The following is a 109,111-nucleotide window of genomic DNA, read 5'->3' on the forward strand; positions in this document are numbered from 1 at the left end:
AAATATAAACAAAAGCATGGAGACAGATATTACATGGAATGAATGTGTTTCACCTGTTCAGACAGCTGCCAGGAGATTCTTACAACTAGAACGTAGGGGGAAGTTATCTGTACCCACATCTGGGACTCTAGAGGTACGACAAGGTGGGAGGGAGGGGGGCCTTATGTGACTTGCTAAAGAGTTTGGACTTGATCTTGAGGTCAGTAGGGAGTTACTAAAAATTTAAATTGGGTAAATACATAACATGATCAGAATAGATACTTTTTTTAAAATATATTTTTATTGATTTTAGAGAGAGAAACATCCATGTTAGAGAGAAAGTGATCCGTTTCCTCCAGTACTCAACCCATCAGGGATGGAATCCGCAACCTGGGCATGTGCCCTGACTGTAATCCAACCAGTGACCTTTCGGTTCATGGGACGATGCTCAACCAACTGAGCCACAACGGCCAGGGCAGAATAGATATTTTAAATGATCACAAGGTAGTATAGGAACAGACAAATAGATCACTGATACAATAAAAAGTCCATAAACCCCTATATATTTATAACAATTTGGTATATTGTAAAGTTTTACTTCAAGTCTAGAAAAAAGAAATTGTATTAGAAAGCCAAATAGTGTGGAGTCATTCTACTAGGGTTAGAATCCTGATTTTTACCAGTTAATATCTATATTAGTTGGGCAATCTACATAAACATTTGGTGCCTTTCTTGCAACCTCTTAAAATGTTTTGAGTCCTGGCCAGTGTGGCTCGTTGGTAGAGTGTCGTCTCATACATTAAGAGATCGGAGGGTCAATTCCGGGTCACGGCACCTGCCCAGGTTGCCAGCTCAATCCCCAATAGGGACATGCGGGAGGCAACTGATCGACGTTTCTCATCCATGTTTTCCTCTAATTTCCTAATTAAATATTTTGTTTAATCCACAAAACAACCCAAATAAGATGGGATTAGATTGAACAGTACCTGGCACAAGTAAGAATTATTCAATAAATGTTAGTAATTATTATTACAATGGCAAGTTGGCTATCCATTTGAAAAACACTTTAGATTCCTACTTTACATTCTTCATGAGAATACATTTCAAGTGGATCAAAGATCTGAACTTTATAAGTGTGAATATATTAAAATTATAGATTTCTATGCAAAGCAATTCCCCCAAATATTAAGACAAGTGACTGGCCAGAAGATTTTCATATATATAACAAGTGAAGAAATGGGTAGTCATGAAGTGCTTACAAGAGTACAAATAGGTATAATCATTTTATTTTATTTTTTATTTATTTATTTTTTATATATATTTTATTGATTTTTTACAGAGAGGAAGGGAGAGGGATAGAGAGTTAGAAACATTGATCAGCTGCCTCCCGCACACCCCCCACTGTGGATGTGCCCGCAACCAAGGTATATGCCCTTGACCGGAATCGAACCCAGGACCTTTCAGTCCGCAGGCTGACGCTCTATCCACTGAGCCAAACCGGTTTCGGCAAGGTATAATCATTTTAGACAGCAGTTTGGCAGGATTGATTAAAATAAAAATTGCAGATATCCTGTGAGCCTAATTCTATTTTTTTTTTGTTATTTAAGTATCACACAGGTGATTTCCCATAAAATACATGATCAGTGTGTTATAAATGTGTAGAGAAATATCCACAAATGTACAAGGAATTATATAGAAGGATGTTTAGTGTACCACTTTATATCAGAGAAAAGCTGAAAAGAATATAAATGTTCATAAAAGGGTCCTAACTATATTATGTCTATACTATGGAATGTCATGAGCATTTAAAAGAATGGGGTAGGTTTAAAAATGGGCGAAGGACTTAAGTAGATAGTTCTCCGAAGAAAATATGCAAATGGCCAACAAGCACATAAAAAGATGCTCAACATCACTAGTCATTAGGGAAATGCAAATCAAAACCACAATGAAATGCCACCTCACACCTATTTAGGATGGTTACTATTAAGAACAAATATGCCCTGGCTGGTTTGGCTCAGTGGATAGAACATCAGCCTGTGGACTGAAGGGTCCCAGGTTCGAGTCCAGTCAAGGGCACATGCCTGGGGTTGTGGGCTTGATCCCCAGTAGGAGGTGTGCAGGAGGCAGCCAATCAATGATTCTCATTATTGGTGTTTCTATCTCTCTTTCCCTCTCCCTTTCTCTCTGAAACCAAAATATATATCACAATACCAGATATCAAGCTATATTACAAAGCCACGGTTCTCAAAACTGCCTGGTACTGGCACAAGAACAGACATATAGACCAATGGAACAGAACAGAGAACCCAGAAATAGACCCAAGCCATTATGTTCAATTAATATTTGACAAAGGAGGCAAGAGCACACAATGGAGTCAAGTATCTCTTCAATAAATGGTGCTGGGAAATTTGGTCAGATACATGCAAAAAAATGAAACTAGATCACCAACTTACACCATACACAAAAACAAACTCAAAATGGTTAAAGGACTTAAATGTAAGACAGGAAACCATAAAAATCTTAGAAGACTCCATGGGCAGCACAATATCAGACATATGTCATAGCAATATCTACTGATACAGCTCCTAGAGCAATGGAAACTAAAGAGAAAATAAATGGGACTACATCAAAATGAAAAGCTGCACAGCAAAAGAAACCAACAAAACAACAAGAAAGCCCACTGAATGGGAGAACATATTTGCCAATGCTATCCTATATAACAAAAGGCTAATATGCAAATTGAGCGACCAGTGGAACAATAAGTTGCTATAACACGCACTGACCACCAGGGGGCAGAAGCTCAACGCAGGAGCTGCCCCTGGTGGTCAGTGCTCTCCCAGGGGGAGCGCTGCTCAGCCAGAAGCTGGGCTCCCAGCTGGCAAGCACAGCAGCAGTGGCGGGAGCCTCTCCCGCCTCTGGGGTAGTGCTAAGGACCCCACGGTGGTCCCGGACTGCAAGAGGCCGCAGGCTGGGCTGAGGGACCCCACCTCCAGTGCACGAATGTCGTGCACTGGGCCTCTAGTTTCAGATAAGGGTTTAATCTGCAAAATTTACAGGGAACTCATACAACTTAACAAAAGGAAGATAAACAATCTAATCAAATGATGGGCAAAGGACCTAAGTAGACACTTTTCGAAAGAGGACATACAGGAGGCCTAGAGACATATGAAAACATTCTCAAAGTCACTAATCATCCGAGAGAAGCAAATCAAAACAACAATGAGGTACCATCTCACACTTGTCAGAATGGCTATCATCAACAAATCAACAAACAACTGGTATGCATGCATATTAGCATGACCAATGGACACACACTAGGGTGGTGGGGACTTGCCCTCGGGGGTGGAGGTGGCAGTGGGGGCGTTAATCAGGGGAAAAAGGAGACATGTAATACTTTAAACAAACAAACAAATAAATGAATGAATAAATAAATAATGTGTTGACAAGGATGTAGAAGAATTGGAACTGTTTTTTTTTTTAAGGCAAGTTACTTTATTTAAAATGTGAATTTTGCCTTACTAAATAATTTAGAACATTTTTATGACTTCAGTTGAGAATGATTCTTTTCTTTTTTAGATTTTTTTAACTAAAATAAATTTTTAAATTATTTTTTATTTTCAGTTATATAACTTAATAAGTCAACACCCCAATAAATCTCGCACCCATCCAGCACCATGCCTAGTTATTAGAATATGTGAAGAATTCTTGACAGAGTGCACAATGGCATTATTTCCAAGGCCATTTATGGACTGTTGTTCTATATGTTGATTGTTGTGATGGTTACTCAAATATATTGATTTGTCCAAATACATTGAAATGTACACAAAATGGGTGCATTTAAAAAAATAAGTTTTTATTGATTTTAGAGAGAGGAAGAGAAACATTGATGTGAGAGAGAAACATCAATCAGTTTCTTCCCATATGCACCCCAACCTGGGATGGAATCCACAACCTGGGTATGTGCCCTGACCTGGAATAGAACCAGCAACCTTCCATGCACAGGACAATGCTCAACAAACTGTGCTACAATGGCCAAGGCAAAATGGGTGCATTTTGTTGTATGTAAATTATACCTCAGTAAATTAAAAGATAGAAAAGGCATGCAAGAGCCCTGACCTATGTGGCTCGGTTGGTTGAGCATTTCCCATGCACCAAGAGGTTGCCGGTTCAATCCCCAGTGGTCAGGGCACATGCACGGTTGCACACTCAATCCCCAGTCAGGGTACATGCAGGAAGCAACCGATTGATGTTTCTCTTCCTCTCTAATAGCAATAAAGACATCCTCAGGTGAGGATTAAAGGGGGGTGGGGTAAAACACTTAGGAGTTGTACATTGAAAATTGCTAAAAGACAATACAAAGAAATGAAAGGATATCCTATAGAACAATAAATGTTGCAGAGATTTAAAAAGAAAAGACATCCTGTGTTTGTAGATTGAAAAATTCAATATTGTTAAAATGTCCATGCTACCCAAAACTATCTACAGATTCTTTGTAATTTCTATCAAAATCGCAATGACATTTGTTAGAAGAAATAGAAAAAATATGCTAGAATGTATGTGGAATCTCGAGATACCAAATAGCCAAAACAATCTTGAAAAAGAACAAAGTTGAAGGCCTCACACATCCTGATTTCCAGACACTACTATAAAGCAATAGTAATCGAGACAGAGATATAAACCAATAGATCAGAATAGAGAGCCCAGAAATAAACTCTTGCGTATATTGTCAAGTGATTGTCAACAAGGGTGCCAAGACTACACAATAGCCGAAGCCGGTTTGGCTCAGTGGTTAGAGCGTCGGCCTGCGGACTCAAGGGTCCCAGGTTCGATTTCGGTCAAGGGCATGTACCTTGGTTGCGGGCACATACCCAGTAGGGGGTGTGCAAGAGGCAGCTGATCGATGTTTCTCTCTCATCGAAGTTTCTAACTCTCTATCCCTCTCTCTTCCTCTCTGTAAAAAATCAATAAAATATATTTTTTTTAAAAAAGACTACACAATAGGCTAAGGACAGTCTCTTCAGCAAATGGTATTGGGAAAATTGGATGTCCACATTAAAAGAATGAAGTTTGAGCCACCTTATACCATACACAAAAATTAACTCAAAATAGATTTAAGACCTAAAACCATAAAACTAGAAGAAAACATAGGAGGGAATCTTCAGGACATTGGGTTTGACAATGATTTCTTGACTATGACACCAAAAACACAGTCAACAAACGCAAAAATAGTCAAATGTGACTGCATCAAATTTAAAAGCTGTGCGCCAAAAGGAAACAACAGCAACCAATGGAATGGGAGAAAATATTTGAAAGTCATGTGTCTGATAAACTCAGGAACTCCACTGCCCACTGGGTACTACGGGAAGGGCTGTCTGTGAAGGCCTCACAGGGACTGGAATGTAGTTCAGAAACTGGATGGGTAATATTCTTTTTCATCTGGGTGCTGGTTACACAGTTGTGAATATTAACTAAGCTGTATGCTTACGATGTGTGATTTTTTAATTTTTTAAAATATATTTTATTGATTTTTTTACAGAGAGGAAGGGAGAGGGAGAGTTAGAAACATCAATGAGAGAGAAATATTGATCAGCTGCCTCATGCACACCCCCTACTGGGGATGTGCGCACGACCAAGGTACATGCCCTTGACCGGAATCGAACCTTCAGTCCGCAGGCCAACGCTCTATCCACTGAGCAAAATTGGTTAGGGCTAATTTTTTTTGTTGTTGTTAATCCTCACCTGAGGATATTTTTCCATTGATTTTTCACAGAGAGTGGAAGGGAGGGGGAGAGACAGAGAGAGTGAAATATCGATGTGAGAGAGACACCCTGACAGGAATCCAATCTGCCACCCCTCAGTAGAGGGTTCACACTCTATCCACTGAACCAAACCAGCCAGGACACGGTGTGTAATTTATATATATATATATATATATATATATATATATATATATATATATATATATATATTACACTTCAGCAAAAAGTTAAAAGAAACAAATTCCATACTGAGAATGAGCAGCTCTTTCTTCTTTTTTTTTAATATATATTTTATTGATTTTTTACAGAGAGGAAGAGAGAGTTAGAAACATCAATGAGAGAGGAACATCGATCAGCTGCTTCTTGCACACCCCCTACTGGGGATGTGCCCGCAACCAAGGTACATGCCCTTGACCAGAATCGAACCTGGGACCCTTAAGTCCGCAGGCCGACGCTCTATCCATTGAGCCAAACCAGTTCCGGCGAGCTCTTTCTTCTGAGGAATATTTAGATTTCCCACTTTGCACTCACATCCACCTCTGAAGACAGATGAAGATCTGGGTTGCTCATTAGGAAGCAAGGTCAAATCTTTAAATGGCGCACAACTGATACACTGACATATTTAATATTCTCAGAGTTAGGTAGTATTTTCAGGATTCAGTGTGTATCAGCTTTGTTGTTCAGTGATTTATTCAAGCTACAGGAGTTCACCTTTAGTATTATGCGGAGAGATTTGGTTATATTGTAGGTCGGCCTCTCTAGAGACAATCTTTGTATCTGTTCTTCACTATCTTTGCTTTTAACTGAGATTCTCTAATATGAGTTCTTATGTTGAATTATTGTAGAGAATTTAATTTCTCCCCTTTTACAACTGCTGATGTTATCTTTCAGATGCCCGCAGGAATTGGTGTAGTCTTATAGTCTGTCTTCAAAATACGTTTCCACTCTTCACAGATTTGTTCCCAGTTGGGTTCTTTGTTATAATGGAATTAAGTCTATTCATTTAATTTGAGACGAATTTAACATCTTTACAATTTTTCCTCTTTTTATTCAGATCACGGTAAGCCTCTTCATTATTTCTAGTCTAATTTTATCCCACTCCGATACGATTTTGTATGGCTCTGTAGTTTTCCTCGTATAAATTCTACATATTTCTTATCGGAGTTATTTCTATGTGTCTCATGTTTTTTTGTTGTTGTTGCGATTGTCGATGGAACCTTTTTAATTTTTAATTTTTTTTCCCCCCCATTCAAAAATGAACTCCGTGGAGCAATAGGATCTCTACCACCCCTTTCCGGGGGGAGACTCTATGGTTCCTCGGTGCTATGACCGCATTCTACTCGCACCTACAGTATCCGAACCTGAAGGAAGGTGGCAACCGAGAGTTGCCAAGCAAAGGGCCGCTCTATCTCGCCTTTGTTCTCCTCTCTGTGGCTACTGCGCAGGCGTAGTCGCCCCAGGGCCGACCCCGCCTTCCCGGTCGTGGGCCCAGCTCGGGAGCGCCGGCGCACTGGCGCGCTCCGCTTACACGCTCCGGGGCCTGTAGGCGCCGCGAGTTCCGGCTGTCGCCGTCGCCGCCGCAGCTCCTGGAGGTCGGTTGCGACGAGTAACGGTGCTGGGACGAGCCCTGCGCCTTCTTAGATATGTACCCGAGCTGGGGCCGATATGGCGGGAGCAGCCACTATCCGCCGCCGCCGGTCCCGCCGCCGCCGCCGGTGGCGCTTCCTGAGGCCTCGCCCGGGCCTGGGTACTCGAGCTCGACGACTCCCGCGGCCCCCTCGTCCTCAGGCTTCATGAGCTTCCGCGAACAGCACTTGGCTCAGCTCCAGCAGCTGCAGCAGATGCACCAGAAGCAAATGCAGTGCGTGCTCCAACCCCATCACCTTCCTCCGCCCCCCATGCCGCCCCCGCCGGTGATGCCCGGGAGCGGCTACGGAGACTGGCAGCCGCCGCCGCCACCGATGCCCCCGCCACCGGGGCCGGCCCTCAGCTATCAGAAACCGCAGCAGTACAAACACCAGATGCTGCACCACCAACGAGACGGGCCTCCTGGTTTGGTTCCCATGGAGCTGGAATCCCCCCCTGCATCTCCCCCTGTGCCGCCAGGGTCCTATATGCCCCCATCTCAGTCTTACATGCCCCCACCTCAGCCGCCGCCCTCGTACTACCCCCCGGCCTCGTCTCAGCCCTACTTACCGCCCGCCCAGCCGTCCCCTTCTCAGTCTCCACCTTCCCAGTCCTACCTGGCGCCCACTCCTTATCCTCCCTCTTCCTCCTCGCAATCCTATGGGAGCCATTCCCAGTCCTACTTGCCCTCTTCTCAGGCATCTCCTTCCCGCCCTTCCCAGAGCCACTCTAAATCCCCGCTACTAGCTCCTCCACCACCGTCCACCGCTTCTGGGAATAAGACAACTGTCCAGCAAGAGCCTGTGAAGAGTGGTGCCAAGAACAAGAATGCTGAACAGCATCAAGCTGCCCCTGAGCCAGATCCTTCTAAGATGACTCCACAGGTAAGAAAGCATGTGCCGGAGCCTCATCTTTTCACCTCGAGGGCCCTAAGTGAGCAGGCCTCCGGGCTTTAACCGGTGCTTAGCCTAATTATAACACTGTGACTAGCTAATGCACACTCCAAAGGATTCCATAAGAGTCCGGGGTCTGACTGCACCGCTTTTTAATGACCTAAATGTGGATTTTTAAAACTGAAAATGTTTCTAGACACCACAGAGCAGTGAGGTGGCTCAAAAGTTACTTCTTAGATGTATTCCTTGATTTCCTTTGACCACCTTCTTAGATTTTCTTGCTTTTGCAAAGGACTTTGCTTTAAAGTTGTATTTTAAAATGCTTTAAACTTGTATTTTAAACTAAAATTTCCATTTGAGAGGCAGCATAAAAAAGAAGCTTCTGAAAGAACTGACACTTGAAATGCATATAAACTTTATGACCAGTTAGCTTCTTTAAAAGAATTTTTTAGGGGCCACAGACAGCTGTCAGCTTCCTGAATTAAAAGGTCTCACCAATTGAAGGATTGAAATCTTGTGCTTATCAGGAGCCTCCTAATTATGCTCACAGATATATATGCAATACATAGGGGAGTCTACACATTGGACTCTTTGGGGAGTCGATTGGTCATGTAAGGAATTGACCCATACATGCTTTTCTCACATCACTTGAAGATTTAAGACATGACCAATTTGCTGTATTGCATTGGTGTTATCGTTCACTCCAGAGTAACAGCCTTGGGATTTGGCCAAGGTAAAAAAAAAAAAAAAAAAAAGTAAAAGTGTGATGCCTCTTCATTCATGAGAGAGCCATTCCTCTAAACTTCTATTTGAAGTGATGGTTCCCAGAGAGCGGTCAAAGACAGATAGGATAGCAGTAATAAATTCTATCCTTTAGAAAGAAGATAGAACTGAAGTGGATAAATTATTTCTGATGATTTCCTAAAATAGACCTTTAGCACTTACTAATCTACCTTAGATTTCCTAATGAATCAAAAGATCCTTTTAATTTACAAACTCAGATTTACATATAAAAGATTTCCAAAAGATAGGGATGAGGTATTTGAATATTACAGTGTTTTGGCATTAGAAATTAAGAACAGAAACAAGTTGTTTTAAGTAAGCAAGATGTTGTGGTTGGCACATCATCAGGAGAAAACACTTGAGGTGCTGGGGTGAAATAGTAGAGTAAGGGATTCTGTTGGCTTACGCTAGAGTACCATCCCACCAGGTTAGTTCCCCCAGATTCCTCTGTTATAGAGACAGAATTTGTCTCCTTCCCCACCCCACTCTGAAATTTCCAGTGCTTTTGTTGTCAAACACTGCGTTAATTCAAAATATGACATTTATATCTTCATCTCTACTGGACTGTTTTTTTCTGGCCTTTTAGAGAGATAAACATTGTTTTATGGGATGGCGGGAGGGGGATCAAACCTGTCCTTAATATAATACCATGAGCACTGCTTTTGCTTTTCTGCCTTTGTACCCTTGTATATAGTGAACTTCTTTTAGTGCTTTGAATATTCAGTGCCACCAATTCTTTGGTGAGAGCCATAAAGAAAGCAGTCGGAAAGAAAGCTATTCAAGATGCGAAGTGTGAATGGGCTAATTATCAAAAACAGGCATTATAAGCCTGTTTAGGCTTTCCTGCCTCTACCTAGAATTCATCCCAACTTCCTCGATCCTCTTTCCCCCCTGTAGTTGTATTGCTTTCAAGGCACATCTCACATATCAGGGTCTCTGTGAAGCCATGCCTCAGCTCAGCCATTTGATTGGTTCTGTTCTTCAGATTGTAAGTCCCTTGCAGACAGGGACTATCTCACTCATCTTTTTATCTCCTGTAGCACCTAGGACAGTGCCTTGCAAATTGTAGGCTCTCCACAAAGGTTTGTTGAGTAAGATACAAGAGTTGCATGTTCTAGACTTAGGATGCTTTGGTTTATTAGATGATAAATATTTTCTTCATGCCAGTGCCAATCTCAGATAACTAATCCTTTGGCATATTTTTCTTTGATTTATATTCTATTTTTGGAAAATGTCATTTAAAATGTGAAAGATTTTAAACATACAGAAGTTCCCTTCCCCCCACCCCCCAATCCACAGTTTTGCTTCACTCCGAACATATTAAATGGAAATTTCCAGAAATGCTCAATTTACTGTGCTGTGCTGAGTAGCGTTATGAAATCTTGCTCCATTCTGTCCGTCCCTCCTGGAAATGAACTATCCCTTTGTCCAGCATATCCACCCTGTATCAACTACTTGTCTATTTGTCCATTAGTAGCCCTCTTGGTTAATAGATTAACTGTTGCAGTATTGCCATACTTGTGTTCAAGTAATCCTATTTTACTTAATGGATGCAAACACAGGAATAATATATTAGCAATTTGGAAATGCCAAAGAGAAGCTGTCAAGTGCTTCTTTCAAGTGGAAAGGTGAAAGTTCTCGACTTAATAAGAAAAGGAAAATAATGACATGGTCAGGTTGCTAAGATCTATGGCAAGAACAAATCTTTTATTCGTGAAATTGTTAAGAAGGAAAAAAATTTGTGGTAGTTTGCTGAGAGAGACCACATTTATTATAACAGTGTTGTTATAATTGTTCTATTTTATTGTTGTCAGTCTCTTAGTGTGCCTAATTTATAAATTAAACTTTGTCATAGATATGTATGTATAGGGGAAAAACAGTACGTATATAGTTCAGTACTGCCTGCAGTTTAGGCATCCACTGGGGGTCTTGGAGCGTATCTCCTGCACATAAAAGGGACTACTATACACAAAAGTGAAAATGGTATGATGCCTCCCCCCCATATACCCAACATTCAGATCCAACAACTCAAGAGTTTGCCATGTTTACTTCACCTAGGCCTTTTTTTATTGTTCCTGCTAAAATATTTTAAATCAAATCTTAAATCTCATGTCATTTCATCCTTATATTCTTAGACATCTTTCCAAAAAACAGAGCCTTTTCTTAGATTAACACATTATAACACCTAGCAAAATTAACAACTGTATACCTGATCCATTCAGATTTCCCTTACTGTCTCGCCATACTAATGGAATTAAAAATAAATCCTTGATATCATCCATGCTAAAATTCCCCAATAGATTCAATTATGTTTGGTTGGTTTGTTCAAATCAGGATCCAATATAGATGTTTTGGATAATTCTTTGTTGTGGGGGACTGTCCTGTGCATTGTATTATGTTTAGCAGCATCTCTGTCTCTACCTACTAGATGCTATTAGCAGCCCCTAGTTGTGATAACCAGAAATGTTTCCAGACATTGCCAAATATTCCCTGGGGGGGAAGGGGGGGGGCAAAATCACCCTCAGTTGAGAACACCCGATTTAACTCAGTTTCTTCTATTCTCTTTTTCTATCCCATGCTATTGAACTTGATGAAAAATCTGTTGGTTGTCCCGTAGAATGTCCTTCATTCTGGATTTGTCTGCTGTCTCATGGTGTCATTTGACTTGTTCTTCTCTTTTCCATGTTTTTTGTAATGTAGAAGTTAACTCTGAAGTTCAACTTTAGATTTAAGCTCAACTTTCTTTTGGCAAGTGTACTTTGTAACCTAGGTAATGCTGTGTACTTCATTTACATCCCATTAGGAGACACTCAGTGCCTGGTTGTCCCACTGTTGGTGGTGCCAAGATTGATCAGGGGGCGGCAGTCTGGTCCCTCCACTGTAAAGCTTCCCATCAATTTTGCATGTTCCTTCCATCTAGTGGTTCATCCATTGATGTTCTTTGCCTGAATAAGTTATTTCTTCATTAGAGGCTACAATGTGGTGATTTTTTTTCGTGCCATTTCTTCTACATTTATTAAATAGAATTCTGTAAAGAAATACTTGCACTCATGAACCATAATTGTTTGATTGGAAATACAGTTAGTATAGGAAAGACAGGATAAATGCTTGATATCCTTCCATTTAGTTTCTGGTTTTCAGAGTAAAGCATTGGTGATTTAATGGAATGCATATTTTTTCAATAATTAAATTTTCTGTTTGTTTAATGGACTAACTAGATAAAGTGCATATTAGCCTTTTTTCATGAGTTGTGATTTTTATCTTTTTAGTCTCAAAACTTATTTGTGAAAAGCTGTTGAATTTTTTTTTTAGTTTTTAGTCCTTTATTTAATGTTCAAGTACTTATTGAGTAGCAACTCTGTGCCAGGTACTATGCTTAGTATTGAAGATGAAGTGGTAAACACCAGGCCTCATTGACTTGTTCTGATAGGGGTGGGGGAAAGACATTTAAGTAACTAAGAGAAGAACAGGGTGTTATCACATTATAAAATACAAAATATAGGATTATAAAATATAAAATATCACTCAATTGTTCCATAAAGAATGGGGAAAGGTGAGGTGTGTGTGTTTTTTTAAGCTCAGAATCCAGCACATAGTAAGTGAAAAACAAATATTTTTTTTAAATGATTGGATATAGGAGGGACTTCTAACCTAGTTGAAGAGGCCTCCCTTTGTAAGTGATATTTAAGTGAAACCCAAAGAATGGGTAGGAATTAACCAGACAGAGCTCAAGGAATTAAGTTCAGTAAGGCATACTAAAATCTGAGGGTGATGGTTGTAGACACAAACCAGATTAGGAAGGGCCTATCAGGACTATCCTAAGGGCAGTAGGAAGGAGGTGAGAGATTTTATATAGTCAAATGTGGCAGATTGGCATTTGAAAAAACTCACTGTTTGCAATATAGAGAGTAGACTCAAAAGGAACAGGAGTGATTTATAGAGAATATTTAATAAATAATTCAGGCAAGAGATATTAATGGCTGCCATGGCCGGTTTTGCTCAGTGATTAGAGCGTGGACCCTCAGACCTAAGGGTTGTGGGTTCAATTCTCAGTCAAGGGCACGTACCAGCTTCAATCCCCTCCCCAGAGCGGGAGGCAACCAATCGATGTGTCTCTCTCATGTTGATACTTTCTCTCTCTCTCTCTCTCTCTCTCTCTCTCTCTCTCTCTCTCCCCTCCCTCTCTCTCCCTCTCTCCCTCTCTCTCTCTCTCTCTCTCTCTCCCTCCCTCTCTCTCCCTCTCTCCCTCTCTCTCTCCCTCTTTCCCTCTCTCCCTCTCTCCCTCTCTCTCTCCCTCTCTCCCTCTCTCCCCTCCCTGTCTCGCTCTCCCTTTCCCCTTCCTTTCACTCTCTCTAAAAATCAATGAAAAAATATCCTCATTCTTCGGATGAGGATTAAAAAAGAGAGAGAGATAATAGTGGCTTAGACTTGGATGGTGATCCTGGAGATGGAGAGAAGTGGAAGACTGGAGAAATGTTTAGGTGCTAGACTCCAATAGATTGAGTGGTATTGGAGAGGAAGGCATCAATGATGATGTCTGGCTTTCTAGAATAGGCTGCTGGGTGGATGGTGATCCCATTTATTAATAAAATAGGAGAACCTGGAGAAGGAGGAAGAACGGGTCTGGGAATGAGGGGGAAATGATGAGTTAAGTTTTAGATCTACTGAGTTTCAAGTTCTTGAGATGTAAGAGTCCAAAGGGAGATGTCCAATTGGAAGTTAGATATAGGTGTGGAATCTGGAAGGGAGATCTGGGAAACATGATAGACTTGTGAGTCATCAGCATAAAAATGGTATTTAAAGTGTGTAGAGTAAGAATAGAGGTTAATGGACATTGAGCCTAGCCTCACAGAATCTCGGTATCTCAGGGAACCAGCAGGAAAAAAAAGTCACATAGATAGATGGAAAATCAGGACAGTGTAGTGCCACAGAGGTGAAGGGAAGACTTTCTAGGAGGAGGGAGTGGCCAGCTGTGTCATGTACTGCTGAGAGGTTGAGCAAGATAAAGACTTTGAGTTATATTTTGCATTTACTGACATGTAGATTATTGTTGACCTTGGCAGGAGCAGTTTCATAGTGACTGAAGCCATATTGCATTGATTTGAGGAGTGATGGAAGGTGAGGAAATGGGGATGGTGAGTATAGACCACTCTTTCAAGAAGTTTGACTGAAGGAGAGAGAATGAGGGCAGGGCTGGAGGAAGAAGTGAAGTAAAGGAGCTATTTTTTTTTTTTTTTAAGATGGAACTAAGATTATCTGGTGACCTTAATTTCTTGGAGTAGAATGTAAACCTCAAAAATACAGAAAATAAATATATTTTAAATAAATTTTTAAAATGGAAATCTAATATTATACCAGATTCTCCCTCCTCCCCTTCACTTTAGGATATAAAAGACATAATACATTTAGTTTTATAGGCATTTATAATAATCAACCTGGATAGGCAAGGCCTCAAATTAATTTTTAAAAGCTCTCTCACTCTCACTTTCTCATTCTCTTACTCTCCTTCATATTTTCCTACTTGAAAAATTATTTAGTGCCTAGTTCATAACTGTACTGGTAGCCAACAGTCAGTATGTGCTTGATGAATAAATTAGCACCTTTTCTGGGTGCTAATATAAATATATTTGTGAAAAATAATTCTTTTTTTTAAAAAATATATTTTATTGATATTTTACAGAGAGGAAGGGAGAGGGGTAGAGAGTTAGAAACATCGATGAGAGAGAAACATTGATCAGCTGCCTTCTGCACACTCCCATCTGGGGATGTGCCCGGAACCAAGGTACATGCCCTTGACCGGAATCGAACCTGGGAAGCTTGAGCCCGCAGGCCAACGCTCTATCCACTGAGCCAAACCGGTTAGAGCTGAAAAATAATTCTTGCATCCTAACTTTTTAACTCCAATCTCTTTCTTTTCTTCCTTTTTTTTAAAAAAATATATTTTATTGATTTTTTACAGAGAGGAAGGGAGAGGGATAGAGAGTTAGAAACATTGATGAGAGAGAAACATCGACCAGCTGCCTCCTGCACACCCCCCACGGGGATGTGCTCGCAACCAAGGTACATGCCCTTGACTGGAATCGAACCCGGGACCCTTCAGTCCACAGGCTGACGCTCTATCCACTGAGCCAAACCGGTTTCAGCTCCAATCTCTTTCTTTAAAAAAAAATATTTTTATTAATTTCAGAGAGGAAGGAAGAGGGAGAGAGAGAAACATCAATGATGAGAGAGAATCATTGATCGGCTGCCTCCTGCATGCCCCACACTGAGGATCAAGCCCAAAACCCAGGCATGTGCCCTCACCAGAAATTGCACTGTGACCTGGTTTATAGATGGATGCTCAACCACTTAGCCACACTGGCCGAGGCAAAATTTTTTTTAATGTGACATATGCTGTGATTTGATCTGATTTGTGAGCTAACATTCCATATGAGATGGAGTTGTGTGATATGATGGGACATTTAGAAGAACCAGGTACTAGTTCAGCTTCATTAGCAAGTGTAGGCAGATTTTATTCCTTTCTAAAATAAAAGTAAATCATCCTTCTTGTCACTGAGGGCATTTTTTTAATGATGTCATCATTATTCATTTGGAGAGCTTTAAGAATGTGTCCAAACTTAGTCCTAGGATTGAATTAAACATGCTTCCTGCTTATTGGGTTCATATTAAGTAAAAATTGACCTGCAGTGCCTTCTGTCAGTAAACTGGCAATTACTTGAGCTCCTAATAAGGTCCTTAACCCTAGACTAAGTCTAAGACAAAGATAGGAAGCATGAAAATAAGGAAGGTGCAAATTCATAAAGAATCTTCATCTCTGTAACTATTAGTTTCTAGTTTGTGACAGATAGTTTGCCTCTTTGTATCTTTTGGTGATGTTTTCAAAGCAACTGAAAAAAGAGAAACTTTTAACTTTTACTAGAAACAGACTTATTTGCTTTTCTTAAACTGAAAGGTAAACCTATTGCTATTTTTATAAAATAATAAAAGAAGGTTGAAAATGTTTTAATACTGTATTATTGTTGACTATTATGATCACTGTACTATTTTGTTTGTTTGCTTATTTTTACAATTGAATGGTAAAAGCAATTATATCCTGGAAGCTGATGATTATGTGTATGATAATTAAAAACAAAAAACGCCAATCATAACCTAAACTTTAAAATGGAGTTAGATGAAATGTATTCTTCCCAGTGGATTGGAGCATAGAAATGAGTGGCCTAGAGCAGTGGTCGGCAAACTCATTAGTCAACAGAGCCAAATATCAACAGTACAATGATTGAAATTTCTTTTGAGAGCCAAATTTTTTAAACTTAAACTTCTTCTAACGCTACTTCTTCAAAATAGACTCGCCCAGGCCATGGTATTTTGTGGAAGAGCCACACTCAAGGGGCCAAAGAGCCGCATGTGGCTCGCAAGCCGCAGTTTGCCGACTATGGGCCTAGAGAGATGTCTTCAGTTGATTAACAGTAATTTATTTATATCCTACAGTATGGTCCAACACTGTATGTTTAAGCACCAGATATAAGAAAAGAGTGAAACATTAATCTTCTAAGAAAATTATCCTGTGAGTGGAAAAAAGATAACAAAACAGTATGTTAAATGAGAAAGAGTTTGTATATATTATGTATATTTTATGCATCTGCTTTCATATAGAAAATTGGGGAAGTATACAATAAAATATTAGCAATATAGAAAATCCTGGTTATCCAACGATAATGAATCACAGTGAATGCCAATAAAATGAATCCATTTAACATAGAGACCAAAAGTTTATTGTAAAATATTTATTTGGGACATAATCTTGAAAAAACAGAGCTCAAAAATCATAAAGAATGGCTGAGTCTTAGAATGAACAAAAAATAAATATAGATTATGTTTCCATACTATAATTTTTCTAACAAAATTATATGGCAACATTACATATCATCTTTTATTTAGTTTTTGGATATACTGAAAAACTATTTTAGGGATTTATCAGTTTTACCAGGCCATTTTTCAACCTTTGATAGTTAAACATTCTCTTTTGTAGTTCCTATTATAAAAGTTACTAGTGGCTCGGTGCGTGAAATTCGTGCACATTAAAAGGGAATTGATTAGAGGAAATATTTTAATATCACTATTATATCCTGTCAGAGTCTGGGCTGGCGCCCATGGGGACACAGCGTCAAGTCCAGCTGGCGCTGCGAGACCCAGAGTCAAGTCCTGGGTGCGGGTATCTGGCTCCCTCTTCCCTCTTGTCAGAGTCTGGGCCGGCACCCGCGGGGACACAGCATCAAGTCCAGCCAGCACCGCGAAACCCAGAGTCAAGTCCCCGCCCACCCACGTGCACCTCGCTGCGCACGCAGCCCCGCCCACTCACTCGGCGCCTGCCGCGCACGTTGCCTCCTGGTGATGGGTCTTTACGGTGTGAGGGTGTCACAACCACAGGCTTTTTATATATAGGACTAGAGGCCTGGTGCATGAAAATTCATGCAATGGAGGGGGGGTCCCTCAGCCTGGCCTGCCCCCTCTCACAGTCCAGGAGCCCTCAGGGGAGGGAGGTGACCTGGCAATCAGGGGAAGGCGATGCCCCCATCACACCTCTGCTGCTGCCACTGCTGGCAGTGCAAGCCTTGGCCAGCCCTGGTTACCTGACCCCCCAGCTGCCATCCGAGGCTTGCCTGCATCTTGGGCCGGCCCTTGGTGTCTGTGCAGCTGCCATCCGAGGCTTGCCTGCGCCTCGGGTTTCAGCTGTGCAGCCGCCATCCAAGGCTTGCTTGCGCCTTGGGCATCGGCTGGGCAGCCGCCATCTGAGGCTTGCCTGCGCCTCGGGCGTAGGCTGGGCAGCCAATATCCGAGGCTTGCCTGTGACTCGGGCTGGCCCTGGGTGTCTGGGGAGGCTGAGAGGACTGGGGGACTCCAGAGGAAGGCACACAGAGCTAGACTGGACCTACCTGGGGGCGGGCCCAGCCATGCTTCACGCCTGCTGCCCCGGCGGGGCTGAGGGGACTAGGCATCACCATCTTGTGGCTATGGGTGCCACCATCTTTGAGGGTGTGACAGTCAGTTAGCATATTCCCTCCTTATTGGCTGTGGGCACTGCCATCTTTGTGAGGGTGTGATGGTCAATTAGCATGTTCCCTCTTTATTAGATAGGATTTTTGCTTGCTAACCAGTAGGACTTTTGTTAGATCCTCAGCTCTCAGTAATGAGTTTCAAAGTTTTCCAACATCACATTTTATCAAATCCTGCATCCTAAAAAAACACTCCAAACACACAAATCCTGAATCCTTATAATTATAGTAGAAATATATGCTGTTGCCGAAACCGGTTTGGCTCAGTGGATAGAGCGTCGGTCTGCGGACTGGAAGGTCCCAGGTTCGATTCCGGTCAAGGGCATGTACAATGGTTGCGGGCACATCCCCCAGTGGGGGGGTGTGCAGGAGGCAGCTGGTCGATGTGTCTCTCTCATCGATGTTTCTAGCTCTCTATCCCTTTCCCTTCCTCTCTGTGAAATATCAATAAAATATATTAAAAAAAAGAAAGAAAGAAATATATGCTGTTGTTAATTATAGACATATACAGGGCAGTATATTAGTGAATATTTGAGTGTTATGACAACTTTTTTTCCTTATGCAACTTTATAACTATGGAGATTATATAGTGACTCCTGGGATAATGAAGATCCTGTAGTTATTTCTGAGTGGTAAGATTTTTTTTTGCTGATTTAAACAATTAGTTATTGCTTTTTTATGCAGTCATTTCTCTTTATTTGAAGTATTTTGTTCTATACAGTCACCGGGAACTATAAAATAATCAGGAACACTGAATTAGTAACTACTGAACCATTGCTCCTAAGGGAAATACAGGGTTATGTTCCTGTGAGCCTTTGGTCACATTTTCATCAGCTAATCAAGGCATAATCTTGATTTATGTGTGTTTCTGTTTAAAGACCCTTATTTAATATATATTATTGATTCATTAAAATTGACTTCACAGCCAGCAACACTGTAACATATGCATGAATGAAGCTTTATATAACATATTTTCTCTATAATGCACGTCATCGCCTTCTGGCACTTAGGAACACTAGTCAGCACTTCAGCACTATGCTTGGTGGCCACTTTAAACAACAAAATCACTAATAAAAAAAGCACAGAGACCAGCCCTTGTGGTTGAGTTGTTAAGCATTGACCTATGAACCAGGAGGTCACAGTTCGATTCCTGGTCAGGGCACATGCCTGTGTTGTGGGCTCGATCCCTAGTTTGGGGCGTGCAGAAGACAGCCAATCAATGATTCTCTGCCGTCATTGATGTTTCTATTTCTTCCTCTCCCTTCCTCTCTGAAATCAATCAATATATATATATATGTATATATATGTATATATATATGTGTGTGTGTGTATATATATATATATATATATATATATATATATATATATATATATTTTAAAAAGCACAGAAATGCAAAAAAAAAAAAGTGACCCTAATTAGACCATTGAAAAGGCCACTTATTTACAGTAGGAGAACCACAGAAAAAGGTGGGCATGGCCATGTTGTGCCTGAGCTGGGTCGTGCAAGTCAAGTGACTCAAATTTTTCACCATTGTTCATACATATAGGCAAATTCACAAATACAGAATCCATGAATAATGAGGATCAGCTGTATTTTCTTAATTTTTTTCCACATTAAACTTGTGATCTTTTAAAGTGAAAGCACAAAACAGGCTTCCAGAAAATGAAATTACATTATAATTTGGAAGGCAGAGTGAGACTTTTAAAATCAATAGAAAGCATTTAAAAAACACATTCTATTCTAATTTATGCATACAGTAGTTCCCCTTTTCTATGGTTTCCCTTTCTGCAGTTTCAGTTACCTGTGATCAACCACTGTCAAAAAATATTAAATGGAAAATCTCAGAAATATACAATTTGTAAGTTTTAAATCGTGCGCCGTTCTGCTTTGCTTATGAAATATCACACTGCCCCACACTGTCCTGATCCATCCCATTCGGGATGTGACTCATCCCTTTGTCTGGCACATCCATGAAGTATACGCTATCCATGCCATTAGTCACTCACCTGTCTCGGTTATCAGATACCCAATATTACAGTGCTTGTGTTCAACCCTTATTTTACTTAATAATGTCTCATTCACCTCACTTCATCTCATCACGTAGGCATTGTATCATCATCACAAGAAGTGTGAGTACAGTACCATAAGATATTTTAGGGGAGAGAGAGAACCACATTCATGTAACTTTTGTTACATTACATTATTATAATTGTTCTGTTGTATTGTTATTGTTGTTAATCTCTTATTGTGCCTAATTTATAAACTAAACTATCATAGGTATGTATGTATAGGAAAAAAAAAGGTAGGATATATAGAGTTCAGTACTATCCACTGTTTAGGCCGCCACTGGAGGTCTTGGAATGTATCTCCCTTGGATAAGGGAGGACTTCTGTATAGACCTAGGAATATACTACAAATATTTAAAAGAATATACAACAGATGTTTAAAAGGGAGAAGGCAGTGAGAAGAGGTAGGATTATTTGATTGTGTTCATTAATTATAAAATCCCCCTGGATAAGTCTGAATCAACTAAAGACAGGTTAAAAGCAGATAGCTGTGAATACTGACAGGTTTTACTTGATCATTTATCAAAAAGACTGCTCTCACTTCCAAAAGTATGTATTTTAAGAGTAGAGAAGTATGTTCAATTGATATGTATGGCATGGTTTAACTTAAATGTATAAATTTGGGGAAGGGATTGAAAATCTTACTTATTTGTCTTTCTCAGTCTAGCTTTGCCTTTTCTTGCATATAGACACATGAATGCAGACACAAATGTGGCTCTCTCTAAACACCAAGTTGCAGCTATACAGGATTGTCAAGTAAAATTCTTAAAAATGGTTTCTGTTGTAGGAACAGCAGCAGTATTGGTATCGACAGCACTTGCTTAGTTTGCAGCAGAGGACAAAAGTGCATTTGCCAGGACACAAAAAGGGTCCTGTCATAGCAAAGGATCCACCCAAGCCAGTAAAAGAAGTTACAGTACCTGCCACCAGTCAAGTACCAGAACCCCCTCCATCTGAGGAGCCCCCATTACCACCTCCTAATGAGGAGGTACCACCCCCTCTCCCACCTGAGGAATCCCAGGTAACCATAAAGTTAATTATTTGGTTTTTATTAAATTGTTCAACTTTTTTCTGATTCATTTATATATATTTTTATCGTGAATAGATATATATTTTTATGTGTTTTTTTTAAGTACATGTAAAATTCCATTTATGGAATATTAGATTATGCCTTATCGGGTTTAGAAAAGGCATTTTTTTGGCATCCCCTCTCTGGAGCATGCCAACACCTTTCTCATCTCTCTCTTTCTCCCAGGTACATTACCTTTGCCTTTCCCTCTCCTAAGTTCCAATGGCTCTTTTGCTTCTGTAACTTGTTTCCAAAGCCATTGCAGCCCAGCTGGCTCACTTCCACTACCTCAGTAACTTTCTAAATAAACTTTCTCTTATAATTTGGGGGGGGGGGGGGGGGAAGAGAGAGAAAAGGCTTTTTTTTTTTTTTTCATGGTTTAAATGAGAGTGAAGAGTTAGACACTCTTGTAAATTGTGTCTCTAAGCACTAAAGGACTGCCAGTTATTTTCAGATTGGCAGCACACAGCAATATTTAAGAGCTTCAACTTTTTGCCCTAGCCGGTTTGGCTCAGTGGATAGAGCGTTGGCCTGTGGACTGACGAGTCTCAGGTTCGATTCTGGTCAAGGGCACATGCCTGGATTGCAGGCTCAATCCCCCGTGGTGTATGTGTGTGTGCGTGCGCAAGAGGCAGCCGATCCATAATTCTCTCTCATCATTGATGTTTTTCTCTCTCTCCCTCTCCCTTCCTCTCTGAAATCAATAAAAATATGTGTTTTTTTTTAAAAAAGGACTTTTATTGTCAAATGACCTAGGCTGCTGTCCAGGCACTGCCACTTGCTGGTACTGACTCTGAGCAAGTTAGTTAACCATTCTGTACTTCAGTATCCTCATCTGCAAAATAGATTGTAGCATTAAATGTAATTTAGGATACTTACTGGCACATGGAAAGTTCTCACATTGGTCCAAAGGTCATTGTTCTAATAGTCATATGTGGAAATTTTATTGAATCATAATAATTACACTGTAGTCCATTGATGAAAAGTAACTAAGGTGCAAGAGAAAGATTTCTCATAGAGTGAAAATGACATTAAATGTAGATTGACTTTGTTGGGTAATGATTGTCCTATTTAAGAACAGTGAAATGATTATTCTAGTGAAGACTGGAATTTATAAACTCCTAGGTATTGGTATCCATTATCACAGTACAGATAGAGCTAGGTATTTATCTAAAGATAGAATAGCTTTTATCAATCAGGCAGAGTTGTAGGGATTCTGGACTTGTATTATAATACAATACTTTATAAAATAGGTTTTCTTAATAATTTCATTGCTGTTTTATGATTTAAATAAAAATGTATCTTCTTTTATATTTAGTCTGAGGACCCGGAAGAAGATGCCAGGTTAAAACAGTTGCAGGCTGCAGCAGCACACTGGCAGCAGCACCAGCAGCATCGAGTTGGCTTCCAGTACCAGGGAATAATGCAGAAGCACACTCAGCTACAACAGATCCTACAACAGTACCAGCAGATCATCCAGCAGCCACCACATATGCAGGCAAGTGCTTCTTCAGTTCACACATGGCAAATTGACCCAAGAAATTTAAAATATTTGTTATTCCTGAAGGAGATTGAAGTGTGAAGAAGGAAAGATATTTCCCAAGACGTGCCCAAGTAGTTATCTGTCGCATTAACTTGGGGGCTTGGGAAATGTGGTATTATGCAAATACTCTCATATCAACCCAGACAGATGTTAGAGTACTCTTACTAAGTTATTAAGTACTGACTATTACTGAGAGATTTAAGAACCAGGGTTCTTATCATATAATTATAAGTTTACTTGTGTTTTGCCTACAAACCACTACAGTAACAGACAAGCAAAAATCCACCAAAAAAGGTCAAAACAACCACCACAAAAAACCTAACAAATACACCATAAAAGATGAAATGACTTAGATACTTGCTTGTCTTTTATCTTTGAGGTATAAACTTATGTCTGTATGTCTATAATAATAGATCATTTTTTAAGTTCTTATAAAAGCCTAATATGCTAATTGACTGAATGGCAGAATGACAGGTCACTATGACACACACTGATCATCAGGGGGCAGATGCTCAACATAGGAGCTTCCCCCTGGTAGTCAGTGCACTCCCACAGGGAGAGCATCGCTCCGCCAGAAGCCAGGCTCACGGCTGGCGAGCACAGCGGCGGTGGCAGGAGCCTCTCCCACCTCCGCGGCAGCACTAAGGAGCAGAGAGCCAAGCGGTAAGGAGCAGTGAGCAGGCAGGCGGTAGGTCCTGGACTGCAAGAAGGATGTCTGACTGCTGGCTTAAGCCCGCTCCCTGAGGGGTTCTGGACTGCGAGAGGGCACAGGCCGGGCTGAGGGACACACACCCCCACCCCCTGTGCACAAATTTCGTGCACTGGGCCTCCAGTCCATAATAATATTAAAAACCTGAAAAATACTTATTGCTGAGGTAGGTATTTTGCTTTAGTGTTTGGTTGATTTTTTCAACTCAGTGGTAACTTATTCAGGATGAGGCAAAAGTAGGTTTATAGTTGAGAGTACACAAAACAGTTTATTCTTGTATTATTATTCAACTAGAGGCCTGATGCACGAAATTCGTGCATGGGGCGGGGGTTGTATGTGGGGGTCTTCTCAGCTCAGCCTGCACCCTCTCCAATCCGGGACCCCTCAGGCATCCCTCTCATAATCCTGAACTGCTGGCTCCTAATCGCTCACCTGCCTGCCTGCCTGGTTGCCCTAACTGCCTCCCCGCCTGCCGGCCTGATCGCCCCTCACTGCCTCTGTGTGCCGGCCTGATCGCCTCTAACTGCCCCCCCTGCCAGTCTGGTTGCCCCTAACTGCCCCCACTGCCGGCCAGGTTGCCCCCAAATGCCCCCTCCCGGCTGGCCTGGTCGCTCCTAACTGCCCCCCTACCCCCTCGGCAACCTGGTCACCCCTTACTGCCCCTTCTGCCAGCCTGGTTGCCCCCAACTGCCTCTCCTGCTCCCCCTGTCTCCCCTCACGGCCCCCCCGCCAGCCTGGTTTCCCCATGCAGTTTGCTGTTCAGTCGTTTGGTCGTCCCTCACTAACCCCCCTGCCGGCCTGGTCGTAGGCGGCCATCTTGTGAGGGTGTGAGGGTTAATTTGCATATTACCTATTTATTATATAGGATTATTGTATTATTTTCCATACGAACAACTGTAAGCCTCCTTTTCCTCCACCCTATATAATTAAATCAAAGGAAGAAAGAAGAATGATCATCACCAAATGGATTTAACAAGCTTATCCTTATCCTCCCAAAATCTTTAGTGTTTTAATGTCCTAAGACTTTATATGCCCTTGATTCATTAATATTTATCTTGTTATTAATTCTCTGATATGAATGACTTGAAATAATTTTTATCCCTTTATTTGTAGACCATGTCTGTAGATATGCAACTGCGACATTATGAGATGCAGCAGCAACAGTTTCAACATCTCTACCAAGAATGGGAGCGAGAGTTTCAGCTGTGGGAGGAACAGCTTCATTCCTATCCGCATAAAGATCAACTTCAGGAGTATGAGAAGCAGTGGAAAACATGGCAGGGACATATGAAAGCTACTCAGACCTATCTCCAGGAGAAAGTCAATTCATTTCAGAATATGAAGAACCAGTATATGGGAAACATGTCAATGCCACCTCCTTATGTTCCATATTCTCAGATGCCTCCACCTCTACCAACAATGCCTCCTCCTGTATTGCCTCCATCATTGCCACCACCAGTGATGCCCCCTGCCCTACCTACTTCAGTGCCACCACCTGGCATGCCCCCACCTGTGATGCCACCTTCTCTACCAACCTCTCTGCCCCCACCTGTGATGCCTCCATCTCTGTCTTCAACAGGGCCACCACCAGTTCTTCCCCCACCTCCCCTCTCTTCTGTGGGGCCACCACCAGTTCTTCCCCCACCATCTCTCTCTTCAACAGCACCTCCACCTGTAATGCCCCTTCCACCATTATCTTCAGCCACACCTCCTCCAGGAATACCTGCCCCTGGGGTTCCACAAGGGATACCTCCTCAATTAACAACAGCCCCAGTTCCATCAGTCTCTAGTTCTCAGAGTTCACAACTTCCAGAGAAACCTAGACCAGCATTACTTCCCACTCCTGTGTCTTTTGGTTCAGCCCCACCCTCAACTTACCATCCTCCATTGCAATCAGCTGTTGGCCCTTCAGAACAAGGGAATTCTAAAGCTCCTCTGAGCAAGTCTACTCTGCCATACAGTTCGTTCTCGTCTGAGCCAGGACTTGGGGAGTCTTCAATTGCTCCATCTCAGCAAATCACTGCAGTCAAGGACATGCCAGTGAGGTCAGGTGGACTGCTTCCAGATCCTCCTAGAAGCAGTTACATGGAAGGTCCAAAAGGGCCAAGGTAGGTCTGACTTGTTTGGTTGGTTGGTTGGTTTGGCTGATTTGTTGATTTAGGCTGAGTAGGTCTTGATGGTATAAAACACTTCATTTATAAAATTTTGGTACTCTATATCATTTTAATCTATACACAGTCCTGGTTTACAATTAATTATGCTAGTGTTCACTTATTAAACATAATGAAATCTAGAAATGGTAACCATTTCTTGTGATGTCACTACCTTATCCTATATGTAGAGATTATGGTGTAGGACAGTGGTCGGCAAACTGCGGCTCTTTGGCCCCTTGAGTATTCCACAAAATACCACGTGCGGGCGTGCACATACAGTGCGATTGAAACTTCGTGGCCCATGTGCAGAAGTCGGTTTTTGGCTCTCAAAAGAAATTTCAATCGTCGTACTGTTGATATTTGGCTCTGTTGACTAATGAGTTTGCCGACCACTGGTGTAGGATGAATGTGATGTTTCAGAGTGATGCTTATCAATTTCTTACTGATGTTTCAGCTTCAGAAGTAATATTGATTAGACTTATTTATCTTTTTTGTTTATTTGATAAATAATATAATTGATAACTTCTCTTTGTTAGCTTATAAGCTAACTGTTGGAGATAAAGATGAATACGCCAATATTGTAGTGAAATAAGGCAATGAAATTTAGTGTAAAGGTATATAAAACTTTTGTTTTGCCTATTTGTTCAACAAATATTTATTAAGTTCCTATTCTGTGTTTATAGCAGTGAGTATAACAGAACAGACAAATGTTCCTCAGTTTGGGAGGTGTTTTTCTTTTGTCTAAACCACTTTTTTAAGAAAAAAATACTTTTATTGATTTCAGAGAAGAAAGGAGAAAGGGAGAGATAGAAACATCAATGATGAGAGAGAATCATTGATCAGCTGCCTCCTGCATGCCCCCTACTGTGCCTTGACTGGGAATCAAACCGAGACCTCCTGGTTCATAGGTCGACGCTCGATCACTGAGCCACTCCAGCTGGGCTGAACCACATTTTTTTTTATAGAAAAGTACACACAAAAATTTACTTGTGGTTCCTGAGTTTTTTTTCTTTACCTTTTAAAAGGTGTTAAATTTATTTTTCTAAGTTTGTAAAAGTATGTTTTTCTCACCAAGTTGACCTAAATGATAATTTTCCTACAGAAAAAAATTCAGTAAGATTTTTTTCCAATTGGAAATTGTAATAGACATACATCCTCCTTATACAAAATTTAGACAGGACAGAAGAGGACTGAAAAAAGTAAAAGTCACCTAATTCTACTGTCAATTATTATTTGGGGATAATAGTTTTTAAAATACATGTTTTTAAAATGGCATCATACTACGTATATTGTCATAACTTGCTTTTTCCACTATCAGTACATTGGTTAATTTTCCATCTTAGTGTCAATGGATCTACATCATCATTTTTAATTTATACCTGATTTCAACAATTGACAACAAAATATATCTTGTATTTGTTCCCCAAGTTTCCAATTCTGAAAACAGTACAGCACAAACTTAATCCAAAATCAAAGCTAATTAGAGGCTATTAACATGAGTTTCTCTGGGTACTAGAAGCCTTGCCAGAGACTTTATATACATTGTCATATGGAGTCTTCTCAACAACTTGTGAATTTGTATACCCTACTTTTACCCTTTACAAATGGGCTGAGAGGATTGGGTAACTTGCTCAGGATCGAATCACTGGGACAGTGGAGCCTGAGTTTATACCCAGAGAATCAGAGCAAAAGCACTAGTTAAGTACTGTATGTAACGCCAGGTTTCAATGATATTCATGCTTTCAGTGACGTGCATACTTACAAGTACATTTGTAGCCTTTATTTGGTATGTGTATCTTCTTGATTTGAATTCCTACTTATCTACTGGATTGAGTATTCCTTTTAGATCTGGTGACTGTTTTGCTATCAGAGAAACACATTTATAACACTTCATAAAACAAAGATTTCTTGCTCCCTTCTTTTCCTGTCATATTAACATTTCTCTCTTTTGCCTACCAAATCTTAAGTTTGTAAATTTAGGACCTATTTTAAGTTTTTTTCATGTCTCACGGTACAATTAATAACTACGGTGCTAGCCCTAACCGGTTTGGCTCAGTGGATAGAGCGTCGGCCTGTGGACTGAAAGGTCCCAGGTTCGATTCCGGTCAAGGGCATGTACCTTGGTTGCGGGCACATTCCCAGTAGAGGGTGTGCAGGAGGCAGCTGATCGATGTTTCTGACTCTCTGTCTCTCTCCCTTCCTCTCTGTAAAGAAATCAATAAAGTATTTAAAAAAAAAAAAAAACTACGGTGCTAGGAGTAGTTATATATTAGCAATGATATAATGCAGTATCCCCTCTATAGCAACTCACGGTTGTGTTGTATTTTAGTTTGTCATCTTGTGCATATTACCTTATTCCTCTCATTGATCTCTTGAGGTAAGTAGATAAGGAAGCTGAGCTTTGGAGATGTTATAAATAAATTGCCCCAGATGACATAGCTAGCAAATAGTTGAGATGGGATTAGAATCCAAGGCTTCTGATGCACTTACAGGTTCAGTGTACTTCTGTGACAAGCAATTGATGGACTCTGCTTGAACACTGACAGTTTTCTAGAAAGTTTATTTCTTACACTGACCCTAAATATATTACTGTAACTTCTACCTGTTGACTCTAGATCTACTTTCATGATACAACACATCATAAATTATCCTCTCTCTCTTTTACATTGTGTTCCTACACTTATTTAAAGATGATCCTCTTGTCTTCTTTCCCAGCCTTCTTTACCCACTCTGCTCTGCCATCACATAAACTCAGATTCTTTTCTTTTCACACTAACATTGATTCCAGCCTACTCCTACTTTATTGCTCACTGTCTTTTGAAGGGCTTTTGGTTCATCAAGTCTCCTTCAGAGGTAGAGGACCATAGACCTAGTTCCCACTTCATTATAAATAATATTCTAAATTACCATTTTTTGGTCAGCACTCACGGGTATGATTGTAAGTATAGCTTAGTGAATTTGTTCAAAGTAGATGCACCCATGTTATTACTACTCAGATCAAGAAATGGAAATTCTAGTGTATGAGATGTCCCCCTCATGTCCCTTCCCATTTTCTCTTTTTACACCACAGATTAGCTTTGTCTGGTTTTGAATTTTATATAAATGGAATCATACTGTATGTACTCTTTTGAGTGGCATCTTTCACATGACATTATATTATTGTGAGATTCATCCATGTTGTGTGTAGCTGTAGTTTGTTCATTCTCATTCCTGTACAATATTTTATTGTATGAATATACCACAGTCTATTTATCCATTCTGATATTGATGGTCATTTAAGTTTTTTTATTATTATGAAAATACTGCTATGTGTCTTTTGGTGCTATATGTCTCACCTTAGATGCATACACATATGTGTGTGGGTGTTTTAATTTTGTTTAGATATATACCAAGGATTGGAATTGCTTGATCATGGGTGGGTATATGTTCTGCTTTGATAGATCTTGTCAAACAGTTTTCCAAAGTGGTTGTTTTAATTTATATTCTCACCAGCAGTGATTCTGTGTTCCAGTTTTTTTGCATCCTCATCAATATTTAGTATTGTTAAACTTTTAAATTTTAGCCATCTTGATGGATGTTTAATGGTATTGTAATATGGCTGGAGATTTTACTTATGATAAATTTCACATCTTTATTAGAGCCTAGAGTGCAGCTGTAGAGACATTTATCTTTTGATTCATCTAATAGTTTTGGTACAACTTCGTCACTTTGCTTTTCTTTGTCCTTATGGTCAGGAGATGAAATTTTCTGAATTCTCAGTTGTGCTGAATGAAGCCTAAAAGCAAGCAGGTGTGACAGTTCATTTCACTGTTGCCTCATCCTTCTAGCAATTCTATCATTCTTTTGTTGTCTTTGCATTTCAATCTTCTTTGGCATAGTTGGGGATAATTAATAAGTAATGATGAGTATTAATGAATTCTAAGATAAGGAAATCACAAAATGTTTCAAGATCTAGAAAAAAATAAAAATCACTTAAGATCTAACATCTTAGATTTGTGAAAGGATCCAATGGACCCATATGGTAATTGCAAGATAATTTAAATTTTGTTCTTTTTTTAAAAAAATATATTTGTTATTGATTTTTTTAAGAGAGGAAGGGAGAGGGATAGAGAGTTAGAAACATCGATGAGAGAGAAACATCGATCAGCTGCCTCCTGCACACCTCCCACTGGGGATGTGCCCGCAACCAAGGTACATGCCCTTGACCGGAATCGAACCTGGGACCTTTCAGTCCACAGGCCGACACTCTATCCACTGAGCCAAACCGGTTAGGGCTTGTTCTGTTTTTTAAAAAGTTAATTTTCTCTTTGATCCCTGGAAGGCTGGTAAGAAAAAAGTCACAAAAACCCTGGCTGGCATGGCTCACTGGTTAGAGCATTGGCCTGCACACCAGAGAGTCTTGGGTTTGATTCCCATCGAAGGACACGTACCTGGGTTGTAGGTTCAATTCCCGCCCCCAGTCTGGGCATGTGTGGGAGGCAACCAATCGATGTGTCTCTCTCACATCAATGTTTCTCTTCCCCTCCCCCGTTCCCCCCCACTTCCCCTCTTCTACTCCTCTCCCTTTCACTCCCCTCCCTTCCACTCTCTAAAAATCAGTGGAAAAAATATCCTCACTCCTTAGGTGAGTATTGAAAAGAAAAGAAAAGAAATCACGAAATATTAATCTCTGCAAATAGAACTGTTAAAAAAACAACCCTCAAAAACTACAATTGGATCCAGTGAACTCCAGGTGTCTTTTGATAAATAGAAATTCTTGATTTTAATTTAGTTGTAATGTATTTAGTTGTAATTTTAATGTATTGATCTTTGCTTCCTTTATGTTTAGTGCTTTTTTGTGTCCTGTTTAAGAAATCTTTGTTCAGTCCAAAGCCGTAAATACATTATCCTACTTTATCTTCTTTCTTTTATTGTTTTACCTTTTATTTTAAAATTAATCTGTATAGAATTGGCTTTTTTGTTAATATATGGTATGAGGTAGGGGTCAAAATTCTCATAAGTAATGATATGTGTAGATTTGTTTCTGGACTCTACCTTTGGTTTATTTTTATGTCCTTGCACCAAGTGTCACATGGTTTTAATTACTGTAGCTTTATAATAAACCTTAATATCTTTTAGTTACTTCCTCCGATTCTATTTCTAGACCAGAGGTTGGCAGACTTTTTCTGTGAAGGACCACATGGTAAATATTTTTATGCTTTGCAGACCACGTTTGGTCTCTCACAAATATTTTTCTAGCCCACCTGGCTAGTGTTGCCTAGTGGTTGAGATTCAGCCCATGAACCAAGAAGTTACTGGTTTGATTCCTGGTCAGGGCACATGCCCAGGTTACAGGCTCCATCCCCAGTAAGGGGGGTGCAGGAGGCAGCCAATTAATGATGTTTCTCTCTCATTCATGTTTCTATCTCTCTATCCCTCTCCATTCCCCTCCCTCTAAAATCAATACAAATATATTTTTAAAAAATTTTTTCTAACCCTGGCTGGTGTGATTCAGTTGATTGGGGCGTCATCCCTTGCACCAAAGGTTGCTGGTTCGATTCCTAGTCAGGGCACATGCCCAGGTTTCAGGCTCGGTCCCAGTTCCCGGTAGGGAGAATGTAGGAGGCAGCTGATTGATGTTTCTTTCTGTCTCTCACCCTCTCCCTTTTTCTCTCTCTAAAAAATCAATTTAAAAATTTAAGTATGTTTTTCTTTCTTTTCTATTTCTTTTTAACCTTTAAAAATCTAAAAAGGTAATTATTAATTGGATTTGACCCATGGGACATAGTTGGCTGACCCTTGATTTAGATTGTCTTGACTATTCTTGGTCCTTTCTGTTTCCCATATAATGCTTAGAATCAGCTTATCAGTTTTTAAAAACCTGCTGGAATTTTATGGGCATTGTACAGAATCTATTGACCATTTTGAGGAAGAACTGATATCTTTATAATATCAAGACTTCTGATTAGTCCCATCCACTTTTTGATTGGCTTTAATACTGGAATTGCGAACCTCTTCCATTCTGTAGCTGTCACACTAAGATGAGCAAGGGACTACTAAAGAAGCTTTTCTTTATGCTTCCATTTGTCATGGTTGTTCCTCTTTATAGTGTTTACTTCTTTTCTGGGTATTTTGATTTTAGGGTCTTGGATATACCTATTAGAAAATAGGCATTATTTTATATGAAAACTAAAAGGGAATTTGATTTGAGAATTTAATATGTTGTAATTCCCGTGGTCTGCTGATTTGAGTATGTTTATGTAAACATGGTGATAATCAGATAATAACTTGTTTAATGGTATTTGTAATTTTACATACTTTGTAAGTTTTCATACCCAATTTGGAGTATTTTTAATATCAAATTTTGAAGTCTTTATACCTAGTTCTAATGGTTTCATACCTAGTTTTAGGGTTTTTATTTTTTTAAAGGTTTCTGAAATACTTAACTGCACAAACAAAAATTTTCTGAATATTTAAACCTCAAATATTTGTTTATTTTTTTCATCTAACCAATGTGCAATGCATGTGTTTTGTGTGATTGTATTTAGTGAATAGATACTATGTTTGTTCTTTATTTCAAATACATGCTTTTGTATGTTAAAAAGTCATAGTATTTAATTGTATTGGTGTAAAATTTGCTTTATTTTGTACATATTTTTAACATGAGTATCTCTTAATATATTTATTTCAAAAGCCTAAAAATTCTTTACTTTTATAAATCTAAAAGGTTTTGATAGTTTTATGATTTCATAACATCCTTGAACTTTGAAAATATGAAAGTGCACTATTGATAAATAATTGCCGTTTCTATGTAGTGTTGAAGATATATTTCAATTTGTTTAACATTTTCTGATTCCCAAAATAAAAATAAAATGATGACCCTTGGCTGTTGATCAGCAATTTAATCTGAAAGCAAAGCATGCTACTTTTTCATGGCATCTGCATATTATATGTGTAGGCATGAAGCTTGCAGAACTTTTCTGCCATGTTCTCTTCCTTCTTAGCTACACACATTTAGTGCTTCCGCTTCCTTTATCCTTTCCTTTATTCTTTATATATGCTCTTCTCTTTGTCTGGAATCCCTTTCCTGTCACTTTTGCTTTACTAATTCCTGTTTTTCCTGCCCCCAGGGTTGCACTTCAATAATTGAGTGCACTTCAGTAATATGTTGAGATCCTTCAATGAGTCATACAATGGGGATACACCTCAGTGAGCAAGACCAAAATGTCCCAGATTTATTAAATTTTGTTCTAATTGTTGATTTACTTGTCGTACTCTTCCTATGGACTCTGAACTCTCTGAGCTTTATTTCAGCACTAACACAATACCTGACAATAAGTGTTCCTTATCCCAATATGTCTCAGTTATGGATAAAATTCTCAAGGCATTCATAATTTAGTTAGGAAGGCAGTTTATTCATATTCAGAAATTGATTTTAATATAAGATAATGTGTTGACAGGCTCTTTAATGACTCTTGTACATTGTAGAGGATAGTCTTGTCACTTATATGAACTAATAATTACTGAATTGAATACAAAGCAGGGGATTTTATACAATTTTAATGATTTAAGATGTCATTCCAGGTACTTTGAATTAACAAATACAACTTAAAGAAAAGGAACCAAACCATCATAAGCTCTGAAACCGTATTCTTTTTGCTCTTTGTAAATGTGTGGTCTTCATTCTTAGCATTTGGATGCATCTTTTGACAAGTCTCCTTTTCCCTTTGCCCAACAATAGCTGTGCCAAGCCTTCACTTGGATAGACCCCTAGTGCTGCTTTCTCTATCTTAGCAAACATTTTATTTTCTTTATAGCTTTAATTTAGATTCCTTTCAGGCCAAGTAAAACTCAGCTTCCTACCTTTATCTTTCCTTCACCTTACTATCCTCATCTTCTTTCTTACAACTCACAAGAAGACTTTCTCCTGGTTAGGGCTAATCATGTCTCTGTGCTCTCAAAAGAATTACATTTTACATTTTATCAAAGTGATGCATACACATAGTCTGAAAGAAAATTAACCATCCACTATTTAAAGCCACCTAGATGTGTTTCCTAATATCATCTTTCATTCTTTAGCTGTTTCTTTTGGTAGTTATTTTTATATCATTGACGAATATGCTGCTACTTTCTTGACTTACACTTTTTAGGTATTATATATTTACTTCCTGTTCTGATAAAGGTTTATTAGTTCTTATACTACTCTCTAACCCCATCTGCTCAATATGTTTATATCACTATTTTGATACATCAGTAAACAATGTTTTTTTGTTGTAGAGGTAAGCAGTGTGCTGTGATTACATTTTCTTTAATGTAATAACTTTTTTTAGAATTTCCAGTTATCTTTCTTCTTGCAAAATCTTTAAAATAATCCTTCAACCCCAGTCCCCAAAACACCTATTACTCTTGAGGAGATCTCTCTCCCAAATTCATGCATTCTCTTGCTTTTGCCTAGGCTGGTTGGCTGGTTGGTTGCTCTCAAGATCTGCCATATAGCTGTTGCTCTCATATTTCCCTTGACTATCCTCCTGGATTTGGATACACTGTTTATTGAATCTCATGGCTTCCTGTTTGTGGGTTAGTGCTTCCTTTTCCTTGAGTGCATGCTCAAATAATTTACTAAGAAACTGTATATTGAGGGTAAATTTTCTGAGTCCTTGCATGTCTGCAAATGTCTTTATTTTAACCTCACATGTGATAATGCTTTGGATATGGAATTTGAAGTTGAACATAATTATTCCTCAAGGTTTTTAGGTCATTGTTCTTTTTCCTTCTGCCACCTAGTACAGCTGTTGTGCTGCTGCTCCAATTCTTTTCCTTTTTAGATGACTTTTCCCTACTGCCAGAAACTTTATTTTATTTCTGGTACTCTAATTTTTTTAAACTCTCACCCGAGGATATATTTTTATTGACTTTAGAGAGAGGGCAACGGAAAGGGAGAAAGAGAAACATCAATGTGAGAAACATCAATTGGTTGCCTCCCTCATGCACCCTGACTGGTGATCAAACCCACAACCTGGATATGCGCCCTGACCAGGAATCAAACCCACGACCTTTCAATGTATGGGACAGTGCTCCAACCAACTGAGCCACACCGGCCAGGATTTATTCCTGGTATTCTAAAATTTTAGTGGTTTTGTTGTTGTTGTTGCTTTGTTTTGTTAATTATACTGGATACTGAGTGAACTGGGCCCTTACGGTGTGGAGATTAGAATCTCCTTAACTCTGGGAAATTTCTTTGTGCTATTTCTTCTTTAATTTTTTTTTTCTTGTTTTCTGTTTTTGGAACTCGTTAGTAGGATTTTGGATCCTGCTGGATTGATAATATTTGTCTCTTTTTTTCTCTCATTTTGTTGCATTTTCTGAGGTACTTTTAATCATTTTATTGCACTTTTTTATTTTGAGAATTAAAACATTTTCTGCAGTTCTTCTGGTTCTGATCCCTTTTACATATAGCTATTTTTTCTTGATTTGTAGATACTCTCTGAAGATACCAATTTAGGAGTGGGTTTTTTTTTGTTTGTTTTTTCTGTTCTGTTTTGTGTGTGTTTGTTTTGTTTTGTTTTGTTTTTTGCATTATCTCTGTTTTCTCCAGATTTGTGTACTGTTTATCTTTGGTCTCTTTCATTTTGGAGACATTCCTCAAATATCTAGTGATCTTTGGTTGTCCATTTCTCTTTGAGAGTGGGAGACACTAATAAGCTGATTGGGAGCTCTAGGGCAGGGGAGCTTACCAACTGTTAGGCTTTGCTTTAGGTGATAGGACAAAAAACTGCTAATGCTAGCGGACCCTCCAATTCAAGAATTTACAGATATTCAGCCTAGGAAAAGGCTGGTTGGTGGATCTGAATGTAGATTTTAATTTATATGTTTTTAGGGTTGGTCAAGCAAGAAGTCTTATTTTTGTCCTCCTCAGCATCTCTGGTAACTGAGAATCCTGACCCTCTCTGGGGTTTTATAGGCAAGCCAGCCCCACCTTCTGTTACCAGCACTCTAAACTGTAGCTTTTTCCTGCTCCATATGCTACCACTCATGTGTGTGCTTTCTTTCAGAATTTTAAAACAAAATTCTCATCTGCTGGTGGCCCCTTTTCTGTTTTTAGTGGGTTTATATACTTTTAAATTGTTATGTCTATAAAGTGTCAACTTGGCTAGGCTGAAGTATGTTTCCCGGAGTTCCTTTTTTTTATATATTTCTGATTAGGAGATTTTTGCACCTAACATGAAATATTCCCGGAAAACCAAAAACATTCTAACGGTTTTCCCAGAAAAGGATATAAAGTCCCCCACCCCCTTTTTTTGTTTGTTTTGGGGATATCTTCATTCTTCTAACTGATTCATACTCCCTCTTTGATATTCTGTAACAAATAGAAAAGTAACTATTATTACTGTATCTTATTTTTGATGATAAAGAAGAAAAATTAACCAAACATATTTGACTAATATATATGTATATATTTAAGCATATAATATCAAATTAAGAAAGAAATACTCATATCTATCATAGTCCTTATTTCTGCAATTGGTCATGTGATCATAGTTGGTTTTTATAACTACCCTTTTCATATTCCCTTTGCTCTCAGCAAGTACCTCAGCTGGTCCTGGTTTCTTGCCTAGTGGGTGACCCAAATATTCATTCTTTGAAGGTCTGGGCTATTTGCAGTCTGCCTAACTTGTGTTACTGTAGTTTTCCACTGACTTTAATCACAGGACATGGAAGTACTACAGTGTCCTAGAGGATCTGTATTCCAGACACATTCCTCCTTACCCTCATTGTATAATAGTAACCCAATTTTGCCTTGAAAGTCAGGATCAAAATCCCCCTCTACCCACCCCCCACCCCCGCCCCCAGCCAGTTTAGTAACTCTTTTCTTTGCCTATTGACTCAGAACCCAAAGTGGCCAGGTGGCAGTCTCAACTTGAGTTTAGTAGAGTCATTGTTGTGTCATTGTGTTGATGGAAGCATTCCTCCCTTTGAAACTAAGGCTTCTAGACCAGCAAAACCAATGTCACAGGGATAGGAAGTAAATATTTTGCTGAAACTGAATTTATTACTCTTCATTGATTTCCCAAATAAATGAAAAACAAAAACCTATTTCTCATAAAAGGCATCACTATCCACTCAGTCACCTAAGCCAGAAACTTTGGAATCATTCTAAATTCTTCCCTTTCCGTTATCATTTAAATCCCACCTATTAGAAAGTTCTGTCTGTTTTAGGGAGCATTTGAGATCTTGCTTCCTGACAATTGTCATCAATTTGGCTCAAATCTTATAGAAAAATATTTTTTTCAATCTTATATGTTGTAGCTTCCTTCACATCTCTCACTTGTATCTCCTCCTCTTCGTCCTCATATCAGTCATCGCCTTAGAACAGGAGACTTCACCTTCACTTTCCCAAATTGTAGAAACAATCTACAATAGGCTTTTCCCACCTATTCATCTGCAACTTTTCTACTAGAGCAATCTTTTTTTAAAAAAATCAGACCACATTTAGTGGCTCTAAGTGCTTATTAGGCAATTCCCAATTCTTACCCAGCCAAATTAATTCATCTGTTGTAACAGAAATCCAAAGTCACATGGCTTTAACAAGTGAGAAGTTTTTTTCCCCTCTCTGGACTTATGTGATGGCTCTACAGTATCAGGAATCCAGGTTCCTTCTGGTTTGTTATTTCAACATTCCTTACTATGTTGTCCTCAGCTACATGGGCCAAGATAATTTCACTACCGTGTCAGAGCTAGCATGAAAAGGGAAATGGTGAAGGAGGAAAATGTGCCCTTTAAGGATACAACCCAGAAGGATGTGTAAATCATTTTCATTCTCAGCCCATTGCCCAGAACATGACTAGAAGTTCTAGCTGCAAGAGAGTTTGGAAAAGTGACTCTTTAGTTTGGCTGGCCTTGTGTCCAGCTACAAGTGAAGAAGCTCAATTATTGTAGAAAAGGGGGGGGGGGGGGGATGGATATTGGAGGAGCACCAGGAGTGTCTGCCATAAAAGGTAGTCAAAGTCTTCTGGACATTGACTCTTGCCTGCCTTTTTACCTTATCTCTTAATACACTGCTTTCCTCCTCCTTCCCCCGCACTCCCTGACTCTGGCTCCTCTTTGCTTCAGCCATGCTGCACTGTTTGCATTTCCATACATGCTATGCTGGTATGTGTTTCTCTGCCTTTCCTCAGAATACTTCCTTAGCCTGAGATGCCCTTGCCTCTCACTCCTCTCATCTCCAACCTACTCTGTTAGCCTGATCTGAGAGAATTTGTCTTTCAAGACTTAATTTAAGCATTTATTGAATAGTACCCCACCACTACCCTGGTAGAATTGACAATTCTTCCCTCTGCCGCCGTTATTATATTCAGGCAGACTTTAGTTATTGCACTTTTAAGCACTTATTTACATTTATATTCTGTTTCTCCTTGATTGCAAACCCTTTGGGGACACAGATGACATCTTACTCATATAGCCCTTGAATGTAGTGTAGTACCTGATAGGGGATGTGCATTAAAAATGTGCACTAAATATTTATTGAATCCATGAGTGGGTCCATAGCAAAAACGTCTCTGTCCAGACTTTAAAATGTCAGGACACACTCTGAAAATATGGTTGGCTGCTGTTTTTTTAAAACTTTTGTCAATCAGTTAAAATCATAATGCTAGCTCCAACACTATTTATCAACATCCTCTATTATCTTGTTGATTGTTTCATAGTGTTTAGTGATATTTTAATTCTAAAAGTACTCTTGAAGATAGCTTGGGAATTTTTTTTTTTTTCGTTAAAATTAGTGGGCTTTTCTGTCTACTAAGGCACAGCGTTTATAATTGTGGTTTTTTTTTTCTTGTTTTTTTTTAACGGTTCAGTACATCAGTGACTTGCTGCAGGAGATGTGTCGAAGTGAATTAGATAAAATGACATGATTTCCAAAGCCTGTCCTAAGGCCTTCAGAGTACTGCCACTTTAGCATGCTGGTTCTAAGATATAGATATCTCAGGATTTGTTTAATGACTGAAAGAGTCATTGTTGTAAACAAATTCTAAGGCAAGATTGCCTTAAATATTCTTACATGGAGAATTTTTTTCTGCTTTACTGTCTTGAGTAATATCTTTTGTTTTACTTGTAGATTTGATGGTCCTCGAAGATTTGAGGATTTAGGGTCAAGGTGTGAAGGACCGAGACCCAAAGGGCCTCGTTTTGAAGGAAATCGCCCCGATGGGCCAAGACCCAGATATGAAGGTCACCCAGCAGAGGGCACTAAAAGCAAATGGGGGATGATTCCCCGGGGGCCAGCATCTCAGTTTTATATTACCCCCAATACATCCCTAAGTCCTCGACAAAGTGGACCACAATGGAAAGGCCCCAAACCAGCTTTGGGACAGCAACATCAGCAGCAACCTAAGTCACAAGCAGAACCTCTTTCAGGAAACAAAGAACCGTTAGCAGACACCAATAGTAACCAGCAGAAGAATTTAAACATGCAATCAGCTGCATTATCCATTGGTGCAGATGTAAAGGATGCCAAGGCGGCTCAGGCAAATGAGAATCTAAGCGACTCTCAACAAGAGCCACCTAAAAGCGAAGTCTCGGAAGTGCCCATAGAGCCTTCTAAGTGGGACCAGAATTCTCAGAGTATGGAGACTCAAATGGACAAAACCCAAGCTGTTACTCAGCCTGTATCCCTTGCAAATAAACCTGTACCTACTCAATCTACTTTTCCCTCAGAAACAGGGGGGATGGAGGGAGGAGCAATATTAGCAACATCATCATCATTAAACGCAGATAATGATTTTAAACCTTTAGGTATTGGTCTGCCCCATTCAGAAAATAACCAAGATAAAGGGCTGCCTGGGCCAGATAACAGAGATAATAGGTTAGAAAGTAATCAAGGCAGCAGCTCATCTTACAGAGGTCCTGGGCAAAGCAGAATAGAAGACACACAGGATAAAGAACTAGTAAATAGAGGTCGAGGCCAGGTAATCAGCTGTGACCCAGGGTTGGTCAAGCAAGAAGACTTTCATGATAAGGTGATGGGTAGAAGAGAAGACAGTCGAGAGAAGATGAACAGAGGAGAAGGCAGTCGGGACAGAGGGTTGGTGAGACCAGGAAGCAGTCGGGAGAAAGTGCCAGGTGGTCTGCAAGGTAGCCAAGACAAGGGTAGAGCTGGCAGCCGAGAAAGGGGACCACCTCGGAGGGCTGGAAGTCAGGAGAGAGGACCCCCTCGAAGGGCTGGGAGTAGGGAGAGAGTACCACCTCGAAGAGCTGGGAGCAGGGAGAGGGGGCCACCACCTCGAGGGCCTGGCAGTCGGGAAAGGGGACTGGGAAGACCAGATTTTGGTCGTGACAGAGGTCCATTTAGACCAGAACCAGGAGATGGTGGGGAAAAAATGTATCCATATCACCGAGATGAGCCTCCTAGGGCTCCATGGAACCATGGAGAAGAGAGAGGGCATGAAGAGTTCCCACTAGATGGTAGAAATGCTCCAATGGAACGAGAAAGACTTGATGATTGGGATAGAGAGAGATACTGGAGAGAAAGTGAACGTGACTATCGAGATGATACATTAGATCCATATAACCGAGAGGACAGGTTCTCAGCACCACCATCTCGATCACATGATGGAGATAGACGAGGCCCTTGGTGGGATGATTGGGAGAGAGATCAGGATATGGATGAGGACTACAACAGGGAAATGGACAGGGACTTGGACAGGGATGTGGATCGGATTGGAAGACCCATGGATATGTATGATAGAAATTTGGATAATGAGTGGGACAGAGATTATGGGAGACCACTGGATGAACAAGAATCACAGTTCCGTGAACGGGATATTCCATCTCTTCCACCTTTACCACCCCTCCCACCTCTTCCACCTTTGGATAGATATCGGGATGATAGATGGAGAGAAGAAAGAAATCGAGACCATGGGTATGATCGAGATTTCCGTGATAGGGGTGAGTTGAGGATCCGAGAGTATCCAGAAAGAGGAGATACGTGGCGGGAAAAGCGAGATTATATTCCTGACAGAATGGACTGGGAAAGAGAACGGTTGTCAGACAGATGGTACCCATCTGATGTGGATAGACATTCCCCCATTGCGGAACACATGCCCTCCTCACATCATTCTTCTGAAATGATGGGGTCGGATGCAAATTTAGACTCTGACCAAGGCCTTGGAGGGGTAATGGTTCTCAGTCAGAGGCAGCACGAAATCATTTTGAAAGCTGCACAAGAACTGAAAATGCTTCGGTAAGTTGACTACTTAAGATCATTTCTTTTAGTCAAAGCCACATTCAGACTGCTTTTTAAAAATGTGATATATTTGAATGGAATTAATTTTACTTCAAGTTCTTATCACATAATTTTAATTACATCTCTGGTCATTCCGTGCTGTTTTAGGGTTAGGATAGGTCTTTAGGAACTGTGTTAATTATAAACTTGTGTTCTGAAATGTGAAAATTTGATGGCCATTCTTGGCTTTTATAGATGTGTTGCTGACATGCCATGCCTGTGCATGTTTCAAGTGTCAAACTTCAACTTTCTAGTGCTCTGGATTTCAGAGCTCATATGTAACATCCTGTTTTTCCCCAGGAGGCAGTTTGTTCTTCTGTATTAGATCTGATAGACATCATATTCATTAATCTTTGATATAACTTTGGAAAATGCTGTAAGGACTCATATTTTTCTCTGTTGAAGCTAAGAATGGTTTACCTGCAAGCATCCTCAGATTTGTCTAACCATTGATACTTTTGGGGATGTTTTATCTTTCATTATAATTAGAAGCTGATATCTCTACTTCAGGATGTTACTTATTTATACATATTCAAGTATTTTCTTTGTGAGGTGGAGAATAGAATTTGGATTTCTTAACTTACAGTCAACTTACTATGTATGTATAGGTATCTACATAATGCTTTCCATGTAGTAGCAAAAGCTAACATTTATTGTATGCTTATGATGTGCCAGGAACTGTACTAAGTGCTTTGTAGCTTTGTATAAATTGTTTCATCCTTAAACCAACTATATGCTAAGATAAGAATTTAGGCGTCATTGTCAGATTGTAAGTTTTTTTAGTAGTTTTGTAGGAATTAGCTGTGTTTTGAGAAAATAAATTAATGGTTAGTTTTTGATATATTACAATGTATTATGTTTCCTTCATTATTCAATTCTGGTCTATATTTGTGGTTTATACCAATTGAAATGATAACAAAAGCTTTCTATGAGGTTTAACTTTTCCAGATTATTAATGGTGTGGAAAGCATACCCTAGAATATTTAGCTACTATACAACTCACTTTTAAATTATAGATACCTTTAATTTAACAATCTGTGTGCTAGTTACTGTGCTAGTAATTTAGCATATATTATCTCAATCCTCCTATCTCAAATCCTCATATCTCAATGGCCTGTAAAGAATAAGTAGTATTATTCCCACTTCATAAATGACACTGAGGCTCAGAGAGTTTAAGTCCACTTGGCTAAAAAGTGGCAGATCCAGAATTCGAACATAGTCTGTCCAACTCTAAAATCTATTTTGTTTTTTGAGAACACCAAGCTGATTGGTGTTGCTAATCTGCCAAAGTTTCTTTCCTTTTCTTTTAAAAGTTTCCTTTTCCTTCCATTATCGCTTTGCAAAGAAATGCTGAATAAAAAGTGCTTCTTCATCATTCTTTTTTAAAAGCTCTTTCTAGGCAACAAAAACATAATTAAACAAAACATATGAAATGATGGATAAAAGTGGTCACAGTTGAATACAAGTAAGCTATGTTGTGTTGGTATAAAGTCATGATTTACACAAGGCATAAAATAATATTTTTATATACTTGACCCTTATTTTGTATCCATTTGGATCACTACATTTTACAAATGCAGGGAGAATATTGTAAAAGGTGGGGAGAGGTTACATGTGTTTAAGGTGGTCATTGTAAGGAAAAGGAAAAGGAATTTGACCAGACATTTAAAGAAAAACTTGAAGAGTTACATAATTACTCTTTAGGAATATAAAGTGTTGTTTTCAAAGGTGTAGACTGACCATTGTTATCACCATATACAGCAGAGGCCATTAACTAAAATACCCACAAGAAACTGACAGGTAACAAAAGTGAGTGAAAGTGGCAAAAGGTCTTTGTCTAAAGTGGACAGCCACTACTCCACTCAGCTAATTGTTGGCATGTGGGGAATGTAGGCCCATTGTTACCAAATCACTTTAACATTTGAATTTCTATATGAAATATTTTGCTTTGTAAATAAGGGCAACTAATTCAGATTTTGAAAACGGATGTGAACACCAAATTCAAAAAAACCTTTCCAGGCCATATTTGGTCCATTGGCCACCGTTTTGCAAGCTCTGCTCTAAATAAAGAATATTGAACAAAATAAGTGGCAAGAGAGCTTTTGATTGGATGAAAGAAAAACATGACAAGTAAATGAAATATTAGAATAGACTAATGAGGTGCAGGTTGTAGCATCTGTCCTTGAAGATCTTCAATAATTTATAATTATTTATAGGTCGTAGATGTCTGATCAGTTAGCTACATCAAGGCAAGAGAGTGGTGTTACCTGGAGGTGCTCTGTGAGCACTGTAGAGGGTTTTAGAACAAGATTTTTAGGTCTCTTTGTTCTTCTCTATTAATTGTAGTCATTTAGTAATGGAGTAGACATGCCTTATGTACAATGGCAATTTTATTTGTTTACAGGGAACAGAAAGAACAGCTTCAAAAGATGAAAGACTTTGGGTCTGAGCCACAGATGCCTGACCACCTACCACCCCAGGATTCAAGATTGCAGAATACACCTTCAAGACCTGGAATGTATCTGGTATGGGAAAATATGTGCTCAGAAAATGCAGTGGTTCCTACTTTGTATGTTTGTCCTTTAATCTTTTGATATATGAAGCAAGTATAAATTTTCTCTATAAAAAGTATAAATTTTGTTCAGCCTGTGTGGCTCAATGGTTGAGCATCGACCTGTGAATTAGGAGGTCATGGTTCGATTCCCTGTCAGGGCTTATGCCTGGTTTGCAGGCTCCATCCTCAATAGAGGGCATGCAGGAGGCAGCCAATCAATTATTCTCTCTCATCATTGATGTTTCTCTCTCTCTCTCTCTCTCTCTCTCTCTCTCTCTCTCTCTCTCTCTCTCTCTCTCTCTCTTTCTCTTTCCCTCTTTCTCTCCCTTCCTCTCTGAAATAAATAAAAATAATATATTTTTTTAATGTAAATTTTTGGAAAGGTAAAAAGCTAATAGTAATTGACTTTTGAAAATCTTAAAAGTATGGTCTTTTTCCCCAGGTTTTGATAAGTACGCCAAGCACACATGAACTTTATGGCTTATGTTCACAAATTGTCGAATTTTTCTAATAGTTGTTTTTGTTCAAATAGTCCTGTTTTTCATCTGGGCAGTGCAAGGGCTCCCCTTGAGCCCTGCTCATGTGAGCCTTATAGTCTCCCCATCTCTTCAAGCTACTTGTCCTTCAGCTAGGGAAAGGACCAAACATCATGCTCCAGTTCGTGTGGTAAAGAGGTGATTTAAGTTCAAGACTTGTGTAAGTTGTTTTACCTTTTAACAACACAATAAGAGAGAGAAAAACACGAATCATTTCACCAAATTAACTCTTTTCGTTTCTCAATGCTCCTTTTTATCCTCGTCTAACACATAGCACTCATACATAGTTGTTGGCATAAACCACCATCATGATGTTGACTCCTCAAATTGTATCTCATGACCTATGTATGCATCCATCTGCCTATAGAGTTTCTCTCTGTGGACATGTCTCCTGTCAAATTCAGCATATTCAAAATGGGGCTCATTATCATCCTCATCAAACTTGTGTTTTCTCCTCACCATCACCTAGTCAGCCTATATCCTACCTTTCCATATTCAGTCATGCTATTGATTGATTTTACCTTTTTAATATTGCTCAAATATTCCAGCCTTCACTCCCTACAACCTTATTCTAGCCTTCATCAGTTTTTGCCTAGATTATTGCAGAAACATCGTAATTCATCTGTCTCCATCTTACTATCCTCTGGTCCATTCTCCATTTTGCTGTCAGAGAGATTATTTTATTTTTTGAATCAAAGTTTGAGGTATAATTTACATATAATAACATACTCATTTTAAGCCTACAGTTTAAGTTTTAACAAATATATACCAAAAGATAAAAAAAAAAATTTCCACACCCTAAAAAGTTCTCTCATGCCCCTTTTTAGTCAGGACTACCCCTACACTCCACTTTAGGCAGCACTACACCACTGATGTGACCTCTGGCCAAAATGCACATTTTAAAACAAATCTCATCGTGTCGCACTCTGACTTTAAAACTCTTCAGTATTCCCCATTTCTTTCAGAATAAAATCTAAATTCGTTTGCATGACTTTTTTTTTCTCTTTCAATTTTTATTATGTATCAACAGTTTCTAAGATATAAATAGTCATTAGGTTATTTGTACCTAATTGATGGGTGTTTCTTTTGGTCATGAAAAATATTCTGGGACAGTAAAAAATCAGCATATAGTAAGAAAATTTAGAAGCTTCTGTCCTACAGTCTTTTACCCCTTGTTTCATTTTCTTAAGTCAAAGGTATTCTATATCAGTGATTGCTTAATTTTAGAGTACAAAATAATCCCCTGAGGACATTGTTAGAATATAGATTCCCAGGTGCAACCCTAGTAGATACAAACACAGTATTGCTGGGATGAGACCCAGGAATATACAATTGAACAAACAAGTAGTTCTAACGTTTGAATGATTTTTTATGTTCTTCCTGAGTTGGCCAGATCTCTGCTTACCATTTTATAATTCTTTGAAAATGCCAGGCTCTTCTCCATGTCTTTTTACATGGATGTGGTTCTATAAACCTAGAGTTTATTTTCTTTCCTACTTCCCTTCCACCTAGTTAATTCTTGTTCATCTTTTAGAACTCAGCTCTATATCTTCTCTTCCACTTGTGTACGACAATTGTCCTCATATGCACCCCTGTAACATCTTGTATGGGCCTCTGTCATAGTCATTATATTGTATTTTGATAGTTTTCTTGTCCATTTTTCCTCCTAAACTGAGCTCATAAGGATAGGGACTATGTCTTTTATCTTTGTATCTCTTAGCAAATAGTAAAAACTCTCTAGATTATAGATCTACTAGATTATAGATCCACATTTTTGTTCTGTTCACTGAAGTCATTAAACATTTTTATATTGCTACATGCTTTATTATTTTTGATGCATAATTTATTAAAAATTCCATTTCTATTGGACAGTTGTTTCTAAGCTTTCACTTTTACTAATAAAACTATAATGAGCCCTGACCGGTTTGGCTCAGTGGATAGAGCGTCGGCCTGCGGACTGAAGGGTCCCAGGTTCGATTTCGGTCAAGGGCATGTACCTTGGTTGCAGGCACATCCCCGGTACGGGGTGTGCAGGAGGCAGCTGATCGATGTTTCTCTCTCATCGATGTTTCTAACTCTCTCTCCCTCTCCCTTCCTCTCTGTAAAAAATCAATAAAATATATTTTTTTAAAAAACAAAACAAACAAAAAAAACTATAATGAATGTCTTTGTATCAAGTTCTTATTTTAGATAACTTCTTAAAAGTATTTTAAACTCCCAAAGTGGAATACTTCAGTTAAAGAATAAGGACATTTAAAAATATATATTTTTTAGATTTTAGAGAGAGGGGTAGGGAGAGGGATAGAGAGATAGAAACATTGATGAATGAGAGAGACATTGATCGGCTGCCTCCTGCACACCCCCTACTGGGGTTTGAGCCCGTAATCCTGGTATGTGACCTTATCAGGATTCAAACCGGGGACCTCTTGATTCATGGGTTGATGCTCAACCACTGAACCACACTGACCAGGCTGGAAGAAGGACATTTTTATTGTATTTTGTTGTTGTTGTTAATCTTCACCTGAGGATATTTTCCCGTTGATTTTTAGAGAGAGTAGAAGGGAGGGGGAGAGAGAAACATCGATACGAGAGAGACACATCTATTGGTTGCTTCCCATGCACCCTGACCAAGGCCAGGGATTGAGACTGCAACTGAGGTACATGGCCCTTGATCTGAATCGAACGCAGGACCCTCAGTCCGTGGGCTGCCGCTCTGTCCACTGAGCTAAACTGGGTAGGGCAAGGACATTTTTAATGATTCTTGTAATATAGACAGTGGCTCTCTGAAACAGTTGTATAACATCTGTGCTGTAGCCTTGCAAGCATCACTTACTTAATGTATTTGGTAGATATAATAGTTTTAATAAAATATTTTAATATGCATTTTGATAATTAGTGAACATTAATATTTTTCCATATTTGTTCATTTTATTTCTTCTTGTAAAAGTTCTATTTTTGCTCTTTACCAATTTACCTGTTTGATTCTTAAGGCTTTCTTACCAATTTATATCATCCTTAATATAATATAGATATTAATCCTTTCTCATATAAATACTATAGGGTGTTTTGTTTTCTACAAATATATGTAGTGCTTTCACTATATAGTATGAAAAAAAACACACTTTTTGTTTTATTTGTAGACATGGTCCCAGGAATTCTTAACATATTTAAAACATATCTGGATAGCTGTACTACAGACATAATAGCTTTGTCCTACATAGGCATTTTCTTTTTCTTCTTTTTTTTTTGTTTTGTTTTGTTGTTAAACCTCACCCGAATATGTTTTTCCATTGATTTTTAGAGAGTGGAAGGGAGAGGGAGAGACACAGAGAAACAGCAATTTGAGAGAGAGAAATCAATCAGTTGCCTCCCACATTGGGGATTGAGCCTGCAACTAGGTACGTGCCCTTGACCAGACTCGAACCTGAGACCCTTCATTCCACAGGCCAACACTCTATCCACTGAGCCAAACCAGCTAGGGCTACATAGGCATTTTCTTAACAGTTTCAAGGGTCACGACCTAAAGTTACCTTTAGGTAATCATCATTTGTCTTTAATTCTAGCCTATAGTGGCCTCTCGTTAAATAATATTTTTTACATATTAGCCAAATCCATTTTGTTACCCAGAAAGTTTGTTTTTAAAGCATAACCTACATATGAGTAAATACATAAGTTGTGTATTGTTGGCTTTTCCAGGTCTAACATAGTTTGCAAAAATGAAAATTTGACCATTGGGTTTCGGTACTGAGTAAATAGGACCTATTTGCCAAGAGGTTCTACTATCTCCTTAATATACATTTCTATTGGCATTTGGTGATTACTTTGGGAAAATGCATGTAAACATTACACACACACAACAGTAGCCCTCTTTCTTGGACCGCTTACTAAATTTTCGTTTGGTTTCTTTGTTTTATTGTTTTCTAGTGCTCATGTTGTGTATTGGTACCAGCCTTACACAAACTGCTGCTGTCAATCAGATAACTGAATAGAAGTGAGGAGGCTAGCTAGAGTTTGTTTCTTTCACTGGAAATTCACTATTTTTTGGAGGAGATAGGTCACCAGAGTGGGAAGATAGATTATAGCGGAAGTTCTTAACTAGGTGGTGAACATCAGAATTACTCATGGAGGTTTGGTTAGTTTGTTTTTTAAACTAATGCCACGACCTCACCCACAGAACTTCAGTAGGTTTTGGGTGTGCCTGGGATATTTGTATCTAAGTACCTAGCACGCTGATTTTTCTGGAAGTAGAAGAAAGAGAAGGTGGTACATTAGGGAGGGGTAATAGTGTTGAGGGCAATATTTTTCTTCATTTTTTTAACCACTAATTGAGGTTTTGTTTACATAACCATATAATTTGCCCATTTTAAGTATGTAATTTACTGATTTTTAGTACATTTACTGAGTTGTGCAACCATCACTATGATCCCGTTTTAGAACATTTTCAACACCCTAGTAAGATCCTTTGTGCCAATTTGAAATTCTAATTCCCATTCCTACCCTAAGTCTTAGGCAGCAATTAATTCACTTTCTGTCTCTATAGATTTGCCTTTCTAGGTATGTCATTTAAATGGAATTATACAATATGTGATCTTTTGTAACTGGCTTGTTAGCTAATGTTTTTAAAATTCATCCATGTTGTAGCATCAATCAGTACTTCTTTTTATTACCAAGTAATACTATATAGTATGGATATACCATGTTGTGTTGATCCAGTCACCAGTTGACCAGTTGATGGACATTTGGGTTATTGAATAATCCTGTAAATATTTGTGTGCAAGTCTTTGGGTGACATGTTTTTCTTGGATAGATACCTAGGAATGAAATTGCTGAGTTTATGGTATATTTATGTTTAACTTTTTGAGAAGCTGTTAAACCATTTCCCAAAGTGGCCGCACCATATTACATTCCCACTAGCAATCTAAGAGGGTTCTTATTTTCTACATCCTTGCCATCGTTTGTTATTATTATCTGTGTTATCAACTATAGCCATTCTACTGGGTATGAAATAGTATCTCATTATGATTTAAATTTGCATTTCCCTAATGAATAATAATGTTGAGTATCTTTTTATGTGTTTATAGGCCATTCATATATTTTCTTTGGGGAAATATCTATTTAAATCTTTTCCCATTTTGAAAATTATTTTTCTTATTAAGTTATGAGTTTTTATATTCTGAATACAAGTCCTTTATCAGAGATGTGATTTGCATATGAAGTTGACCATTGAACTGCATGGAGGTTAGGGACACCACACACACACCCCTCCCCTCTTGCAATTGAAAATTTGAATATACTTTTAAATCCCCAAAAACTTAAGTTGTCTTTTGGTATCTTCGAGGGTTTGGGAGGATTGGTTCCAAGACCCTCCTCCCCTCCCCCCCGTTGATACTAAAATCTGCAGATACTCAAGTCCCCTATATAAAATGGCATGGATTAATGCGCGTGCAGGCGCACGCGCGCGCACACACACACACACACACACACACACACAACCTGTGGACTCCCAGCCACGCAAATCAAAAACAGTGTAGAGGAAAACTGGACAGATACTTGCAAAAAAAAATGAAACTAGACCACCAACTTACACCATACACAAAAACAAACTCAAAATGGATAAAGGACTTAAACATAAGATGGGAAACCATAAAAATCTTACAAGAAGCCATAGGCAGCAAAATAGCAGACATTTGTTGTAGCAATATCTTTACCAATACAGCTCCTAGGGAAATGGAAACTAAAGAGAAAATAAACAAATGGGACTACATCTAAATAAAAAGCTTCTGAACAACAAAAGAAACCACCAACAAAACAACAAGAAAATCGCCCTAACTGGTTTAGCTCAGTGGATAGAGCGTCAGCCTGAGGACTGAAGGGTCCCGGGTTCGATTCTGGTCAAGGGCATGTACCTTGGTTGCAGGCACATCCCCAGTAGGGAGTGTGCAGGAGGCAGCTGATTGATGTTACTCTCTCATCGATGTTTCTAACTCTATCCCTCTCCCTTCCTCTCTGTAAAAAAATCAATAAAATAAAAAAATACAAAACACACAACAAGAAAGCCCACTGCATGGGAGAACATATTTGCCAATGTTATCTCTGATAAGGGTTTAATCTCCAACATTTACAGGGAACTCATACAACTTAACAAAAGGAAGATAAACAATCCAATCAAAAGAGGGGCAAAGGACCTAAATAGACACTTTTCGAAAGAGGACATTCAGAAAGCCAAAAAACGTATGAAAACATGCTCAAATTCACTAATTATCCGAGAGATGCAAATCAAAACAACAATGAGGTACCATCTCACACCTGTCAGAATGGCTGTCATCAACAAATCAACAAATGACAAGTGCTGGAGAGGATGCAGAGAAAAGGGAACCCTCCTTCACTGCTGTTGGGAATGCAGACTAGTGCAACCACTATGGAAAACATTATGGCGTTTCCTCAGAAAATTAAAAATGGAACTCCCATTTGACCCAGTCAGCAATACCACTTCTAGGAATATATCCCAAGAAAACAGAAACCCCAATCAGAAAGGATATATGCACCCCTATGTTCATAGTAACACAATTTACAATAGCTAAGATTTGGAAACAGCCTAAATGTCCATCAGCAGATGAATGGATTAGAAAACTGTGGTACATCTACACAATGCTTTAAAAAAAAAGGAATTCTTACCATTTGCACTCCCTCTCTCTCCCTCTCCCTTCCTCCCTCTTTCTAAAACATATCCTTGGGTGAGGATTAAAAAACTATACACAAGGATAGTTTTCCATTATGCTAAGTGAAATAAGCCAGTCAGTGAAAGATAAATACCACATGATCTCACTCATTTATGGAATATAAAGAACATTATAAACTGTTGAACAAAAATAGATAGTGGCAAAGAAGCATCGAACAGACTGTCAAACTACAGGGGGAAGGTAGGGGAGGGGTTGGGGGTAAGAGATCAACCAAAGGACTTGTATGCATGCATATAAGCACAACCAATAGACGCAAGACTCTGGCGGGGGGGGGGGGGGGGCGTGTGAGGGCAAATGCCGGGGGTAGGGGAGGCTGGAGGGAGGTCAGTGGGGGGAAAAAAGGAAAACATATATGTACTACTATTTATAATACCTTAAAAAGGAAAGAAGGGAGAGAGGGAGGGAGGGAGGGAGGGAGGGAGGGAGGAGGGGGAAAAACAAACAAAAAAAACAGTGTAGATATTTATTGGGGGAAAAATTTGTGCATAAGTGGATCCACACAGTTCACATCTGTATTCCTCAAGGGCCAATTGTATTTTCTCCCTAATGGTGTATTTTAAAGCACAAAAGTTTGGAATTTTGAATGAGTGCAGTTTATTAAATTTTTCTTTTATGGATTGAAAACCAGATTTGATGTGCAAAAACATGGTAGTATTCTCATCCACTAAAGCTATTTACTCTGTTTTCCAGCCTCCAGGATCCTATAGACCACCCCCTCCTATGGGTAAACCACCAGGTTCAATTATAAGACCCTCTGCTCCACCAGTAAGATCATCTGTTCCTTTGACCAGGCCACCTATTCCAATACCACCACCACTACCACCTCCTCCTCCTCCACCACCGCCTCCTCCAGTGATAAAGCCACACACTTCAGCGGTGGAACAGGAACGCTGGGATGAAGATTCTTTCTATGGCCTCTGGGATACAAATGAGGAACAAGGACTGAATTCAGAATTTAAACCAGAAACTGTAACTATTCCATCTGCTCCATTGTTACCACCCCCACCTGTTCACCCTTCCATTCCCCCTCCTGGCCCAATGCCTATGGGTATGCCACCAATGTCCAAACCACCACCAGTACAACAGACTGTTGACTATGGCCATGGCCGAGGTGAGTGATAGTGGTTAAGTTTGTATTTGGGATTCTAAAGGAATTATTAGCTTCAGCTTTGCCTTTCATAAGCTTCACTCATATTGTGTTTTATCCCTGATTTTGTTTACCAGATATGTCCACTAACAAAGTTGAACAGATACCCTATGGAGAAAGAATAACTCTGCGCCCAGATCCATTACCTGAAAGATCAACTTTTGAGACAGGTAGGAGTCCTAGAGAGAGCAGTATTTTTAAAAAACTTTTAGGACCTAATTATCACATGTTTTTTCCCTTTGGTAAGATTATTTGGGCCTCTTTTTAATATAGCTAAAAGATTTATAAGTTGAAATTAGGGCAACAATTTATACGAGTTCTAAAGTTAGATTTGTACTTTTTTGCCTTTATTTAAGAAAAAAGGGTATTGTTCTTATTTTGTACTAATTGTTTTTGTAGAGCATGCAGGCCAACGTGATCGTTATGATAGAGACAGAGACCGTGAGCCTTATTTTGATCGTCAAAGCAATGTCATGGCAGATCATCGAGATTTCAAAAGGGATCGAGAGACACACAGAGACAGAGACCGGGATCGTGGTGTTATTGACTATGACCGGGATAGATTTGACAGAGAACGCCGACCTCGAGATGATAGGTATGCTATGAAAAATAACTTTGCCAGGTAATTAACCATATACTTGAGTTCAACAAAAGTCAGTGTGTCTAAAGGAAATTTAGTAAGTGACATATTCTTTCTTTTGTATAATTTGGAGAGGAAAGAGTAGTTCTAGACCAATTTTCAGGAAACTAGATGCTTGTGTTTTGCTAGCTTAAATTCCAGAAAATGAAATGGGTGGAGAAAACCAGAAAAGGAAGGAAATAGTATTGTCAATAAAGGTGTAGCCATTATTTAATTAGTAGGCAAACAATTTATTTTTGCAATTTGTGAGCTCTTTAGATGTGTCTATGCAAGGGAGATCTAAATGGAAAAGCAGAATAAAAATATAAATATTGACTATGTGTAGTAACTACTTTTAGAGAAAATTGGGCAGGTAATGGTGTTGCATTATAAGACAGAGATCTCCAATTATTTTTTACTTACCTCCGCCCCCCAACTTTACTTCCTGTTACACCTTCTAGGACTCAGTCATATCGAGACAAAAAAGACCATTCTTCATCCAGAAGAGGGGGATTTGATAGACCATCCTATGACCGAAAGTCTGACCGACCAGCCTATGAGGGACCATCCATGTTTGGAGGTAGAGCAGTGCCTTATTAACTATAAAGATGTTGAGAATGCCAACAACCGATGCTTCCCATTGAAGCTATGGATTTAAATTTACAGAGTAAAATGCACTCAGGTTTCTAAGGCATGGCAGCATTATCATAAAAATAGCAATGTAATTAATAAAATAAAACAAATTGCTTTTTTATATTATTAAAAGTTTAGAAAATAGAAACAAAATCACTTATAATCCCACCATCCACCAAATCACAGCTATTATAATTTTGTATGTTTTCCTCTCATTCTGTCTTCACATACATATTAATGAAGTTATAATCAAAATATAAATACAATTTCTTTATTGTGCTTATTCCTGTTGATCATTTTTATATATTTTTTCCACATATAAATCTATTATATAATGGCTCTATGACATTCTACTGAGTGGATAAAATAGAAGACTTATTGTTAGACATTTAGGTTGCTTTTAATTTTTCACTGCTATAAATTCCACTTAAACTAGAAACGTATACCTTTTTTTTTTTTCTTTATTGATTTCAGAGAGGAACGGAGAGGAGAGAGAGATAGAAACATCAATGATGAGAGAGAATCATTGATCGGCTGCCTCCTGCACGCCCCCTACTGGGGATCGAGCCCGCAACCCAGGCATGTGCCCTTAGCCGGAATTGAACCTGGGACCCTTTGGCCTGCAGGCTGATGCTCTATCCACTGAGCCAAACTGGCTAGGGCGAAACGTATACCTATTTATAAGAACAAACTTTTCTAAGCTGGTGACTCTTGTTCTTAAAACTGTAAAGCAGAAGTTACAGACAAACTCTAAGTCATACTTGGGACCATCCAGTAAGTATATATTATTCTTCTATGTCCTGTTGCTTAACTTTTTCCCTAAATTTAGTACAAATAAGGATGAAATGAGAATTTCTCAAAACATTCTGTTTGCCTGAAATAATATCTAAATCTTTTCATTTTCTTGGTTTTCATTACTTAAAAATTTTCTAATTAAGGTTAAAGGTGGCTCCCAGATCATTATGAATTATATTACCTTAGGATGAGTGGAAAGAGTTAAAATTTTAAATAATTACTACACAAGTAGTAATTTCGTTCAACTGCTGAAATTCTAGGAGAACGAAGAACTTACCCAGAGGAGCGAATGCCCCTGCCAGCTCCTTCACTAAGCCACCAGCCACCTCCAGCTCCACGGGTAGAGAAGAAACCTGAATCTAAGAATGTGGATGATATTTTGAAACCCCCTGGCCGAGAGAGCAGACCTGAGAGAGTGAGTCCTATGTAGTTGATTAGTTTTCTTGCAAATCAAAAGTTGACAAGAGATCTTTTAAATTTAATATCCTGAATAGAATTTCTCTACTTTTCTGTGACATACTAATAATATGAGATTCAAGGCATCTTACCATCTCCATTGTATCATATAATCTAAAAAATTACCTACCCTATAGAATCTCAGAAGTTAGAGCTTAATTGCTTGGCAAATTTTCCTAGTGACCTCCAAATGTATACATTTTAATTTTATCTTATATTACATAATAATTACATTCCATTTTAATAAACTGGCAGTGGACATTTTCATCAGATATTTTGATGTATATGTATATAAGTCATTTAAAATTTATTTCATCTATTATTAGTATATTTGCATCTATATTTTCTGTGGTTGCTGTTTGCATGATATATCTATTTCCATCCTTTTATTTTCTATCTATCTGTGTCTTTGAATCTAGAGTATGTCTTCTATAGACAACATATAGTTGGGTTGATCATGTTTATTTATGCAGTCTGACAATTTCTGCCTTTTAATTGGATTGTTTAATTTATTCACATTTAATGTTATGATATAGTAGGCTTAATTCCATTTTTGGATTGTTCAGTTGTATAGAAATTCAGTTAATTTTTGCATATTGATCCTATATCCTGAAACATTGCTAAATTCATTTATTAGCTCTAATAGATTTTTAGTGGATTTGTTAGAATATTGTATACACAAGATCATGGCATCTGCAGATAGAAGTGGTTTTACTTCTTTCCTTCTAATCTGGCTACCTTTTATTTCTTTTCCTTGCCTAGTTGCTTGGGGTAGTAGATGTGTGAGTGGATATCCTTATTTTATTCCTGACCTTAGCAAACTTTCAGTCTTTCACCATTAAGTATGATATTAGCTATGGGTTTTCAGTAGGTGCTCTTTATCAGGTTGAGGAGGTTCCCTTCCATTTATATTAGTTGAATGTTTTTTATCTTGAAAGGATGTTGGATTTTGTTGAATGCTTTTTCTGTGTCAGTTAAGGCTTTTGTTTTTATTATATTACTAGAGGCCCGGTGCACGAAATTCGTGCACGGGGGTGTGTGTCCCTCAGCCCAGCCTGCACCTTCTCCTATCTGGGACCCCTCGAGGGATGTCCGACTGCCCATTTAGGCCCGATCCTACTGGGCAGTCAGACATCCCTCTCACAATCCAAGACTGCTGGCTCCCAACTGCTCACCTGCCTGCCTTCCTGATTGCCCCTAACCGCTTCTGCCTGCCAGCCTGATCACCCCCTAACCATTCCCCTGCCAGCCTGATTGATGCCTAACTGCTCCCCTGCCAGCCTGTTTGCCCCGAACTGCCCTCCCCTGCAGGCCTGGTCACCCCTAACTGCCACCCCCTGCAGGCCTGGTCACCCCCAACTGCCCTCCCCTGCAGGCCTGGTCACCCCCAAATGCCCTCCCCTGCAGGCCTGGGTCTCCGCCCCCCAACTGCCCTTCCCTGCAGGCCCGGTCGCCCCCAACTTCCCTCCTCTGCCGGCCTGGTCACCCCTAACTGCCCTCCCCTGCAGGTTTGATCGCCCCCAACTGCCCTCCCTTGCAGGCCTGGTCCCTCCCAACTGCCCTCCCCTGTGGCCTGATCGCCCCCAACTGCCCTCCCTTGCAGGCCTGGTCCCTCCCAACTGCCCTCCCTTGCTGGCCATCTTGTGGCAGCCATCTTGTGTACACATGGGGGCAGCCATCTTTGACCACATGGGGGCAGCCTTCTTGTGTGTTGGAGTGACAGTCAATTTGCATATTGCTCTTTTATTAGATATGATTTTTTATTTTACTCTATTGTGTGTATTTTTGTTTTTTATTATATTGATATATATTACATTAATTGCTTTTCAGATATTAATTTATATCCCTGAGATAAATTCACTTGGTGTACAATGCTTTTTATATGTTTCTGGATTAAGTTTGCTAGTATTATGTTGAGGATTTTTGCATCTATATTCATAAGAGATATCTGTGATTTTCTTGTGATGTATTTGGTTTTGGTATCCAGGTTATCTGCTTGATTTGAAATGCTGGCCTCATAAAATGAGTTGAGAATTGTTCCTTCCTCTTCTATTTTTGGGAAGAGTTTGTGAAGAGTTGGTATTAATTCTTCTTTAAATGTTAGAATTCAATAATGTACTGTAGTCATCTGGGCCTGAGCTTTTCTTTGTGGATAGTTTTTTAATCCTCACCCGAGGATATGTTTTAGAGAGAGGAAGGGAGAGGGAGAGAGAGACAAACATCACTGTGAAAGAAACATCTATCAGTTGCCTCTGTACGCACCCAATCAGTGGTTGAACCCGCAACCTAGGTATGTGCCCTGATCAGGAATCAAACCCCCAACCATTTGTTGTACAGGATGACACTGCAATCAACTTAGCCACTCTACCAGTGCTCTTTGTGGCTAGTTTTTGATATCAAATTCAATCTCTTACTTATCCTAGTTCTATTCTAATTATCTGTTTCTTGAATCGGTTTCAGTAGTCTGTGTCTTTCCAGAGATTTGTCCATTTCATGATCTAATTTGAATTTGTTGGCCTATAATTGTTCATAGTATTCCTTTATAATCCTTTTTTTATTTCTGTAAGGTTGTCAGTCATGTCTCCTCTTTCATTTTTTATTCTAATAATTCGAGTCTTCTCTCTTTTTTTCTGTCACTCTAGCTAAAAGTGTGTCAATTTTTTTCATCTTTTCAAAGAACCAGCTTTTACTGTTTTTCTGTTCTCCGTTTTATTAACTTCTGCCCTAATGTTTATTATTTCATTCCATCTGGTTGCTTTAGGTTTAGTTTGTTCTTCTTTTTACAGTGTCTTAATGTAAAAGGTTAGGTTATGATTTGAGATTTTTCTTCTTAATAAATTTCCTTATGAGCACAGCTTGAGGTACATCTCATAAGTTTTGGTATGCTGTCTTCATTTTTATTTATCTCAAAGTATTTTTTTATTTTTCTTCTTGTTCTTTGTTATTCCATTGTAGTCATAGTACTTTATATTATTTCTATTCTTTCAAATTTATTAAGGTTTGTTTCATGGCATATCATGTGGTCTGTCATGGAGAATGATACAGATCGTTGTTAACTATAAGATTTTATTGTAAAAAAATCTTCTCTGAGTGATTCTTTTTTTTTTTTTTTATCGTGTTTCAGATTGTTGTTATAATGAGAGGATTGCCAGGCAGTGGAAAGACACATGTTGCAAAACTTATTCGAGTGAGTATGGAAAAGCCAAAGAGTCAGTTGCTTTTATTAGCTGCTTGTCTTTTTACCAGGCAGCATTTATCAATACAGAATTTCCCATTTGATCCATTCTTATTGGCTCATAGGTAGAGGCTGCCCCATATAAATTTTGGTTTGCTTAGACAAATATTTTTGCTTCTGTTTGATTTGAAACCACCAGAAGATTGCATATTATTTAGCCACAAGAAGGAACTTTAGTGTAAACATTCATTAATTTATTTAATAAGTTCTCTAACTTTATTGACTATCTGATTCTTAGGATAAGGAGGTAGAATTTGGAGGACCTGCACCCAGAGTTCTAAGCCTGGATGATTACTTCATCACTGAAGTGGAAAAAGAAGAAAAAGATCCAGATTCTGGAAAGAAAGTGAAAAAGAAGGTATGGTTACATCCTAATTCATTAACAGTGAAAGGAGAAGTATGGTTTTTTTGGAGAAAAGAAAGAGTTTTCTGTTTTTTTAACACAAACTTTAGTACTCAGCATCTCTATCCAGATGCCGACCAAGGAAGAGGTGTAGGATGATTCTTTGCTTTTGCTAACTCCATATCTCTTTTGGTGGATCTTAGGTAATGGAATATGAATATGAAGCTGAGATGGAGGAGACCTATCGCACCAGCATGTTCAAAACTTTCAAAAAGACTCTGGATGATGGCTTTTTCCCTTTCATCATTCTGGATGCCATCAATGACAGAGTTAGACATTTTGACCAGTTTTGGAGTGCAGCAAAAACCAAGGGATTTGAGGTACAGACTTAAAATAATTTTTGAGTACTTTATGTTATCATGTAACTGCTGTATTTGTTTGCCTAATCACTATGCATTCTTTCTTAGGTGTATTTGGCTGAAATGAGTGCAGATAACCAGACTTGTGGCAAGAGAAATATTCATGGAAGAAAGCTTAAAGAAATAAACAAGGTGATTTTTTGAAACATAGAAGGTGTTGTATTTTAAACTTTATTTAGGCTATCTCATCTATGATGTCTGGAATTTCTTGTTTATCCCCTTTACTTTCAAAATATCTTTTCTATCTACTTTAGTAAATGTTTCTTATCCTTTGTATCTAAGTGAAAAAGATGGCCTAGTTCTGCCTGGAGCTAGCCTGTTAGACTTCACAACATTAGTTCATTTGTCTTGGATGCTCCCTTGGTCTTTCTTTGAATAGTTTACAGAGATAACTTGACCCTCTGAATCTCTCAATAGATGGCTGATCACTGGGAAACTGCACCTCGTCATATGATGCGTCTGGACATTCGTTCTTTGTTGCAAGATGCTGCTATTGAAGAGGTGAGGGTCTTTTGCCTCAAAGGCAGTGCAAAATGACCCCTTCTTTACCCCTTTTACTTTGAAAAAGATTTAAACTACAGAAACGTTGCACAGATAATATAAGAACACCTATACAACTATGATTGAGATTCATCAGTTATTAATATTTTGCCACATTTTTCTCTATATAGATAATATTCTCCCTCTTTTCCTCATTATTATTACTTCTAGGGAGCCCAGTGCACAAATTTGTGCACCTTGAAAGGAACTGTGGGCCGCAAGGCTGCGGTGGGCACAGGGGCAGGTCTCAGCCCATTCTTCACACCCCCACCCGGACCCTCCCACCATGGCCCTGGTCCCCTATCTGCCAGCAGCCCCACTCTCCCCGCTGCCGCTTCCACACACTGCTGGCGCCAGCCCCACTTGTACCCATTGATGGTGCGGAGCGGTTGGGGCTGTCGCCAGCAGTGGGTGCCAGAGGCAGCTGCCGGCCCTGATCACCCCTCAGGAGCAGGGGGAGGTGGAGAAGCCCTGAGGGGCGATCAGAGCCGGCAGCCACCAGGTGATCGGTACCAGCACCAGGCACCAGCAGCGGGTATGAACAGCAGTTCCGGGGCCCGCACCGGCAGCAGGTGCGAGCTCCGGGCGGGACCGCGGCGCATAGGAGCAAAGAATTTTCAGTAACCACCAGAGGCTCACCCCAATGACAGCCACCAGCGCCCTGCCTTGGTCTGGCGCCCCCGCTCACCTGCTCCACCATCCTGCCGCGGCCGATGCCCGCCATGTTCTGCATGTGCTCCCTGGTGGTTAGCACATGTCATTGTGACCGGTTGTTCGGTTCCCCTGCTCGGTCTATTTGCATATTAACCTTTTTTTATATAGGATTGTTATCCCTATTATTGTGGAACCATTTGAGAGTGAAGTTGCAAATCTCATAACCCTTCACCCCTCAATATTTCAATAGGTATCCCAAGAACAAGGGCATTCTTTTACAAAACTAGAAGTCTGAATCACCTCCTATACAGTTCATATTCAGATTTCACCTTATAAATACCTCTCTAATCCATCTCCTCTCTATTTGCGTTGCTCCCATTCTGGACCAAGCTACTGTCATTTTACTGTTCACTATAACCTTGCATTTTTAAATTTGGATCATATACGTGTTTTACTTGATTAGAAAAATGCTTGCTAAAGGTTCTTAAAGGAAATTTTAGTAATTCATAGGCATTCAAAACAGATAATTATCAACGTAGGACAGATCATTATATTCCACTTCATAGGAAATTGTAAAGATAAAAATCCCAGAAAAATGAAAGGCAGGAATATTATTGCCTTTTATCAGTGTATTTTAAAGTTTAGGGTGTTAAAAATTAATTAGTATGTAACAGTGATTCTGTGCTGTCTCTCTCTGGGCAACTGTGTTCATTTCAGATCTCAATGAGGGAATCAACATTTTCTTAAATGTTAACTCTTCTTTTTATTATGATTATTGGGGTGGTGTAGGTAGAGATGGAAGATTTTGATGCAAATATCGAAGAACAGAAGGAAGAAAAGAAAGATGCAGAGGAAGAGGAAAACGAACTGGTAGGAGACAGACCAACCACTTTGAACAAAGTGTCTTTTTATTAAAATTCTTAGGTGTTTAAATTGAGATCAATGGTCAGATTATTACTGTTGATGTGCACCTTAGTGGTAGAAGTTTCCATAATCATCTTCAAGGAGACTTCTGGATATTTTTTATTTTTCTCCTATCAAAAGAACCCTCTACTGTGTATTACAAGAAAATTTTAAGAATGCTAAGAAACTTACCTTGTATTCATTCATCTATTTGTGGGTGGCTTTAGGGGAGTATATGTTTTAAGAAAATCAATTACAGATCAAAGGGTACTCTTGCACTTCAGCAGATATCTGGTACAGCCTACCTCATATGCATAATTGTCTCTTCTTTGCTGTAAGATCTCAAAAATTGAGTTTCTGTCAACTGAGGCAGAAAACTTACTGAAGGAGGAGGCAGAGGGTTGCCATAGACTGCTGGATTTGTTCTTCTGCATTTTATTCTATTAAGTGATGGGGAAAATTATTTGACTGTGTAGGCAATGCATTTTGCTTAGGCTGATTAGAGGCTTACATAGTGTGAGTTCAAAGTTCCTCTGTATCTCCTGTAAATGCTTTTGATCATACGTCTTAGAGATGTTTGCCTTACTCTGTCATCATGAATATGTGACCTATAGAGTTATGTTACTTTTCTGTGTTTGGTAAATGAGGTACAGAGATTAGTGATGCCTTGAAATAGTGTTGCTTTTTAAATTCAAAGTATTATTTGGTTTACTTAATATTTCAGCCCTTGCTAAAACTGCTTCTCATATTCTTCTGAAAATATACAAAGCAAGAACCATGATTCCTACCTCCCAGAGAATACAGGCTCTTTAAGGAGTGGTCCTATTAAACCCATGTCTGATATGGGGACTCTGGATAGAAACTGTGTGTTTATATAGAGATGGTGCCTCTACGTTCCTAGATTTCATATGTGGATTAAAAAATAAGCTTTAAAGTTAATGGCATTTGAGTCTCAGTTTTTCTTTACTTTAAATAAAGTATTTTTCTTAATTAGGTTGTATTCTGGCATATATGAGCTAAAATGTAGGCAGGAAACTCACTTAAAGGTCCACGCTGTTCTGGAATATGGCTATTGACCTCATTAGCTACTTGCAGCGTGTGTACTAGCAAGTGATTGTGTGAGAAGTCTGTAATGTTAGCTTTCTGAAGGTCCATTTTTCTTTTGTGGAGATTCAGTTCAGGATTTGGTTCATAACATCTGATTTGCTTAGGTCAAAACAGAACTTTTAATTTTTAAAAATAAAACACATTGTAATACTACATTTTTATATCAGAAAGCTGGCAAGGATGCCTTAGGACTCTACCCTGCTGGACTACCTCTTTTATTTCCAAGTGGCTTAACATTTTAAGCAGTGAGAAGATGTTTTAAGTAAGAACAGGGTGTGGTTCCAGCAGGGAGAAATTAATATATTTGTTTTGCTTATTTGTTATAAAACTTCTCTTAGCCCACTCAAAAATGCAGATTTCAGATCTTCTACTATTGGGTTTTATCCCAAGAGTAAAAGATCCTAATATTCTTATTTTGCGTATCTTTGTTATAAAACTTCTCTTAACCCATTCAAAAAGGCAGAGTCCAGATCTTCTATTACTGGGTTTTATTCCAAGAGTAAAAGATTCTTGGTGAATTTTAACCAAAGGGTTAAGAGCAAATCTCATGTCATTCAGACCATTTTACTGAAATTCTCAATAAACTTTGCATTTTGTACTCTGTACTTATTGATTACTATAGCTGGGGGAAAGCCAAACTTTTCTTGGTTAAGAGAAATTTGGGGCGGGGAAGAGAGATAATTGGTTTGATATTTTGCCTTCATTAGTGCTTCAGTGAATCTAGTTGATGTGACTCAGAATTTATAATTATTGTAATGATGCTTAAGGTTTTCAGATGATTTTTGAGGTATAACTTGTACAAATTTCATCAATATTTAATTAACTTCTAACACCATCACTTCAGCATAGTTTTGTCTTGGTTTGTTCTTAAAATGTATTTGAAAAAGATGGTATAATTTATAAACCTGAAATACTGCCTAATGAGTTGAAATTGAATGATTGATTTGGCTTAAAGACTAAAAATGTGTAAGACCTGTAGGTTTCCTGGAAGAATGATTGATGCTCTATTAAACTCTTACACAGATATTACTGTCATGAAATGTTCAACATACTTTGCAACTTACCTGTGTGTCAGTCTATATTATGAAATTGAACATTCCCAATAGTCAAGAGATATATTTATTCTTGAAAGATGATGCTGACACCTTTGTTGAATCTGTTCTGTATTATTATAAGTCCTAGTATTTAAGTTCTATATGGTAGGGTCTAACAGAGAACAGAGTCCAAATGAAGGAAAAGGGGAATCATGGTAAATTACATGAAAAAAGGCATACATTTACTTGCCAGGTTATAAACTGAAAGGATTACTACATAGTTAAATAGGTACATTGGGAAATTTGAAAATCTTATGGGACTTTGTTTGAAATAAACTACCCATCATTTATTAAATAAGACATAAATTGCCTGTGGAAATTTCTGGTTTTTCATGTAATAGGAAAATGTAATTTTAGAAGACATCAGAAATAATCATCAGATTCCAGATTACAAAAAAGAAATGCTCTGAAGTCGATTCAGTAAAATTAACCTTTGTAAGATCTACTGCTAAGTGGATGGAGTCGTTTAAAAGTGAAGTTGAACTTCATAGTTGTGTTCAGTGATACCAAGTTTTCTCTTGAATATTTAAAATTATGCTGGACTATAAAGTAACTATCTTGAAAAACACTCTGGACCTCATGCCTACTATCACTTGAGAATAACAATTGAATTGAGAAAATAACCTAGCTAGTATTAGAAATCCTCTGCTACTCTGAATGATATTAATTTTAGCACAGTAACTATCATACATTCTCAACTTATTTACTATACAGCTGTTGTTCAGACTACAGTTGTGTGTCCTGAACTGTAGCTGCCTCTAAGCGCCTTCATGATACTATTTTGAAGTGACTACTCTGAAATCTGGGCACTGCAGATTTATGAATTTGGAAATTCAGTTTCTTCAAAGATAATGAGATTGTGTTTTCCCTAAAGATATATTTATAACTAGTGAGTGGAAGCTGAATCCATTCCCAATTTTAATGCTTTTCCAGTTCAAAAGTGATATGCATGTATGTGTCTCTTTCTAACCCTTCGAGCTTCTCTCTGTGTACAATTTAGGGTTACATTCCGAAAAGCAAATGGGAGATGGACACATCTGAGGCAAAGCTAGGTGGGTATTTCCTTTTTCCTGTTTTTATATGTGATACCTGATGGTAATGGTCATAGATCTTTCTGCTGTAAGAAGAACAAATTCCCCAAAAGTTCTGCTTAAACCAAGCTTTTGGCCTACCTTACATCCCCAGTCTGTTTTGCTAGCTTTCATAACTAGTTTAACTAGTTATATCTTGTGACAAAGTGAAAGAAGAGCATTTTAAAGGAATCTTCAATACCACTTAAAGTTTTTAGAGTAAATGGAGATATGTAATAAATTTAGTAATAAAATACTGTCACTTCTGAAATTCATTCTTAATTCATTAATCAGAAATGTTAGTGCCAATGAGATTTCTGCTTTTCTAAAAGAGTATTTAACTGCAGTCCAACGTTGAACCAGATTGTGAGTACTTTGTGTAGTAATAATAGTAAGAATAAATAGTGAAGCTTAAAAATTAATTAAAGGGCAGTTATTTTCCTTGTATAATAAATTAGAGTTTCTAGGTGGGGAGCGGTAGACACAATTTAGGTCTTTGAAGAGCCTGCCTTATAAGATTCCACTTATATTTTCCTTCAACTTGCCTTTAGTGCTAGATTACAAGGTTAACTGGTTAAAATGATTATCTAAATCAAAAATTGGAGTTGCTTAGTGTGAAGTTACCTGCCAACAGAAAATCATGCATATCCACTGGATTTTCCTCCACTATTTCAAAACATTTTTTCAGGGTTCTTTGTTTTTGTTTTTACCTTACTTAAAGAGAATCATTTAACATGTGGATTAAGATATGACAATAAATAAGAAAGTGTGATAAGGACTTTTTGAGAAGATAGACCTTACCAATGTATGAAGTACGGTTGTCGGTCTTCATGTTTCTCTTCCTGGTTATCATAATATTATTGTAGAACTTAAGTAACCATCTAAAGATCATAAAATCATAGAATAAATTTGAGTCATTTAGCTGCTTCACTGTTTGGGGCACATTGTGTTTCTGACATAAGAGGGTGTACATTTTACATACAATCTCATAGGCTATGCCTTTTATTTTGCCCAACTGATGACATTTGCAATTGATGTTGACCAGATCCTATGTCAAAAGATAATTCCATAAACTGTAGTATTACTGTATTATTGGGATAGTTACTTTGTATAAAGTCTAGAATTTTTCCTAATATATGTCATGTGAAAATTGTATGTGGTTACTGACTTATTCTTCCACTAGTCTTCCCTCTGTGGGAAATCTTAACAATAACCATCTATCTTCTTTCCTAAACTTTTAAAGCATTTATAAGTGTTTAAATGCAATTAAATATGTAGGAAAATAATAATAATCACAACTTACTTTTAATAATAATAATAATGCTTTAGATCTTATTTTGACATTAGATTAAGAATGTTGGAAGTTCTGTGTTTTTAGGATAACCTGTAAGACCATAAAGATCATGTCCCTCTTTTTTGGTTCTCTAAATAGTGTTTATATTTGAGGGCAAAGAGAAGTCATAAAGAGACAAAGGGATTATAAAAGTGATAAATATTTAAATAAGCATGTAACCAGAGGCCTTAAACTTGAGCTCATCTATTTTCTGTTTTCCTTCCTAATTTTTAAAGAGAAAGGAAAATGGAATTTAGTAGTAATGATTCAAGAAAATATGCTGTTGCCCAGTCCGTGTGGCTCAGTGGTTGAGCATCGACCTATGAAGTGGGAGGTCATGGTTTGATTCCGTTTTGTTTCCTGGTGAGGGCACATGCCCAGGTTGCAGGCTTGGTTCCCAGTGGGGGGTATGCAGGAGGCAGCCGATCAATTATTCACTGTCATCATTAATGTTTCTAATTCTCTCTCTTCCTTCCTCTCTGAAATCAATAAAAATATATTTTAAAAAAATAAGCTATTAATATTGGTATTGATTTCTGGAAAAAATTCTGGCCTGTCTACCATTTGCTTCTCAGAAAATACATTTTATACAAATTCAGTCCATTTTAAAGACAAAATGCTACATAGTGAATTCCAGAAATGGATTTGTTAAATAAACCATTTCAATTAAAGGCACTGAAGATCTAGTAATGAACTAGAAAATAAATTCTAACATGTTTGCAGTTGGGTTTTTATTTTTAATGAAAATGACATTGATGTTTCATGTAATGACTTGCTTCTTGCACCACTTTGTTATCTTGAGACATAATCTACCTGTGGAGGAAGACAAATTGAGTGTGAGCATTCTTGAGAGTGCTTGCTTCTTTGAGATTGGCCCATGGGACCAACTGAAAAGAAGAGTCTTCTCTAAAATATGAAGATCTTTGTCTGAGAATTAGCCTATTTATGTTGCCTTCCTTACCATAACAAATTCAGTAAATTTGATTACCAGGTACAATTTTTTTTCTTTTGAGTACTTTACCAACATTCTTATGTTACTCATGGTAACTTGATTAAGCTGGATGGAAACAGTAAGCTTTAGCAGCGTCGCATTGAGCCAGAAGAGCTGAATTTGTAAGTGAGGAATTTTGATTCACAAATGAGTCTGCCAATGAGAAAATACTCATCTGTAATCTTTCAAGGAGTGTGTTAAATCTCATTGCAGACTCTTGATCTGTGTTCATTAAGTACAATATACAGTTCAGCCTCTGTTTGAGTGTTGCAAATTAGAAGTGGTGTAATTTTAGAAACATTCAGAACTGGCCTGCATTACATCTGGCCTGAGTATCATAAAGTTGTTGAAAACTGTGTCCCCTCTTCAGTCACACCTGACGCCTTTGCATCTGAGACCCAGGCACCCTAATGCACATCAGATGCTGGAATTTAGCCTGGAAGCTACTTAAGTTCCAATGACATGATTTAGGTTTCTGCATATCAAGTCCTTTTGCTTTTCTCATCTCCGTCATTTGTCTCTGCTTATGAGTTATTGTGTATTAGCCTTCTATTTGTCAGGCAGTTTCATCTCTTCACAATTGGAATGCAGTTATGATTTGTATAAGCACATAACCCTTGTATTGTTCACTATAAACAAATGTTCAGAAGCATCATTTATTTGGAAAATACATAGGTGTTTCTAAATTTTTTTGTTGCTCTATAATAATATATACTGTCTTGAAGATGTGGTAAAATTCTGTGACCAGTCAGGTTGGATATTTAAACCTTCATCTTCATATTAAACTTCATCTTTTGAAACTCAAACCTCTGAAAATCATAAGTATGAGTGTATTGGACACCAGTGGTCTTCTGTAACTAATACCCCAGATTCCTCTCCCCTCACCTTATGCCATACATGTGTGTTTGGGTTTCCAGGAAGCCATGTGGAAGAGTTATGAACTTTTCTTCAGCCCAAGAAAGAAACTTTAAACATATGCACTATGAGATTTCAAATTAAACATGACAAACAAGGGTGTTCAGACTAGATTACATATTCTGAACTTCCATGTTGCAAATGGAGAAGGCCTGGTCTGTAACGCCTGTCATGTACACAGCGTAAGAGAAAATGTTCTTGCAGTTTTCACACTGTCCTTCTGCATTGCTGCTTGGCCATACTTATTCTTGGTATTGATATGTGAAACTTTCCTTTGAAGTACGTTAATGTCACAGGTGATCTTATTAAGTTTGGAAATCCTTTGAAGTTTATTTAATAAAAAGTGTATGAGAGCTTCCTACTCTTCTGGTTATACTCTACACTGTTGAACTGAGAAGAGTTTTATGGTTTGTGGGACTTCATTGGTTTTCTAATACTATGTCCCTGTACAATCAAAGGGTCACTTTTTTAAGATCCTGTATAATATGGCCTGTCATATACATGTAGATAGAGCCATTTGGTACAGCATGTGATTTACAGAGGTTAAGAGACTTTCTGTTTAACTCATCCATGTAAAAAAATTTCCAAAGTGATATGATAAAATTTCCTGAGTTTTGTAAAGTGTTGTAGTTTGCCTTGCTGGTTTTTTAAATACTATTACTTTTATGGGGGAGACGTTAGGAAATAAAGCTTTGCCAAGTATGCAAAATCTTACTGGTTTTTGTAGCCTGTATGGTATGGTTCAGTTAGTTGTGTGTGAAACTTTTACATTTGACGCATAAACTTACCCTCTCTTCTGCCACTGCTTCCATTGTACTTTTCATATCAAGTTCTCTCCAACTTGGCGCCTAACAGCTTTCTATTATATATACTCTGCACCCTTTATGGAGTCTAATGAAGTGTAAATATTGAGTGTCCTGAAGTATTTAGGTTTTCCTTTATTGACCTGCTTAATAATAGTGTGTTTATATAACTACAAATGATTCAAAAGTTTAGTGCTTCAACGTAACTAAAATATATAACTCATAATATTTCACATGTAGAAATCAAAATTAGTATTAACCAATAAAAAAGATCACACACACAAACAAAAGACCACACATTTTCATCGTGTGTTCTTCTTGAAGACCCCTAAATTTGTATCTCATAATTTCTGAATCAGCAATTCCTATCATTTAATTCATTACAAAATTGAGGATTCAGAAAGAAAATTCAGCTCTGGTCACTTTGGCTGACTAGCTCTTAGCCTCAAAATGGTCAACAGTACTACATGGTATAACCAAAGAAAGTGGTGATTTGTGCAGTCAACTTACTCAGAAATAATAACTCATAGTGAATCTTCTCACAGAGGTCAAAATCCCAAGAAACTATTCATCTAAAACTTTTTAAAACGTTAGCTTGGCTCATTAAGTTTTTGGTACTACTTTTCATATGACACAGTATCACACATGATTGCAGGTCAAATGGGTGGTATTAACATTGTGTTAAAGAAAAAAAGTGGAAGAAATTATTTTTTTTTAAATCCAACTTTGCGTTTTTTGCGTTTTCCTTGAGAACATTAGAGCTGAAGTGTTGTGTTGGGGTAGAGGGTGGCGTGGAGGACAAGGAGGCCATGAGACAAGTGCCTTTCTTGCTCTACCCATATTTGTTACTTAAACTAACATCATGTAATGGCTGCCAGTATGAACATCAAATAAATAATGAAATTGCACAGAACTTGATATTATCTCAGCTGAGAAGATAGTTTGGATCTTCAAGTAATGCTGCTCTCAGAAATGTGGATGTGCCCTCTGACCGTGTTCCAGCCTTCTTTTCCCTTGTTTGTGTGTCATGCGCAAACTCACACTCTTCCTTAATGCTGCGGCTCTGTGTTTGTCCCTCAGACAAGTTGGATGGCTTGAGAACTGGTACTAAAAGGAAACGTGACTGGGAGGCAATTGCCAGCAGAATGGAAGATTATCTTCAGCTCCCTGATGATTATGACACTCGTGCTTCTGAGCCTGGGAAGAAGAGGGTAAGAGACTTTGTCACTAACTTCCAGCGGATGAAGGGTCCTTTTGGGGCATCTGGTTTTTGAAAGTTATAAACAGGTAACCATATGAATGATATTTTTGTTTTAATATATTTTTATTGATTTCAGAGAGGAAGAGAGAGATAGAAACATCAATGATGAGAGGGAACCATTGATTGGCTGCCTCTTGCACATTGGACCAAGTTCACAACCCAGGCATGTGCCCTTGACTGGAATCGAACCTGGGACCCTTGGGTCCACAGGCTGATGCTCTGTCCACTGAGCTAAACCGGCCAGGGCTGAATGCTATTTTTTTTATAGCAATGTAGTTTATACTATATCATATTACACGTCAGAAAAATGAGTCAGATTTTACAAATTATCGGCTCAAAATGTACAAGTAACTTAAAAATGGAGAACAGAAGTGACTAGCATGTTATCAACATTAAAGGACTTTGGTGTGGCCCCTTGTGCCATTTTGTCATGGGGCAAAAGAGCCAGGTGCTGAGAAGGGTGTTAAAGAGAATTTATGGACTTCTTAATGGATTAGCTGTAGAGAGTCCAGTAGTGGATAGAATCAGGGGTGGCCCTTCTGGTTCTGGCCATAAGTACTCCATGTATGTGGTGCCATTTACTAAATTGGAGAAAAACTGGAAGAGCCATAAGTTTGAGAGTCAAAAATTGTAAGTTCAGTGAGGGACCAGTTAAGTTAGAAATGATAATAGGACTCAGGACTCCAAAATTTAGAAGTTTCAGGTAGAGGTAAATGTTTCAAGAAGTAAAGAGTAGTCCATCATTAAATGATACAAAGAAGACAGGTACATTGGGAACAGAGAAATAACCATTGAATTTGGCACATGGAGATCACTGATGATTGATCAACAATCAGTCAAATTTTCTTTGAGAGTTGAAGGACAGAAGCCAGTTTGGAGCAGATTGAAGAAGGAATAGGAAATGAAGAAGTACAGACAGCAAATGTAGACAACTTTTTTTATGTATATATTTTTATTGATTTCAGAGAGGAAGAGGGAGAGAGAGAGAGAGAAACATCAATGATGAGAGAGAATCATTGCTCAGCTGCCTCCTGCATGTCCCCATTGGGGATGGAGCCCACAACCCCAGGCAGGTGCCCTGAATGGGAATGGAACCGTGACCCGGCCAGGCTAGACAACTTTTTTGAAGAAGGTTTGTTATAAAAGGGAGCAGAGAAATTAAGTTGGATAGGTCTTCCACATAGATACCAAATTCAGTAAAAGTGACAAAATTTGTGTATATCCTTCAAAACAAAGTAACAAAGCAAAAGGGATCATATTATATACTAGAGGCCCAGTGCACAAATTTGTGCACGGGTGGGGGCCAGACCGGCTGGAGTGGAGACATGGGAGGTTGGCCAGCTGGGGGGAGGGGCCACAAGTGGTTGGTGGGGGTGCTTGATTGGGGCCCCGATTAGGCTGGTTGGCTGCCACAGTGCGTGTCATAGCGACCAGTTCCGGTCGGTTTGTTGTTCGGCTTTTATATCCTACATAATAAAAGGGTAATATGTAAATTACTATCACTCCGCTACGCCCACGATTGGGCCAGCGGGAGGCGCAGGGGGCGGGACTCGGCGTGGCCTGGGTGGCTGATTGGGGCGGCGTAAGCTCAGCGTCTGCGCCATGGCTATGCTGCAGCACAGAAGGGGCCTCTGGGGCAGCGAGCCCACGTCTTGCTGCGGACCATCAAAAGCGGGGAGCAAAAGTGGGGGAGCTGGCTGTCTGTCCGCTCCGGCACCAGTGGACAGACAGCCAGCTCCCCCGCGATCGAAAGCCAAAGCGGGGGAGCTGGCTGGCTGTCCGCTCCGGCACCAGGCCTTTCGAAAGCCTCTGCCGCGCCGGAGGCTTTCGAAAGGCCTGGTTTACCAGCGGACAGACAGACAGCTCCCCCGCGATCGAAAGCGGGGAGCTGTGTGTCCGCTCCAGCACCAGCGGACCCCCTGCCATCAAAAGCGGGGAGCAGGCTGCTAGCAGTGTCCGCGGAGCGTGCTAGGCTTTGCGGGGCAGTGGATATGGCCTGGATGGCAGGTTAGGCCTAGGGGACCCTACACATGCATGATTTAATCATGCACTGGGCCTCTAGTGTGTGTGTGTGTGTGTGTGTGTGTAGATAGATAGATAGATAGATAGATAGATAGATAGATAGATGATCTGCATAAGCCTTTTCCAGCGAATCTGTCCATCTTTCTATATAAGTACCTACTTAAATGGCTTCCTTGCATGCCATATTTGGTTGTACAGTCAGTCATTTTTCCAGTACCTTGTTGGTAGATACTTACGCTGTTTTCATTTTATTGCTAATATAAATACTATGGTGAAAGTCGTGGAGTATATGTATTGGCATGTCTTTGATAGTATTTCCCTAGATTTTTAGCACTAAAGTTGCAAGCTCATAGAATATGATTTATCATTTCTGACAGATATTGTGAGATTGTTTTCCAGAAAGGTTGCATCTATTTATACACCCTCTTGTCAGTAAATGCCTATTTTTCCATACTTGCCCCCACAGTGCTGTTATCAAACGTTTCACAATCTAATAAGTGAAATAAAGGTATCTCATTTTACATTTCGTTACTTAAGAATGAGGTTGTGTATCATTTCTTAATACATTATTGCTTTTTTATGAATTTCCTCAGTACACTACTAGTGAAAGAACACTTATTGTAAGAAAATAAAACTTCATTATGGTAGACGCCATTACAGAGAACTCCAGGTTTCAAAGCTCTTACACATACTTTACAGTCCCTAACCCCTGGCCCCCCTCCCCCGTTGTCTATGTAGCTTGAGGAGTTGGGGAAGGGAGATCTGATTAGTGGCCTTCTTTATGTGCTCAGCTCCACCTGGGAACTACTTGTATTGACACCTCTTATTCCACTTTTAAGGTTGGGGCAACAGAATAAAAATAACTCTTCTTGGGAATGATAATTTGGTGTAGTTCTTGTAACAAATAATCTCAAATGAGAAATTTTTATTCTATTTTTTTTTAAAGTGGCTCCACTTGAACTCCACCCCTGCCTCACACCTCATTTCAAATAGTTTTAACTCTCAAACCACTCATCAAAATCAACATCAGAGCACCAGGAGATCTGACAGGTAGCAAGGAATACAGAATTCATTGTTCATTCCTTTCCTGGGCTCTCTTGATTTCTATAACTCAGCTTTTTACAAATACTAGGCAGGTTCCTGGGATTAACTTCCACTATAAGAAAAGGTCATTTAGTAGAATTGATCACATTCAAATTTTACCAAAATGGTAAGGTTTTAAAATGTAATTTATTTTTTAAAAGTTTCTCTTGCTTAATTGGGTATAAAATGGTAGCTCAAGTGGACTTTCAGTTTGTTTCTTTGAAGACTGTGGAAGGTGAACATATCCCTTGTTTTATTTGCTGAACTCACTTGTTTTAGAAATATTTTAGTGACAGTGGATGAAATATACGTACCTCCAAATTTTCAGTGTTAACATTTTTCTGCTAATAGTTAAGATAAATGGCCAAAAAATTGAGACTGTAAATCTCAATAACAGTACCTCTAGGAAAACGAGGAGGGACAGTGACATTTAAGAAGCCATTTCTAGTTGAAAGTCATTATTCTGTAGGCACTGCCCAGAGATGCCGCAGAAGGGTAGACAGAGGATCCTGTGTGCTTGGATTTTATTCCGTTGGGGAAGGATTCAGAACAGATGAGAGTCACAACTGTGTCTTTTAAGGAGAGCACTCTAGCAGAATGGATTGAGGGAGTGAGAATGCAGGTTAGTGCTTACTTTAGGTTAAACAACAACAACAAAAAAAAAACAGGTCAGTAAATGAGTTATAGGAGTTGGAAGGAGCAGGACTGAGCTGAAAGCTGAACTGTTTGGGAGCTGCAATGGTTAGGACTTGGTGATTAACTAGAGAGTTCTTTCTGTAACTTAAGAATTTGCCTTTCTCCAATTCTTCCAGTTAATTTCTAATTTTTTAAACTGGCTTCATGTTAGTTATCCTCTCTCTTGAAATATTCAGAGAGGAGAAAGACCTTTTGCATATTTATTTTTCCTAAAGCCCAGCCTAATGCTATGTTCTTTCCAGGTGAGATGGGCAGACCTGGAGGAAAAGAAGGACGCAGATAGGAAAAGGGCCATAGGTTTTGTGGTCGGACAGACTGATTGGGAGAAGATCACAGATGAAAGTGGTCACCTGGCTGAAAAAGCCCTCAATCGAACCAAATATATATGAGACTTCGTTTTCAAACGAAGTCATTGTTTCTTAAGGTAAGGATACATAGTCATACAAGTCCTGCTGTGTGGTTGATGAAGGGTTTGAGATAAAGTAGACAGCATGCTTTGTTAAAAATGCTTCTGTATTGAGTAAGTATATCCCAGCTACCAACATTTATAAAACATTATTCTAAAAGGAAGTATGCATTCTGTAGATTTGTGAAGGAGTGGAGCACTGAAATGCTAAGGTCTACTGAATTTCCCTGGCGTGACAGCCTTTTCTTTTCCTTCCAGATGGTTCGCTTTGAGGTGATCTGAAGCCAAGGCTTCCTGGAGCTTCGTTGTGTGTCACCTTGCTTCCACGGTTCAGTTTTTGTTTTGTTTCTACTGCTTTAGTTTTTTAAAGTTCTTCAGTGTCCCCAAGAGGTATTAGGATCTTGCTGTACCTAAGCAAGATGTTAATTTTTTAAAAACTATTGGGGAGGGTGGGAGTGATAGCTTAACTGCTGGAAGCAGGTGGGGATCTGCTGGAGGATTCTGACAGAAAATATTTTCTCCACTGTACAATGTCACGGACTATCTATCATCGTTGCTTTGTGGCTGTTTTTGTTTTTTACTGTATGTAACTGGTAGCTGATTGTACTAGGATTAAAAACAATAAACTTTCATGATAAAGCCAATGAGATTCCTGGGCTGTACAGCATGGGCCCCTTTCTCTTGTTTTCTTAATTTTATGTTTATTGCTTTTTTAATATGGTGTGTTCCAATTACATGCTAGCCAAACATCCCCAAACCTCATCCCCATTGAATATTAAGTAGCTCAATGATTCCATGGTGCATGCTGTAACAGAAGGCTCAGTGATGTTCAAAACACTCACCTTTGTTTTATTGCTGGTTTCTTTATCTGAGTATCTCAAAGACTAGTACAGACAATTTCAAATATTCACCTGTTCCCTGGAGTACATCTGTTCTGTCACATGATGTTTTATTATTTTAGTTTCTGATCCTCTCTTTGTCCCTCCCTCTTTCCTGCCCTCCCTCCTTTTACTTTCTCCCTTGATGCTATTATGTTTTTATTTCCTTGCTCTGACTTTGACACCTGGTGGCCAGCACTGATGTACTCCATGGAACTCGGGAGCCTGTTGCCTTACTGCTGAACTTGAATTGTTGATTTTTTAATCCAAGTTGCAGGGAAGGAGTATAGAGATGCAGAACCCTCTGGCAGGCAGCCTTTAAGCCTATCAGGTTTTCAGGTTCCTGCCAGATTGCTCGTGATTGGGAAGCGGGGCCTTCGGCAAAGATTCCTCTCTTGTGGATAGTACCAGCAGGAACCTAGAACACGCAGACCTAACAACCAAATGTCATTCCTATATAAAAATAGGAAGAAGATCTTTTTCCTTTTTCATTCTGCAAAGAAAAAGATGTCATTTTCTAGATGAGAGGAGGCACAGAAGAGCCTCTTCCTCAAACACCATTTCTGCTTTGTAATCCAACTCAATAAGTCACAAATCGGTCCACAAAAGGGCTTGAATATTTTTAAATGTTCACTTTCGGACTACAGACAAAAACCTCTTAGTTTTATGACCTATATTAAATACTGTGTATATAGAGATAATATTTCTTAGTATTTGAATAGTATCACTTTGGGTTCAAGAACTTGAAATTAAAGTACTGGAGATTAATTCAGTGGGAACTCCCTGACACCTTTCTGTACTTTTATCCTCCCTGAAATTCTGAATGTTTACATGTAAGAGGCGTTAAGTTCATTAACAAGTCAATATTGAATGTACAATTTGCTACATTAAATAGCCCCCCCCCCAAAAAAAAAAAAAAAAGAAATAACAAAAACAAAAAACCCTCCCACTGTTGGTAATGTTTAACAAGCTACTTAGGTTGCTTTTGGCCAACAATATATTTGTATGTACTGATCTTTCTCAGCCGCCTTTATTGTGTTGCGTGAAGGTACATCACAAAGTAACCAGTAGAATTGTTTGTAAAAAGACCACAAAATGTGTTCTCTGGTTCAGAAGAAAACAGAGGCATATATGTTCTTACAGAGAATGTTTTACTTTCAGTCGTCGGAACCTTTTAATATTCAGTGTTCAGAATGCCAATGAAATAAGAAGTGGTACTCACCCATGAAGCACTTTAAATTCAACATGTTTTTGCTTTGCAGCAATGGCTTCCTGTCTGTGATCTTATGTCAAGAGGGGCTGGGGAAGAGTGAACAGAATCAGAAATAGTCTCTACCAATTTTTGGAAGATATGGGTTAAAATGGCCTTAGGGCCCAGCAGGCGGCTCAAAAATTTTATCAATTGCTTCATCTGTATTTCAGGGGTTGAACGTCAGCCTGTGAACCAGGAGTCACAGTTTGATTCCTGGTCAGGGCACATGCCTGGGTTGCAAGCTCTATCTCCAATGTGGGGCATGCAAGAGGTAGCAGATCGATGATTCTCATCATTGATGTTTCTCCCTCTCACTTCTTCTCTGAAAGCAATAAAAATATATTAAAAAACAAACAAATAAGTAAAATGGTCTTAGGGAATGAACACAGAGTGTTGCCTACTTTAAGATACTGGTATAGCAAATAATTTCATTGAAAGGAGATTAATGAAGAAATATTAGGCACCAAAAGGAATGAAACACAGACTGTCATTTAATATTTAACGTTTCTAGTCCTATATGAGACTGTTAAGAAATTCTTGACTATATGAGGCTGTTAAGAAATTCACTAGAAGCAGAATAGAATAAAAAGTCCAAGAATATTTTGGAGAAATTTGGTGTAGGTAGAAAATGCCTTGATAGCACAAGTATTTTAAATTTATTAAGAGATGTCCTTGGAATATAGAGGACCAAACTTGGGATTTATTTGTTTGCTAGCATTTTACCGTTATTTTTATTAGCATTGTTTTTCTTATCTGAGAAAACTGTTTGATACCGTTTTTTTTTAATTTGTATTTTAATCCTTTTAAGTTTATTTAAAATTTTGTGGAGTTTGTGTCTTAATACAAAATAGGCTGATTTGGGGGCAAGTTCCTGATATCTTTAATGTTTCAGATCTTTTAAACAAAATGTAAATCTTCTCACTTCAAACTCCCTGTGCAAGTAACTTGGTAGATGAGATGCAGAGACTTTTCTATTTGGGAATCATTTATTTAGGGTTAAGTTGACATATTCAAAATATGCTGTGACTGAATACAGAGATCAAAAGCTATCAGTAATATACAGTAGTCCGTTGATGCTTATTTGATTCACATAATTTTCTAGAAGTTTTAACTTGATTCAGATATCAGTAACTAAGTTAGAAGTTCATTGACAAAGATAAAATCTTAAATTTTCTAGATGGATTTATTTCCCTAGTGAAAGAATTCTAAGTGTTGATTGGGCAAACCAAAGTAAGTGCCATCTCATCTGGAGACCAAGCATGAACTCTGAATTGGATTGACTAAAAAGTTCAACCTAGCTTAACTTACTTTGGCGGCCACTCAGCTTTTTGTTAAGTATTTTTCTAACTATGCAGATTTGCAGGTATTTTGGTAATAATAGGTATCTACTGCTGGCTTACTACTAGGACTGTAAAAAGCAACAGGTTGTCTCAGTTTTTTGTTTGTTTTTTGGTCTTAAAGGTCATTCAGATAATGTATAGAACATTACCATTCTCATTTCTTTCCTCCCCCTAATCTTTTCCTTTCTACACCCCCTCCCCCTTTTCACTTTTCTTCTTTCTAATTTTTCCAAAGGTACCTTCCTATTATAAGGAGTTTTACTGAAAAATGTTATCAATTGCTTCATCCGTATTTCTATTCTTTTATGGCATGGACTATATATTGTGTGGGTGTGTTTCACTACAGTTTCATCACACGTGTAGGTTTGTGTGTCCACCCCCATCTTCCTCCCACCCTTCACCCCCATCTCTGACTTACAGAAGTATATGCTCCATTTCTCGTAATTTTATAATTTAAAGATTGTAACATAAATGAAATCATATAGTATGTAACCTTTTGGAATTGGCTTTTTGGCTTTATTCACTTGGCGTAATTCTCTTGACATTCATTCAAGTTGTTATATGTAGTAATTGTTCGTTTTTGTTGTTCAGTAGCATTCCATCCCATTCTCTTTTACTATAGCCGTAGAATATGTTACTTTATGTTCTTACCATAATTTAATATACTCCACTGATGGGTATTCATGTTCTCTTTTGCTCTTATAAATTGTGAATTCCATGTATTGTCATCACTCTGCAACCTCCTATACTTGCCTAATTTCTATCAATGAAGGAACACAACTAATGGCATCCTGTACATATATTGCACATGTACTGTATGATGTACTGTTTCCTCAGCTCTCCCTATAGCTTCCTGTTTTACTGCCTCCCTGTTATCTCATCCTTTAGAAATGACAACTATATTAAGGCCCAGCTCTCATGATAACTTCTTCCTAAAAGCTGTTTCTGATTTTTCTCTCTTGCTCCCTCTTTCCATTTCTTACAGAACTTTGCTTGTATTTGTCCTTGATCTTAATTTGCCTTTCTAGTAGAGTAACTTATATACCTATCTAGTCTATCTTCCCCAGCCTTCCCACTCTTAAATACATGCTCCTAGATACCTGTTATGTACATTTGATGCTCAACAAGCTTATTTAGAATTGATGATGTGTTAAATTTAAATATAGATTAATACATATGTAATTTACAAAACTCTAACTCTTGTGTTTCCTTTTTCACTGCCTTTGTATCTTCCAGTTGGTGGCATATCCACAAGTATTATATAAACTGAACATCACAAATTTAAATGCTTGCTATGGACAGGAAGATGTAATTGAGAGAACTGGCCAATAGTTTCATAACAGCATGTAATATTCCTTCATTAGAAGCATACTTTGCTTGCAAATTAGACATGTAAAAATATTCTTCATTCTATGGAAAAATATCCTCTTTACCATTTTCCTTGCAACATTTGACAATCTGTGTATCTTTAGTTTTCTCACTTTGGGTAGAGCTAAAGTACAAGTATCAATTTTCTAATTGACACTACTACTAGTATAAGCAAAACAACAGCAGAAGCAGATGATAATGTCAACTGATTCTCAAACTCAGTGTTGGGAAACAATGGGGCATGGTAGGGTTTGAGGTGATGCAGAGTGCTTGCCCTGTCTCAATGAGACAATTCTTCTCCAGCCAGTGGTTGCCATAAGCAAGATAGACCCAGTGTTACCAGATGAGGATAAAGTGGAAATCTGGATTTTTATGTGAAATGGTCTTTTCAAAATACTATGGGGACAATATAGTAAAGGCAAAACAAATCACATCTGGAGGCCACATAGTACCTACAGGCCATCATTTTGGGACTCTGGCATATACCATAAAGGATATACCATAACAATTCTGAAAGACAATTGTTGCAAAGATATCTATAGGAGAGGAAACACCCAGTTATATAGATTGTATGTAAATATTTTGACTAGCACCTTTTAATTGATATTTTGGAATGAGCAGTTCTGCTTTCATTGCATGAGATGGCAAAACACTTGTAATATACAGATGTTGAATTTGCAGTGGGTTGGTTTGATTATTTTGTTAATCCTCACCCAAGGATATTTTTCCATTGATTTTTAGAGAGAGTGGAAGGGAGAGGGAAAGACAGAGAGAAACGTCAATGTGACTCACATAGATTGGTTGCCTCCTGCACATACCCCTGGTCTGCCACAAGGTATGTGCCCTTGACTGGAATTGATCCTGGGACCCTTCAGTGCTGTGGCCAATTCTCTGTCCACTGAGCAAAACTGGCTAGAGCTGCAGTGGGCTTATTTTTGTCCATTGCTTGCTTTTACATGGAAGCATATACATTACTCCCTCTTTGGGTGACATCCTTCCAGTGTCTCCATTTATCAAGATGCAGGTAAGCACCTTGTGTGTGCTCAAGAAAATAGTGGTCACACACCCATCCCAGAGAAAGAAGACAGCAAGAATTCCCTCCGGGAAAGTAGAGCAGCTGAACAGCCACACCTGGATGTGAATTTGACCAGAATATTCTGCTCTTGACTCACCATTGCTTTCTACTAATTTCCACTGGGGAAAGAGGATGTGTGTCGTTTTTCTGTTGGTTCCTGTGTCAAGGTGGGTATACCTTTGCTCTGTTTGGTTTCTTGAAGTACTTTTTGGGCATTACCTTTTCCAAATTCATTTCAGCCATAAAATATGAATTCATTCTTATTATTTAAGAAATGTAAATACTACAAATAATATTAACACACAGCCCTCCATTGAGCAACAGACATCTTAAAATCTTAGAGATAATTGCTATTACCATTTTGGAATGTGGCTTTGCAAACCTTTTTTGTGCATTTATAAGACATATATACCTATGAGGATATAGTTTTATTGTTTATCACAAGTGATAGTCTTTACATGTTCTGCAGATCCACTATGTCGTGTGTGTGTGTGTGTGTGTGTGTGTGTGTGTGTGTGTACACACTAGTGGCCCAATGCACAAATGAAGATTCGTGCAAGAATGGGCCTTCGTTCCCCTGGCTGCCTGCACCACCTTCGCTCTGGCCTGAGCCGCCTTTCTGCCTTCCCACGGTGCCTGTGTAAGCAAATTAACCCACCATCTTTGTTGGGTTAATTTGCATACTCCTGATTGGCTGGTGGGCGTCGCGAGGGTACGGTCAATTAGTATGTTACTCTTTTATTTTATACATATATATGTATATATATATATGTATATGTATATATATATGTATGTATATATACACTCACTCATATATGTGTATATATTCCATGATATGTACCTAACCTCAGTTATTTTTCCTTATTTGTGACAGTTTTCCAGTGTTATAATGTTCCATTGAACATCCTTGTAAATGTCCCTTTTAGGCATGCTCTCAAATTTTCTGAGGAATATACAGAAAAAATTGAATTACTGGGCTATAAGGGAAGCAACTCCTTTTATGTCTTAATAATTATCCACATGTGTGTTTTAGAGAGAGTCCTAATGTCCACAGTATGAAGAATTCTTATATTTTAAAATTCCAGTTTTGTATGCTGCTTTCATTTGAATTGTGCTCTTTAAATCAACTTGGAATTGATATGGATAAGCAAACTAGGTTCTAAATAGTAGCCATAGTTCAAACCTAATAAGCTTATGGGAATAGGTGCTGTGTTTCAATGATAGGGAAAGTAAATCGCCAATTGAGATAATCTTCCTTAATCATGAAGTTCTTTTTCTCAAGTTTTTCTCTGATCCCTTTGGAATTATGACAGCTGGATACACAGGTGCTATGAATATATGTTTTCACATCACATATCTTTAACCTTTTGCACTCAGATGTCAAGTGTGACTCGACACGGTTAGCATCGGTAGCAGCTCTTTTTATACTCTTTGAATGTATTAATAATTTGAAATATTAAAAAAATCCAAATAAATAAGTTTGTATGAAAAGGAACTCCAGTTTTTTATTCTACTGCCGCGCTTTGTAAAATCTGGGGTATTTAAAAAATTAAATCCCGAGTAGAATAAAGGAATCGAGAAAAAAGCAAGCGAGTGCAAAGGGTTAATACTAGTTTGAGTAATTGTGAAAATATAGGTTTTGATACTGGACCCTTGTTTGTTGAGAAAAAGTTAGTTTAGTGAAGTCTGGAATACCCACTTTTCTTGAGAAGATCTAGTTCATTTAATTATTAAACCTTTTAAAGAATATTCTTTACAGAGATTACTAATATCAGAAGTGAAAGATGGGCCATCACTACAGATCCCACGGATATTAAAAGGCTAACAAAGGAACAACTCTTTTCCCACAAAGTTGATAACCTAGTTGAAATGGATCAATTTCTTGAAAGACATGTCTGCCAAACACAAGAAAAAATAGACAACTTGAAGAAATTGAATTAATTATTAACCTTCCAAAAGAGAGAGCATCAGGCCCAGATGGGTTCTACCAAGCATGTAAGAAAGAAATTATACCAGTTATCTGTGGTCTGTTTCAGAAGATAGAAGCAGAGGGAATTCTAACTCAACTATGAAGCCAGCATTATCCTAATATCAAAACCAAAGACATTACAAGAAAAGAAAACTACAGACAACAGATCTCTCATGAACCAAACGCAAAATTCTCAACAAAGTATTAGCAAATGGAATCCAACAATGTATAAAAAGAATTATACACCATAACCAAGTGGTATTTATCCCAGGTATGCAAGGCTGATTCAACATTCAAAAATCAGTTATTGCATGGATGGACCTGTAGAGTATTATGCTAAGCGAAATAAGCCAGTCAGAGAAAGAAAAGTATCACATGATCTCACTCATGTAGAATCCAATGAACAACATAAACTGATGAACAAAAATAGATCCAAAACCATAGAAGTACCGAACAGACTTTCAAACCTCAGAGGGAAAGCAGAGGAGGGTGAGCCGGTGGGAAGAGATCAACCAATGAACTTGTATGCATATATGCATAACCCAAGAACAAAGACAATAGGGTGGTGAAGGTCTGGGATGGGGGGCTGGGAGAGGTCAATGGGGGGAAAAGAGGACATATGTAATACTTTCAATACAAATGTGTTTTTAAAAAAAAATCAGTTAATGTAATCTACCACATCAGGCTAAAGAAGAAAAAGCCTTAAGTACTCTGGAGGAGGTAATCACCAACCCACATTCATGAAAGAACAGAGGAGGAAGATAATCAGCACTAATGATCATAAAATGAAAAGAACCAGAAAATAGGCCAGATTATTTTTAATTAAAAAATAAGCTTTGTCTTTATGGAAATGGAATCTTGAACGTAATTTTTAGATGTTGGAACAAAACCAGGCTTGTATCAGCATGCTTCCGTCCACATCCACCCCATTGAGAAGAACAACCAGCCTCTTGTAACAAGTGGAACAACTACAAAGATGTTTTGACAAAAGCAGGTTAATATTTTAGCAAGCAACTAACAAATAGCAATATTAGTTGTATTAAGTAAACACATCAACATAGGACTATGATAGAGTAAATGAAGGAATGCATACAGAGTTTATAGCACAAGGCATTTTTTTAAGTTGGGTGTTACCTCTCAGAAAAACACGTCAACTTAAAGCTAGGTTTTATGCTGTCATGTCATAGCTATTAGTGCATGCTACTTCATGTAGTATAGTGAAAACGAAATTCAGAATGTTTTATTTTTAATTGATTTTAGAGAGAGAGGAAGGGAGAGAGAGACATCAATTGGTTGCCTCCCACACGTGCTAGGATGGGGGATTGAACCCACAACCTGGGTATGTGTCCTGACTGGGAATCGAACCCGCCCCCTTTTGGTATATGGGATGACACTCCAACCCACTGAGCGATACCAGCCAGGGCCAGAATAAGTTTTATATCAGTAATGTCACACATCAGTGCCATTCTTAATAACTCACTTTCACTGTAAACAGTACAAATTCGTGGCTTTGCTAACTGTTTATGACTGCTGAGTAATAATATGGCTAATATTTACTGAGCACATGCTGTGCATTAGGAATATGCTGAGAATGTCACCTATATTTTATCGAAACCTTAGAACAGTACTATGAGATAGGTGTTATTTTGTCATCCCTATTTTACAGATGGGAAAGCTGAGGCCAAGAGAGTAAGCAACTTGCAGAGATCCAAGGTGCTTGAATTAAACTGTCATAGGCACCTCTCACCGACACCGGAGAGGTGTTACCAGACAGCCCAGTCAGTGGGAGCGGGCTGTCGTCAACCTCGATCCTTGTCTTCTCATATAAATGAATTCATACGAGAGAACCTAACTGTGTTGTGAAAAGCCAATTTATTAAAGCATGCACCTTTATTGAAAAAGCAAAGAAAGAAAGCAAAACTATACATCTGGCTTATGAAGCACAGACAAGCTCTCAGCTAATCTGAAGAGCAGGTTGGGTGGAGGTCCAAGGCGTTATATACCCTCCTGTCTATAGTTTTCAAAATTCCTCTGCTGAATATTTGGTACAGATTGATTCTCAAGGTCCCTTTTTTCTTTGTTTGGCCTTTCCAGAAAATCATGAGAAGCACCTGGCAACTTTATCTTGCCAAGCCTTGAGACTGCTGGCTTCTCTGCTTAGGGAGTAAAACTGCCCTTTTTTCCTTTCCCCTTTCTCCCTCCCTTTCTGCATTCTCTCATTAAGGAGATTTTTTTTTTTAAAACCATTTGCTCTGTGTCCTTGGCTGGGGGATAATGGCTTGTTGGTTACAAGCTGGCTGCAAATTGCCCAAACTGTTTGGCTTTGTTTTAACTTTCCTGTCTCAGTTTCCCTATTCCTGTGCCCTGGCATCCTGTCACAGAACCAGGATGAAAACATGTTCGCCAGGGCTCATGCACCTACCCACAGTCACCTACTTAGGAAAGGGGAAAGTGAAGGGGTGAGGGTGCAGGCAGCAAATCAGATAACTGAGGCTAAAGTGGAGGTGACTGAGCACAGAGACACATTCTTGCCTAAGGCTACATTTCCAGGCCAGAAGCAGTGTTCAAGGAGATAGGAGTCTGAACTGCAGAAATCAGTATATAGGGAGAGAAAAAGGGTTTTCTAAGGGAAGACTAGGTCATGACGTTTGTTTGAGGGTTGACTCTGGTGAATTTGGAAATGACAAAACAAAAATTTGTGAGCCTGAAGGAGAGATTGCGAGAAACGACATAACCCCAGGAGACTCTTGGTGAAAGAGAAGGCAGACTCCTCAGTGAGTGGATGGACATGAAACTGGGAAGGTTTGGGCCAGATGTCCCTCTGCTGTTTCCATGTCGGCAGACAATCTGGGAGTTTAAGATGTGACTGAGCATTCAACTCCTGGACACTTCTACACTATTTAGGTTTATGTAGTCTGAAAGAGCTTCTTGATCTATAGGAATTACCTACCCCTGGAGTACATTCTTTTCATGAGTTCTCTCTTTCCACAGCTGAGCACTTAGTACATACAGTGTAGGTACCATGATCTACCTCAGAGAGACAGATTGCATTATTAATGCTGTGAAATAGGTCATCAGAGTTCATTCTTTCCAGTGTATATTGTATCTACTTAATTCTGACCAAGAATATTTTTATACTCATAAGAGGTATTATATTTGCCATATTGTCACAAGTTTCTCCCCCCTCCCCCCCCCCCCCCGCCCCGAGCATAACTTAATCATCAGCCTGATAGAACCATCTATACTAATAATAGCCTAGGTGGCGTCACACCCTCACATCGTCAGAAGATGGCCACGCGCACAGCGGAGGCGGGGCCCAGCAGCTGCTCCACACGGTGAGGCCTGGGGGTCCTGTGGCTCCACGCTGTGTGGAGGAGGCTGGTCCCGGCAGCGGAGGCAGGTTGGGGCAAGGCAGGGCAGTTGGGGGACGATCAGGCCGGCAGGGGAGCGGTTAGGGAGTGGTCAGGCTGGCAGGCAGAAGTGGGTAGGGGCAGGCAGGCAGGCGAGCAGTTAGGAGCCAGTGGCCCCGGATTATGAGAGCGATGTCTGATTGCTGGTTTAGGCCTGTGGGATTGGGCCTAAACCAGCAGTCAGACATCCCCCAAGGGGTCCCAGATTGGAGAGGCTGGGCTGAGGGACCACCCCTCCCCCCGTGCATGAATTTCATGCACTGGGCCTCTAGTAACTTATATTAGCCAGTGTGTTCTTTTTAAAAAATATATATTTTTATTGATTTCAGAAAGGAAGGGAAAGGGGGAGAGAGAGAGTAACATCAATGATGAGAGCAAGTCATTGATTGGCTGCCTCCTGCATGCCCCCTACTGGGGATCAGCCTGCAACCTAGGCATGTGCCCTTGACTGGATTTGAACCCGGGGCCTTTCAATCTGCAGGCTGACGTCTATCCACTGAGTCAAACCAGCTAGGGCCCAGTGTGTTCTTTATCTCTCTACCAGCCATCATTCTGTCTCATTATCTCTTCAAATTTTCTCAGTCCTGAAAAAATGATCTTGTTCTATGTGAAATTTATGCAAATGCCTAATAGAGTTTTTTAAAAACATCAAAGGATTTTTTAAAATTTCTCTTTTTGAATGAATGATCTGCTTTATAGAGCTGAGGATCAAAACTATATAGAAAAGCTAGAAACAAAGATTATGAAAATTTAGAACATATAGGAGCTCATCCAGGAAACTGGTTACCAGAACTTTAGCAAATTTCATAAGGATTTTTAAAAAGAAATATTTTCTAAACGCACATGTAAAATTATGTTATGGAGGTCTTATTTTAAATTATTTAAATTAAGTTGTCATTGAAAACAAAGACAACTTTTTTAAAAAGGACCTTCATATAATGTGGGGCTGTGTTTACTGAAGAGTGCTGTGTTATCTCTGCCATTTCTGCTTTGCCTTTTCTCTGATGGAAGGGAAATGGTTTGGGCACTCCTTATATGTCCAGGAGATACCTTTGGCCTCTTTGCTGTATGAATCCAATTTGGAGCTGTGTATACTGTATAAAACCATCTATTTATATAAAAGGCTAATATGCTAAATGTCCATTCGGATAATGACATCATGTAGCAACGCCCAGCTTCCTCTCCTTAGCAACGACTAGCCTCCTTGCAGTTTCTTCAGCCCAGGAACACAACTTGCTTTATAGCCAGGTGCAAACATTTCACACTTTAACCAAATGTCTGTGAAGTTTTTTCCCGTGCCTCATCTCATTTGATCCTCACACAAGTCCTGGAGTAGGTAGATAGGAGACTCGGTGGAATCCTATTTTGTCTTCTGTAGGGAGTGGCTCTAGGGTTAGGCCTCAGACTGACCTTTGGCAGGGCCACAAACAAGTCCCAGCTTGGAGGGCAGAGCCCTCTTTGCTTAATTAAGCTTAACCTTCTAGCCCTCCCTAGTTCCTTCCTAGGTAGCTAATGGCTGTGGGAGGTGCAGCAAGTGCTGCCAAAACAAGGTGAAACTCACAAGAACATTATAAACATGTTGACCACTACCCTTGTTTTGATCTCACTATAAAATAAAGCTTTGGCTTGCAGACTGGATCTTTTTGTGTCCTCATTGAGGCACGGAAGATCTACCCAGTCCCAGCTATATTCTCTTGTCTGTCTTTTCTTTAATCCTTCACCGCCCCTCCTCAGGCTCACCGAACCCTTGGCTGTGCTGGCGTGGCACACTTTTCATTAGCCGGAAAACGGAGATTTAGGAAGCTTAGAAACTTGACCTGACTGAAAAGTAAGAAATGGTGGGCCTTGAAAATGACTTCAGGTTTTCTCACTGTGCAAAATATAGTCAAACACTGCTGCAGTTAAATATTTTACCTTTTGTTCTCCCTGTGATCTACAATAGTAATCTGCTTCATGTTGCTATTTACTGCTGTGTTGCTGACAATTACCTGAAAGAGAAGTTGGGGTGCTTCACTGGGCTGGAAAAAGTTTGGCTAAATCGGAAAGCAGGTCTAATTAAGCAAGTTTATTCTATATCTATAAAAGGCTAAGTTGGCTTGCGCATGCGCGATACATATAAAGCTCTCACTGGTGCCAATCGCACACGTGTGTTTCCATCTGTCATTGTTGATCGTGAATTTGGTTGACACTTCTATTATAGAGAAAGGGCGGATAGCGATATTAAAATATTCTAATTCATTTCCTTTCAATGTGCATGAATTCGTGCACCGGGCCACTAGTGTTTGAAATAAGGTTCCTAATAAACCTTTTCCTGCATGGAATGTCACTTAACTGCCTGCTTTTAATTAATAACTGGGCATTAACTCCTAAATAGTGCCATCATCATAAAACACAGTCCAGGCTCCACTGCTCACCATTGAAGTATTAGACAATTATGCAGTATTCAACCAGACTCTGAACATGTCTAATTTGGGAGAGAATGATGCCCACATATATCTTAATGGAAAGAATGACCAGACCTTGGCAATGTAATGGTTGCTAAAAGAACAATAACCAGCTCAGCTTACACTCAAATGCGTTCCCAGCAGAAAAAGAGATATACTTGGTAGAAACAGAAAAATATAATAAAACAGACTTGTGTTGGCAGAGTATATATATTTATACATTCTTCTGTGTTTAGCTCAGTGGTTTGAAAACATTTCCTGGAAAGACTGCAGGACACAAATGTTTTCCATTTGCATTTGTACATTTCACCTAATTGGTCCCTGGGACAAGGTTCACTGCTCTGGAGGTGGCTTGGCTCAGTCTTTAACAAACACAGTAATAAATTTCAGGTTTGGGACAGAAAATGGCTGCTCCATATCAGACAATCACGAGAACTTGGAATTGTTTCCCATGAAAATCTTAAATAGCCATACAAGATCACTCTGGGTAGTGGGCTCTTCTGCTGTCTCCATACACATAACTGGGTTCCTTGTTCTGGGGCCTCGGGGCTTGCCTACTTTTAAAACCTAGATTTGGCAGATTCCTTCACTTTTGTAAAGGGAACATTGTGGGCGAAAATAGGGCAAAGGTGATCTGAGTGCAATTGGATGTATTGAAGGACACTTCAAAATAACCTTAAAGTGAGAAGATTCGTTTGGGCTGAGCATGCTTGTTTTGTTTTTCCTCTCAGCTGTTTGAAGTAAATGAAAATGCAAAAGAAAGTCATCTTTCTGCCCTGACCGGTCTGGCTCAGTGGATAGAGCATTGGCCTGTGGACTCAAGAGTCTTGGGTTTGATTCCAGTCAAGGGCATGTACCTTAGTTTCGGGCACATACCCAGTGGGGAATGTGCAGGAGGCAGCTGATCGATGGTTCTCTCTCATCGATGTTTCTAACTCTCTATCCCTCTTCCTTCCTCTCTGTAAAAAATCAATAAAATAAATTTAAAAAAAGAAAGAAAGTCATCTTTCATACATTTTCATGCTGACACGTCTAGCAATAGTTTAGGGATTTTATCTCATCTGATCCAGCCCACCCGAAAAGTCAAGGAAGTGGGTAATTGAATATGAAAACTTGTTTTATGTCGATGGGAAAGAAGGAAGCTAAAGTCACAGACACTCCTTAATCAGAACGACAGAGCTCGAGCTGTGTGCCCTCACCCCAGCCTGCACACCTCGGGCAGAGTTTCCAAACACTTGATTCTGACTCTCTTAGAAGACAGACATAGTTATTCGGCCTGGCAGATGACTTGCCTGTGTCCTCAGAGTGAGTCACAATTTGCATTGGGCCAGTAGGAAAATAGTAAAATAAATGTTGGTTCCATGAATTCCTTTATCTGTGAAAGATTGACCATGGACTGTAATTTCCTTAAGGTGTGGGGGAATTTTCATTTCTCTGTGTGATGCTGTGTTTGTCCCAGTTGTGCCACTCATCGTCTGTGAGGTGTGCACAGGCTGTGCAAGTCTCCTGTCTGGGCCTCCGTTTCCTCCTTCCTGATCGGAGCAGGGTGGGTGGGATGATCTCCTAGGCCCTTTCTAGCTTTTGCATTCTGAAGTGCAGCTTCTGTACATAGGAGGTGAGGACATCGATTTGTCAACTACAGACAACTTGGGTTGTCCAGTGGATAAACCCTTCAGCAGACAAATGTGAATGAACAGCAACACTCAAGTCCAGCAGAAAGCTTGTGTTGGGCTTGCTGGAACGCTCGGAGGAAGTTCTGGGTGGGGAAGCACTCCCACGTGCTGGGCGGGGGTTGTCAGGTGGCAGGGCCCCCTCCGTGCGGGTGCTCACTGGAGGTGGCCTGCTGAAGATCATGACGGGCAGCGTGAGGTGCTCAGGATACAATCTGGCATCTGAGGTCTCGGGTTCCTCCACACGTCTGACTATCCCTACCAACCCAAACGCCCTCGCCTTGTACTTTGGCGAGTTATATCACTTCTAAAATGTCTGTCTGGTTACTTTTTAAAAAATGAAGATAATATCTACTTTTCAGTGTAAAAAGCTTAAGGTAATGTATTGGCAAGTGTCTAGCAAATAGGTGGAGCTTGACCAGCAATTTGTAAAAAACAATAACAGACAAACCAACTCAGATAACCTTATTTGAGCCCTAACCGGTTTGGCTCAGTGGATAGAGCATCGGCCTGAGGACTGAAGGGTCCCAGGTTCGAATCCGGTCAAGGGCATGTACCTTGGTTGCGGGCACATCCCCAGTAGGGGGTGTGCAAGAGGCAGCTGATGGATGTTTCTCTCTCATCGATGTTTCTAACTCTCTATCCCTCTCCCTTCCTCTCTGTAAAAAAATCAATGAAATATATATATTTAAAAAAAAAAAGATAACCTTACTTGAAAGCCAAGGGGGAAAGCACTAACGTGTAGTGAGTACCAGTTCACAGAGTATTCATTTACAGATGCAGAGATTACCTTCAAGGTCCCAGGGTCACAATACTTGGAAATAGTAGATTGGGGGTTTAGGTCCTCTAATTCCAAAACACCGTTGTGTTCCTTTTACAATATGCTACCAACACACCATTACACTTGGTTGATCGATATTATAGTTAAGGTTAAACTTTGGTGATTCTGGAAAAGGAAATAAATGATTAGAAATGGTAATAGTTCCTGTTGGGGAGCGGGTGGGGGGGGGGGTCTGTCCTTATGCCCCTTTTTATATCACCACAGCAGCCATTTAAGACAAACCCAGGAAACCCTGGCCAGCTGCTGCCCGCTCTGTGGGATCTTAATTCCGAAGCAGCTCCTGGGGATAGCTGGAAGATTTGAATATCTCTGGGATGTCACTGTCCAGCTTCGAAATAATTTTATAAATGGGTTTCTTCCAGGAGGGATCTGAGTCTTTCCCTGCAGAGACAGCCCTGAAGAACTCCTGTAACGTCAAGCTGGCGACTTCCAAGAAGCAATCCGGGACCTGCATTCCCAACGAGACACACAAGAAAGAGAAGACATGAGGCTGGGAAGCCCTGGAGCCCTCACTGCCTGACGCTCCTGTTCCCAGGGCGGCTGATAAGAGCATCCCTGCTCTACTGGGCCCTGATTGTTGCAGCCGTAGGAATCCCCTGCTCCCTCATCGACTACAAACCTTAAAAGGCTGGTGCCAATGAGACAGCCCTGGGAGAAAGCATATGAAGGACACTCCCTTTGTAGCAGGAGCTGATTCCACTCATGGGAGACATTCTGACTCTGATTGAAACGAAACCTTGAGGTTCAAAAGAGGTGTTTAGCATTCTTTTCCTTAGTGCGTACCGTGGAAAAGAGTGCCCTCAAGTTTATGACTGTCGTACTGCATCCCACCATCTTTAGAGGCTGGATCCATAGGCCTTGGAATCATTTCTGCTTCCGAAATCAACCATGATGTTGAGGGGGCTAAAGAGTATGTTCCAGGACCGCACTCGGACTGGCACCCACAGGTCCTCCCGACCCAGCCTGGCCCGGGCTTGCCACACTGCATGCCAAGCGACCACCCCACCTGGGGAGATGTGGCAGCACTGCCTGCCCGACACATCCTGACCCCACATGCCTCAGGCGGCACGGTCCGTTTTACCCACAGGTCAGCTTAGTTCCAAACATATTCGGATGGAGCACCTGACCAGCACATGCCAGCAAGTCTTCCCTTTCCTGGAGGCATCAATACACTGCTCATTGTGATCACGGTCAAGTGAGAAGTCAAGAAGAGGCAAGTGGACTGCATGACCAGACACACCTGGCACCCGCAGAACAAGATGCCAGGTGCACAGGGCTGTCAGCTGCACCCAGGGAAATGCATGTCTGGATTCGGAGTTCTCAGGCTTAGACCACTCGCTCTCCCTTTTCTGATGCCTTACCTCTAAGGTGCTACCAAAGGGCTAAGAAGCTTGAATATTGTTTGTTCATTATTTCCAGAAAGGATTTGAGATGACTTGCCATGGAAGGCCCACAAAGAAAACTGTTCAAGTGAGAATAAAGGTAAGAACCAAATGACGGACAGAAATTGTTGTAAAGAAAACTTGGGCCAAGCCTAGGTGCTGCAACTGAGCCCAGCATTTAGTCCTGGGCCTCCTGTAAGTTGATAACCACGGGGTATTCAGCCTACGAGTGAAGTGGCATTACACCTGGCAGACCTCTGCTGATTCGGTTTGCAGCATCCACCTGTTGCCTAAGAGAAGCTATGGAGGCTGCTATCTTTGCAGATGGGACAGAGGTTAGCCCGGGCTGCCCTGGCTCTCAATGATGTAAAGACAGACACACAGAAGGGGGTCTTTTCTAAAACTCCAACCTCCTGGGACCCCAGGTACACGGTCTTACCTCAAAGTCATTTCCCTTGTTATAGTGCATATTGAGAGCTCGAAAAAGTTCTGAGTCGCGGAGAATCACGAGCATTTTGGGATTGGTGACGCCATCTGAAATTGCCTGCCGGGCAGATTTCTCCATTTGGATGTAATAGAACTCTCGGAAGTTGCTGAACCACTTGATCATCTGGGAGGTGATGCAGCGGTTGAACTGCACAAGCAACAAGGTCCATCAGTCAGCCGTTTACCACCAGGTGCTCAGGGGTAGAACTGTCAGCGTCCAGTTCAACAGCAGATTAATCAGAATGGCTTTAGCCAAGATGAGAAGGGCCTCCTTTGAAAAAGAAGCCATGGCCCTAGCCGGTTTGGCTCAGTGGATGGAGCATTGGCCTGCGGCCCAAAGGGTCCTGGGTTCGATTCTGGTCAATGGCACCTACCTTGGTTGCAGGCTCCTCGGGCCCTGGCTCTGGTTGGAGGCAACCAATCGATGTGTTTCTCTTACATCGATGTTTCTCTCTGTCCTTCCCACCACTCTTCCACTCTCCCCCCCAAAAAAAAATCAATGGAAAAATATCCTTGGGTGAGGATTAACAAAAAAAGAAGTAGCATCAGCCATGGCTATTTTCTAAGCCTATTCAGTCATGTACAAAAAATCTGGATTAGCTGTAGTGCCCACTAGAAAAAAAATTTTTTTTTGATGTCCTAGATTTATGAAGGTTTTCACCCATGAAAAGCTTGCCATGTGACTTTGGGAATGTCCAGGGTCCAGGCCAGTTTGGTACCAGCTTCTGCTGTGCCTGGGCCAAATGCATGGCAGCCCCAGATCCTTCTGCCAGGTAAGGAGCCAAGGGAAGGAGTGAGGGTGCAGATCAGAGAGCAGTTTACCAGCAACTTGGAGTGGCAGAATGAGTGGAAATCAGAGCTTGGTGTAGGGATCAACCAAGCAACAGAACATGAGGGAAAGACGTGGGAAAGGCAAAGGAATGACATAGATACAAAGGATTAGCCCTAACCCAACACCCAAGGAAACGGAGGCCCTTGGAAACTTTATGGGAACAGACAAGGTCTGGTTCCAACCATCAGAGCTTGATTTTCCTTGTCACACTTGATCGGGATGTATCTCCACTCCCTTTGAAACGAAGCTATTTGAATGCCCGTTCAACAGTGTCCAACTCTCTGTATATCTGGTCTTTTTTGCAGTGTCCTCAGCAAAGACAGAACACTAGGCCACTGCCCCCCTGTTTCCTCCCCACGTGCTTCTGTGTTTATCTACAGCTCAAAAGCTCAACTTTCCTAGCTCCAAGTTATTCATGATTATTCAGGCCAAGTCTCACCCCTGAACTGGAAACCACCCCAGCGCGGCCAACATCAGGGGAGCTAAGGGGCACACGTGATGACCTAGGACCGGCCTCACACCTCACACGGGGTGAACCCAGTGCCACTTGGGAGCTGTGAGAAGCTGACACTCAGTAGGATGACTTTACCTGGACGTCGGGGAAATACGCCTTCAGGAGGTTGGAGCTGGGGTAGCGTGTGAAGAAAAACATCAGTTTGGCCTTCTTCAAGTGACCAGGATTTAGACCCTCCTGGATTTATCCCCGGGTCAAGGAAAATGAACACCAGTTTATCAAATAATACTATCAAATTATCCAAACGGTGAATTAATTGCCCTGTTCCTTATGCTTTTTATTTTGGTTGAATCATGTATTTGCTCCATTTCTGTGTTTCTGGCAAGTCTGATCCAGTAAGCTTTTTCTTTCTGGGTGCTGAATACCATATATGCACAGCACAGTTGCAGAATTTAAAAACCACCTCGATGTGTGAAAGTTCTATGGCATAAATAAGTTTGTTGTACTTTGCATGTGCTTTCAGAATAGGATGGGAAGAGATGGCAGCTCTTTCCCAGATAAATCATTTTAAAACCCCAAGAAGAGATTTACTTTCCCTTTTGCCTCAGTTTCCTCATCTGTAAAATGAAGAAAGTCAACTCGATGGTCCCCATTCTCACTCTCATAATTGCCTTTGCAGTGTTTAAGCCAACAAGCATCTAACCAGACAGTAGCAGATCATCGCTAGCTTTGTCTCAAGGAACTTGAGCTGCTGCTCTGCACCTGCTCTCGGTCCGCCTGGAAGAACTTCCCTCCTCCTTCCTGTCTCAGCTCAGCCGCTTCCTCCTCGGGGAAACCTTTCCTTGCCCAATTAGACTGTCCTTACCCTGGGCTACCCAGGCTCTTTGCACATACCTCTGTTGTCGCAATGACCTTATTGGAATTTTCACTGCATGTTTGACTCCCTGTTTAGACTGTGAGCTCCTCGGGGGGCAAGGACCTTATATTTTCATCTTTGTATTCCACGTGCCTAGCCCAGTGCTAGGAACATAGTAGGTGCTCAATAAATGTTTGTTAGATAAAGGAATGAGTGAATGGTTAAATGGTCATCCTTAATCCATGCACAACTAGGGAAAATGTCTTCCAACCCATACCTCAGTCTGGGAACAGATTCCTTCCCCTTTAACGAGAGCAGGGAGCTGTGATATGACTGTCCAGCACCGGAGTGGGAGGGAAACGAAGTTTTTTGCTCAGGAATACTAAGTATTGCCGGGGACAGTCCCAGGACTGGGTGAGAAGCTTTACACAGAGGAACCTTGGAGGTCTCGGGTCCGGGAGCTATAGCTTTAAGACTCCTCAGTAGGGCATACCAGTTTAGCCAAAGGAAACCCAATTCATTAGAGTTCTAGCTGGCCCGGCACTCGGGCTGCTTCCTGAAGCCCCTTGCACCCTGCCTCATTGGCACTTCTTACTCTTCTCATAGGTTCACACATGTGTGGACAGAATCCTGGACTTGGGCCTCTGAAGACCCAGTTGAGATACTGATTTTGCCACCGATGAGCTGTGTGGGTTTGGGCAAGCCACTTACCTTCTCTGGGCCACTTCTAAATGTAGAATGTAGTGGTGACAGCTTGACAGTCAGATCCTGGGTCTGAATCCTGGCTCTGCACGTGTCTGTCTTGTGACTTTGGGCAAGTTCACTTTTCTGCCCCAGCTCTCAGATACCGGGTCTAACGTGGATGGTTGGGGCCCACAACCTCTCATGTGAAACACTGGCCAAATGGAGGCCAGATTTCAGAATTCTGTTCTTTTATGCAGGTAATCTGGTCTGTGTACCACATGTCAGTTAACCCCACAGCAGAGGCTGTGGCAGCCGCCTGTAATCCAAGACATTAATATTTCCACAGCAAAATGGACGACTATTTACACTAAGTGGGGCGATCTGTAAGTAACCTCCAATCAGTGCAGGTCAGGTTTTGCCACCAAAAACAAAGCTCCCATCAGCCTTAGGGAGAAGAAATCAGGGATTTTCAGAGCTTTTCGGGTTTCAGAACGTAGCTCAGTGGTAGTGGACTCGCACGTGGGAAATGCAGCAGCCTGCCACGGAGCAAGTGCACAGCAAATGCTGCCTCGTCATTAGCTGCTAATCACACCTGCTTCACAGGGATGTCGTGAATGTATGTGGGAATATGTGGGGGCTCAGGATGCTTCCTGGGGACTCCAAATCATTCCAAAGGTAGCCAAGTACCTCACCTGTGCAGCCAGGCCCAGCACATAGCATAGGCCCTGAAGCTCTCTGAGCCCAATCCTCATTTCACAGGGCAGGGCCAGGCACACAGTAGGTGCTGAGAAAGGTCAGCACGCCCCTCCCAAGGGAAGTACAGCAGAGAAGCTTTGGGGACTGAGTTCTTGAGTTTCTTCCGCCATTGCCTGACCTTCACAGGGAGTCTTCACCAGACAGGAAGCCTTTCTCACACAGGGTGGTCGCCTAACAAGAAAATCTGTCTACGTTGATATCTCTCTAGCTCCAAGATCCCCTGCTGCCCAAAGTGGCAGTGGTGGCAGGTGACATGTTCTTAGCATTGATTTTATCGTTGCTACTGCCTGCCTGGAAAGCACCCGGCAGCACCCAGCTTGGGGTGTTCCCAACATCTGTGACCAGCAGGGGGCGCGCATAGCATTCAGGACACAAGAGCCAGCCCTGGTGTGGCAATGAGCTGGTCCCACCCCATCCTGCCGCCCTTACTACAGCTTGCCAGACTGTTCACACCACAGGCACATGGACCTCTGGACGCTCCATTCAGGGCCGCCCTTGAGAAGCAGCAGCGTGAGCTCAGCTCACTTTAAAAAGGCAACATCCCAAAATGTGCTGCCAGGAACGTAAGTCCTACACGATAGTTGTTGGTCACATGAGTTTGGGACTGCATACATTCTCCTCTTAGAGCTTCACATTGGACTTCAGCATGTTAAAGGCTCTGAGAAGTCCCGCAGCAAAGACACGAACCCAGTATTTACTGAAACTATTTCCCCCCCTAATTCAGCAACTATTGATATCCGGAGGGAGCTTTACTCTGGGAAACACTATTTAAGAGAGGAGTGCTCGCTTCGGCAGCACATATACTAAAATCGGAACGATACAGAGAAGATTAGCAAGGCCCCTGTGCAAGGATGACATGCAAATTTGTGAAGCGTTCCATATTTAGAGAGAGAGAGAAAGGGAGAGAGAGAGGAGAGCCTGCCTAAAGGTGGCAAAGGTGATGCAAAAGGCCCAGACTCCTGCACACCAGCCTGGCCCCTCAGCCTTCCTCAGGGCGTCTCCTCTCCCGCCACATGCCCAACCCCGCTTTAGTCCTCTCAGCTGCAGCTGAGAAGCTGTTCCTTACACTGAGGGCTCCTTCCCCGTCCCAGTTGCCTCAGGTCTCGTCCCCGAGGAAAATGTCTCCTTCCCCATCTGGCTCAGAAGTGCCTGGGCCCTCAGATCTTCCTCATGGATTATCTAGACCAGCGGTCGCCAACCGGTGGTCCGCGAGGTCCGAAAGGTTGGCGAGCGCTGATCTGGACGGTGCAGGCCTTTTGCCTGGAGAGCCAGGAGGCTGGGGGCGCCATGCCCCAGGTGACGTCATTCCTTTCACCCTTTCTGCTGAGGTGTGTAGGCAGCTGACAACCCAATATGGAGTTCTTCCTTCCATAGGGTATTGGTCATATTTTGGAAGCCCATTGGAGTTTAAAAACAAAATCCTTTCAGACCCAAAGCATTTAAGTGAGTAATGGTAGAATCTGATGTGCCGTGGAGAATGAACCTTCCCTCCCAGCAGGCTTAAACCCGGAGTGAGGTCACCACTTTCTCAGGAACCTAGTAACGGTGAGCCACAGGGAGGGAAGCCCACCAAGAAAGCCAGGCCATTCCCTATGCCATGTAGTTCTCTGTCCCCGCCTCCCCTCCTTCCCGGGTTCGCTGCTCTGGGCTGTCACTGTGAGGACTTCCCTTTCTGGTAAAGGATATGTGGACTGAGGGGAATGGGAGCCCCTCGGCGGCAGCCTGCAGGCCACCCTGCTCCATCTTCACGGAGGGAAGAAAGGGCAGCTTCTCCAGGCAGGTGGAAGCCAAGGGCATGGGGTGCTGCTGGCTCAACACCGATGGTCGCAGTTTGACAGCTCCCCAAGGTCGCAGGGCAGACTCCGGGGAGGAGTGACTTTGGGAAGCTGCACCCTGGGGGAGACGGCCGCTCCAGTGACCCGGGGGTCCATGACCCAGGAGCTGACCCAGAATCTGACTTTCCTGCATGTGGGAAGGCACCGTCACAGCATAGTTTGTTGGGGGGCCCTGGCAGGGTTTGGAGGTCATTCTTGGGGAGACAGGGTATCTAGGAGAGTCTAGAGGCTTGGCCAGTGAAGAGTTTCCCAGTGGGCACACAGCCTGGGCCTGGGCCTGGGCCTGGGCCTGGGCCTGGGCCCCCCTGGGCAAGGCGGCCAGTGGGAGGGGGTTTTCACAGGCACCTCCCTCGGGTGAAGTCTCGCTTCTGCCCCCTGGCACCAGCCCCTGGAAGCTTCGGCCCCGCTGAGTCAGGTGGCCTGGCGGGTCCAGGAGTACCTTTTGTAACACCGAGTCCACAGCCTGGGACACTGCCCCCGTCAGTTCTTTCCTCAGGATCTCCAGCAAAGCTCGGGTTCCGGAAGGAAGGAACCTGGCTTCCTCAGGCTGGTGGTCGACCTCAGCCGCTCTGTGTTCTTCCAGCCCAGGGAGGTGCCCACTGGAACCCTGGTGGCGGCCACTGTCCACCGCCCAGGGCCGCCGCCCACAGCCATCCCTCTGCTTTGCACTCCGAGGGCCGGGCGCCGAGTCCCGGGGCTCCGTCTGCAGGATGTGCTCCTGCAGTTGTCTCAGCTGTTGCTTCAGCAGGTGAAGCTGTTCTCTCACGCGAGGGCCCCCCTTCCTGCTGCCCTGGCTCCCAGCAGGGCCTGGCGTCAGGGGGGGCTGCTGCATGGGAAGGTCCTGCTTCCTCTTCCGCTCCCGGGCCTTCTCTGGGCAGCCGGGGCTGTCCCCGGCTCGGGCACTGCCGAGCACCAGAGGGTTAGGGGAGAGGCACATGCCTCGGATGATGGTCTCCACGCGGGCCCTCTTGGCCTGGATGTGCTCATCCCAAAACCAGTCAGGGTCGGTGAGGCTGGGATTGGGGACCCGGTTCCAGGGAAAGGAGGCGTCTCCGCCCTGCTCATGGGGCGATGGGCTTCTCCTCCCTTCCAAGCCAGAGTTCGGATCCATCCCCTGCTCCAGGGTCACTTGCTCCATGAGGGAATCCCTTCTCCTAATGTCCTCAGCTGGAGGTGCAGCCGAATGAGCCGGGTCGAGGATTCAGCCTCTGGGATACTGGGGCTTCAGACCCTCCTGGGCTGACTCTGAAATTGAAGACAGGAAGAACACGGTACATGTGACGTTCAGCCGTGCTTTTCAAACTTGACTGTGCGCACAGGCCACCTGGGGACCTTGTCAGAATGCGGATGCTGACTCCCTGGTCTGCGTGGGGCGGGGACTGCGTCTCTCACCAGCCCCCAGCGGCCGTGGTGCTGCTGGTTTGGGACCACACTCTGAGGATTCCCGAGTGAGTGATCCTCCAGGGAGGAAGTTCTGCCAGGGCATGCATAGCAGTAACACAAGAATGGCAATAAAAAAACGATGACAGCTAACCGCATAACTGACATTGTGCCAACAACAGTACATCCATCACCTGATTTAATGATCATAACATCTCCCTGAGGATGTTGTCATTCCTACGTTACAGATAAAGAAACCGGCTCAGAGCGGTTACGAAGTTGCTTCCTGAAGTCATACAGCTAGTCAGTGGCAGGCTGGAGTCAAGACAAGATTTGTCCGATTCAAAGTAACTTTCTTAGTGACTACCTGCAACACAGTCATCTGGCACTTGTTAAAAATAGCAAATTCAGCAGCCAGTTCTGCTAAATCAGAATCCCTCAGTGTTGGGGCAGGGACCCTGCCTTTGAAACAAATCAAAAATTGAGAGCCAGCTGTCCCGCGCCTGGAAGAATCGGATTATGCATTCATTTGCATGCGCTCAACATTGAACAGCTATTTATTAAGCACTTCCCACGCATCAGGCCTTCTCTGGGCACTTGGAGAGACAGCGGGGAACGAGAGCAGCAGAGTTTGCTCTCACCGAGCTGGCTGTCTAGCAGGAGAGAGAGAACAAACAGTTGGTTCTCAGGTCCTGGTCCCTGTGAAGAAGAAGCACAATAGGGATTGGAAATGAAGGCGTGGGGAAAGGAGGGGGCTATTTTAGGAAAGGAGGGGGCTATTTTAGGAAAGGAGGGGGCTATTTTAGGAAAGGCTGCCTGAAGCTGTTTTATTCCCACCAAGTTTCAAGATACACTGCGCTTTGACCTGGAGGCTTCTGATAGCAGGTATAAGGCACTTCGAGTTTATGAGACCTTTGTACATGTTACCTCATTGCACCTCACGCCAAACGTGAGAGTCAGGGTAATTCTCCCACCCGAGAGTGGCTCTCGGTTCCAAATCTTTTGATTCCAAATCTTTTGCGCAACCACACTTCAGCTACCTCGCTGCAGGTGGAAGGACTTTTCTGTCTGTTAAGCAGATTTCTCCTTTCCTAGAAGAGGTAAATGATTCCCGCCCCCCCCACCCCCCGCCCCGCCCAATAAATTTCCCCTCTCCTTTGTTCCTCTTGCGCAAATGCTGGCAGGAGAGTTTGCTTTCTTCTTCCCACTTTCATCCTAATGCTTACTTGGAATTCTCTACCTCAGGCAAATCTCAGCTCTTCTGTGGCCAGTGGGTCCTCGTCCGTAGACATGGCCATGGCCTCCACCTGCAGCTTCCTGGCGACTAGCAGAGACACCCAACACAAGCTCCCTGTGAGCAATGTCACTCTAACCTCCAGGGTAGACGGCGGGAGGTGGGGACAGCTGCACAGCTGCAGTGCCACCGGGGGGGGGGGGTGGGGGGGGTGGGGGGGGGGGAGTGGAACATGCCGCTAGAAGAAGGCCAGGTTCTAGGGTCAGAATAACTAGAAGGTTCTTGCTTTGAGTAAGACATTTGTAAATTACAAACATAAAACCAGATGACCTGAGCCCTGGCCTGTGTGGCTTAGTTGGTTGAGTATCGTCTCATGCACCAAAAGGTTGTGCGTTCAATTCCTGGTTAGGGCACATGCGCAGGTTGCAGGTTCAATCCCCTATCGGGGTGCATATGGGAGGCAATCAATAGATGTTTCTCTCTCTCCCTCTCCCTTCCTCTCTCTCTAAATCAACAAAAAATATTTTTAAAAATAACTTGACAAATTAATATAATTAAAGAAATTATTATTGCCAAGTTTAATCTAACATCTTTGGAGTCACTACCCTCAACACTCACCTATGTTTTTTATAAATTTATTTTAAACTAGAGGCCCAGTGCACGAAATTCGTGCATGGGGGGTTTTCCCTCAGCCCAGCCTGCACCCTCTCCAATCCAGGACTCCTCGGGGGATGTCCAACTGCTGGTTTAGGCCCGATAAACCGGCAGTTGGACATCCCTCTCACAATCCGGGACCACTGGCTCCTAACTGCTCACCTGCCTGCCTGCCTGATCGCCCCTAACTGCCCCTCCTGCTGGCCTGGTCACCTCCAACTGCCCCCCCCCGCCCCCGCCACTGGCCTGGTCACCCTACGCAGCCTGTTTGGTTGGTTTGGTTGTCTGTTCAGTTGCGATGGTTGCTTAGGCTTTTATTATTATAGATTACAGTTGACAGACAATATTACTTTAGTTTCAGGCATACAACATAGTGATTAGACATTTATATATATTATGAAGTGATCACCCTGATAAGTCTAGTACCCTCTGACACCATACATAGTTATTACAATATTGACTATATTCCCTGAGTGGTACTTTGCATTCCCACGACTGTTTTTATAACTGGCAATTTTTACTTCTTAATTCCTTTCACCTTTTTCACTCATACCCCCCAATCCTTCTCCCATCTGGCGGCCATCAACACTCACTCACGTTGACCTGTCCTGGGCTTTGTGTTCCACGAGCATCCAAACTCCTTCGTGCCTCATGTCTTTGCCCTTACTCTTCCCTCGGCCTGGAAGGCCTTTCTCCCACTTTTCCACCTGATAAACCCCGACTCTTCTTCTGAAATCCAACTGCAATGTCACCACCTCTCTAACGTGATCACATGTCTTCCCCTTTAGACTGTGAGCGCCCTCTGTGTCTCCAAGTAGTGCCTGGCTGCCAACTGTCACCAAATAGATGTTTGCCGGCTCCGCTGAATTAATTGTGCTGTAGGCGCTTCATTTACGAGTAGACTGACTCCTTGTATTAGAGGCACTTTATTTCAGATTCATGTAGCACCTACATGGAACAAAGTCAATACAGAGAGAGAGGGAGGAAGAGAGAGAGACCACACATGTGCGAGAGAGTGCATAGACCCACACACTTTGCCAGCTCTCCCTTGTGGGTATTTAAGGTATGGTTTCTGAGGTTCCATGCAGTGTGTGTGCTCCAGAAGCCAGAACTACTAGGGGCTCGGTGTGTTTCACGAAGTAACAATCAGCAGGAATGTCTCGAGGCGGGAATCTGGAAATGCAGCCAGACTCCGCTGCGGCCGGGCACCCGGAGGTGTCTGTGCCCGTCTCTGTAGGACAATCATGGAAACTCTGCATCTGGACTGAGAAACAGGAAACCCCTGTGCTGGGGGCAGCGTGCTGCCCAAAGCCCTTTATCTGGGTGTGGCGAGAAGCAGCAATGCTTTCTGTTTGAAAATTAACTAGCAGCACTCTCCTATCCACTGATAAAAGGAGCAATTGTCACAGCCCTTTAAAAATAGCTTCACTGCTCTTCTGAGCTGATGCAGGTAACATGGGATCACTTTACTTCGCAAATACAGAAATGTATGAAGAGCAGAAGAAAGACGCCTATAGTGCGCCTTCCAGAAAAAAACCACAAATAACATTTTGGTGTCCATTTTCTTCCAAACTTCTTTCTCTGTGTGCAGATAATTTTACATAATTTCTCATAATTATATAAATTGTAAAAGCCCAAAAAAATGGAATAATTATACACTGAGTGGCCAGATTATTATGATCTCTGAATGCATAATAATCTGGCCACTCAGTATATATCCTATATAATGAAAGGCTAATACGCAAATTGTCCCCTCGACCAGGAGTTCGACCAGCAGCCAGGCCAGCCAACCGCCCATGTCCCCTCCCGCTGGCCAGGCTGGTCGGACCCCACCCATGCACGAATTCATGCACCGGGCCTCTAATACACACACACACACACACACACACACACACACACACACGCACACACACAGAGTGGCCAGATTTTTATGCATTCAGAGATCATAATAATCTGGCCAATCAGTGTAGATACATAGTTCTATAGCTTCACTTTTTTCTCTTTCATGTCAATGAAAATCAATCAACATTGTGAAAGCTGATGAGATGGCATTGCATGGGTGTGCCCTAATTGATTAGATGAAGTCCCTTTGATAGATTTGTTCCTGTGTTTTCACTGTTATAGCAGTAGAAACAACACAGCATGAAGGTTGAGAGTGTGGGCCTCTGATTCCTGCCTAGACTTGATTCCTCAGGGCCACTTACTAGCTTTGCTACCTCTCTGTACCTCAGCTTTCTCATCAATAAAATGGGAATAACCATAATACCTACCACTATCATAGGGTTTTGGTGAGGATCCAATGAGTTAATGTACGTTATGTTTTTAGAATAGTTCTTGGCACATAGTAAATTGCTGATAACTGTTGGCTGTTATTATGAGTAAGAGTAATATTGAGAGGAACACTTCTCTATCTACCTCTGTGGGAACTTATCCTATCATTTCCTTAGGATTTCTTTCTAGAAGAGGAAATTCTGAGTCAAAGACTAGGCCGATATTAAACATTTTGTTTGTTGCCAAAATGCCCTCCAGGAATGTACCACCTGTTTGGGATGAGGGACTGATGAAGAACTTTCCATTTTTACTCTGTATATTTCTGTATTAATTGGATTTTTATGAGAATGTTTTCATGCCCTAGCTGGTTTGGTTCAGTGGATAGAGCATCGGCCCACAGACTGAAGGGTCACGGGTTGATTCTGGTCAAGGGCACGTATTTTGGTTGCAGGCTTGATCCCCAGCCCTGGTTGGGGTATGTGCAGGAGGCAACCAATCCATGTGCTTTCTCACATCAATGTTTCTCTCCCTCTGTTTCCCCGCTCCCTTCCACTCACTCTCAAAATTCAATGGAAAAATATCCTCCGGTGAGGATTAAGAACAACAACAAAGAATGTTTTCATGCATTATTTGTATATATACTTTTAAATAGCCTATTTGTTCTCTTACCAACATATCTATAAAAGGACACATATCCCTTCATCTTCATCAACATTGGGCATTGTCAATATTTTAAATCTTGGCCTATATGAGTGTTATCTCATTACTTGTATTTCTTGACTCTCGGTAATCTTGGTCATTTTTCATGTATTTTTGGGAAATATTTATGTGGTATACATTATAAAGCAAACATGTTTATACCATTTGGGTTAATAATTCTACATCTAAGAAATAGAATTAAGAAAATAGGCAATAACCACAGATTTATGTCAAAAATGATTATCCCAGTATTATTTATAAGAGTAGAGATTGGTGAAATAAATTATAAAGTATGTATCATCTTCAAGAGACTATATTATGCAGCTATTATTTTAAAATCGTGTTTAAGAAGAGCTTATAGAATATTTATAGTAAGTGGGGGAGAGAAATTACATACAAAGAAATTAAATACAAATAAAAGAGATTAGAAAGAAATACATTAAAATGTAAGCAATAGTTCTTTATGAGTGATGGAACCATAGGTAACTTTGTTTCTCTACTTCTTTTTCTTTTCTTTTTTTCTTTCTTTTACCCTTTATTGTTGAAAGCATTACATAGGTCCTCCTTTTCCCCCTACTAACCTCTTCTAGCTCTTTCCCTTCCTCCTCCCTTCCCAGGCCCTCACCACCCCATTGTCTTCTCTACTTTTTTTCTGTATTTTCCATATTTTCTATGGGTATATTTTTACTTTTCTAACTTAAAGAAAGGCAACCTTTACCTTTAGTAATTAAGAACTTGCACTTGAGGGAGAAACTGTGCATGTGTGGGGGAAATCTCTGTACATTCTGCTCAATTTTGCAGGGAACCTAAAACTACTCTAAAAAATTAAGTCTGTTAAAGAAACAAAGCTTGCATTTTCTCTCCTTGAGTCTTTCCCAAATGTATATATTGCTGGGCACCAGACATAAAAAGCCCCACTGGAGAAGCAAATTTTGCTACAAACATGAGCACAGAACACGGGGCTCACGAGATTTCTGCGAAGAGGTTATACAGGATTTTACAGCTACAAAGTGTGACATGAGGGCGAGGTTGAATTTTAAGTAACAGACATAAGAAAGAAGCCGCGTGCTGTCTCCTTTCAGCTGACGTGTTAGAAGAAGACAGGCAGCGTCTGCAAGATTACCATCGCACAGACCGCCGCCTAACCTGGGAGCCCTCCTCCCCGTGCCTCTGTGCCCCTCTGGGGGTCTCCCTGGAGACCTCCCACGCTCTGCTCAAAGGGGTAGAGGGAGGGTTCTCACCGGCCGGCTGAGACCACATTTAGGAACGGCTAACGCCTCTGACACATTTCAGCAGGGCCATCAGGGAACCAATAAATAAAGCAAGGCAGGCTGTGGGGGGTCCTTAGGTAAAAGGCACCAAGGGAAGCCCTAGCGGTCCTAACTCTTTCTCATCGCTGTCGCTGATGCTCCCTCCAGATTTATACCAGGGGGTCTGTTGTGACTTCCTTGATAGAGTTCCTGCCAGGTTTTTATTGGGAACATTTCGTGTTTCTCTTCATTTCCTAGACTTAGTTGGATTCCAATTGCACCAGCCTTGTGCCTAGTAGATAACCACCCACAATATTGTTAGGAAAATGCCTTCTCCTGAATCAACCTCTCCTCTGCAGAGGTGACAGGATCTAAGGGCCCACCATGGGCCCATCATAATAGTGATCACTTAATCACACTTTTATATCCAAACACACTTTTGTCTGACACACACACAGTATTCCTGGACCATCAAGTACTTCCCTCTCGTCCTTACCCGGCTCAGCAAACTTTAGCTGCCAATGTAACCCTTGTTCAGCAGCACATCTCGGGGTCAGGCAGTATTTTTATGCGTGGCTAAGGTGTTTGCATATACAACCTCATCTCTGTTTCATTCCTTCAGATGGAGCCGCTGGGAGGGGTGCTGCATCACCCCCACCTGGACCATCCATCTCTGGCCCAGCCCTGAGAGCTCCCTGCCCCACTGACGGATGGTGGAAATGGGGAGAGGAGGTCAGACTGACGGCTCAGGCCACACAGTCCTGTCCACCGATAGACATACAATCAAGTCAGAAGCCATTATGGCCGGCGTCCCTAGAGCCTATGAACTGCTGAACAATCTACCTACCGGGGGTCAGACCTACGTAGGATGCACTAGCTCTATGTGACCTTATGCAAGTTAACTTCGCCTCTTTCCCCCGTTTCTTCCTCTGTAAAACGGGGTTGATAACAGTGCTATCTCCTAGGGTTGCAGTGAAGATCACATGTAATAACACACGCCCGGGGCCTGCACTCTCCAGCCCTGATAATAGTAACTTTTGGAAGGTCCCACAGCCCTGAATGTTTGTGCTGGAAGGGGCTTAGGGATTACCTGGCACAATGAGCAGTTTCCAAACTTTTAGATTTCAACGATTGATAACATAAAATAATGGGACCAGATTCAGAATTGCTAGCATTTTATTTGCCAATAAGAGCACAAAAAGTAAGCATACAAAAGACTACAATTTACTATCATTTCTATTTCGTAAAAGAAAAGAATCTTAACCATCACGTTTAAAAAAGAACAAAGGGCATAAATAAATAAATTTAGCTTTGTAAAAAAACTCCATACATTGCCTATTGTGAAAACCAATGAAAACATCACAGACCAGTGTTAGGGAACCCGGGATCTTCATGCCATGGCCTTGCTTTATGGATGAGGCAGACAAAGCCCAGAGAGATGAAGGGGCATGCCTTAGATCACACGCCGTGGCTGCGATGGCTCATCGCTCTCTAGGAAAACACCCCCGCATGTAAGAGATCCTTCCATCGGGCTGTGAGGTAAGTAAGACAGGTGCCCTGGGCTGTGAGGTGAGAGGTCTGAACTCTATCCCCAGCCATTTGCCCTCAAGCCTCTGCCTTTTCCACTTTCCTAAAATAGGGATGATAATCGCCCCCTCACTCAAGGCAGGTGTGCGAACCTAACGAAAGAAGAGTTTCAAATGTGCTCGGGAGAAGCACACCAGGCTACGGAGGAGTGCGATATCTCTGTGGCTGTAGTTTACTTGAAAGCATTTCGGCCAACAAAAACAGATGGAGCAAATATAGCAATAGGTCAGCCGTTGTTAAGTCTAGATGATAGGTATGCAGACACTGCCAATCCCTCCACTTTTCTGCATATTTAAACATTTTAATAATAAACATTCCATCATTTTAAAAAAGTGCTCCGGCAAGGTAAAGGGAAGGGATGGTGTTACTCACAGAGAAGATGCTTGCTTTCGGGTTGGTCTGAGTCCTGTGCTCTGCGGCCAGGTGGGGCCACCACCCGAGGAGATGGAGCGGTCCACCCTTCACCAGCCTTGGGCACACGGAGCCATGGTCAGGAAGTGATTTGGTTTCCCTGCTTCCTCCGCAGTCAGGCCTGGTGCCTGGGGCTGGGTGAGGGGAGTCTTCTGCCCCTTCTCAGTGCAAGGCGCGGTCTGACAGCCTCAGCCCTGCTACAGCCATGGGCACTGGGGACAGTGGGGGCTGCCTAGCACAGCCAACCGGTGTGGGGGGCTTATGAATATGCAGATAGAGGCCACAGCTGGTTGGCTGACCCCCTGCCATGTCCCACCCTCCACTTCAACTGATGCCCAGAAAAGTCAGCTAATAGAGGACCCTCCTGAAGTGCCATCTCTTCGGTCCTTGCCTACAGACCTACAGAGCCCCTTGAACATTTGGGGATTGAGTTACTCAGCGTCTTCCATTGCACTGGCCTCCAGCAGGGGGCCCCTGACAGCTGCTTCCAAATCGGCCAGCGAGGCAGCTCCAAAGTGAACGTCTTCCTCCCTGTATCCTCCTGAGGATACTGAAGTCAGTCCAGCACCAAAATATGGCGTCTCAGCTCTGCAGAAAGGAGAGGCCCTGTGGCTTGTTCCTCCTGCAGAGGTTCAGACACTGGTGGGGAGGCTGTTTGCTGGGCCCACAGCCCCCATCTCTGGCAGAGCTGGGGAGAACTCACTGGCCAGATCACCTACACCTGAACATCACTTGAATTCTGCCATCTTCTCCTCCTTCAGGTTGGGAAGTGGAGTGAGTGTCTGAAATACAACAATCAAAATCAACGAACTACAGCTCAACTTAACATGGATAAATTCTCGAAACGTAATGTTGGGTGAAAGAAGAAGGTCACAGAATGATACAGGCACTGTGACTCCATTTATGCTACATTTTAAAATAGGCCAAACAATGTCTAGGTCTTCACTGAGTATTCACCTATCCATTAGTTTTAATTTAAAACTGAATGGAGAGATAGATAGATGGAATCTACACGTCAGGCGTCATACGAAGCGTATCGTCTCTATTTATGGAGCCCAGAAGTGGAAGGATAGGCTACAGCCCCATCTGCCATTGGTCAATAATGTTCACAAATATATAAGCGAGGGTGTGAGTTCAGACCACACATACAAATACTGCGGGATTTCAGGTAAGGGAAAAGAATGCTGTGTATGTTTTCTTTTTAAATCCTCACCTAAGGATATGTTTTTCACTGAGTCTACAGAGAGAGAAAGGAGAGGGAGAGAAACATTGATGTGAAAGAGAAACGTATGGGTTGCCTCCCATTCGTGCCCTGACTGGGGATCAAACCTGCAATCTGGGTATGTGCCCTGACCAGGGATCAAGCCCGTGACCCTTTGGTGCATGGGACGGTGCTCTAACCACTGAGCAACCCACCCAGGGCACCGTATGTATCATTTAAGGCCAGCTGCCACTCTGTGGTGTTTTTCATTAACAGAGCCATTATTAACCTTCCTAGAAACAAACATTTTTCTTACATAATTTGAAAGTACAGACGTCTTTTCCTCAATTGAAAAAATCGGCAAAACTGAGTATAGTTTAGGACACGTGCGTATTGAAGCTACAAAGTGAGGGGGTGGTTAAAACATAATTCAGCGTAGCAGTGGTTAACTTTGGGAGGATCAGCAAGGAGGGCCACACAGGGCTTTCCCATTCCTTACGCTGGGTGGTGAGGGTGGATATTCCTTTCATTATTTTTCTTTAAACCATACACATGTATTTACACACTCTTTTGAATGTATATTTTACAATACACTTTTAAACATTCTCTTTTGAACCCTGCCACAACTTATGTTCATAAACTCCTGTCCCAGTCGATGATGCTGTGTCCTGGGCGGCTCTAAACACAGAAGAAGGTGGAAGTCTATTGAGTTGGACCTTGGACTCCATGGAAGTTCATAGGCAAATCTCAAGGAAATCAATTCAACCTTTATCCTTTGAGGGGGACTTTGCAGACTACTGTGCATGTGTGTGTGTGTGTGTGTGTGTGTGTGTGTGTGTGTGTGTGTGTGTGTATGTGGTGGCTCTGACTGTAACATCTAAGGTTAACCTGGGTGATCACTGAAATTCCAGGATAAATGCTTTGCCACTTGATTCAGGCGTGTACTTATAACCCTTAGATAAGAATCTCAAAAATTAATTATTTAAAACTAAAACAATGGGGGAGGGAGAGGGGAGTGAGCAGGAGGGGGGTCAAAGGGGACATCTATAATACTTTCAACAATAGAGATGAATTAAAAATAAATAAAAAATTAAGTAGCCATCTAAAAAATATTAACAGCAACCCCTACAAGGGATTGTCATAGTTCTAATTACTGATCTTGGATTCTTTAGCTGCATCCAGCAGTATTTAGTCATTCTACTTGTATTTATTAAGTACCTAAAGAGGACCAGGCACTATGTTCTGTGCAGAGGATAGAGGAAAATTCAGGCATACCTCAGAGATGTTTCGGGTTCCGTTCCAGACCACTGCAATAAAGCGAGTACCGCAATTAAGCAAGTTGTAATCTTTTTGCCGGTGAAAGATTTGGCCTTCAATTTGTAAAAATTGAAACATTGTAAACTACAATAAAGTGAAGTGCGATAAAATGAGGTATTGGAACATCTCTTTCCTCCTGCTACTCTGCTCAGGAGAGGAGACAGACAGGTAAATAGGACATTACAAAGCAACGTAGAGATACAGACACCATGCTTTGCAAGCACAGAAAAGGTTTGTTAACTCTGCCCAAAGGGATTAGGAGGGGATTTTAAGTGGCTTTGGGGGATGATTACAGTCCTAGGTAAATAAGAGAACAACCCACACAGA

General features: G+C 40.7%; 2 protein-coding genes across 4 annotated transcripts; one reads left to right on the forward strand and one right to left on the reverse strand.

The window, feature by feature from the left end:
- Positions 1-7,211: 7,211 nt before the first annotated feature.
- Positions 7,212-73,892, forward strand: YLPM1 (YLP motif containing 1). 3 transcript variants are annotated; one of them, XM_079769893.1, is made up of 21 exons: positions 7,212-8,248; positions 20,948-21,181; positions 22,548-22,727; positions 24,595-25,589; positions 38,728-40,851; positions 43,298-43,418; positions 51,414-51,834; positions 51,948-52,040; positions 52,270-52,465; positions 52,951-53,069; positions 54,178-54,332; positions 57,498-57,560; positions 57,847-57,966; positions 58,155-58,331; positions 58,419-58,502; positions 58,788-58,871; positions 60,354-60,434; positions 63,669-63,720; positions 68,861-68,991; positions 73,085-73,266; positions 73,507-73,892. In XM_079769893.1, exons 1-20 carry the CDS (start codon positions 7,382-7,384, stop codon positions 73,229-73,231), a joined length of 6,444 nt encoding a protein of 2,147 aa, XP_079626019.1. In that variant the 5' UTR covers positions 7,212-7,381; the 3' UTR covers positions 73,232-73,266; positions 73,507-73,892. The 3 variants fall into 3 exon arrangements, 2 of the variants coding, with proteins under 2 accessions (XP_079626019.1, XP_079626020.1); XM_079769894.1 differs by lacking the exon at positions 38,728-40,851; XR_013813463.1 differs by lacking the exons at positions 63,669-63,720; positions 73,507-73,892 and having other exon boundaries at positions 73,085-73,223.
- A 15,813-nt stretch (positions 73,893-89,705) lies between these two features.
- PROX2 (prospero homeobox 2) lies at positions 89,706-97,918 on the reverse strand (the record flags this gene model as incomplete). The annotated part of the gene is made up of 4 exons (XM_079768999.1): positions 89,706-89,943; positions 91,317-91,511; positions 92,785-92,886; positions 96,626-97,918. 4 exons carry the CDS (start codon positions 97,916-97,918, stop codon positions 89,758-89,760), a joined length of 1,776 nt encoding a protein of 591 aa, XP_079625125.1. The 3' UTR covers positions 89,706-89,757.
- Between the last annotated feature and the right edge of the window lie 11,193 nt (positions 97,919-109,111).

The sequence above is a fragment of the Cnephaeus nilssonii genome, assembly GCF_951640355.1.
Source record: "Cnephaeus nilssonii genome assembly, chromosome: 4".
In the NCBI taxonomy this organism is placed as follows: domain Eukaryota; kingdom Metazoa; phylum Chordata; class Mammalia; order Chiroptera; family Vespertilionidae; genus Cnephaeus; species Cnephaeus nilssonii.

Excerpts from the sequence above, each read along its gene's own strand:
- YLPM1 (XM_079769893.1), top strand. The coding sequence starts at position 7,382 with ATGTACCCGAGCTGGGGCCGATATGGCGGGAGCAGCCACTATCCGCCG. Across the intron at positions 51,835-51,947 it reads TGACTATGGCCATGGCCGAG|ATATGTCCACTAACAAAGTT; the intron begins GTGAGTGATAGT and ends TTTGTTTACCAG. Across the intron at positions 54,333-57,497 it reads GAGAGAGCAGACCTGAGAGA|ATTGTTGTTATAATGAGAGG; the intron begins GTGAGTCCTATG and ends ATCGTGTTTCAG.